The sequence below is a fragment of the Myxine glutinosa genome, chromosome 7, assembly GCF_964187855.1.
Source record: "Myxine glutinosa chromosome 7, kmMyxGlut1.1, whole genome shotgun sequence".
NCBI classification, from domain to species: domain Eukaryota; kingdom Metazoa; phylum Chordata; class Myxini; order Myxiniformes; family Myxinidae; genus Myxine; species Myxine glutinosa.
The window spans coordinates 113359807-113503608 of NC_136267.1; the positions used below are offsets into that span (position 1 = coordinate 113359807).

General features: G+C 42.8%; 2 protein-coding genes and 1 long non-coding RNA gene across 3 annotated transcripts; 2 read left to right on the top strand and 1 right to left on the bottom strand.

Annotated features, from left to right (window-relative positions):
- Positions 1–461: 461 nt before the first annotated feature.
- LOC144892990 (uncharacterized) lies at positions 462–6891 on the top strand. The gene is made up of 3 exons (XR_013624156.1): positions 462–631; positions 2231–2381; positions 6848–6891. It is a non-coding gene; the product is annotated as an uncharacterized LOC144892990 (long non-coding RNA).
- Positions 6892–8794: 1903 nt separating this feature from the next.
- LOC137431565 (protein mono-ADP-ribosyltransferase PARP14-like) lies at positions 8795–45321 on the top strand. The gene is made up of 7 exons (XM_078782722.1): positions 8795–8897; positions 17789–17929; positions 25704–25952; positions 36367–36603; positions 41659–42171; positions 42400–42479; positions 45196–45321. The coding sequence occupies exons 1-7, from the start codon at positions 8795–8797 to the stop codon at positions 45319–45321; spliced, it is 1449 nt and encodes a 482-aa protein (XP_078638848.1).
- Positions 45322–62323: 17002 nt separating this feature from the next.
- On the bottom strand, positions 62324–65979 carry LOC137431561 (UDP-N-acetylglucosamine--dolichyl-phosphate N-acetylglucosaminephosphotransferase-like). Its single transcript, XM_078782158.1, has 3 exons — positions 65562–65979; positions 63089–63209; positions 62324–62887 (listed from the first exon to the last, which is right to left on the bottom strand). Exons 1-3 carry the CDS (start codon positions 65705–65707, stop codon positions 62591–62593), a joined length of 564 nt encoding a protein of 187 aa, XP_078638284.1. The 5' UTR covers positions 65708–65979; the 3' UTR covers positions 62324–62590.
- Positions 65980–143802: the final 77823 nt, after the last annotated feature.

The following is a 143802-nucleotide window of genomic DNA, read 5'->3' on the forward strand; positions in this document are numbered from 1 at the left end:
TGTTGGTTTGTTGGCTTCCACATTCTTGGTTTGCTTGTGGGTTTGCTGACCTTGTTGGTTTGTTGGCTTCCACATTCTTGGTTTGCTTGTTGGCTTGCTGACCTTGTTGGTCTGTTGGCTTCCACATTCTTGGTTTGCTTGTTGGCTTGCTGACCTTGTTGGTTTGTTGGCTTCCACATTCTTGGTTTGCTTGTGGGTTTGCTGACCTTGTTGGTTTGTTGGCTTCCACATTCCTGGTTTGCTTGTTGGCGAGCTGACCTTGTTGGTTTGTTGGCTTCCACATTCTTGGTTTGCTTGTTGGCGAGCTGACCTTGTTGGTTTGTTGGGTTCCACCTTCTTGGCTTCCTGCCCTTTTTGTCATCAAATACATGTATGAACATCGACCTCTGCATTTAAAATAGATTGAGCAGATTATGTTTGATGTCATGAATGCTTTTCCTTTTTTTCCATCGATCAGGCAATTCAATCTTGTTCCCCAAACCACCATCAATATCTTTGCTGCTTGGATAAAGGACATAAAGGCTTCGGCTTCACCTTGTCCACAAGCAAAGACAAACTGGAACATTATGTAAAGAAGGTGAAGGGGCGAGCTGAAAAGGCTGGCTTGTGGAATGGAGCTTACATAATGAAGGTGAGACGCTCGCTACAGCATGATTTACTTGTTATATTGTGACATTCTATCGTGCACTGAAAATGTGGTCATGGAGCCGAGTGATCTTTTTTTGATTACCCTATCCAGGATTGACTGGCACTGTGATGGTGGCTCCACATAGTTTGTTCATTAGGATGACAACTTGATCCTTTCAGTGTTCTTCATGAAGGTCACCATAGGATCTTTAATGCCCACCAAGAAAACATGGCATGTCATTTGCCTGAAGTTTTATTGTGAACTGATCTTTGTCTAATAATGCAATGATGGGATACCTGGTTTTGAGCCATAAATCAGGAGATTTTGAGTCACCTTTGCCCCACTCTTTCCTGGTTGTTTCATGTGATATGTCGACCTGCAATAATTGCAAAGCACAACTTTACATTATCTACTGTGACTGTGCTCCCCTCTGGGCTGGTGCTCCTGCCTCACACCGAGCTCGGCTTCACGCTGTTGAAACCAAAGCCAGATTTGGTTGAAACCAAAGACACTCCCACCCGCAACCTCCGCTCTGCTGGTACCAACCTCCTGACCCCCTCCATCCGGACCAAATTCAGATCCTGGGGGGACAGGGCCTTCTCCATCGCTGCTCCCACCCTCTGGAACTCACTACCTCACACCATCAGAGACTCCTCCTCACTCACCACATTCAAAACATCACTAAAGACCCACCTGTTCAACGCTGCATTCAACATTCAACCCACAGCATTTAACCCCTGACTATCTCTTCTCCTTCTCCCTCCTTTTGCTTTAAATATTTCCCTATTGATTCTTGTCTTGTCTTTTTGATTCTTGTCTTATATATATGCCGTATATCGCTGCTGTTTGTTTTCTTGATTCTTGTCTTTTTGCAATTGTTGTTTTCATGTATTGTTATGCATTATGTTTTCCACTCTGTCAAAGCGCCTTTGGGCTTCTGGAAAAGCGCTATACAAAATAAATGAATTATTATTATTATTATTATCTCGATCCGGACCTGAACCAAAATTTAATGGGCTTGTTCTTGTTGTCGAACGAACTCATCCACCTGGTTCTGTCATAACTCATCCACAACTTTTTGAAATATCATGCTGTACAGTGTATAATGTTTTTGGCCCTCTCACTTAAAGGTGAAGAATCACTTCAAAGTTAAAACAATTCTTGTATCCAAATCCAGACCTTCACCAAAATCGAAATGATTCGTTCTTGTCACACACCAAATTTCGGCTGAGTCTGTCCACAACTTTTTGAGATATCCTGTTCACAGACACACAGACAAACAGACAGACAAACAGACAGACAGAGAAACAGACAGACAGACAAACAGACAGACAAACAGACAGACAAACAGACAGACAGACAAACAGACAGACAGACAAACAGACAGACAGGGGTGAAAACATAACCTCCATCCACTTTCAGTGGCAGAGGTAAAAAGAGTGCTGTGAGGACAAGTAGCAAAGCAGGATGTGAGAACATGGACACAAATGTCTCTACGATACAAAAAATTACATGCCTGACAGCTCGCTCCTTATTTTGCATTTTACTTACAAATTAGTCTTTGAACTTCTTTCGCACTTTTATTTTCCTGCTTCCTTTCAGATCAATGGAATAAATGTTGAGGGAAAGCGCCCTGAAGACGTGGCACAGATGATCTCCACTTTGGAGACGATCAATCTGCTCGTGGTAACTAAGGAGACCTACCATTGCCATAAGATATGCAAAATTCCCCTAACTACCCTGCACTGGAAAGGTGAATCTCATTTACGAGTGGGTGTTCAAGAACTCTCGTTCATATTGCTTATAGGATTCTGTGTAGTTTCTAACTTATTGCTTTACCATTTTGGTGCCTGTATTGGTGAAGGCAAGAAAATCAATAGTATGAAGAATGTGTTTATGGTTTGAACATGCCATTTTATGCATGACAACTTTATGGGAGATCTTCCTTTGAATGCTATTTGCATTCTTGGGGAAAATGTCAGGGGCATAGAAAAGGTCCCTTTATATGGTGTGTGCTGTGCGGCAAACTCTAGAAAAGAAGGGACATTCCATTCCATAGCTTGTAGAAAATGCCAAATAATAGAAAAGAAGGGACATTCAAAAAGTCTTGTGTGCATGCTGGTCTACCCTTGTGTTCTTAGGAGGAACCAAGTAATGCTCTAGAAAAGTTCATATAAAGGGGCGCCAATTTGATTCTTACAGTTCAAAAAACTTTACTTACTGGTGGGTTTTAACATATATATGTAGGGCACCCCCTGTAGACTCCCTTAATGAGCGCAGATTTTGAATTTGTTTCAAAAGCCATTCGATAGACCTATTGGCTGATGTATATTCCAAGTTTCAGCTCGTTTCAATGTATCGTCAGGTTCACTATGTTTTTTTCTTTCAAATTTTTTGGAGATTAGCAAAACTATACATTTTTGGAATACTCAGAGCATGAGGAATCCAAAAATTAATGTTGGCATTTGCATAGACACCTTTGTGAAAATGACACTCAGGACAGTGATGAAGATCTGTAAAAGCATATGCCTGTATGGTATAGACCTAGTAGATCCTGTGTATAGAACTTATAGTTCAACCTGATACTAACAAGGCTGCTTTATTGCTTTATAAACCCATACCTATAACTTCAAAGGACTTGCAATATCATGTATTATGTAATACCGTTATATCACAAATATAAAGACAATGGTTTTCAATTACTCTTGTTTGTTGCTTTTCTATAATCCTGAGCACTATTTTGAGGCCTTTATTGGATTCGTTGACCCAGACAACATAGGATTAGCATATTTAATTAAGTTTCTAGGTTGACTAGAAGCCGAGATCGCGCAAAATATGTATTTTATGGCGGCCATTTTCAAAATCCAAAATGGCGGCCATGCAGGTGTCTGTGCAAATGCCAACATTAATTTTTGTTTTCCTCATGCTCTGAATATTCCAAAAATGTATAGTTTTGCTAATCTCCAAAAATTTTGAACGAAATTATATTTGTTAACATAGTGAACCTGCCTAGTATCGCCTTTGAGATATGAGCGCCAACACCTTTTGGGCGGGCAAACGGATGGATGGACGGACAAACACCAACGTGAATTCGACGGTTTTCTTAATAAAACTCAAGAATGCGGAAACGGACGTTGGTGAAATTTGGAGCATATTACCTCGATGTACAAAGCATTTACTTCCGAGATTTGCAGCCGATTTCGTCCAGTAGAAGCCGAGAAACGAGTTTTCAGTCCCCATGTTGAAGCTGCATCTGGAGAAACTGTCCCATTTATAAGGGAGTGGCGCTTTGCGCCTCCCTTGATACAAGTTTTGGGCCTTGCACCAATTGCACTCAGCAAATATACCAATTGTTAAATGTGCTTTAAAATGCATTAAATGTGCTTTGTGCTTCACAGTATTCGGAAAGGTTTTTCACTTTAAAACTCCCAATTGATTGTGACTACCAAGGAAGTCGCAAAAAAAATTGTGACTTCCCCTCTGCTCCCACATCTTGTTTCCTGTGTGTTGTAACTTGTACCATCCTCCAAACGGTGACGACTCCAACAACAAAGCTATCTCTCACATGACACGGACCACCTTTAACCACTGATCACAACTCTCTCATCCTCACACGAGGTGATTTCAATTGCCAACATGCCAATTTACTGGGTGCTGGTACCTCTCTCATAAGATGTGGAATTTCAGCAAAGGCCAAAGGACTCTGTGGCACTGAATTAATCTGTAAACTTTCCAACCCGCATTTCTGTCAATGGCAAATCTTTCCTTCTGGATTTGGTTATGACGAACTTTCCCATCAATGTCTCCTGCTCCTCCTCTGCTCCCATTGGTTCATCTGAGCATGTGCTTGTGAAGGTCAACATCTATCTGGCCATTCTCAGAGAACAGTCTCAGTGCCGGCGAGTCTGGAAGTTCACTCAGGCAAATCGACAGTGACTGCAAGCAGCCATTGCACTTCAGGCCTGTTCTCCTATATCTACCGTCCCTGATATTAACTCATCCTGGGAATTCTTACACAGAAACATGCTCTCCCTTATGCACAGATTCATCCCATCTTGTCTTTAGTTATCATACCCTTCCTCCCAACAATGTACACTGAATCCTGCTGTGAGGCAGTTGCCTTGAACAACATGCCCTCTCTTCCTGGAAGACAAATCCAACCGAAGGCAACCTCAGCTCATTCCACAAAGCCCACAAGTGGGTATCCACTCTTGGGAGAGCCAGAAAACGACATCTGTCCAACCTCAAAACTAAACTTACAAACCTGTCTCCCTCCTCTAAAATCTGGTGGTCCCTTGTTAAGTCTCTCTGGTGTATGTACTCACCCTACCCAGTTGCATCCAACCGGTCCAGAACTCTGAGTCTTTTGCACCTAAAAAGGTGGAGACGTTTCTGTCATCCCTCGACCCTGATTGTGCAACGTGACTGAACAGCATCAGCTCACGCGTCCTAAAAACCTGCTCTGTTGCTCTTGCACACCCTTTTCACCCTATCAATTGCCTAGGTCATCCTCCATCTACTTGGAAATTATCCAACATCACTGCATGACATAAATTCGGTGCAAAAAACGATCATCTTACCTACAGACCAATCAGCTTGTTTCCAATCATCAACAAGGTCATGGACTCCATCATCATAGTTGACTTTCTTCCTTTTCCACAACAATCTCATCTCATACCATCAATTCAGATTCCGACCAGGTCACTCTAACTTGGACACATTGCCTCTACTCTCCCACCAATGGGTGGAGGCCCTCTACATGAGATCAGAACCTTCTCTCTGGACATTTCTCGAGCTTTCAATACAGTCTGGCATCGTGCCTTGCTCTCCAAACTATCTGCCTATGGCATCCAAGGCCAACTCAGCACATGGCTTTCTGACTTCCTCCACTCTCGTAGCCAATGTGGGGCACTCAATGGAATCCTTTAATCTCCTCTCCCTGTCAAAGCTGGAGTGCCCTCAGACAGTGTTGTAGCCCGCATTAGACTATGGGGGTATCCATTAGACTACACCTCGGCAGAACATAAAAATCCTATGTAAATAAAAATCATAAAAATCTTACTAATCTCAAAAATCACTTACATTTAGTTTAAGATTCCAGACTTTAAAGTCCGATCGATCCCATTCCACAGATCATAACATTTTTTGGCATTTTGAAAGAAAGTTATTGTGGCAAATCAAAAATTGCTGATCGAGGCCCATTGATGTTGTTCCAATGAAATAACGTTTCTCGTTCATCATTATGGCATTGATTGGATAACTCACCTCGTTAATCCATGAAAAGTCATGCTAGTTTAACCAATGGAAATCGTTCTGGAGACGTTCGATACAATGTATTTGATGCGACAGCCATGACCATTATGGCTGAAACAGTCTGATGTTCTGAAGATTCCATCGAAAAAAAAGATGTCATGCATGTATTCATTATCTTGTTGGAGACTTAAAACCCTTCCTCACCCGCAACCCTTGTTTGGCCATCTCCGTATATTTTGTCCCTTGGCCCTGCTGTTGGCATTTCCCCCTCTCTTTCTGCTGTTTCTTTTAGGCCTGGTGTTGGCTTAGCGGTTACGGTGCTGGCATGGGATCCGAGGATCCTGGGTTCGAATCCCGGTCAATCGCTAAATTAACACCAGGGGGGTTGACTCAGCCTGTCATCCTTCCGAGGTCGACAAATTGAGTACCAGTTCACTGGTAATTCCCTGTGTGTGACGCAAGAGGTGACTAACAGGGTTGGCGGCAGGAAGGGCATCCGGCCATAAAACATTGCTTCAAAAAGGGGACCACGATACCCGAAAAAGGCCAACCGCTGCTCTGTGGGGGGAAATGGCCTCTAAAGGTGGTTCTTTCTGCTGTTCCTTTTGTTTTTTGTTCTGTTGCTTCCTGATTGGATCTGCGTTCGAGCTCTTCCATGAGCCTTCACTTTGTAGACAAAAATAAACGCCGAGTTTTTTGCAATTACTGTATGTCAGCATGTTAATTCCAGGTTGGTTTGACAAATAATTGGCCAATAGTGAGACAGCTTTAATTAACCGAGTAATTGCACACCACTACACCTTCACTGTTTAAAAAAATCTACCATGCTCTAGTATTTATAATTTATCTGCAGCCATTGCTGACTTGTGCATGTTTGTGCATGGCAGCATTTTAAAACAATAACTAATCAGACTTTTGCCGATTCAAGTTCTTCTGCGGTTTTTCATTTGCCTTGTTCTTTTTCAGAGTCTGTGCTGCAACCTGTCCCAAAGGCCGCAGATAAAAAAGAGGTTTGTCATACACATCTGCACACTGGACTGTTTTAACTTGTAATTAATATACACAAAGAATTAAGTTAAGCACCCCCCCCCGTTTTCTTACAACCTCGCACATTACAAGTTTGTTGTCGTCAAAACAGTGTAATATACCCATGATATTGCTATATTTTCTGGAGAAGTGATATTATGGTCACATAAAAACATAACAATCATGCCGTTTTCAATATTTTATTCTGAATAATTTAAGGTGAAATTTTTTGGGAATTTTAGGCATATTTTCACCTCAATCTAAGTATGGAGCTATAGGTCCATCACGGACAGTGTGGATGACGTGTATGTTTTCTAACGTACAGTCATTGTTCTGAGAAGACCTCTAGCGATCTTTGCGTCAATAACGTGTGTAGGACCCACGTGATCGGATCACTGACTCAACCAATCACTTTTTTTCACTTTGATCACTCAATTACATCAATGGATAATTGCTAATGTCATACCAATCATTATTTGATCTCACATACCTTAGAATATATGCCAATGTATACATATACACAAAGAATATATATTAGGGGGTGCTTACCTTAATTCGTTGTGTAGGGGTGCTTAACTTAATTCTTTGTGTATAGTTACTACAGCTTCGTGTGGCTGCTCTCATTGGCTAAGCCACACATACTTATTCGACCTCACACTTACTTGATGATTTTGTTGGTTTTTTTCCCACAAGCAACAGGAATGCTGTGCTAGGATCTAGTATGTGGCTGTCTATTTTGCATCACTGGAGTAGAGGCTTTCATTTGCCTTCAGGTTAACATTCCCCAGGACATGTACGTAAGCAGTAAAGGGTATCATTGTTCAAATAATGAAGAACTAGTCTTGCTTGCGGAGGCTAGTGTTGGCTCGTGGTGTGTCAGTGAACAGGTAGGAAAATGGATGGTGTCAACACAACGTTGATGGAGGTATCCTAACCGCCATTGGAAGCAAAGAGAAGCTGATATTTTGTATGATAACTCTTCGTCAGAGCAAAAGGACCCAAAAGGGTTGTTGGAAAAATCACATGAGGATTGTATTGCTCCAACGAAGGGTTAATGCCCGAAGCATCAGCTTCTGATTGCTTACCGTGATGGTGAGCATCCCTTGATCAACATTTTGTTGACTCTATCCATCATTCTTTGTCACCTTGTTCTTCACAACCCTCCAATCACCAGGGAGCTTTTCAACACGGATATCCTTTACACTTGGAAGGCAATCATCACCATACTGTGTGAATTTAAATGTACATAAATTTAAACAGGTTTCATGTTTTCGTTTACAAAACTTTCATAAATATTTGTTTTTCCTTCCCTCCATATTTTCTTCCTGGCGAAGCCACAAAATGCATGATTTTGGTTGTAAGAAAAGACATTCCATCAATCGGTAATCATTCATCGAAATATATTACTGTCGCTCATTTTTTAAAGCAAAAATTGTTTACATTCATCTTGAAAATGTGTTCAGCTGCAGTTGTCCTGATTGTCCGCCCATAAGCATGGCAGCGCCAAGAAAGCTTTTTTATAATCACATATCGCACTGGGAAAATAACCAGCTAGTTCAGTTTTAACAGTTTCTTTGGCTATACCAGCATTTAAATATTCCATGGGCATTTTTGATAATTCGGGGTGATTGTCACCAGCACTTTGGTCGCAATGCCAAAATTTGCCATAACTGGTCCATAGAGTCCAAAGAAAACACTAACTTGGCACCGCAAATATTTTCATTGTCATGTGACAGATCAGATCAGAACGTGGTGAAAACTCATTGGACGTTTGTTAAAAAATAAAATTTACTGTTTTGAATGAAATTCATTTTATCCCATTTGAAAACTGACATAATCATTGAGGAAATGTTTACTTTGTAGAAGGAAGACAACAGTGCCAATATCATGAAGTCAGCGTCAATTCACTCACTTGATTTAGAAGAGAGTAACTTCACTGCGGAACATTTTGCTTTGTCTGAAGAGCGAGACGAGCCCTCTACAAAAAAGGGTGAGCAATTCTTCCCATCACTTCACCCTCATTCATTCTCTCAAGCTTTTTTTCTTTTTAACTCAACTGGACTATGTCCAGCTGAGTTTTTGTCGACACCCAGTGTCCGTCGTCCGTCTGTCTGTCTGTCGTCTGTAAACAATTCGACGTCTATCCTCTAAAAGTCACAAATATTGATGAAATTTGATGAAACTTGTTATGCAGCATCTTTAAGGCATAAACTAGTTTGGGATTGCATTTGGGCGTTGCACGGCCAAAAATGGGCGTGGCAGGGCGGCCATATTGAAAAATCAATTTTTGTCAATCTGGTACTTCCTAATGTAGCTACAAGGCTGAAACTTGGTGTGTAGACAGTATGTAACAAACCTCAACACATATATTACGGGTTTTGACGATGTCCGAAAAATGACCTCGTCATGACCGATGACATGACTTGACCCAGTCGAGTTCAGGTTCCCTGGAACCTCTAGTTTCTTTTTGTAGACAAGATCGAGGCTCATGTAAGAGCTAACATTAATCACACAAAAAACGGACACACAAAACATAAGATAAAGGGAGCGGGAGACAAGATGGGGAGAGAGAGAGGGAAGCACACAAGTACAACAGCAAAGAACATACACTGATTTCCTCTCTTCTCCGGATACTCAATTAACAAAACCTGGGATAAAATTCACTTCTGAGTTATATTTACGGGGGTAAATCTCACTTTCTTCCCACAACATTTCTTAGGGTTAGCAGGAATACCTCGTCGATACTCTGACTACCCAGATGCTTACTCAACATGAAATGTTTTATCTTCTATTGGGTCTATAATTTCATTTGCAGCAACAATTATTTTAATATTTATTATCCGAGAGGCTTTCTCTTCAAAACGAGAACCAAACACCTTGAGCTTACCTTTATACAACCCTGAATGAATATACGGAACACCTCCCACTTTCCATACATTTGAAAACCCATCATATCTTAAAATTATTTAAAAAGAAAGGAATTGAACCTTCATCTGCTGGTTTCAAGCTAACCGCATAACCACTCTGGCACTTTTTTTTCATAATAGTTGGACACTGCTAGTTAATACTAATAGTTTAATAGTTTAGTTGGACACTAATAGTTGGACACATGGACACTGCTAGGACTTCCAGGAAAGAAGTTGGTATTTCAAAAAAGTGGATCTGGGGTGAATTAACGGGGGAAGAAAAGATCAATGTTTTGGATGGGGGAAGATAAGAGATGGTGGTGAACAGCTGTTTTAAAGACCTGGAGGGAGGAGTGGGTTGCGGAGGATGCCCAGTCGGCGACTGGCTTTGGAGGCCAGCTTGGAAATGTGGTTTTCCCAGGAAAGATTTGCCCATTGATGGGTCATTGCCCATTGATGCGCAAGATTGGTCGTCACGTCTCTTCAAAGCTGTCCCCGCGCGCACGCTTTCGAAGTTAAGTAATTTTTCACAATTGTGTTTTTGTCGAATCTGTATCTTTCTTTCGGTGTATGTACCTATTGGGGTGACTTTAATAGGTTTCTCGGTGTTGGTTTTTCATACCTGTGTACAGAATCGTCGTTTTTTTCGTATCGTGTATTCTGAGGCCTTTTGTAGTTCTAGTAGGCTACCGTGTCAGCCCTTGGCTTGAGGCTTTTTTTTGGTCTCAGCGGTTCTTCGATCGTGCTGCAAATTACTTTCGGTCTCTGTTTTTCACGGTCTTTTCACCCCATACTTCCTTGTTTTAAAATCTCAAAAAAAAAACCCAAAAAAATATTTTCCTTCTCTGTTCTTATCCGTTTGTTCGTTCTTATTTGTTCGTTCGTTCTTTGACCACGTTGTTCGTGATCATGTGATCACGTTGTTAAAAAATGTTTCATCTGTCCCCTGAAGAACTTTATTTTGTCATATTCTATAACACCTTTTTCTTCTTCTTTTATAAAAGGATGCTTTCGACTTGCTCACCAAATCTATTCATTCCAAAAAAAAATTCCATCTCTTACAGTGCATCTTTCATTCATTCCCTAAACTCTCCAGAACTCCACCCATCCTTCAGCGTCCTTAAACGTATTTTTGACTCGAATGTCTCAAGACACTCATTTTGCAATAAATGTTCGTTTCCCATTAATCGTACACTTTTCAAAATCCAATCTCACCCCTTCCCTCCAAATCTTCCCCATCACCCATCTCTTTCAAATCTTCCCCTTTGCCCCTCCCCCCCAAATCTTCCCCATCACCCATCCCTTTCAAATCTCCCCCCCTGCCCCTTCCCTCCTAAACTCCCCCCACACTCCTCCCCTCCGAGACTCTCCCTCACTCCTCCCCTCCTAGACTCCCCTCTCACCCCTCCTCCTCAAAGCGTCCTCCCCGCTTCTTCCCCCTTCCAACTTTCACCTTCTTCTCCCTCAACCTTCTGCCTCACTCTTCCCCATCCTCAAATAACACCTCACTGTGCCTCACCCAATCACCATCAAACCTTTTGTCCGCCCCATTCTTCCCTTTCTCCAAGCTATTCTGTAATCTCTGACACACCTTCAACAGCTCTCCCTACCTCTTCCTCCTCTTCCACATCTTACCCTACCCCCGCCCCGCCCCCCTGTTCTGTATCCGATGCTCCCCCTTCCTCTTCATTAACGGTATGGACCTCAAACATCCGGGGCCTTCGCTCAAACTTAACTGATCTCTCCATACAGGTTGCTTCTGACAAACCAGACGTGATCTGCTTAACAGAAACTTTCCTCCTTCATGATGTCTCTGATTCCTTGGTATCTTTCCCAGGTTACTCCCTCCTCCGGTATGATAGACCTGAGCTTCGTCCTGGAGGTGGGGTTGCTATCTTTATAAAAAAAAACTCTCTTCCTCACTCGCCCTGCACTGCCCTCTCTCCACCTCACCCCCAGGAATACCTTTGGCTACGGCTTCCCCTTCGCTCCCACCTTTTGTTCATATGTGTGTTGTACCGTCCACCAAACTGTGATGACTCCATCTACATCTCGCTGTCTGATAATATGGACCAACTTCTATCTACCCATCCCAACTCTCTCTTCCTCATATGTGGTCATTTCAATTGTCACCATGCCAGTTGGCTGGGTGTGGGTACCTCTCTCACCAGCCATGACTCCTCAGCAATGGACATCTGCGACTCACTGGGACTGACACAATCTGTCAATTTTTCCCGACCCGGATCTCAGTCAATGGAGCATCTTCTCTTCTGGACTTGGTTATGACTAACTTCCCTGAAAATGTCTGCTGCTCTTCTTCTGCTCCAATCGGCTCATCTAATCATGTGCTTGTTAAAGTGGACATCTCTCTGACCATTCGCAGAGAGCCTCCTCAGCGTCGACGAGTCTGGCATTTCACTCAGGCCAACTGGCACAGTCTTCAAGCAGCCATCAATCATCTGGACTCGTCTCCCACCTCTACCGCCTCTGACATCAACTCATCCTGGGAATTCTTCCAAAGTAAATTGCTCTCTCTCATGCACAGATTTATCCCATCTCGTCTTCAGTTGTCATACCCTTCCTCCCGTCCATGGTACACGGAATCTTGTGGTGAGGCTGTTGCCCAGAAACAACTTGCCTTCGTCTCCGGGAAAGCAAATCCAATGGAAGGAAATCTCATTTCCTTTACCAAAGCCCGAAACAAGTGTGTGTCCACTCTCAGGAGAGCCAGGAAACAATATCTCTCCTTCCTCAAGACAGAACTCTCTTATCTGTCTCCCTCTTCCAAATCCTGGTGGCGTCTGGTCAAATCTGGTGTTTGTTCCCCCCTCCATCCCCTCCCCCACCTCAAACGGCTACATGGCTGACTCCGCACGTGAAAAAGCTGAATGCCTCAACTCTGTGTTTGCCTCTAAATCTTGTGTCCCAAACCCATCCCTCTCTGTACCCACCATACCCAGTCGTACCCAGCTGCTCCTCGACTCTCTGTCCTTTCCTCCTGACAAGGTGGAAAAGTTTCTGCCAACCCTCGACTCTGATCTGCAACTGGATCTGACGGCATCAGCCCACGGTTCCTAAAATGCTGTTCTTCCGCTCTTTCACTCCCTCTCTCTGTTCTCTTCACCCTCTCTTTTGCTCAAGGTCATCTGTCATCTGCTTGGAAATCAGCCAACATCACCACTTTGCACAAAAAGGTGCAAAAACAGATCCTAGCAACTACAGACCAATCAGCCTTCTCCCAATTATCAGCAAAGTCATAGAATCCATCATTGCTTCGGATATGAAATCTTTCCTCGTCTCCAATGGCTTGATCTCTGATCATCAATTTGGTTTCAGACCTGGTCACTCTACTCTGGACATGCTGCTTCTGCTTTCTCAACAATGGATGGAGGTCCTCAATGCCAAGCAGGAAATTAGAGCTGTTCCCTTGACATATCACGTGCCTTCGATACGGTCTGGCACCCCGCTCTGCTCACCAAACTCTGCTCCTTTGGTATCAATGGAAATCTCCACGCATGGATGGCGGACTTCCTCTCTAGTCGTAGTCAACGTGTGGCCCTGAATGGGTTTCTCTCATCTCGTCTTCCTGTTCAGGCTGGAGTTCCCCAAGGCAGTGTTCTGGGCCCTGTGCTTTTTCTGGTCTTCATCAATGATCTCTCTGACTCTCTTGAAAATCCTCTCTATCTCTTTGCTGATGACTCTACTCTCTGTCGCTCCATTCCTCATCCCTCAGATCGGCAGTCTGCAGCCTCCTCACTCTCTGCAGACCTGGACAAAATCACAGATTGGGCAAACAAGTGGAACATGTCTTTCAATCCTGACAAATCTCACACTCTCACGATGTCTCTCCGAAAAGACCGCCTGGACAACCCTCCCATCTACCTTCTCAACAATCCTCTCCAAGAAGTTCTGTTACTCAAGCTTTTGGGTCTCATTATCTGCCATGATCTTTCCTGGCAAAACCACATTTCCAAGCTGGCCTCCAAAGCCAGTCGCCGACTGGGCATCCTCCGCAACCCACTCCTCCCTCCAGGTCTTTAAAACAGCTGTTCACCACCATCTCTTTTCTTCCCCCATCCAAAACCTTGATATTTTCTACCCCCGCTAATTTCACCCCAAATCCACTTTTTTGAAATACCAACTTCTGTCATGGAAGTCCTTCGTGTCCTTGTGTTTTATACTTCTCCCACCCCCCCCCCCCGCCCCCTTCCCACGCGTCCTCCCCCCAAGCCCTCTCCCTCCCACACATCTCCAGATGTCCCTGCTCTCAAATGTTGTGTTTGTGTGCTTCCCCCTCTCTCCCCATCTTGTCTACCGCTCCCTCTTTTGATATATTTTGTTTGTCTGTTTGATTTGTTTGTGAAATAAATATTAGCTCTTTCACGAGCCTCTATTCTGTATACAAACAAAGAAGAAAAAAAAGAAAGAAAAAAAAACTACAAAATTTGTTGTTACAATATTGTCAGGTGAAGCCCTCGGTTAATACCGTAGGGCCGTGGATGACCGAACGGCTTTACTTGATGCGACGATCAATTACGGATTCGACTATAAAAGCACAGGCGGAAGAATGAAGAGGAAGAAACGGCAAGCGCGTACCTGTAGCGATCCGACGGCAGCTCCGATCCTGGAGGAAATGAACTCAAAACGGACACAGGATTTTGGAATGAAAGAAAATAATACAAGGGTTTATTTGCAATTATTAGTGGGACAGGAAAATAACGTGCCGGTAAATAAATGTCCTAAATAGGGACGTCCCCACACCAGACTTGACAACAGGACAAAGGAGATGAATTAAATAAAAGAATCGTCGTGTATTTGTGTGAGATGTGGTGCGTCATATCTGTCTGTATGGTGTGTCCATCGTCCAACGCGGCTATGTCCGGCTCCGATGCTGGCGCGAAGAAGCCTCCGTCCGCCTCGCCCACGCTCTGCTCGGCCCTGAGCCACCCGCTCAGCGGCCTAGTCTGCTCGCCCCTCGTCGGTCGCACACAAGGTCCCGTTCACTCACAGCACCGAGCCTCTCTCCCAGCACCAGCCTTGCTCCAAGCACCAAAGCACCAAAAGCACCACGAAGAACCAAAAGCACAGCGAAGGTTCAGGGAAGACGCCAACGACCACCAGGGAGGAACGCAGGGAAGAAGAACCAGTGAAGCCGATCACCAACGCGTGAAGCACAAGCACAGACCCAGGACGAAGAGCCTCCAACGAAGAACTCAGAACGAACAGACCAGCACAAACTGACTAAAATGCCTGCGAGCGTGACGTTTTGTCAACCCGTGGTCTGACGTCAATTCTGGCGCGTTACCAATCCGTCCCTCTCATCTTTGTGATCTTTCCCACCTTTTCACGTCACTCGCGCTTGTCCTCCAACTAGCGACCTGTTTCTAAATGGTCGTTTGGCGCCTTCTGCCCTGATTGGCCGAATGTTTGTGCCTTCCACCTCAACAAATCACACGTTCCCTGGGCGTGGCTATAGCCTGCCCTGCCCGATGCTCGTAGCTAGGCCAGCTGGTGGTGTGGCTGGCTGCGGCCCCATGCGGCGGTGCCCCGATCTGCGCTCCTGTCTGTTTTCTTCCAAAATCTTTTTGTAAGGGAGGGGATTTAATTAATGTGTGCACTAAGGGACCCATCTCAGTGTCTATATGAATGCTTTGCCATAATGGACATTGGATTGGCGACAGAGGGAATGACAAACAAAGGAATTTTATCCATAATCCCTGCACTCCATTGCACGCTTTCCACATCCACTACGACTTTCACCGACATCCGGGCTACACATAGAACTTATTACAGGTAGATTCCCTCTCACGACAATCGAGCACCGACCGACTCAGACCTACCTGGCTCTAGATATTCCTCTATCCCCCCCCCCCCCCACACCCGCCCACCCCCCGACATAACAATATCATTTACAATTTATATTGAAGCCTATCATGGTCGTATCGTAATCTTCAAACTGCACCAGAATCGTGGCAATATCAATTTTATAAGATATTTCAGACAAGCCAAATCATTCTCTCACAAATTGTTGACTGCAGGCCGAGGAAGAGTGTTCCATCAGCTGAATTGGGAAAATAAAGCAATAAATGTCAGCAGAGGAAGACTAAACCACCTACAGTTCACAGATGACATTGTTTTAATATCGAAAATCGTTGTGGAAGAGTTAAATTTGGTGAATAGAAATAAAAATGAATACAGTGAAGACAAAAATCATGTTCACCCATTGTTCAAGAAAACCCAAAAAAATTTTAAATCCCATCGTGGACTGCTAAGCCAGTCCATTTTCATGGGGGATATTTTCACACAAGCCTTAGTTTGAGTTTCTGGAGACCACTTTGGCCCACAGTACATAAATGGGCTAACCTCTAAGTTCCGAAGTTAAGAAAAACCTCAACTTCAGTTGGCCTTGGCACAGCTAATTGGCAAGCCAGCCAAACTAGTGCCTGTTGTTGTGAAAACTTGAGATCTGCCTACAAGTCATTCCTTTTGCGAATATTAGAGCGGGATTGAATCGGCAGCCATGTCAACAACAATATAAAACAGAAATCCTTGACACCCCTCAAGTACTTGCTCACTTGCTTAAGATCCCTATCCAAGCCTGACAACATATGGAGTCTCTTGAGGAACTTGCACCACTTTTGTCTGTCTTGGGCCCACTGACCGATTGCAGTCCAGGTGGTTTCTAGGTCCCTCAGCTCCTTCTCCACTGTATTCGACCAGGTCTGAGTACCGAACATCTGAGTATACCTACTCCCCCAAACCCTTCCTGTTACAATGAACATAGACCCTCGATTCATAATCTTGTCGACATCTCATGTGCCCAAGTCATTGCACATGACATCATGATTGTTGTCTGCTGCAAGTAATCTCGCACTCCATGTTGTTCGTGTTGATTTTCAGTCCGACTTGGAGGTAATACTCCTGGAGCCATTTACTCTCTCTTGTGAACTTTCCTTGGTGACAGATAGCAAACAGACATCATTTGCAATGCTGAGTTCCTCCAGATGGTCACCCTGAGACCAGTCTGTGCCACATCTGGCATGTTCTGTAGTCCTCATTAATACCCAGTCCATTGCAAGTGGAGACAGCATGCATCCCTGTCTGACTCCTGTACATCTTAGCACACTTAACAATTATTATTAACCCTTCCCCCCTCCCCCCACACAGCGGGAGACGAGGTTTGCAATTGTGTGTGTGGTGTGTGTGGTGTGTGTGGTGTGTGTGTGTGTCGAGGCCATAACTTTTTTTTACCATTTGAACTTTTGTCATAATTTTTTTTTAAACCTTTATTATGAGAATATGGATAAAATAATAAAAATGATGAAAAAAAATGGGTCAAAATGTCAAAGGGCAAGAGGATAGTGACTATAAATAGCCCTAATTAGCCCCGCCAGAGTGTGTCAAGTGTGAAACGCCCCATTTTTTTTTTTCATCGTTTGTGTTTCTTTATTCATTTACTTACAAATTGAGCATCAGTGAGATTGTGCAGGCCATAACCTTTTTTAAACCAATTGAGGTTTTGCCATCAAATCTTTAACAAAACTTTATTATGAGAATAGGGAGAAAACAAATGAATAAAATGTACAAATTTTTTTCACTGTCGTTTTCATCAGGTTTAGTTTAAGTACAAATCGGAAACTTTAGGATGGCATTTTGAGATTATTTATAGTTCTATATTTGCTGCTCCGTGCAAATGATGTGATACTGCACCTCACGTTATATTAGTGCCAGACAAGAGTTTGGTTCTGGGTTTGCTGGTTGGTAATTTTGATGAGTTGAACTTGGATGCATATTCATCCGCTTATCTCTTGCCAGTTGCTAGACACCCAGAAATGTTTAGCTTTTTTACAATTTTTTTTCACTTTCTTCGATACAAAATCTAGTATAATGCACACGATATTTCACTCTGCTTATGAGCAAGATCATGTGTCAAATCAATGAGTTTATGGTGAATTTATATTGTCTTCATTCACAGGTGAAAACGATATTCTGATTCATTGTGATGGCATTGATGGAGAAAAGCAGAAACTCCTCTTTGAGGGTATTTTGCAGCATAGTGTTGAGTTGTTTACCCTCAAACGGAACACCATGCTACTGACTTGCCAGACTGCTGAAGGTAGGTGCTCCACCACCAATAGGTTTTTGGCAAATGTTTTCAAAAATGTTGTAAATTTTAATTTGTGTGCCCTATAAAATACTGCTCAAAAGAAAGCACCATTTCTTAATGATTTATATCTGAAACATTATTCTTTTTTGTATACTAAGTCGAGGCTCATGTAAGAGCTAACACATAGTAGGACCACCTTCAGAGGCCATTTTTCCCCGCAGAGCAGGGGGTTGGCCTTTTTCAGGCACCATGGTCCCCTTTTTTAAACAATGTTTTACAGCCGGATGCCCTTCCTGCCACCAACCCTGTTAGTCGCCTCTTGCGGCACACAGGGAATTACCAGTGAACTGGTACTCAATTTGCCGACATTGAAGGATGACAGGCTGAGTCAACCCCCATGGCATTAATTCAGCGATAGACCGGGATTGAAGGTGCTGGCTTGGGATCCTAAGATCCTGGGTTCGAAAACCCAGGATCTTAGGATCCCAAGCCAGCACCTTAACTGCTAAGCCAACACCAGCACCCGAACCGCACATAGAACATATTGTTATGGTTCTCCGCCGCCCTTCTTCCCCTTACCAAGGGGGGGATTAATCCCCTTGTCCTTTCTGGGCTTGACGGAACCGAGAGACTTGAAACGCCTCTTCCGGGCAAAACGCAAGTTAGGGTTTCGGGACCAAGTCTCGCTTGTACCTAAATCCCTGCGCCGCCACGGAAGCGAGGAAGCAAGCCTCGCACGAGCCACGTGTGATTTGCATACGCCGAGCGGATTGAGTACCACGTTGTCCATGCAGTCTTAGTAGTGGAACCCGATTCGAGCGGTTTTATTCGTACCATGCTTAGTCAATGAGGAAATCACGAGGACGATTGAATGAAAAAGGAAGAACACGGGTTTAATTATTATTCCCACACGTATGTACAATGATCGGGACGCAGAGACACAGAGCAGCACTTAGTCAGTCTTATCTTATTTCCCAGACTCGGGCCCGTCACACTCACACAGGGAATTGCAGATGGGTTGATGTTCCAGCCAAACGCGTCGACGTGGTTGTCCAGGAATGGCCCCATCTGGCTCTCCACGGTCCCAGCACGTCCCGCGAAGATGGCAGCAGGCGGTGGAAGGAACCTCGTAGCGCGTCTCCCGCACAAAGCAGCCGATGAGGTAGAACGGCAAATACGCGTCTCTCAGCGCGGCCGGCGGTTACATAGCCGTTATCACTCGTGTGACTTAATGCACTGTACGCGGCTCAGCCTCCAGCTCAACTGAGCGTCACTTTATAACCGCGCATATTCTGGTTCATGCGCGTCTTTCTTCACCCGCGTATCTCTCAACGTTCTTTGACGCTCTCAACTCCTGCTCGTCAATGATTCCTCCTGGTTGGTCAGTGCGCGCGAGTCCTCTGATGCTCAGTCCTCTGTTCAACGAGTCCTCCCGCGCTAGTCCTTTGTTCAACCAGTCCTCCCGCACTAGTCCTTCTCGCGCGAGTCCTCCTGGGGGCTATGCGCGATGGGTTATATAGATACGCCCCGAACCTTCTTGAACCCTCTCGAACCTTCCAACCACGCCCTGTGACGCAGTGCTGCCGCCACAACCTCTGGGCCCTGATTGGCGGCTCGTGCTTACCGTCAGCTCTTCTGCCGCCCTCATTCGGCTCCGCCCCGACCCTCCTAGGCCTGCCTCATGTTAATTCGCCCAAAATGAACCAAAGTCAGCGCAAAGGGGCATGAGGCCAGGGAGGCTGGATAGTCAGTAGAAGTAGGACCTATTCTCCTGACACTACTCAACGCAGAACTAACATAGGAAAAGGACTTAGCTCACAAATACTAAGAGATAACTACACTATCGCGAGGCTACATGTTGCTTGTGTGACTAACTATGAGGGGAATTTTAACCTTTATTATACTGACTGTACAAAACTCAAAACCGCAACAATATAATAAAGAGTGCAGGAGACAAGAGGGCGAGAGAGGGGGTATTTGGTAGTTTTCCTGATTACACATTATTCACACCAAAGTTGCTCAGTACAGGCCCGTCCATTATATTTTTCGTGTTAATTTTTTGAAAATTTAAAATATTTTTTGTATAAGTTTAGCGTTGTACCTCATAAGTATATAATGTGCATAATATCCCCCGATAGCGTTTTTGAAAACTTTTGCACATTCATTGTAAATGATAAAACATCAGCGAAACACGTGTGACTAATTTGTTTGTTGCATGCATGTGTAATCGCGAGTCAGTTAGCTCCGAGTTTGCGCATATATGCGCACACCATTCTCTCGTGTCAGCGGTTCTGCCACAGATGCCCTCTGGAGGTTAGTGCAGGAATTCCCATTTTAGCAATAACTCATTCACAGATATCATGGGATATTTATTGTTCACCAACTAATCAGGTGGAATACCAACGTAGGATAGACAACTCAAAAGTATGTGCGCTACCTCTGCACCTTTTTGTCTTTACCCCCATTACGCAAATAAGACAATTTTAACATGTAATGAAAACTTCAGATGTGATCACTTGCTAAGCAAGCAGTTGTTATCGAGCATTATTTTGAAGGAACAGTTATCCACAATTGGACAGTTATGGATGGATTCAGATGAAACTTGGTGGGTCGGTTGGGTGCGTGACAAGGACCAATTGGTTCCATGTTGGTGAGGATCCGGATGCGAGATTTATATTTTCACGTGATTCTTCACCATTGATTGGGCCAAAAACGATATATAGCACAATATTTCAAATGTAGGTCAGTCCCATGGAGTCACGATAGTCCTTTGCTGAAGAGTCATGGCAGGTGAGAGGGGTGCCAACACCAAGCCAAGTGGCATGTTGACAATTGAAATCACGACATATGAGGAAGAGATAGTTGGGATGAGTGGTTAAAAGTTTGTCCATGTCATTTGAGAGAGAGATAAAGATTGAGTCATCACTGTTGGAAGGACGTTACAACACATAGACAAGCATGATTTGGGAAAAGAGGGGAAGTCGTAGCCAGAGGTACTCCTGGGATTTGGGAAGTGTAATAGCAGTGCCCACGAGAGAACACGGGACAACAAGAGAGAACAAGGGAGAACAAGGGACAACAAGAGAGAACATGAGAGAACATGAGAGAACATGAGAGAACAAGGGAGAACAAGAGATAACAAGTGAGAACAAGAGATAACAAGTGAGAACAAGAGATAACAAGTGAGAACAAGTGAGAACAAGAGATAACAAGAGATAACAAGTGAGAACAAGAGATAACACGTGAGAACAAGAGGGAACAAGTGAGAACAAGCGAGAACAAGCAAGAACAGGCTAAAACACGAGAGAACACGAGAGAATATATGTAACACCTTTGTTTTTTAATGTGATAACGCGACGTACGTGATGTGTGTGATGCGCGGTGTGACGTCATCGTGCCTGAGTGTACCCTCTGTGCCGCGATCTCGTGTTTCTCTTCGACCAAATGATCTGGCAATAGCAATGGAGAATGAGCAGGAGATGGCAGACGTGATGGAGGAGAGTAAGGTGGTGTTTGGGAAGCATTGCCTGATGATGAATCTGCAGAGGATGAAGGAGACAATGGGAAAACAGAAAGCCTCATGAAAGAATTTGAAATGCAGACCTGCTCTCGACGGGGAGTACTCCCATCTCAATATTTCACTCGACCAATCATATTGTATCCCTCGATCCTTGCTCCCTCGAAGCGTGCGGGTGGACGGAGGGCTTCCTCGCGCCGGAGCTTGGAGCCGCGTGTGGACGGTGGACAAGACGACGGACAGATACCACATTTCCCCACACGAGGTTTTGGACAACTGCTGGGCTCTTGGAAGCTGAAGGCCGCATTGGACTTGACGGTAGGGAATCGAAAGGAGGCCGTCTAATCTGCTCGCCTCACGCTTGTTGTGTTTTCGACGCGCGGCGTTCTACACCGCCATTTTGGACCACTTCCCGCATGAGTGGCTACCCCAGTTTCAACAGCCGCCAAGCTCCTGAAAGTACTCTTTGGGAAGCCAAGCTAAGTGCCGGCTGAAGGGGTTTATTTTCATTTTATCTTTCCCTTGACACCACCCCCCCCCCTCCACCCCCCACTCTCCAGAATTTCCATGTTTTAAACGTTTCCCGGTGTGTACCCTGGATAAGAATAGGTACACCGTATCCCTGCGTGTCGTAAGAGACGACTAAGAGGGTTGGCGTCAGGAAGGGCATCCGGCCATAAAAAGATTGCCTCAAAAAGAGAACCATGACAATTACAACTACATATGGGCAGGGTACAGCCCGAAGTGGAGATCGGTTTCTGAGGTTTGGGACATGGAATGTAGGGACAATGACAGGGAGATCAGGAGAAGTGGTGGAAGTATTGGTCAGAAGAAGAGTGGACATATGTTGTGTGCAAGAGATGAGATGGAAGGGAAGTGGTGTGAGAATGGTGAAGGGTAGGCAGGGACAGAAATACAAGTTTGTGTGGCAAGGCTGCCCGGAGGGCGTGAATGGTGTTGGTGTCCTGTTTTCTGAGGAGTTTGTAGACAGTGTGGTGAGTGTGACTAGAGTGAGTGATAGGTTGATGATGGTGAAAATGATGATTGGAAAGCTCTTGGTGAACGTCATCTCGGGATATGCTCCGCAGGTTGGTCGAAGCGATGAAGAAAAGGACACGTTCTGGTGTGCGATAGAGAAGCTGATGGAAAACGTGAAAGATGAGGAAGTTGTTGTGGTAGGAGGAGACCTAAATGGACATGTGGGAAGGAGTATGGATGGTTTTGACGGAGTTCATGGGGGTTACGGATATGGTGTGAGAAATGGAGAAGGTGAAAGGATTTTGGAGTTTGCTGATGGAGCTGATTTGTTGATTTGTAATACTCAGTTCCAGAAAGAGGATAATAAGCTTGTTACATACACGTCAGGTGGGTCGACGACAACCGTTGACTACCTGATGGTGCGTAGGCGAGATAGGGGGCACCTCCGGGACACAAAGGTGATCCCGGGGGAGGAGGCTGTTTCACAGCACCACTTGGTTGTCTGCGACGTAAGGGTGAAAGGTGCGAGGAGAGCTCGGCGGGTGAAGTACCAACCGAGAATGAAGGTGTGGAGGTTGAAAGAGGTGACAGTAAGGGAGGCATTAAAAGAGAGGCTGAGTTGAGTAGGGTCGAGGATGATGTGGTTGAGCTTGAAAGTGGTTGGATGTCAATGAAAGCTCGTCTGTTGGGAGCCGTTGGTGAGGTATGTGGATGGACAAAAGGACCACCGAGGCACTCGGAAACATGGTGGTGGGATGATGAAGTTGGAAAGAGGATTGACGTGAAGAGGAAGAAGTTCAAGGAGTGGCAGAAGGCGAAGGGTACGGGAGCAGAAACAGCAGAGCATGAAAGTTATAAGGCAGCCAGGAAGGCTGCAAAGAAAGAGGTAGCAAAGGCGCAGGAGGCATGTAGGAAAATGTTCGGAGAACGCTTGGATTCGGAAGAGGGTCAGAAAGCAGTATTCAGGATTGCAAAGCAGATAGCGAAAGAGAGGTGTGATGTGATGGGGGTGAGTTGCTTGAAGGATGAAGTGGGACAAATCGTTGTCGACCCAGATGGAATTAAAGGAAGATGGAAAAGATATATGGAAATGCTGTTGAATACAGAGAATGAATGGGATGGCAACATAGAGAGTAACCCTGTTTTAGGACCGGCAGAGAAGATAACTGAGAAGGAAGTTGAGGAAGCGATAAAAGCAATGAAGGGTAGAAAAGCGGGAGGGCCGACGGGAGTTGTGGGAGATATGTTGAAGGCAGCAGGAAGTTGGGGTGTGAAGAGAATGACAGAGATCTGTAATCTGGTGGTGAAAGAAGGCCGCATTCCAGTGGATTGGGAACTGAGTACCCTCGTCCCTCTATACAAGGGGAAAGGTGACCCTCTGGAGTGTGGCTCATACCGAGCGATAAAGTTATTGGAGCATGGAATGAAGGTATTGGAAAGGGTGTTGGAGAGGAGGATAAGGAAGAAAGTGAAGATCGACGAAATGCAGTTTGGATTCATGCCAGGAAGAGGAACGACAGACGCGCTTTTCATTGTGAGGCAGTTGCAGGAGAAGTACATGGAGAAGAGGAAGAAGTTGTTTCTTGGGTTTGTTGATCTGGAGAAAGCATTCGATAGGGTACCACGCAAAGTATTGACATGGGCATTGAGGAAGTTAGGAGTGGAGGAATGGTTGATCAGAGTAGTGATGGCAATGTACAAAAGAGCGCGCACAGCTGTAAGGACGAAGGACGGGAACAGTGGTGAGTTTGAGGTGAAGGTGGGAGTGCATCAGGGGTCGGTACTAAGTCCATTACTATTTGTAGCTGTGATGGAGGTGCTGGCTCAGAATGTAAAGGAGGGTTTACCGTGGGAGTTGTTGTATGCAGATGATCTGGTGTTGATTGCGGAAAGTATGGATGGACTGAAGGAAAAGATGACCACGTGGAAGGAATGTATGGAGACAAAAGGTCTGAAGGTGAATATCGGAAAGACGAAGGTGATGGCAAGTGGTAAAGCATGTGGTGAGGTGGAAAGAACTGGGAAGTGGCCCTGTGCTGTGTGTAGGAAGGGTGTCGGAGTGAACTCCATTCAATGTACAATGTGCCCTGAGTGGGTTCATCAAAAATGTAGTGGTCTGAGAGGGTCATTAACCAGTGTGGCAGCTACATTCAAATGTAAGGTGTGCACAGAGGGAGCTGCAGATGGAGGAAATGTTGAGTTGGATCTTGGAGATGGCGTGAAGCTGGAAGGTGTGAAAACATTTTGCTACCTCGGAGACATGCTGAATGGAGAAGGTGGATCAGACTCGGCAACGGTTGCTCGAGTGAGATGTGCATGGAAGAAGTTTCGGGAACTGGGTGGCGTGCTGATGATGAGGGGAGTGTCGTTGAAGCTGAAGGGAAAGGTGTATGCTGCATGTGTGAGAAGTGTTATGATTTATGGGAGCGAGACATGGGTAATGAACGTAGAGCAGCAACGAAGGTTGGAAAGGGTGGAAATGCGAATGGTTCGGTGGATGTGTGGAGTATCGTTGAGAGAGAGGAAGACAAATGATGAATTGCGAAAGATGATGGGAATAGAGCCTGTGATTGATGCTGTGAAGAGGAACAGGTTGAGATGGTTTGGTCATGTGTTGAGGAAGGATTGAAGTGACTGGTTGAGAAGAGTGATGGAAATGAATGTAGAAGGAAGCAGAGGACGGGGAAGACCGAAAAAGACTTGGCTAAAGATGGTGGAAGAAGAAATGCGGGCAAGGGGGTTAACAAGGAGAGATGCAGAAAATAGGGCAAAATGGAGAAGATTGTCATGGGGACCGCAAGGCTAACCCCCGCTCTAGCAGGGAAAATGGCCTTTAAAATGCATGTTGTGTGTGTTGTTTGTTTTTTAATGTAACCTTTATTTGGGATCAAATGTTACAGTGGCTTGACGTTTACATCTAACATTGGTGAAGGCATATCTTTCAACGTGTCTGTGTCAAATTCTCTTTTCGAGTTAAAGTCTTTGGTATGACTCATCCAGGATCGAAATCGAACCACCAACCTCACAGACTGAGTAAACCCTCGAACCACCACCTTTTTGCTGAAGGAAGCATGTGCTACTGCAAAATATCCTGAAGGTTAGGAGTATTCGCCTGGTGTTGGCTGAACAGTTAAGGTGGCTGGCTCAATATCATAAGGTCCTGAGTTCAAAACCACTATTGGAGTTCCTGATGAGTCATTAAACCATAAAAAGCTAGAACACTGTTCAATGTTCATATAGTGTTGTATATTCTTCTTTTATTTCTCATTTTATTTTGCTTTGTTTCAGAAGTTAATACAATTCTAGCAACTGGCAAGTACAAGATTGATGGAAAGGAGCTTCACATTGAGGCTCTGAATGGGTCCAGCTTTGACATTGATGCTTATCATGTGAAGCTGGAAGGTCTGGATGAAAACACACCATTAAAATTGGTCACATCGTTCATAGAACAGAGCAGTGGATGCAGTCACCTCGACTTTAATGTGGATTATGCGAAAAATGGGAAAGCAGCTATCATTACTTTTCTTCAACCTATTGGTGAGAAATATTGTACAGCACAACACTTTGTATGAACTTTGCAGCAGACTTGGCATGTGATGTTTGTTTTGAAACGCTTTGCTGTTCTTTTTCCTGATTACTTGAAAATGTTTGAACTTCCACTTCCGGTTCCTCCGGTGAGGTCGTGTTCTTCCAAGCTCTCCACGTCATCATAGTTAAATATTTTCCCCTTTGTGTTTTTGCCAAATATCTACTGTTTATTTTTATGTGTATGTGTCTCCTGTGTGTTTATAGTTAGATCTCGGTTTGTAAATCGTGCATACCTGTGTGTAATAGTCGTTTTGTAAACGCTGCGTTTGGGGCCTGGTCCCTCGAAGCTTCCCTGTCTCCTCTGTGGTTTTTGTTGTTTATTTACGTTCATTCTTTCACTGTATTTCCTTTTTCTTTTCCCGCCATACTTCCCCCCGAACATCGTACCCTTTGTTTAAAGTCTTAATACAAAAAAAAAAAAAAAAATCTTAATAATAATTTCCCTCTCTCCTCGTGGCTTCTCTCCCCAGACCGCGACCATTTGTTGTCCCACCTCGCCCGTTTTCTCTCCTTCCTCCATATCTCAATCCTCTCCAGCCGATACCTTTCCAATTCTAGTTTTCACCATACTCCTTCAACCTATCTCATTCTTCCTCCACTTTCACCTAACCTTCAAACAAAAAAATATATTGTTATGTGCTCCTCCCCGACCCCCTGGTCGCGGTGTACCTCCGAGCCCCGAGAGGAGTCGCGGCAGAAAAATGTGTTATTCTGTGTCAAAAATCAATGGTGAAACCACACCAATTGTTACTAACAAACAAATATTGTATTAAAAATCACACAAGAATAACAGTACATCAATGATAGCATTCAAAAGTACAATCAACATATATCTTATGATGGTACCATCAGCTAATATCAGGTAACTCACTGTGCTCCAAGTAAGTGAAAAAAGAACATTCCCCAATGTCACTATATTTCCGTCTTCGAGCTCAAGTTGATCCCCTCCAGCGATCGTCAGAAAGATGTCGAATCCAAACCCGAATCCCGTTCAGATGACAGGCCCAGTCACGCCGCCAAAACTGCACAAAGGCGTACGCGGCCAAGGCGGCAGAAAAGCGTCACGTGGCCAAGGCGGCAGAAAAGGGTCACGCGGCCAACAGCTGCGAAAAGGCGCACTCAAGGCGACTGGGAAATTCACACCCTCGGTAATGAATGTTTTACCGCTCCAAATCGGCGAACCTCAGGTTTGTCTTCAAAATCCGCGTTGCACACACACATCCCAAATAGACAGCTGAATGGTGAAAATGGCTGACGCGAAGCAAAGACCTTTCGCAATGAGCAAAGCGCGCGAGTCAAAATGGCCGACGGCTCGTACTCGAGACGTAATGACACAACGATGATTCCTCGGAATCCAACGCCAAACCTGACATGCAGGTTGATCAGTACAGCGATAACAACCCTATCGCAGGAATCCCTTTCCAGGAAACCCAAAGTTCACTCGTGACTCTTGCTCGACAACATTCGCTCAGGACAAAGAAACGACTCGCTTCTTCTCCGACTTCACTCGCTATGCCTCCTTTCTCCTCGTCTTCTTCCGGTTTTTCGTCCGGTTCCCGATCCGGTTTCCTGTTTCTTTTAACATTAACTTTTAACTTTTGAAACTAGAAATATCTTTGCCCTTTAAATGACAACAATAATAATACATGGAATCGGAAATATTTACAGTGGATGCAAACCACCACAACGGAAGTGACGAATCCGTAACAATATGTACAAATAATTTAAAAAGTTGGCTCCTCCTCCCGTACTAATACAATTGCTTATACACCTCCCTATTCCTTCGTTCTCTGCTCACCTGGCTGTCAATCTTGTATTCTTCTGTTCCTCCTTCTGAACCTGTTCTGGAATCCTTCATCCCCCTTCGCCCTGACCTCAGGGAATTTTCCCAGATAGTTTTCACGGTTTTGTTTTAAAATGTTTAAACTTTCCCCTGCAGTGTTGCATTCTGTTGTATATTATAACACGCTTTTCTTCTTCCTCTTTAAAAGGCTGTCTTCAATTTGCTCATCAAATCACTCCATTTAAAAAAAAAAAATTCAATATCTTGCAGTTCTTCCTTTCGACATCTTACTACAATTCACCAAATGTCCCTCCGTCTGTCTGTCCGTCCATCTGTCTGTCCATTCGAAGGTACCGCATAAATGGCTGAACCGATCGCAACAATATTTTGGGTGGGTAATCCTGGGATCTCCTGGAGTAAAATAGGCTATATTGTTTTTCCAATTTCAGCTTTGCCTCCAGCATTTTCAGGTTTAGACTCCCGTATAACGTTCTTTTCCCGGGTGCCGCATAAACGGCTGCACCGGTCGCTGCACAGCTGCACCGATCAGACTCCAACAACCAAATCGAATCGAATCGGATAAGCTAACAGATCGCTGTCTCCATCGATCTTTCCAAGGCCGTAATACCTATCGGCTCAAAGTCCTTTTAACTGTTGACATGGTAGTTTTTACAATGAAGGAAACATGTATCGGGAGTACATACGACATAGCGATTGTGAATGTGACAGCTCTGAGGCATCTTTTGCTTTGCATCGCAGTGACGGTGAGCACCAACATGGCGGCTGTGAGATTAAAATCTGGCTTCAAGCCCCCTCACCACCCAAAGCCTTCAACCAGACATATTAACACGCTCCTCCTCCTTCATTCCCGTTCTTCAAAGCAAAGTGGTAAAAATTGTTGTATCGCCATTATATATAACTAGCAACGGTACCCGCCCTAAGGGCGGGGCTTAAATTGGGGGGGGGGCGTGATTTATATAAACATCCGTTAAATATCACACGCAAATCATCAAAATCTAAACAGTATTTTTTTAAATTTCAATTTCAAAAAAACCACATCACTGTTCATATCAGTAAATATTATTCCATGGTGTTTCAAATCGTGATATCAACTGTACGCTTTTCTTTAGGAAAAAAAATGGAATGATTTTGTACCTCTTCTTCAGCTTTGAACTTCAGGATAGACGACATTGCTGATAAAAGTTCCTTTTCTCTCTTTGAAGTTTTTGGAAAACATTTTTATATTGTCACTGCTGCAAACGCGACGCCATGGCATTATTCAGTACATTCATTCATTCATTTAATGATCATTAAACATTATTCTTACGCTCATTAAACGTTCATTAAACATTAAACGTTCATTAAACGATTACGAAAATAAAAACGAAAAGCATTACAAAATTACGTTCATACCGTCACATCAAACACTACCGTGAACGCAAACATCATCACAAACGTTACGTTACGTAATTCAAACCGTGGACACATGGAATATTGGAGAGCCCATTGCCCAAACGATTTGTCTACAAATACTGTTTAGATTTTGATGATTTGCGTGTGATTTGATTTAACGGATGTTTATATAAATCGTTTAAAATAAAATAAAAATGCCTTCAATTTCTGATATTTTGCCTTTTCATTTGGGCCTCCCAATTGAAGCCCTGCCCGCAGGGCTGGTACCAATGCTAGTTCTCTAAACTCACCTTCATTCCACCCCTCCTCTAACGTTTTCAAAGGGATCTCTGACTTTGCAATAAGAAACTCATTTTGCTCATGTGATTTGATATCACAAGAAACTCATTTTGCAATAAATGTTTGTTTTCCATTAATCGTCCAACACTTTCTAAAATCCCAACTCACCCCTCCTCTCCTAAACTCCCCCCCCCCCCCCACCCCTCTCCTCCTAAACTACCCCCTTGCCCTTACACTCCTAGACTCCCCCTTTACCCCTCTCCTTCAAAACTTCCTCTCACCCCTTTCCTTCAAAACACCCCCTCACCCCTCCCCTTCAAAAGTCCCCCTCACCCATCCTCTTCAAGTCTCCTCACCCTCCATTTGTCTCCAATTCTCCCCTCTCACCCCTCCTCCTCAAATCTGCCTCCTTCCCACTTCCTCTCACTTCCAACTCATACCTCCACCTCCTCCAACCCTCTTCCTTGTTATGCCCCCCACCCTTAAAAAAAAAAAATCACTGCACCTCATCCCATCACCATCAAACCTTTTGTGTGCCTCATCCTCCCCTTTCTCCTAACTCTTCTGTAATCTCCAACACACTATCAACAGCTCTCCCTACCTCTTCCTCTTCCTCTTCTTACCCTGCCCCTCCCCTGCCCTCCCCTGTCCTGTATCCGATGTTCCCCCTCCCTCTTCCTTCAAGGTATGGACCTCAAACAACCGGGGCCTTCTTTCAAACCTAATTGATCTCTCCTTACAGGTTGCTTCTGACAAACCAGACTTAATCTGCTCAACAGAAACTTTCCTCCTTCAAGATGTGTCTGATTCCTTAATATCTCTACCTTGTTACTCCGTCTTCCAGTATGATAGACCTGAGCCTCCTCCTGGTGGCGGGGTTGCTACCTTTAACAAAAACTCTCTTCCTCACTCTCATTGCACTGCCCTCTCTCTACCACACCCCCAGGAGTACCTCTGGCTGTGGCTTCCCCTCCACTCCCACCTTTAGTTCATTTCTGTGTTGTACCGACCAACAAACAGTGATGACTCCATTTATATCTCACTGTCTGACAACATGGACCAACTTCTGTCCACTCATACCAAATCTCTCTTCCTCATATGTGGCGATTTCAATTGTCATCATGCCAGCTGGCTGGGTGTGCGTACCTCTCGCACCAGCCATGGCACCTCAGCAAAGGACTTCTGTGACTCAATGGGACTAACACAATCTGTCAATTTCCCAAACTGGATCTCATTGAACAGAGCTTCTTCTCTTATAGACTTGGTTATGACAAACTTCCCTGCAAATGTCTGCTGTTTGTCATCTGCTCCAATTGGTTCATCTGATCATTTGCTTGTTAAAGTGGGCATCTCTCTGGCCATTCTCAGAGAGCCTCCTCAGCGACGACGAGTCTGGCATTTCACTCAGGCCGACTGCCATGGTCTTCAAGCATCCATCAATCATCTGAACTGGTCGCACATCTCTACTGCCTCCGACATCAACTCATCATGGGAATTCTTCCAAAACTCTGGTGGCGTCTGGTCAAATCTGTTTCTGGTGTTTGTTCCCCCTCCATCCCCTCCCTTACTTCAAACGGCTACACAGCTGACACTGCACGTGAAAAAGCTGAATGCTTCAACTTTGTGTTTGCCTCAAAAACTTGTGTCCCTAAACCCATCTCTCTCTCTGTACCCACCTTACCCAGTCGTACGCATCTGCTCCTGGAATTTGTGTCCTTCTCAACTGACAATGTGGAGAAGTTTCTGTCAAACCTCGACTCCGATTCTGCAACTAAACCAGAGAGCATCAGACAACGGGTCCTAAAATCCTGCTCTTCTGCTCTATCACACCTTCTCTCTGTTCTCTTCACCCTCTCTTTTGCTCAAGGTCATCTGCTATCAGCTTGGAAATCAGCCAACATTACTGCTTTACACAAAAAATGTACAAAAACAGATCCTTGCAACTATAGACCAATCAGTCTGCTCCCAATAATCAGTGAGGTCATGGAATCCATCATCGCTTCGCATATCAAATCCTTCCTCTTCTCCAATGGCTTGATCTCGGGTCATCAATTTGGATTCAGACCAGGTCATTCTACTCTGGACATGCTACTTCTGCAGATGAAAAATTGGTAAGAGACCGAGGACCCTGCCGGAATGTACTTTTTTAAAAATCGGCCATTTTGGACAAACATGGCGGCCGAACCACGTGACCGATGACGTCATCATTATTTGTTTTCTAAACAAATTCCTAGATTATGCTCAAGAAATTGCATCTTGATCGGATGAAGTTTTGTACTTGTCAAATTATGACATCATAATGGAGGCACCTATGACAACATTATTAACATATTTTATTCCCCATGGAGAGTTCTTTGCAATGAGCCATGTCTCAATTCTTTCTACTAGGGCATGCCCGTACTATATCTATATCTAAAATTATATCCCCCCCCCTCTATTTACATGAAATGGTTTGGTCCAAAGCGAACGGCTTGCGAGTACGGTGACAATCCCCCCCCCCCCCCCCCCTCTATTTACATGAAATGGTTTGGTCCAAAGCGAACGGCTTGCGGAGTTTGGTAAAGAAAAGAAATCGCCATAGCGTGCCCAAACGCGCAGGAAAGCGAAAGAATCGCAAATTTAAGGAAATGCCCGTACTTCCGTAAGGAAGAGAAAAAAAATGAAAAGGAAAAACATTCCAAACCGCGAGGGAAAACAACACGGCACGTCGACACAACAACGTGTCCTGTGATTGGCCGTACGTGGCTGCCAGTAGCTGCCCCCCAAAAAAAGCTTTCACCGTCCGGCGACTGAATTTAAGGGGAAAAATAAAACGCTCTTCGCTTAAAACAACGCCCTTCGCTCTGACTGAATTGGGACAATGTTTTTATGTTTTTAATTGAATTACTATCCGTAATGGCGCACGCTCTCACGGGAGCTCCGGAAGGTCATATATCGCAGTTACGATGAATCGCAAATTAGTTTTTATTAGTTTTATATTAGTTTTAAAACATAGTTTAACGCCAACATAGCGCCAACATAGTTTGCAAACGTGAAATAAATGAATACGCTCTCAAATGTGCCATCCGAGGCAGAGTGTGTTCGCCACGTTCGGCACACGCGATAGCTCGCTGCTCTCTGATTGGTTGAATCGTGTTTTGGACATAGCTCGGTAAGTAATTGTCCGATTAATATGAAACCTTGAAAAGGCACATCCTCGGGTCCCCAGCAATATACCTGGCAAGTTTAAAGTATATCGGACCCGTGGTTGTCGAGAAACAGCGGTCACAGACAAACAAACAAACAAACACAGAGATTACTGGAATTATAGATAGATTCAGCACTTTCGGAGATATAGAGGTGCAAAGTTTTTCGTTTTTTTCAAGATGGCGGCCGAACCACGTGACCGATGACGTCATCATCATTTTTTTTTCTCCACCAGTTTATGCCGAAATGGCGGTCAAGAAATTGCATCTTGATTGGATGAAGTTTTGTACTTGTCGAATTATCGAAATATGATGTCATAATGGAGGCCTTGGGCCGAGAGAGTTAAAAATTGGGCACAGTCTATTTATTCCAGGGCAAGACAAATATGTGTGTAAAGATTGGCGATTCTATGTGCAATGGTGTAGATGTAGTACTGCATATAGACAGACAGACTGACCAACCAACCAACATACTTGTCGGAATCTTTTCCTGCAAGTAACAAACAGACAGACAAACAGATGAAAAATCGGTCAGAGACCGAGGACTTGCCGGAATGCACTTTTTTATCAGCCATTTTGGCCAAATATGGCGGCCGAACCACGTGACCCGATGATGTCATCATTATTTGTTTTCTAAACTAATTTATTCTTCGATGATGCTCAAGAACTTTCATCTTGATCGGATGAAGTTTTGTACTTGTCAAATTATGACGTCATAATGGAGGCACCTATGACATCATCATTAACATGTTTTATTACCCATGGAGAGTTCTTTACAGAGCCATGTCTCAATTTTGTCTATTCAGCACTTTCGGAGACAAAGAGGTGCAAAGTTTTTCGGTATTTCCAAGATGGCGGCCGAACCACGTGACCGATGACGTCATCATGTTTTTTTTTTTCTCCACCACTTTATGCCGTCATGTCGCTCAAGAAATTGCATCTTGATTGGATGAAGTTTTGTACTTGTCGAATTATCAAATTATGACGTCATAATGGAGGCCTTGTGCGGAGAGAGTTAAAATTGGGCACAGTCTATTCCAGGGCAAGACAAATATGTGTGTAAAGTTTGGCGATTCTATGTGCAACGGTGTAGACGTAGTGCTGCGTACAAACAGACAAACAAACCAATCAACATACTTGCCGGAATCTTTTCCAGCATGTAACAAACAGACAGACAGACAGGGGTGAAAACATAACCTCCATCTACCTTTGGTGGCGGAAGTAAAAATTGAGACATGGCTCATTGCAAATAACTCTCCATGTGGAATAGCATATGTTAATGATGATGTCATAGGTTTCCATTATGACGTCATAATTCGACAAGTACAAAACTTCATCCAATCAAGATGAAATTTCTTGAGCATCATCTCGCGATAAATTGGTGGAGAAAAAATATAATGATGATGTCATTGGTCACGTGGTTAGGCCGCCATATTTGTTTTAACACAGCCTTAAAAACCACTGAAAACATGTCCTGGCGAGGGTCTGCAATCTCTGATTGCTCTTTCTCGTTTATTGTATGTGTTATGGGTCCGTTCATGTTTTCGTGTGTAATGCGTTAGCTCTTACACGAGCCTTGACTCTGTATACAAAATATATATTTTAAAATTCGAAGATTTTTCAAGTATATTGGATTTTTTCAAGTATTGTTTGCTTGTTTTTGTTTGTCTGTCAATCTGTCTGCTTGCTTGTTTGTCACTCACCTTCAAGTCACAATTGTAAACCTATAATCATGAAAAACTACTAAGCTGTAGAGGTAGTCACAACTGAGAAGCCAACTGATTTTAGGTCAAAGGTCATCTTGAGATCAAATTTCTAAAATCGTTATTTTTCATCCGATGGACTTCAAAAATTTGAAACAGCATCTGCATATTGATTCACTGAATTGGGAAACCAATTATTTTTGAGGTCAAAAGGTCAAAGGTCAACTTATGGTTGAACTTCTAAAATCATACATTTTTCTCTGAAAAATTGTCAATTTTCATCCTTTTAACTTGGAATTAAACAGCAATTGCATAGTGCCCCACTGAATGGGGAAAGTAACTATTTTTGAGGCCAAAATGTCAAAGATCAACTCTCGGTCAAACGTCTAAAATCATCAATTTTCATCTGAAAAATTATTAATTTTCATACGATTAAACCGAGCTTTGATTAAGATTGTCAACTTAAATCTTAATGATTAAATCTTAATCTTAATGCTGGGCCCTGTGCTTTTTCTGGTCTTTATCGATGATCTCTCCGACTCTCTGGAAAATCCTCTATCTCTTTGCTGATGACTCCACTCTCTGCCGCTCCATTCCTCTTCCCTCAGATCGGCAGTCTGCAGCCTCCTCACTCTCTGAAGACCTGGACAAAATCACAGACTGGTCAAACATGTGGAACATGTCTTTCAATCCTGACAAATCTCACACTCTTACTATGTCTCTCCGAAAAGATCGACTGGACAACCCTCCCATCTACTTTCTCAACAATCCTCTCCAAGAAGTTCTGTCGCTCAAGCTTTTGGGTCTCACCATCTGCCATGATCTTTCTTGGGAAAACCACATTTCCAAGCTGGCCTCCAAAGCCAGTCGCCGACTGGGCATCCTCCGTCGGGCGAAGTCCTTCCTAGGCACACCTGAGTTCCTCACCACATACAAGGCTTTCATCCGCAGCTCAATGGAATACTGTTCTCCCCTATGGGCTGGTGCTCCTGCCTCACACCTGGCTCGGCTTCACGCTGTTGAATCCAAAGCTTTCAGAATCATTGGAATCTCCCGCGATGAAGCTATCTCTGAGGGCCTTTCACTCACTCACCGCAGGCAGGTAGGTGGTCTTTCTGTCTTCTACCGACTCCTCTCCGGCCTTGCTCCCCCAGCTCTCTCTGTGCTCTGTCCCCCAAATATTCCTACAGGTCGCACAAGATCTGCCAGCCACCCTCTGATGGTTAAACTGCCGAAATCTCGGCTCTCTGCTCACCTTCACTCTTTCATTCCTCTTTTCTCCCGCCTCTGGAACAAACTCCCACACTCACTTCAATCACACTCCTCCCTCCAGGTCTTCAAAACAGCTGTTCACCACCATCTCTTATCTTCCCCCATCCAAAACCTTGATCTTTTCTACCCCCACTAATTCACCCCAGATCCACCTTGTTTGAAATTCCAACTTCTTTCCTGGAAGTCTTGGCAGTGTCCATATGTTTTATACCTCTCCCACCCCCCCCCTTCCCATGCCCCCCCCCAAAGCCCTCTCCCTCCCACAGTTCTCTCGATGTCTCCATGTCTCTCGGTCCCTGCTCTCAAATGTTGCGTTTGTGTCCTTCCCCCTCTCTCCCCATCTTGTCTACCGCTCCCGATGTTATTTGTTTTGTGTGTCTGTCTTTCTGTGTGATTAATGTTCGCTCTTTCACGAGCCTCGATCTTGTATACAAAAAATAATAATAATAATAATATTTTAAAAAATGGACACTTTGATGTATCCATGGCAACTTTGTTCAATGTGTGAGTATGACACTTCGTCCTCCTGTTAAGTTTGGTTGAGATTGGATAATTATCGACCAATTGTATTGCGGTCAAAAATCCTCAAAAAGACAGACAGGCTGTCTGACGATTTGGATTATGAAGACACCAAATTATTTATTTTGGTATTATTTACTATGAAGATGATTGGCAAACTGATAAAGAATTGGTGTTGTGTTGATCCATGCCTGCACTTGTTTTCCCAGCATGGAAAGGTTTTCAAAAGGCCTGCTCAAGTAGAAAGCTCCATAATCGAGATATATTGGCGACTCCAATGCAAATGACAAAGTGGTTGTTTGTAGAAGGACTTCCAAGCAGCATCACCATGGCAGCTCTACATCAATATTTCCAAAGAGAAGCAGAAATCTGTGGTGGAGATATCAAGAACATCTTAATGACAAAGGACAATCAAATGGCATATCTGCAATTTGACAGCTCTGAAGGTAAATTTAAATCTCAAAATGTTATTAATATTTTGTTATGAGATGTTCAAATGTGAACTGAAACCTTCCACGAAACTCAATGAAAGAAACATTTTCCTTCCTCAATGAAGGAAACAAGTGTCGTGCTCTTAATTTTTCGAATCATCTTCTTGGCTTTATTCCTTTTGCTCTCAAGAACTGCAAGTTGCACACAAAAATCTTCCATACGAAACTTTTCCATTTCAGCTTTGTTTGTTTTTTCAGTTTATTACGACACTCATGCACGACGTTTTAATTATTATTCGAAATCCCTTTCTACATAGAGCTGTAATTTTTATTTTTATGATAATTACCTCCACCACGGAAGGTTTACAGAGGTTATAAAAGGTGGACGAGGTTATGTTTACCTTCTTACACCAAAGGTGGACAGAGGTTATGTTTTCACCTCTGTCTGTTTGTGTGTCTGTCTGTTTGCCTATGAGCAGGATATCTCAAAAGATTATGGATGGATTCAGACAAACCTTGGTGGACAGCTTGGTTAGCTGTGTGACAAGGACGAATTGGTTTGATGTTGGAGAAGATTCGGATCTGGATACGAGATCTGGATTCGGATCGGGAAGTGATTCTTCGCTATTGAAAGACACAAAAATGATACAATACTGTATAACACGACACCTCAAAACATTATGGACAGATTCAGACGATAATTGGTGGACAGGTTGGGTGTCTGCCAATGACGAATTGATTCGATTTTGTTGAAGATCCGAAGACTATAATTTTTAAAGTGATTCTCGCCATTGAGAGCGAGGTCCAAAAACGATATATAGCATGATATTTCAAAAAGTTATGGACGGATTCGGACAAAATGAGTGGATGGACGAGATGGTTAGGTGACAAGAACAAGTTGATTAGATTTTGGTTAAGGTCCGGATGCAGATCTCGCCGATCAGTGGGATACAAAACATCAACTGTTCAGCCCGTTGGGCAATGTAATAAGATGAATCCAAGTCTCAACTGAGGAGATGACCAGTTTTAATGAACAGCACAGCAAGCCACGTCACTCGGCCTTCACGTTGCAGTCAGGGTGGGGCAGCAGTCAGGTTTTTCAAGCTGATCATTTCCAGGGGCTTGTGGTCACTCTCGACAACGAAGGGCCGACCGGATAGGTAAGTGTGGAAGCGTTCGCACCCGAACACGACGGCTAGCATCTTGCGCTCAATGTTGGCATACCGTTGCTCCACCTCGGAAAGGCTCTTTGACGCGAAGGCGATGGGCTTGTTATCTTGCATCAGGCAAGCCCCAAGGCCTTTTGTGGAGGCATCGACCTGTAGTATTGTGGATTTGTGTGGGTCAAAGTAGGTTAGGCAGGTCTCTTGGCAGATGGTGTCCTTGACCTTTTCGAAAGCCTGGCTGTGGCTGGCTGTCCATTCTAGTTGCTCCGATTTCACCAGTTCCCGAAGGGGGGCTGTTAGATCAGACAGCTTTGGTATAAAGGGGCCCATGTACGTAATGATACCAAGTGCCTTGCGAAGTTCACAGACGTTTTTCGGGTCCGGTAAGCTCTGGATTGCGTCCACTTTTCCTGGGTCTGGGTGGGCACCTTGTTGGTCAAAGATGAGACCAAAAAAATGAATCTGTGGCTTTTTGATGCTGCACTTGTCGCTGTTGAACTGCAGGCCGAATCAGGCAACTGTTTTCAAGAGGTGGTGAAGGTTTCGGTCATGTTCTTGCTCCGTTTTGCCGTAAACGGCAACATCATCAGCAATGCCGATGACACCTGGGCATTCCTCAAGAAGTTGGTCCATCTTGGCTTGGAACACGTCCTGGGACATCACCAGTCCAAACGGCATTCGCCGGAAGCAGTAACGGCCATATGGCGAGTTGAAGGTCATGAGCAACTGGGAGGGAGCATCGAGCTTGATTGACCAGTACCCATTTTTGGCATCCAGCTTGGAGAAAACCATTGAGCCTGCAAACTTGTGCGTCAGCTCTTCAAGCGTGGGAGTACGGTGGTGACACCTCTTGATGGCACGGTTCAAGTCCTTCGGGTCCAGGCAAAGCCTACGTTTGCCGTTTGCTTTCCGCACATAGGTGAGGCTACTGACCCAGTCTGTAGGCTTGTCGACCTTCTGTATGATGCCCTGTCTCAGCATTATGTCCAGTTCTGACCTTACTTCGTCTATCATCTGGATGGGGCATCGACGTGGTGCATGTATTACAGGGGGCACATTGGGGTATACCACGATGCGATACTGGCCTGGGAAGTTTCCAATGTTGTCAAATTGGTCTGGATACGTGCTCAGCAGGGCGTCCAACGTGTTAACTGGCTTGTCACCCGTGCAGTTCTCCTTCACTGAGCAGTGCAGGGTGAGGAGTTCAAGGTCCCAACAGGTGGGCAGGCCGAGGATTGTGGGGCCAGCGGCCTTGACTACGAAGAACTCTGCATCGACCCACTCGGTATTCCTTTTCTTGCAGGGGACGACCAGGGTGCCAAATTGCCGAATTTGCGAGCCATTGTAGGCCGTTAGTATTGTCTGGGGTTTCTCCTGAATACGACCAGGTAGCGGCAGCCCAGAGGAGTCCACATTTTGGGGATACATTTGTCTGTATATCCGAAGGGGCAAGGTATTGCCCTCTGCCCCATTATCGACCTTGACTCTCAGGGAGTGAACACCAGCTCGGTCAGGTAGTGAAATGGCCAGGTCCGTGAAAATCTCTCGCCGGGAATCCATGGTCTGGCTGTGGGTTTTGATGGTGGTGAAACTCAACGTGTCGCAGTCCCCGTCGGGGTCTTCATCTCTCCCCAGGGTGTGGATGGGCGTTTGGGCGAAGGATTTGTGCCCTCTGGTGTCTGGGCGGGTTGTCTGCCGGCCTTGTTCTTGCCTCGCTCTTGAGAGACAGATGGCCTTCCAGTGGTTTTGCTTTCCGCATGCCTCACAGGTTGAGCCCCATGCTGGGCATCGGTTTCGGGGCTGGGGTGGACCGCTGCCACCATGTAATAAGATGAATCCAAGTCTCAACTGAGGAGATGACCAGTTTTAATGAACAGCACAGCAAGCCACGTCACTCGGCCTTGTATCTCTCACCCGGTCTGCCAGCCCCCGCGCTCCTTCGCATATGCCACGCCCCCCGCTCACATATTCATATGACAGGCAATACCGTCTAGAACAGTGTTTGTCTGTCCGTATGTCCCCAGAAGGGTACACCAATCAGAGCTGAGGATCTGGTCACATGACGGGGAAGCATTTTGTAACCATTATAGTTGCATATTTTACGAAAAGGAAATATAATAACCTTCTGTGGAACGTTTTGGGTTCCCAGCTGGTGTTGTAAGGTTGGTAGTAGGTTTCAGAAATTCCTCAATACAATTATGATTTTGAAATGCAATCGACACAGATCTTGCTCCCGAATCTGGAAGTGAACAGATTATGAAGGTTCGCTGGTTTTATAATATCTCAATATATATCATCATTTAACATTTTATTTTGATATATTAATACTATAGTGCTAATTTGTGATTGGAATGATGAATGATGCTGTTTGGAATGAAAATATAGAGAACGTGCTGTCAATGCCTGACGTTCAACTGAAGGTGGCACAGGAATGTGGATTTTATCGGTTCATCGTTGGCCATTCACCGTTTTTTAACCAAGTCATTCACGAACCGGTTGTTGATGTCTGAAGTCAAAAAAATTCAAACTCCCCATACTGCTATCTATTGTATCCCCATACTGCAAACTGGTATCCTCACCCAGGTCATCCTATCCTCTTCAACTAAAGTATGAAACAAACTCTGCTACGGACGGCATTGTTAGACTATCCATCCTCTTTTTAATGGATAACATTTAGAATCTATAATAAATAACATTTTAAAGCCATTTAGAATCTTAATCCATCATTGTTTCCTCATTTGAGTCTCATCCTTCCTATTTCATCGTCAGTCATCTGCAGTGATTATGCACTATAAAAGATCCAAATCATCCTGACAGCAAATTTTAAATTGACCAAGGGTTACATAATTAAGGTTGTAGCGCATTCATTTGCCCCCCTCCCCAAGGGGGTTTTCTTCCCCGAGCAGGTTTTCCCCGCCATTGCCGTCAATGGGTTGCGTGTTGAGGTGTATAGCCATATTAAGTTAGCTTTATCGTGGCGTTTTTCCAAAGAAAAAGATTTATCGTGACGTTTTTCCAAAGACGCTTTTAATAACAAAATTAATGATAATCGCATATTGTTAATGTTATTACAAAACAATATGAATACTACTAATGTCCCGCTTCCCTCAAGGGGTTTTTCTGGTGAGTCAACGTATATAAATAGCTTATTATGGCGTTTTCGTGGGAGCAATGGCCTCCACCAGAAGTAATGAACATTATTGAACAGTCATGAATATTATGAACCACAAACACGTATGATTAGCTTTTTAAACAGTCGCTAATGCTCTTTATAGCACTAAATTAAGAAATTTGGAGGAATCCCGACATGTGTGAGGTAAGTTTTACCTCCAGAACTGAGTGAAGATCTCATGTACTCTGGGTACCCCATAAGTGTTGGGTTAATAACATGACCCTTCCTGGCGCTAACGTGGCGTTTTTCGTAGTGAACTTTTGAAACTTGCTCCTTCTGTTTAAAACGAAACTGAAAGGGAGAAAGCTCAGGTTGGGCTCATTTACCAAGCAGCTAGCTTGCGCTTGCCAAGCCGGCCGTTCCTTAACGGTTTCGAATGCAGTGCTTGTTCGAATGCTTAAACCACTTGGCGATCTCTCCAGAAGGAACTTGGTAAATGGACACGCACCCAAAGTTATTGAGACCCGACCATAGATCGACTGTAAGCTATTTACCCCAAAGAGGAATGACCATTCCTGCCACTTCCATAGTGAGTGGGTGTGCGAGTGGTGTCAATGACAAAATTCATTTTAAAAGGCATTATAGCAAGTTCAATTTTTCTTCACAGTGCATGGAAATATGTCTATGGTAGTTTGACCTTGCAGGCTTTTACATGTTTGCATTAGTTATATCCCCCACCTGTGTGTATTGCAATATTTATCACTATCACTAACATTTGTATTTACCTTGCAGGTGCAAAGCAAGTTTTGGCGAAGAAACATTGCCTTGAGCAGACAACTCTACAGATGTATCGATACAACATTGAAGAAAATATTGTACTTTGTGGATGTAGAACTGTAGATGTGGAGTTTCCAAAGAAAGTGACATGCCATATCGACCACAACATCTTGAAGTTGATGTTGAAGAACTCCGTCTTCACAGAATACATTGAAAGAAAATTTGGGAGCATTTCTGCACAATTGCTATTTTACCGGCCCACGTCAATTGATGTTATACCAAGATTTAATATTGGAACAATATCCTCTTTAAACCTTTCCCAGCACTGGAGGAGTGCTGTCCATAAAATACTTGAAGAAACTATGAGCAGATTTGGTGAAAAAACATTTGCTGTCAGTCATCCCGAGGTTTGGAGCAGAGCAAGGGAAGAAATTGCACCATTAATGGATAATTCAAGAATCATCAGTTTTGATTTATCTTCACTGAATATACATTTGCATGGTGAAGTGAAGGATTTAAGGATTACTGGTGAGAAATTACAAAAGGCAGTTGAAAAAGCTCATCAAGATATTCAGCTTGATCCCAATTACATCGAAAGAATCCCACAACTGGAATTTTCAACACTAAATTTCAACACCAAAAAGAAAATCTCACTAAGTCGTAAAACAAAAGATTTCAAATAAAAGTCTGAAATACAGCAAACTACCAATGAGAGGTTCGAAGAGAATTCCATCACTGCATTCATCACTTGTTCAGATGAAGTTTTACTGCATTCAACAAAAGATTGTTTGGAGATTGCAGAGACTTTCTTGGGAAAATTGCGATCTGTAAAGAATGTTAGAAAGTGCCTCATTCCAAATACGGAGAGAATATGCACATAGGAGCACACCTGGAGCAATATTCTCAAACTTGTGGGGTCACCCCACACACATATATACCCACACATACATGCATTCACACACATATATACATACACACACATACGTACACCCACACACATATAGACACACACACACACACACATATACACACACACACACACACACACACACACACACACACACACACACACACACACACACACACACACACACACACACACACACACACACACACACACACACACACACACACACATATACACACACATACACACACACCCACATATACATCCACACACACACACACACACATATATATATACACACACATACACACACACCCACATATACATCCACACACACACACACACACACACACACACACACACACACACACACACACACACACACACACACACACACACACACACACACACACACACACACACACACACACACACACACACACACACACACACACACATATATACACACGCACACACATATATATACACACACACACACATATATATATACACACGCATGCATATAAACACACGCATGCATATAAACACACGCACACATATATATACACATACACACGCACACATATATATACACACGCACACATATATACACACACATACATGAGAGCTAATGATGACGAATAATTCTCAAAATGGTTACTGTCGGTTGGAAATGGGACTGTGGAAACAATTCCTGACTCAGATTTAATACGACTGCCTGATCGTATCTGTGTAGAAGACAACATTTCTTTAGCAGAGGCTGTTTTCGGTAATTTGAACGAAATCCATTCAAACTATGATGCGCTGGCACAACGAGCCGTGTTGTGTCCAAAGAATGAATCCACATTTGTGATCAACGATGAGATACTGGATGCATTTCCTGGGGAAGAAAAGACGTACTTCAGCGCTGATTCCATTGTCTGTGATGACCCTGAAGAGGCACTAAATTATCCTATGGAATTCCTAAATCAATTAACTCCTTCTGGAATGCCATTGCACAAACTTCGTCTCAAAGATGGTGCTGTCATCATGTTACTCCGTAACTTTGATCCGAAACAGGGACTGTGCAATGGTGCAAGATTGGTTGTTAAAAGATTGTTGTCAAACATAATAGATGGAGAAATAATTTCTGGCAGTTACAAAGGAACACGCACATTTATACCCAGGATTAGTATTGCACCTTCCGATACAACACTACCATTCGTACTCAAACGCCGTCAATTTCCAGTTCGTGTGGCATTCTCTTGCTCAATAAACAAGAGTCAAGGTCAAACATTACACAAAGTTGGGATTTACTTACCAGAGCCCGTCTTCAGCCAAGGCCAATTGTACGTTGCATTGTCGCGTGCTAAACGATTTGAGGATGTCAAGGTAAAGGTAGTCAGGAATGGCCAACAGGGAAAAATTGATGGCCACAGTGGAATCTTCACCCGTAATGTTGTTTACCCGGAGGTCCTGCAGTGACACCATTCAGGCAACCAAAGGAGGGCACGAAGGAGAATAGTTAATTACTCCGACACATTTAGCTGCGGTGATTGAACAGACCATTGCTGCTGTTTTGATGCTTTTTCACTGCTGTTTTGATGTTTTTTCACTGCTGTTTTGATGTTTTTTCACTGCTGTTTTGATGCTTTCCAATCCTGTTTTGATGCTTTTTTTTTACTGCTGTTTTGATGCTTTCCAATGCTGTTTGGTTTGCTTTCCAATCCTGTTTTGATGCTTTTTTTTACTGCTGTTTTGATGCTTTCCAATGCTGTTTTGATGCTTTTTTTTTACTGCTGTTTTGCCGTTTTATTTATATAAAAATGTCATTTCCCCAAAAAAATCTCAATGATTTTTTGTTGTTGTTGTTGCATACAGGACCGAGGCTCGTGAAAGAGCTAACATTTATCACACAAAAAATCAGACACAAAACATATAATAAGGGTAGCGGTAGACAAGATGGGGAGCGAAGGGGAAGCACAAACACAACATTTGAGAGCAGGGACATCGGGAGATCTATGGGAGGGAGAGGGTTTGGGGGAAGAGGCGTGGGATGGGAGGGGGGGATGGGGGGGGGGGGAGTATAAAACACAAGGACACTGCAAGGACTTCCAGGAAAGAAGAACTTAACATCCCTCTCCTCCAAATATGCGAGTAAATGGGACAGCTGCTTAACATCCCTCACCTCCAAATATGCGAGATAATGGGACAACTGCTTAACATCCCTCTCCTCCAAATATGCGAGTAAATGGGACAACTGGCTTAACACCCCTCTCCAACAAATATGCGAGTAAATGGGACAGCTGGCTTAACATCCCTCTCCGCCGAAAGGACGGTGTACTCGGTGCAACGCCCCACATGCCCACACCAAGTGGTTGTTCAATCAGGTTGAGAATCAAACACAGACTTTAAAACATGAGTTCACTACCTTTTGACCCTCCTGCCAAGATCATCAATATTCGATGTATAATTAACATTTCCTTGAGTACTCCTGCGTCAAATTTACATGCTGCACCACAAAATAATTTTAATTTGACACTTGTAAAGAACTTGCACTGACGTACTTTATTATCCAATGTTGGTGATTAATAATATGCTGCAGAAGGTTTTCGCAAAAAAAAAAAAATAGCCTAACTTTAATTTGATGGAAGCTTTGATACCAGTGTGATATTTTGCTTATTCATGACGGGCAAAACAAACATCTTCATACAGCAATACAAGACAAAGGTATAAGAGAGAAGAAGGTGAAAGCGAAGGCAATAGATGAGGGCAAGCGAGCAAGGGCATAGGGCAAGAAGAAGAGAGAAAATATTGGTCCTTAAGTGTTTTTCTCGGCTGTCTCGTGACGTCACCGGCGCTTCTCCTCCACTCAGCGGTCAAACATGACCTTGTCCAGTTATCCACCTATCAGCGTGCAGTCCACCTTTGACGTCTGCGGTGGTCTTCGCCAATCGGAGCGCTGCTTACTTCTCGGCCTTCTTTCCACCAATCCGCGGGAAGCTTCTTGCCCCGCCCGTGGCCAATTACAAGTCCTTCCTTTCTCCGTCCTTCCCATTGGTCAACTCCCGCCCAATAGCGAGTCGCTTCTTGCTCTGCCCCAGCCAATCACGAGGCCTATGGGGCGTGTCTTCGGCCTGCTTGAGTATGTGTGCTTGCCAGGCGGGATTGTTAGCCCTTGTGCTTGATGCCTGGCTTCCGGTTGGGTTTTATTGTTTATTTGGTTTAATTAATGGGCATTTAAATGTGGGATTCTAACTGGTGTCTATGGTGTGGTGCCAAAAGGGACAACAGATAAATCACATAGGGTAAGACGAACAGGGATAATCTACCCTTATGCCCAAGGCTCTTGACACCACTATTTTTTTTTGAAAGGGGCAACATCCGTCCGTGCTCGTTAACATGCCCTGCCCACTCGTGGCAGGGACAAATATACAACTTAATCCGAACACACGGTCTACACAGGTCCTCCACTTATTGTACATCGAAATGGTTCTTCTCCACGGCAATCGGAGCATGATACCTACACAAATCTACCTGACTCAACATATCACTAACCCCACAAACATACTTTAGTTACAAGATCGACTTCACCTCAGTGTGGATTAGTACCTGCACATATAATACTTCTTCAAAAATCAAATTTTGATTTAATTTATTTAATCCTAGGGATTATCTAGGGAAATCCTAGGGATAGGGATCCTAGGGAAATAAAATTTAATCCTAGGGAGGTTCACCGGGGGATTAAGATCTCCCAAGGTGACGGGTGGCCGAGCGAGCTTACTTGCAAGGCGTTCAATCAACCTACGGCGGTGTTAATACGCGTGGGGATGGAGGGCAGCGAGTGCTTACCTGCACAGTCGGATGAGGCACAGGGTTTCTCCGATCCACCAACAATTAAATGGGACAGGACATGGAATGAAAGTTCAACAGATAAAGGATTTAATAAAAATAATGCCAGGGAACAAGAAATGTGCAGTACTAAAATTCCTATTTGGGGCACCCCCACATGGCCTCGTAAAACAGCACAAGGGGATAAATAACTGAAAGCAATAAATGTGTGTGTAATGAATGTTAGCGGGTACTCAGCTCTGGTCCTCTTGACAATCTGGGGTCGTCACAGGCCCCATGTCCCTGCGCGGGAAAACACGCTTTGGCGCGAAGCTGTGTTCACTGCCACGCTGACGCAAAGTGAACAGGCCCTCGTTCCGTCCTCGCCCCACGCTTCACAAAGCCCTGAGGTCTCTCAGGCGCACACAGTCGCCACAAAGTCAGCACCAACGAATCAGGGAAAGAATGCGTCCGCTCCTCCATGCAGCCAGGAACAGAATGCATGTGAATGCCACTGCCAAGCGCAAGCCTGAAATGCTACAGCACACAAGAAGTACCCAGCGCAAGAGGGAGAGCACAAACGGTGACCACTTGCAACCACATCCACGAAGCAAGAGAGGGAATAATGCCGGGACATGTCCTTTTTAGCCTAGGTCTCAAACGTTCCATGATGACGTCCGTGCATGCTCCAATCAGCGAATGCCATCTCATCGCTCCATCGCCCTGAATCATCACCTTTCGGGGTGGGACCTCACGGCCCTGCTTGCTTGGTGCCGCGATGCCTCGGCTGGTGGCGCCAGCGGTACTTCAATGTCCTGGTTCTGGTTACTTTATTTAATGTTTATAATTACACACCGATCGCTTGGCTGCTAGCGTGTGTAGTGTCGTGGCATAAGGAACAAGGGAAAAATCACAGAGGTCATTTACAAACAGGGGATTTACCCTTAATCCCTAAGCTACATCACACAAGAGCCACCCTCCGTTTGGCCACACGTCACACTTACTCCGAACATCCGGCCCTACTTAGTTACAGGAAGTGGCCACACGACATCTGGAGCATGGTAATCTACACAATCCTACCTGGACTAAGGTATTTCATTGCCTACCCCCCACAAACGTCACAATACATAAAGGTACTGACATTTATCTAACTACATCATCAAGATAAAATAACTTTTCCTCAAATAAAAATAACTGTGCAGAATTGCAAAAATCATACATACCTTTCTCATGAGAACAACTCCTTTCCTTTTGTATTGGAAACAAAATGGTGGAAGAGTAATGTCACTATCTACCACTACATGGCAGCACCATCTTGACAATGTTTCCATTAACCCCACGTTCCAACTAACCCCACCTTCCCCTATATATCCATAAATGGTTTTCACAATAAGTCAACCTCCATAAATGACCACAAATGTCACAATGAAAATCCATTAAAAGTCAAGTAGCCAATAAAACTATAGTATGAACATAAATCAGCATTTTTGTCTGTTTGAGGAAATAGCTCATGATTCTCAGAAATCAGGTTAAAATGCCATCAGCCATGCTTGTTTATTGCATTCTGATGTGGTTTTAATTAATATCAAAAGAATGTCAGCCTCGATACCCGAAAAACATTTTTATAGACGCACACTTCCAAATGTCCTATAATGTATGATATACATGTACTGGCTCTCATTGAAAGGAAATTTTATGTGATCGCTCATTCGACGTTCACAATTCATGCAACTTCTTCTGACTACTGCAGTTACAGACACAGAAGGGCTCAAAAAATTAGATGCTCAACCCTACACTCAAAATACAGGAGATTTGTTGAAGGCACAGTTCGGGAAAGACACCACTATAGAATCCTTTTCTTTATATATTTCGATGGCAAAGTTCGTTTTTGTACAACTAGCAATGGTACCCGCCCCATGGACGGGGCTTCAATTGGGAAGCCCAAATGAAAAGGAAAAATATCAGAAATTGAAGGCTTTTTTATTTGAAACGATTCATATAAACATCCGTTGAATCATATCACACACAAATCATTAAAATCTAAACAGTACATGGCGCCCATTTTGAAAAAAGATTGAATTCTGCGAAACGGAAGTGGCCGCTACACGTCTTTCTCAGTCGCACGTTTATGTGTAAAGAGTGCGCGCCGAATCTGTAACACGGAAGCGGCCGCTACACCTGTTTCTCAGTCGCTTTGCACACGCTGCCATGTTACTTCGAAGCCGCACATTTATATAGGAAGAGTTTGTCAGGAATCGATCTACTCTCTCTTGGTACATAGAATAAACAGTATTTGTAGAATTTCAACAAAAGCTACATCACTGTTCATATCGGTAAATATTATTCCATCGTGTTTGGAAAAACTGGAAAACTTTTTAAATCGGGAAAAAATTGTAAAAACAATATAACCTATTTCACTCCCAGGGGTCCCAGGAATACCCACCCAATATATCGTGCGATCGGTCCAGCTGTTTTTGCGGTACCTTCGAACGGACAGACGGACATTTGGTGAATTATAGTTGGATGTGGTGATTTTAATTGTCAGAATGAAGCCATGGCACTTCATCAAAGGACATCTGCGACTCCATGGGACTGGCTCAATCTGTGAGCTTTCCAAGCCAGATTTCTCCCAATGGCAAATCCTTCCTTCTGGACTTAGTGATGACAAACTTCTCCACAAATGTCTCTGGCTCTTCCTCTGCTCCAGTTGTTTCATCTGATCATATGTTTTTGAGATTCAATATCTCTGCTCTGACTATCCTCAGAGAGCTGCATTAGCACCGGTAAATATGGCAGTTCACTCAGGCGGATTTGCAGGACTGCAAGCCACCAACTCAGTTCATGATTGGTCTCCTATGTCTACTGCCCCTGACATTCACTCAGCTTGGGAATTCCCCGTCTCTTCTTCAGTTAGCCGATCCTTCTTCTCACCCATGGTACAGTGTAACCTGTAGTGAGGCAGTTGCTCTGAAACAACCTACCTTCTCTTCCTAGAAGGCAAACCCAACCATAAACAATCTCAGATCATTCCACAAAGCCAACAACAATTGTGTGTCCACTCTCAGGAGAGCAAGACAACGTTTGTCCAACCTCAAGATTGAATTTTAAAACTTGTCTCCCTCCTCTAAAACTTGTTGGTGCCTTGTTAAATATACTCTGGAATATGATCCATCCCACCCCATCCCATGTTTTTTCCTCTATTGAAATGGCACCACAGCCGACTCCACTCGTGAAAAGGCCAAAATGCCACAATTCTGTGTTTGCTTCCAAATCTTGTGTTTCCAACCCTTCGCTCTGTGTACCTATCCGACCCAGTCACACCCAACTGCTCCCAGACTGTCTTTTGCACATGAGAAGGTGGAGAATGTTCTGGCAAACTTCGAATGTGATTCCATAACTGGACCCACAGGCATTCATTTGCTGGCATGTCCTAAAAACCTGCTCTCTGCTGCTCTTGCATTCCTCTTTCTGCTCTGTTCACCCTAACATTTGCCCGAGGTCATCTTCAATCTGCTTGGAAATCAGCCGACATCACTACATTACATAAATAAAGTACAAAAAACTGAGCTTAGTACAAAACTGAGTACAAAAAACAAAAAATAAAGTACAAGACTGAGCAGCTTACTTCCGATCATCATCAAGGTCATGGAATCCATTACGGCAGTTGACATAAAATCCTTCCTTTTCTCCAACGACATCATCTCAGATCATCAATTCAGATTCAGACATGGTCACAACTTTGGACGTGCTGTTTCTACTCTACCAACAATTGATGGAGGTCCTCAATGTCAGACATGAGATCAGGGCCATCTCTCTAGACATATCTCAAGCTTACGATATAATCTGGCATCTTGCCTAACTCTCCAAACTCTCTGCCTATGATATTGAAAGCCAACTCCACACATGACTTACTGACTTCTTCTACCCTCATAGCCAACAGATCTCTCGAGGGAATACTTTCGTCTTCTCTCCCTGTCAAGGCTGGAGAGGCCCATGGTGGTGTTCTGAGCCCCATCCTAATCCTAACCCTAATCTTCATCAACGACCTCTCTGACGCTCTGGAAAATCCTCCATCTTTTTGCTGATGATTCCATCCTCGACAATAGTCAGGTTCACTATGTTTTTTCGTTCAAAATTTTGGTAGATTAGCAAAACTATACATTTTTGGAATATTCAGAGCATGAGGAATCCAAAAATCAATGTTTACATTTGCGTAGACACCTTTGCGAAAATGACACTCAGGACAGTGATGAAGATTTGTAAAAGCATATTCCTGAACGGTATAGACCTCGTAGATCCTGTGTATAGGACTTATAGTTCAATCTGATACTACCTATAACTTCCTATAACAACCTATAACTTCAAAGGACTTGCAATATCATGTATTATGTAATACAGTTATATCACAAATATAAAGACAATGGTTTTCAATTACCTTTGTTTGTTGCTTTTCTATAACCCTGAGCACTATTTTGAGGCCTTTATTGGATTCCTTGACCCAGAAAACATAGGATTAGCATATTTAATTAAGTCTCTAGGTTGACTAGAAGCTGGGATCGCGCAAAATATTGTTACAGACACGACTTTGATGTTAAAGTGGGCCGAGCGGAATGGCCGTCGTGTCCGCACAAATTACCCGACTATACTCGACGTTGACGAAGTCGCGCGATGCTGGCTCAATAAGAAAAAGAAGACACCCGGCTGGATTACAATAACACAATACGACACCAGGGGTTCAGTTCTCAAGACCTCCGGAGGAGGTTATATTAAGGCGGAAGGTTAGATTACAACTACAAGAGGGACAGCATAGAAAGACAAGCACTTAGACACACTCTTATATTAACCCCAACAGACGACAGATAAACGGGACAAAATGCTGACTCACACGGGGATTGATGGAAAGGACAGGCGGGTAGCGATGGCTCCAGGTGCACCTGGGCTCAAAGGTCAGAATCGACTCGGTCCGGTCCAGAGATGCGGGGAGGTCGCAGCGCTCGGATGGCGTCTTGTCTGCTCAAGCTGGGGGCGCATCTGACTCAGCGCTCGCAGGTGGCTTTCCTTCTCCAAGCTGGGTGCGCATCTCTCTCAGCGCTCGCAGGTGGCTTTCCTTCTCCAAGCTGGGTGCGCATCTCTCTCAGCGCTCGCAGGTGGCTTTCCTTCTCCAAGCTGGGTGCGCATCTGACTCAGCGCTCGCAGGTGGCTTTCCTTCTCCAAGCTGGGTGCGCATCTCTCTCAGCGCTCGCAGGTGGCTTTCCTTCTCCAAGCTGGGTGCGCATCTCTCTCAGCGCTCGCAGGTGGCTTTCCTTCTCCAAGCTGGGTGCGCATCTCTCTCAGCGCTCGCAGGTGGCTTTCCTTCTCCAAGCTGGGGGCGAATCTCTCTCAGCGCTCGCAGGTGGCTTTCCTTCTCCAAGCTGGGTGCGCATCTCACGTCACATCCGGCGCGGGGCCGCGTATATCCGGCGGGGAGTGACACGCCCTCGGCTCGTTAGCTCCGCCTCGTGGAATCGGCACGTTGCTTCTCATTGGGTGCGTGCGGGGGGCTCACCAGGCTCCGCCCTTGACGAGGAGCTGACAAGGAGCCCCTTCGTGGTAACCCCGTGGAGCGCATGGTCTATGGCGCTAATCGAGCCGGTGTGAGGACGCATCCTCCCCCGCTCCGCCGCCATCTCCTCTGTTGTTGTTGTAATTGTTGGGGAAGAAGATGGAAGGAGGTATGGGAAAGGTCCTAAACTCACTACTGATGCCATATAATCACATTCTGGTGCAACGAAGAGTCATAATTAATGGAGACGAGGCCTTAACTGACATAGAATAAGAATAACTAGGAAGATGTCCGAAAGTTGTCTACGTGTGGTGCGGTGGACCTGGGCACGACATTTAATGGGGGAATAAGGGGAAGGTCGGCTCTACTGATTGTTATTTACATGCAATGGGACTAGGGAATGGGGGATTGGGGAAAGTTGGGGAGTATTGGAGAAAATAGGGGAATATTTACAAGCGGATATGGAGGCCAAATTCCATATTCGCAACATTGCACCCTTCTCTACCCTCGGGGCGTCCCGACCCGATAAATTTTTACCTACTTTAGTGTGGCACGCAATGTAGTTCCCTCTACTATTAACTCTACCCTGAGTGCGACAGTTTTACAGATATTCACAAATGAGTAAATATGTCCCCCTGCGACGTTGCACCCTTCTCCTCACAGAAACACACCCACAGGATAACCGAATCCGGAAAGAATTCTCAAACTAAACATACAGCCGGTAGGGAGCATTATTTACAAGATTACGCTGATATCTACACTACGATCCAGGACCTGTCTTTGGAGGAACACATGCAGATGTTATGCATAGAGAGAGCGCGCTTGCCAGCATCGATACACCAACCCACGAGTGCTCTGTGGCCGACGGCCTTTAATAACGTGCAGAGCACCCTTCCCCAGCATCAAAAGCACCACCCCACCACCAATCGGTGCAGTCACCATTGTTCAATGATTAAAAATAAATGCGACAACCCCTAACCCTGCAGGTGTCTCTTGCTCTTCTTGTGGTGCACTTGGTGGTGTTAACTATTAGTGGTTCACCTGTATGGCATAGGTGCCACGTTGACCCATAGGTCCATCCCCGGGTGGTGCTTGGCCGCAAACGAACTGCGGTCCATTGTGGGTGGCCACAAACATTGCGGTCCATATGGTGTATCGATCCCGGCAGCAAACAGCGAAAGTGCAGGCCCACAACTGCGTAGCCAGCACCTCTCTCTCCTCTCTCTCTACCCCAAAGCCAGATCCTCGGAGGTGGGAGACAAAAGAAGCAACAAGTGAGTAAGGTGGTAAGGGCGCAAAAGTGCACGCAATGTAAGGTGATGCACACTGGGGGCACATGGGAACCAGGTGAGACAGGTACGTTCCTATCGTACGCCCCCCCCCCCCACCAGGTAACCTACATGGCCCCTCCCTTACCCCTTACTGTATCCACACAACACAACACTACCCATAAACATCTACTTTACAAATCAACAAACATCCCTACTGTCTTCCCCGTTCCTCCCATAAACCAAATTCGTCTTCTCTCCCTCCTAACCAATCAAATTTGCCATTTTCAACTCTCATCAAAATTTGCCATCTCCAACTCAACATCAAAATTTGCCATCACCAATTCATCATCAGTCCCTCCTAGGGAGGGAGAGATGGAATCACCCCAATGTCTCATCCACGTCGTGATGCGTCTCACAAATCCAACAGCAATTCTCATTTCCTGCAACAACCAAAGAAAACACAGGTGTGGAGTCATCATCATCACCACAGGTAAGTGGCTGCGTATGGTGCGACAGGTTCATCAATCCTAACTATTTCCTAAATGACTTTAACAACTTTACACTACCCGGGGTCTTTCTCCGGCCAAACCATTGGCCCTCTTACACTATGGGTTCTAAAAACCAATTCCCATTGGCCAAACTGTGGTGCTCTTCAATTTGGGGTCTCACTCCCCCGATTCATCTCCCGGTGCCCTCGTACAATTTCTGGGCTGCGACGTGTACCTCTCCCAGTGGGTCTACCCACCTGCACACCTCCACCACTGTAGTTGCCTCCGAGCTTACCTGCTCCTTACCCTAACCTATCTACCTGGGGAAGGCCCTCTGGCGCTCTCCCCACTCCGTGCCCTCTCTGGCACTGGGCTACCCGGGTCCATCCTCCGGATCCTCGGGCCCCATCCACAACTCTACCGGCTCCCAGAGCCCACCTGCGGCCTCACCTGGCCGACATCCTCACAGTGGTGGAGTGCCCAACCAACTACACACACTAACAGGCTACACGCCCCGCCATTCCCACAACACTAATGCACCCATTCACAACACCATTCTGCAACCGCACCACAGATGCCAATATCCAACCACAATTTACCTGTACCCTCTACCTAACACTTACACTACCCGCCCCGGGTATCCGTGATGGGGGTCCACTCTTCCCCCATTCACACCTTCGCACCATGCACACCACTCCGTACCACTTACTCCAACTCTCTCCACACACCTGTACTTGCACACCTGTGCTCTCACACTTGGTGCCACCTGCACCCTTCTCTCCCCAAGCGCATTCGCGCTGATCCACACACTCACGACTCATACACTGCTCCACACACCTGTCCAATTGCACACCTGTGCAATCACACCTGTTCCATCCTCACACACACGGCATCATCTCAGCTAACTACTCCCTTCTGAAACTTGCGCTTCCCAGTCGTCCCTTTAAACTATTGCGCTCCCACGTCATTATCATCCATACTAATCTACCTGTGTCCCCACTACAGGTATCAGTCACTAACTAACCTTAACGTTACCTACTGTCATCTTCGCTAGATCCCTACACACAATATCCTAACCCACCCGGGCTAGTTTTCACTGCCATACACCCCATAAGCTATTGCTCCTTTGCCCCCACATGGGAAGGATGGTGGATTTGCCATCCCACCACATCGGGGGTCTCTCACTACCAATTTTGCACATCAAATTTCAACAAATCAAAAATTTGCCAATCATCTGCCAATCACTGTACCATTACCAATCATCACTCTGCCAATCCTTTGCCAATCATCAAATTTCGCCTTTTTCTAATTTCGGGGCCAAAACACTAACCTCATCACCCAGTCGACTCACTAATACCTCTCGGTGCGCCAATTCCTGTCCAAAGCCCGGCTTCGTAAAGCCAAGCAATGGATGCTGGTTGTTTTGTGCCAGCGGCTGGATGCGTCCCGCATTCGGTGCAGGGACGGGGGCTTACCCGGGCCGAGATCCCACGCATCACCTCGGCGTGGAGCCATCCAATGCCCCGATCTCGACCTGCCGGCACGTCTCACCAAAAAGTGGTCGCCATGACGACCCTTTCTATCGGGCTGCCAGCTCCGCCTAGTGGAGCCTGGACGCGGCCGTTCAAAGCGAGGCCCGGCACGCACCGAGGGCCCGCTTCGGCTAAAAGTCGCTCTAACCTCTAACCCGTGTAACGTCGATGCTTCACCTGCATGCTTACACCCCGCAGCCCGTTCCTTGCTCACACATCCAGCCGTGCCCATGCTCCTCGTACCTTTCCTTACACACCCAGGTACACCCATTCCACTCACAGCCTTGGTCACACACCTGACCACCGAACACCTTGGCACACATTCGTTGCTCGCACACCTCACCAAAACACCTCTTCGCGCCCCCTCCTCAGTCACCTCCTCTGTGACAACCACAGGTGTGCTCTCATTCGCACACCCAACCACGTGCCTCACCACCAACTCCAGCGTGCATTCCCACTCACGCTCTACCATTCCAGGTGTGCATCCTTCCATCCCAGGTGTACATCCTCGCTCACCTGTCACAACTAACTCACGCTCCATGTCACTCTCACTACTTTCACCTCCATTCCTGACAGCGCACTCACCCTTACTCTTGACAGCACACTCTTTCCCCATGCACCTGTCCGTCACACACCTTTCTCGCGCACACTCTCCCGTTACACCCTCTGTAACACTCACCACAGGTGGACACTCTTCCTTACTTCTGACAGCGCACTCTTTCCTCATGCACCTGTCCGTCACACACCTTTCTCGCGCACACTCTCCCGTTACACCCTCTGTAACACTCACCACAGGTGGACACTCTTCCTTACTTCTGACAGCGCACTCTTTCCTCATGCACCTGTCCGTCACACACCTTTCTCGCGCACACTCTCCCGTTACACCCTCTGTAACACTCACCACACCGCGCTTCCACGTGCTCCCTCGCACACGCGCTACGACCGACTCACTCTCGCCAGCACACTCACTCCTTGGCACGCACTTTTTCCTCACACACCCCAGAGTCGGATTTTCTCGCACACCTCCTTTTTCGCACACCAGACCTGTCGCACACTTCACCAACGGCCTCTCACGAACACCCGGGTCCATCTCGACCCCCAAGCTCCTTAAATCCCCTGGCGCATCATACGCACGACCATATTGGTCACCACTTACACCGGGTCCTCTTTCTCTTCGCTTCTCCTCCATCACCTGCGAATCCCTCATCCGGTTAATGAGCACATCATCACGATCCGAACACAGACTTTGGACCAATTCTTTTACTTCCTCCTTTATCTCTTTCTTATCCTCTCTCCGTCGCTTCTTAATTTCGCTCACCCCTTCTTCCACTTCTTCTAATTTTTGCTTCATCTCCTTCATCTCTTCGTGCGCCCCTTTAAGTTCTTCCTCTAACTCCACTTTATTTTTTTCTATGTGCTCCCGCACCTCCCGCTCTTTAACCTCCATTACCTCTACCACCTTGTCCATTTTCCTCGTCAGGTCCTCATGTACCGTCTGGCACTCTTTTTTAATTACCCCTACGTCCTTTTTCATCTCTTTCTGTGTCGATTTTAAACCCTCTATTACCGCTGTGTTCTTCTTTACCTGGTCCGTTAGTTCTTTTTGTCCCTCTGTTAGCTGCTCCACCTCCTGCGTCAGGACCTCTATGCCCCCCTGTAACTTTACAGTCCCCTTTCTCACCTCCTTCTCCATGTGCTCCTTACAGTGCCTCACCTCCTCGCGCACTCCTCCGACCTCCTCACTCACTCCTCTTCTGATCTCCTCTCCCATCACTTGCATCTCCTGCCCAGATGCCACCCTCATCTGCTCCATTTCCTCCCTGTGAGCATCCAGTTTGGTTTCTACCCCCATTCTGACCCCCTCTATCTGCTGCTCCATTTGTTTAACTTCCCTTTCCGCTTGGTCCCTCAATTTGCCTTCCATACTGTTTTCTAACCCCTCTAACCCATTTTTCACTCCCTCTATCTGATTCTCCTGGGCAGCCATTCTATTTTCTACCCCCATTAACCCATTTTTCACTTCTTTTATCCCGTTGTCTAACCCCTCAAAATTATTGTCTAACTTCCCAATTTTCTTGTCTAACTCCTCAAAATTATTGTCTAACTTCCCAATTTTCTTGTCTAACTCCTCAAAATTATTGTCTAACTTCTCACCGGTACCCCTCGCTTCGTCCCTCATTACCCCCATTTGGTTTCCCATTACCCCCATTTGGTTTCCCATTACCCCCATTTGGCCCTCCATTCGCCCACTATCAACCCTCATTTGCTCACTCTGAGCATCCATCCGGTTCCCCAATTGGTTACTCTGCAGTTTGAGGGACGCCTGCATTTGCGCCATAAATTGCTCCATGAGGACCTGCATCTGGGCCATCCCTCCCACTTGTGCAGCGGGTGCGGCCGCCGTAGCTATGTGCGAGGCGCCATTTCGCGCGTCTGCTACCCCCGCTGTTTCGCTCTCCTCATGTCCCTCATGTCCCTCAATTTGGTCCTGGACCGACCCTGCTTCACTCTCCCCTACCGGACCCCAGCCGTCTTGATCCGCCATAGCGCGACTTGCAAAATTCGAGTTTCGTAAAACAAAACAAATTTCGGCCGCTCCAAATTTTGACCAAATTTTTTTTTTCCTCTATTCGTTTTTTTTTTTTTTTTTTTTCAAAATTTGGTCGGGCCTCGAATCTCACTCCCGACACCAATTGTTACAGACACGACTTTGATGTTAAAGTGGGCCGAGCGGAATGGCCGTCGTGTCCGCACAAATTACCCGACTATACTCGACGTTGACGAAGTCGCGCGATGCTGGCTCAATAAGAAAAAGAAGACACCCGGCTGGATTACAATAACACAATACGACACCAGGGGTTCAGTTCTCAAGACCTCCGGAGGAGGTTATATTAAGGCGGAAGGTTAGATTACAACTACAAGAGGGACAGCATAGAAAGACAAGCACTTAGACACACTCTTATATTAACCCCAACAGACGACAGATAAACGGGACAAAATGCTGACTCACACGGGGATTGATGGAAAGGACAGGCGGGTAGCGATGGCTCCAGGTGCACCTGGGCTCAAAGGTCAGAATCGACTCGGTCCGGTCCAGAGATGCGGGGAGGTCGCAGCGCTCGGATGGCGTCTTGTCTGCTCAAGCTGGGGGCGCATCTGACTCAGCGCTCGCAGGTGGCTTTCCTTCTCCAAGCTGGGTGCGCATCTCTCTCAGCGCTCGCAGGTGGCTTTCCTTCTCCAAGCTGGGTGCGCATCTCTCTCAGCGCTCGCAGGTGGCTTTCCTTCTCCAAGCTGGGTGCGCATCTGACTCAGCGCTCGCAGGTGGCTTTCCTTCTCCAAGCTGGGTGCGCATCTCTCTCAGCGCTCGCAGGTGGCTTTCCTTCTCCAAGCTGGGTGCGCATCTCTCTCAGCGCTCGCAGGTGGCTTTCCTTCTCCAAGCTGGGTGCGCATCTCTCTCAGCGCTCGCAGGTGGCTTTCCTTCTCCAAGCTGGGGGCGAATCTCTCTCAGCGCTCGCAGGTGGCTTTCCTTCTCCAAGCTGGGTGCGCATCTCACGTCACATCCGGCGCGGGGCCGCGTATATCCGGCGGGGAGTGACACGCCCTCGGCTCGTTAGCTCCGCCTCGTGGAATCGGCACGTTGCTTCTCATTGGGTGCGTGCGGGGGGCTCACCAGGCTCCGCCCTTGACGAGGAGCTGACAAGGAGCCCCTTCGTGGTAACCCCGTGGAGCGCATGGTCTATGGCGCTAATCGAGCCGGTGTGAGGACGCATCCTCCCCCGCTCCGCCGCCATCTCCTCTGTTGTTGTTGTAATTGTTGGGGAAGAAGATGGAAGGAGGTATGGGAAAGGTCCTAAACTCACTACTGATGCCATATAATCACATTCTGGTGCAACGAAGAGTCATAATTAATGGAGACGAGGCCTTAACTGACATAGAATAAGAATAACTAGGAAGATGTCCGAAAGTTGTCTACGTGTGGTGCGGTGGACCTGGGCACGACATTTAATGGGGGAATAAGGGGAAGGTCGGCTCTACTGATTGTTATTTACATGCAATGGGACTAGGGAATGGGGGATTGGGGAAAGTTGGGGAGTATTGGAGAAAATAGGGGAATATTTACAAGCGGATATGGAGGCCAAATTCCATATTCGCAACAATATGTATTTTAAGGCGGCCATTTTCAAAATCCAAAATGGCGGCCATGCAGGTGTCTGGGCAAATGCCAACATTGATTTTCAGATTCTCCATGCTCTGAAGATTCCAAAAATGTACAGGTTTGCTAATCCCAAAATTTTGAAAGAAATTATATTTGTTAACATAGTGAACCTGACTATCTTCATCACTGTCCTGAGTGTCATTTTCGCAAAGGTGTCTACGCAAATGTAAACATTAATTTTTGGATTCCTCATGCTCTGAATATTCCAAAAATGTATAGTTTTGCTAATCTACCAAAATTTTGAACGAAATTATATTTGTTAACATAGTGAACCTGACTAAAGCATCTTGGGTATCAACATCATTGTATCGCTCCGTGAAAATCTTTTCACCTCAATGCTCTCAACGCCATCTTCAAACAAACACACACTTCCCAGGAAGCATCATTTGCAATCTTGTGAACCCGATAAATGCCCTTTCGTAACTTTATATTCCACATGCACTTACAACCACATATTAATAAACGATAATGAGGGCATCAATAATCCCTCTAAAATAAAAGTTACCTTCCATTGACTGGTTGTTGTGTTGGAAATTCGTTAAGCTGGTACGGGTCAATCTAGGGTTCTTTTATGGGGTTCTAAAGAGTAATTCTAATGGGGTTCGTTCGTTTCTAGGCTTTGCCTGCAACCCATTCCCTTAAAAAATATATATATATTGTTGCGGATATGAGATTGGCCTCCATCCATATCCGCTTGTAAATATTCCCCTATTTCCCCAATACTTCCCAACTATCCCCAATCCCCCATTCCCTAGTCCCATTTTCTGTAAACAACACTCTGTAGACCCGACCTTCCCCTATTTCCCCCATTAAATGTCGCATCCAGGTCCACCGCATCTCACGTAGACAACTATAGGACATCTTGCTAGTTATTCTTAGTCTATGTCAGTTAAGGACTCGTTTCCATTAATTCTGACTCTTCGTTGCACCAAAATGTGATTGTATGGCACCGTTAGAAAGTTTAGGACCTCCCATTACCCCCCCGCAGCTCTTCCTCACGGTTCAGCAACAACAACAACAACAACAACAACAGCAACAACAACGGCGGCGGCGCGGGGAGTGCGCGTCCTCACTCCGGCTTGGTTAGCCGCCATCGAACATGTGCTCCGACGGGGTTACCACGTAGGGGCTCGCTGTCAGCTCCTCGTCAAGGGCGGAGCCCGGTAACCCCCCGCACCCAATAGAAGCGGCGGACCGATTCCATCTGGGGCGGAGCCAACGAGCCGAGGGCGTGTCACTCCCCGCTGAGCATGCGCAGGAAGAGGGAGGTGACGTCAGATGCGCCCTCAGCTTGGAGAGAGAGACGCCACCAACCGAGCGCTGTGACACCTCCCTGCATCTACTGGACCGTGCTGTATCCTGTCCCTGAGCCAAGGTGCACCTTGTGCTATCGACTGCCTGTCCTTCCCTGCCATCAATCCCTGTGTAAGTCAGTCTTGTTCCGTTTGTCTGTGGTCTGTCGGGGATAAGATAAGACTGTGTCTAAGTGCCCATCTTTTCTGTGCTTTACCTCTTACCCTGTAATCTACCCCTTTTCTGCACCACCAATTATATCCTCCTCCGGAGGTCTTGAGAACTGTACCCCTTGTGTCGTTTCATTAATCCCAGTCGTTGTGTCCTTTCCATCATCGATTTAGCGTAGCGCGATTCGGCCAAGGTTCGAGTGGAATCGGGTGAGTTGGGGGTAATCGGGTAAACTGTGCGAACACGGCGGCCATTCCGCTCGGTCAAGCAACATCTTAAGTCGTGTCCGTAACAATATATACTTCTTTTTTTTTTAAAATAAGGGGTGGCACTCACACCCCATTATAATCTATCCATAATAAAACATTCAGGGTACATAAGGGTGACATTGCTGGAACCAAACCCAAATCCCATGCCCTATTTAGTTTTTTATTACAGTGCATTCGGTAAGTATTCACACCCTTGACATTTTTCACATTTCGTTGTGTTACAGCTTGAATTTAAAATTATATGCCTTTTGTACAAGGTGTGCCTTTTTAATGTACGTGGCGCAATTAAATGGGCCTTTTTCTCAGGAGTATTTTCCATCAGGACCTTCCCATAAAGCCTAGATTTCTGAAGTGTTGCAGAGACCGTTCTCCTTCTGGCAGGTTCCCCCATCTCAGCCAAGGAACTCTGCAGTTCTGTGAGAGTGGTCATTGGGTTCTTGTTCACCTCCCTGACCATGGTCTTTCTTGCCCAGTTGCTCACGTTGGTCGGACGGCCAGCTCGAGGAAGAGTCTGGATAGTTCCATATTCTTTGAATTTCCTAATGATGGAGCTCACTGTGCTCTTGGGAACTTTTAACACTCCAAAATTATTTTATACCCTTCCCCAGATATATGGCTAACCCCCGTTCTTGCTGGGAAAATGGCCTTAAAATGCCTGTTGTTGTTGTTGGTGTGTCCCCAGATATATGCCTCCTCACAATAGCGTAGGGGTTGAATACTTATTGACTCCAAAAATTTCAGCCTTTCATTTTTAATTATTTTGTAAAAATTTCTTAAAATAATATTCCACTTTGACATTATAGGGTAATATGCATCGATCAGCGACAAAAAAAGCTCAATTTAATCAATTTTTAATTCAGACTAACAACAAAATGTGAAAAAGTCAAGGGGTGTGAATACCTTGAAGGCACTGTATATTTCTACATTACACTTTAAACAGTTTAACCTCCCTTTCCACTTTGGCCATAATAGAGAGATATACTTAACTGCATAACACAACAGATTGGGATAATGTATTTTAATTAAACATTTAAAAAATATTTTACTGCATCTTATATTGATGGGAATAGAGCCTGTGATTGATGCTGTGAAGAGGAACAGGTTGAGATGGTTTGGTCATGCGTTGAGGAAGGATGAAAGTGACTGGTTGAGAAGAGTGATAGAAATGGATGTAGAAGGAAGTAGAGGACGGGGAAGACCGAGAAAGACTTGGCTAAAGATGGTCGAAGAAGAAATGCGGGCAAGGGGGTTAACAAGGAGAGATGCAGAAAATAGGGCAAAATGGAGAAGATTGTCATGGGGACCGCAAGGCTAACCCCCGCTCTAGTAGGGAAAATCGCCTTTAAAATGCATGTTGTTGTTGTTGTTGTATCTTATATTGAACCGAAATGTGTTCGTCAAAATGGGAATGTCCACCAAATAAGTATTCCTTATGTAACAAGACTCTACTACACCAGACTACCATGAACTAACGGATAAAAGACTTGCAGTAATGAGAAGATTCTGCTACACAAGGAGCCTCCAATCATACCAAGGTGCACATGCAGGCCGAGCAGCGGGCGGAGCGGTTCGGGAATGAGCACGGTGGTGGGCCCTTCGGTGAGCAGATAAGTTGTGAGCAGAGGGAGGGCGGCCACGGCGGGAAGTGCCAGTTTGTGACGCCAAGGCAGGTTCAAAACATCGTCGGCAAACCCGAGAAGAAGCATGCAGCATAGAGCCAGGAGCGCAGCGAGGAGCTGCACCAACTGGATATCACATCGTCGTTAAAAAAAACAAAAAAAAACTATAAAGGACTGCTAACATAAATGAACAAATAAATAGGCAGAAGATAAATGGGGAATGGCAAATTCGGATGTTGGGAAAGTGCAGAGTAGATATTAAAGAGAGCAGAAAACAGTGGAAGATGTGCACGATCGGAGTGAAAAGGTGGTCGATTCCGAGCAAACCTGAATCTGTGGATATCCAGGACAGTTTTTGCTGAGCCAGCAGCCCAAGGAGGGCACGGGTATGAGGGCAAAATGCATAACTAGGAATATGGCTCCACTCACGACCCCCAAGGCTTCAGGTCTGGACACATGTGCACACATTGGTCAAGGATGAGCGCACACGGGGAAAATATAACAGTGTTTAATCAAGTTTGTAAAGTGAAGTCAGACACAAGTTATTTAATGTTGGGTTTCAATGTTTCTTGATCAACTAATTTGCACAAAGTTAAAACAATTAAATCCATGGAAGATGAAAATCCAAGGAAATTGTAATATTACTCCCAAAACATAAGGAGGAGCAGTTAATCAAAGTCATAAAAACCATAAAGCACAGCGAGGATTCATTGCACTGATTAGCAAGGGAGTTCATCACGAATAAGACAATTTCAGTAGTCACAGAGTCTGCGTTCAGCCCAAAAAAACAGATAGAAAGTGGGGCACAAACAGTGTCCAGGTTAAACTCTCAAATTCACAATAATCACATAAATTGCGATACAACTCGCGTCCATGAAGGCGGCTCAAATCTTTCCCATCAATCTTCAATCCTTCTTTCCTGTCAACCCGACCCTAATTTTCTTTTTTCTGTGGACCACACCTATCCCTGTTACGTACCTAAAAACCTGCCCCCTTACCACATCCATCCCTATCTACCTGTCCATGTATTTTGCACCACCTCTCCCTCCACTTTCCTGCCCACCTATCCATTCCACCACCCCCTTGCCTGGCCACACACCTCACCCTCCACACACACCTCACCCTCCACACACACCTCGCCTGGCCACACACCTCACCCTCCACACACACCTCACCCTCCACACACACACACACACCTCACCCTCCACACACACACACACACCTCACCCTCCACACACACACACCTCACCCTCCACACACACACACCTCACCCTCCACACACACACACCTCACCCTCCACACACACACACACACCTCACCCTCCACACACACACACACACCTCACCCTCCACACACACACCTCACCCTCCACACACACACACACACCTCACCCTCCACACACACACACACACCTCACCCTCCACACACACACCTCACCCTCCACACACACCTCACCCTCCACACACACACACACACCTCACCCTCCATACACACACACACACCTCACCCTCCACACACACACACACACCTCACCCTCCACACACACCTCGCCTGGCCACACACCTCACCCTCCACACACACCTCACCCTCCACACACACACACACACACCTCACCCTCCACACACACACACACACACCTCACCCTCCACACACACACACCTCACCCTCCACACACACACACCTCACCCTCCACACACACACACCTCACCCTCCACACACACACACCTCACCCTCCACACACACACACCTCACCCTCCACACACACACACCTCACCCTCCACACACACACACCTCACCCTCCACACACACACACCTCACCCTCCACACACACCTCACCCTCCACACACACCTCACCCTCCACACACACCTCACCCTCCACACACACCTCACCCTCCACACACACACACCTCACCCTCCACACACACACACCTCACCCTCCACACACACACACCTCACCCTCCACACACACACACCTCACCCTCCACACACACACACCTCACCCTCCACACACACACACCTCACCCTCCACACACACACACCTCACCCTCCACACACACACACCTCACCCTCCACACACACACACCTCACCCTCCACACACACACACCTCACCCTCCACACACACACACCTCACCCTCCACACACACACACACACCTCACCCTCCACACACACACACACCTCACCCTCCACCCCCTCCTCCCCCACCACCCCCCCAACACACATCCTCCCTCATCCCCTTACCTAGACTCACATATGTACCATATTCCCCACCTTCTTACCTGGCCACTTACACCCATCCCCTCTCCTTAACTTGCCACACCTCCCCCCTTCCACCCGCACGCAGCTCCTTACCTGGCCACACAGCTCCACAGCCACCTTACCTGGCCACACAGCTCCCCAACCACCTTGCATGGCCATACTACTCCCCAACCATCTTACCTGGCCACACATCTCCCGCACCCCTTACCTGACCACACGGCCACACCTCTCACATTCTTACCTGGCCACATCCACCCTCCCGTAGCTCCTTACCTGGCCACACACCCAGCCCCAACTGGCCACACACCCAATGTACATCTAGCGGTAACCGCTACACCGGTACCTTTCCCCCGGCCCCTTGACCCCCCCAACCCCCAGAAACTGTACACATTTCTCTCACTCTTTCAGTTCTCGTCCTTCCCACCCCTATCTATCTCATGATAAGTGATAACAATGGGACAAAGCAGCAGCTGCACATTTGCAACAAATTAAAAACACAATCTCACAGGGACACTGATATAATTAACCAAACATCCACCCACATTCTTTTATCACAATCCTTGTTCAAATCCTTGCCGAACAAATTTGCCGCCAGAAGCTTCTTGGCCACAGCGGGAACGGCCCGGAAGGTCACGAACCCGGCCAACACCGAGACCGCCACGTTCACGCACAGGGGCAGGTAGTCCATGCTGGCAAGGGAGAGGGTGCACCTCGCCGGCACCGAAACTATCCGAGGGTCGATCAATGCGGAACCGCTGAGGCCTCAGAGACTGAACTTCAGCACCGAAAACACGACAGATGCAGACGGTCAGTTCAGGAGCTCGGACAGTTATTGTAGATCCATTTTAGATTCTTTGAACTTCCTCGTTTCTTAATTGAAATAAACTTAACACAAAACTGCCTTGGAACAGCTACGGCGCTCGTTCTGATTGAATTGTAGAAAACAGAGAATCCACCAATCACGTCTTCACTTTGCATCACGTGGAGTAACATTTGCATAGCGACGCAGGAAAGAGCCGTTGCGCAATTATAACATTGAACGAGCGAACCGTACAAAAGATTTCTATACACCGCCAAACAAGTCTACTTTAAAATATAAAGCGTCTCATGGAAAATTTTGTCTAATTTTATTCAATTCTCATTGAAAGTGTTTATTTCCTTTCGCTCAAAGAGTGTTTCAATTAAACTTTTATTAAATTCTAAACTTTCCATCAATTCGGAATGTTTTTGCATAAGTGGCAAGTTGGTGGTGAAAAACTGGGATGTGTTCCATGAACAAGCAGCTTGCTATCGCTTGCCAGGCCAAGCTGTTCCTTATCAACCGTTCCGATAGACTGCTTGATGGAATGCTTAAACCGAGGGCTCACAGGATGGCCAAGAGCCGTGCGGTAGGTGATCGATGAAGGTGTGCATCAAGTTCTTTGGCAAACAGGTATATTAATTAAAGTTTTACTGTGAGTGGGCTTTGTTTTGAGAAAGATAACAAAACTCGTTGCCCCGGGAGACAATAGTCGAGAAAAACAGCTCGTTGCCCTGGAGACAATGGAACAATAGATGAGAATGTGATTGGCTGTGAGAGATTCCCTCAGACGAGAGGAGACTCAGCGAGCGGACGCACGTTCGAGCTGCACTCCACGACACAACGCAGAGGAAGAAAGGTATAAGGTATGCCAGTTATTCTAATTACCTTCTTGTGAGGATTGTTACCAAAGTATATCGGACCTTTGACTTGTCCAGTCTGGGTTCGATTCTCGAGCAGACTTTAAACTGTCAGATTGGTGCTTCACATGCAGGGTGTTGCATTGCGAGGTAGGATGGACATTAAGCCAGGTGTCCCTTTTGCTCGCACAAAATGGTGGCCCTTAAACATTGCATCGTGCCTTTCATGAAGAGTCGGCGAGTTATCCATGGTAATCCGTCACCCTGAACGAATTACCCACTAAAGGTCACCTGCATCCTCATCAATGCGGTGGTTCTAAAGCTAGCAACGACCCCATCCAAGTTGGCAACGACCCGTCTCGATTAGTTCCCCTTTTGCTTCATTCATTTCATTCTTCATCTCTGTTTATATCTCCAATTTTGCTTCCGCAAACGTCTTCTCCACCTCCTTTTTACCTGTGCCCATTCGTTCATCCGTCTGTTCTTTCCTCGTCTCCATTACCTGTCCCATCTCCTCTGTTTTCTGTGTTACGTCATAATGTCTCGTCTCGCGGCGGGAGTAATGCATTCGATCATGTCCGTCCGTCCGTGTGTGTGTGTGTGTGTGTGTGTGTGTGTGTGTGTGTGTGTGTGTGTGTGTGTGTGTGTGTGTGTGTGTGTGTGCTCGTATGTTTGTGAACAAGATATCTGGAAAAGTTCTGAACGGATTTGGATGAAAGTTGGTGGGATGATTGTCCTTGGGATAAGGAAGAATTGATTAGTTTTTGGTGAAGCTCAGGATATTATTCCGGATCCAGGAATTTTTTGAAGGATTTTTTTTACCATTGGAAGATAGGGCTCAGCAGCGGTCACCCACGGCGGGAGTATGTGCGCTACTGAGTGGCGTTCTAGTTCTTAATTGCTATCATTTCCCTCTTTAATTCCCCGATTATTCCGGATCCAGGAATTTTTTGGGAATTTATTTTTCTGTTTTCCTTTAAAAAACCATTTTCTCTGCAATAATTGTACCGATTGAGAGCAAATTTTCACCATCGGAGGGACTCGGTCTGTAGAATATTTTAATCGTAACTATGACGTCACAGGTCACGTGGTTCGGCCGCCATATTGTTTTGAGTGAAAAACACTAAAATCCAATTTTCTCCAAAACGCCTGAACAGATCGAGGCCAAACTTTTCAGGCAGAATCACATACCCATGACAAACAAAACAGTCAGCGAGCATGACGTCATGCATCACATGGTTTCAGAGTTATGACGTTTTTAAGCACAAACCTTTAAAACCTAGCTCCTCCCTCATTTGTGATCCAATCGAGGGGAAACTTCACAGATCTGTTAAGCAGATCTGTTCAGTTCAGTCTACAAAAATGTCCTTTTGGAACTTACGATAGGTCACGTGGTTTGGCAGACATCGTTAATTAAACGCAAATAATAAAAACATTTATATCTCTTGAACCACTTCATTGATCGACGTGAAACTTCATACTGTAGTAGAAGTCATGAAGAGTAACAAGTGTGCAAAATGTGAAGATGATTGGATGTACGGTCTGGAAGCTAGAAGTTGTTATTGCGTGAAGAGGAAGAGTCTTCGACTGTGGACGATTAATTTATTTATCACATGTACAGACTTCCAGGCATCGCTTGACACAATCTCCCGGGTTAATTTGAACCTCAAATAAAATTATAATTCCAGATTTGTCAATGGCTGAGGTATATTAACAAACGAATGAAACAGATTTGGCAAAATTCCAACTTTTTTTTTAAAAGATCGCATATTCACCCAGGGTTTTGAGAGGCTGAAGAAGAAGAAACCTCACATGGGCTTCCCAGACCAAATAAATAATTCTGGTTCTGGCTCTGCGATTTTCAGGTTTATTACTCCCGCCAGGGAGTAACGCATTCGATCGCGTCCGTCCGTGTGTGTGTGTGTTCGTATGTTTGTGAACAAGATATCTGGAAAAGTTCTGAACGGATTTGGATGAAAGTTGGTGGGATGATTGCCCTTGGGATAAGGAAGAATTGATTAGTTTATGGCGAAGCTCAGGATATTATTCCGGATCCAGGAATTTTTTTGAGGAATTTTTTTGGGAAAGATTTTTTCTGTTTTACTGCATGAAAGCTTTTATTCTTATTCTTAAATGACGTTTGTCTCCTCTAATTTCGAGATATATCAAAATTAATTCTCTGACAGTTAGGGCCTACTTTCTTTTTCATTTATTGTTTTGGGGAGAGGGGATGTTAAACAAAACGTATTATTCCAACTAAACCCACGGCGGGAGTATGCGCTCTACTGAGTGGCGTTCTAGTTACCCTCTGTTGCCCTGTGACCAACTATGTTTTTGTGATGATATTTTAACGCCATGCCTAGCCAATGCAATTTCAGATTTTTAGGACAAGGAATTCGATTAAAACATTTTTGGCTGGTATACCACTTCACCTATGTTGTCATCATTACCATGCTTTTGCTCCCCCATTGGGTGTACTTGACAATGTGTCAAGCTTCAAATTTTTCCATTCAGTGGTTTCTGAGAAATAATGTTTTAATTATTTGCGTTTATTCCAAGATGGCTGCCATACCACGTGGCCTATGACGTCATAATTATCATGAAAACATTGTGCATGGGTGTGACTCCTACCCTGAAAGTTTAGTTTCAATAGGACACATGGTTGCTGAGAAAAACGAGGTTTCGCCCATACGGATGGACGGACGGACAGACGGGCAACCCAAAAACATAATGCCTCCGGCCACCTTCGGGGTGGAGTCAAAAAAAATCGTGTCTGTTTAATCATAACTAATGGGGGGGGGGGGTGCCCATTGATGTATTGGACCAAATTTCAGAGGTCTTCACTACTTTGTAGCATACCTGCCTGCCGGATTTGTGGGTCTTTTGCATCCTTGAAGTCTTTTGGGTCTTCTGGTTCTTTTTGGTCCTCTAGGGCTTTTGGGTTTTCTCGTTCTTTTATGGCTTTTGGGTCATCTGGGTCTTTTGGGTCTTTGAGGACTTTTGGGTTATCGGGGACTTTTGTGTCATTGGGGTCTTCAGGGGTTTTTGGGGCATTGAGGATCTTAGGGATCTCAGAGTCTTCAAAGGTGGAAAGGGTCTCAGCAGTCTGAAGAGGTAAAAGGTATACATTTCAATAGTACGTAATACGTAATTAATGAATAGACGGACGTAATTAATAGACACAAAAAGTGTGCCTCACAGTCACACGCACGAACACACAACTCATCCATTTTATAGTAGAAGATGTCGATTTAAAAACCACGTTTCTCCAGTTTTGAAGAAGAAGAAGCAGGAATGTTAGCATCCTACAGCGTCACGTTCCCAGCAGGTCGGAGTATCAGGTATGTACCGGTAAACATAAATACGAGTTCCCTTATGTTGTGCAACAGCCGACAAGTGCCAGTGGCAAGTTCGTTGAATGGTCCCTGAACCTGTCGGCTGTTCTAACCTTGGCCGAGTCAAACTACCACGGACAAACAATTGAACCATAGGTTGGGAATAACAGCGCAAGCTTTGATGGGCGTAATGTTTGTGACGTGACAATGTCGATAGTGACGACGTCACAATGTGACGTCACTCAGGCTGTGTCCCGTTTTTGTGGCGTGGAAGGTTATTTTCGTGCTGCTGTGTACATTCCCACGTGCTGTTTGAACGAAAGAGTACGAAGAGTACGAGGACCGTCGAGGAATCAAGAAACAAGATATTAACACGAGGTGAGGCCGAGGGGTAGCAGAGATGTGCACAAAGTGTTAAACCACAAGGTGTTGTCGGGGGTCACTGATCTCTATACGAACTGGATTGGGGGTCATGCAACAGGAAACGAAGTCAATGAGCCGCCATCTTGGGACCATCAACAAAACATCACTTTGTCGTGTGTGCTGTGTTTTGAGTATTGATTGTTTTTGTTATGTTAAATCTTCAGTTTTTAGATTTAGTGTAATTTGCCTAATTTTATTTATATGAAAGATGAAGTACAATTGAATCTATGATTTATTTGGGGTCGGCCCACAATAAGGTTATCCTTTTTTGGCTGCCTCCCTCCCATGCATGCATATTGCACTTCAAATTTGTTAATTCAGCTGAACCCGAACATCGTCTCGGTGAGAGGTGGCCCTTGAGACTCGATCACTCGTATCAAGGGTCTGCGGTGGCCGGGTGCTCGGTCGGTCTGTTGTGGCCTCCGCGGGGGTCGTCGTCGTGCGCTCTGGGGCCCGGCGGCTTGGACTGGGCACTCGTCCGTCGGGACATGGGACTACTCAAGGTAAACCATTCCTTAGGCCAAATTAATAAATCACTTCAGCTGAACAAATGAAGTAAAATTCGTAATTACATCGTGATATACTGCTGTTGCGTTTTCTTAGCTTTTTGATGGTCCCAAGATGGCCGCCGCTTTGCATCGGCGGCTTCACTCCAGATTGTACAAATAGTGCACAGCACCCAATCCAGTTGGTATAGAGATCAGTGTCGGGGGTTAGTGATCGAGCAATGGTCACACAGATTTCTCAACACGATGAACTTCTAAGAAGTTGGAGTGAATTCAGACTCGAGTTTCTCAAAAGCAAAACAAAGATTGTTTGTCAAAAAACAAATAATAATAACATGAATTCTCTTGCAAGGAACGTCGACGCTGGAGGAGCCATTAAGACAATCAGTTTGCACTGCTGTTACCAACCTATGGTTGGTGCTTATTGCTTATGAGGCCAGCAATAAAGGCCTGCCTTTTTGTCCCCCGTCGCTCAGCGGAGCGAAAGGGGGACTATGGCTTTCCCCTCCGTCCGTGTGTCCGTCCGTCCGTCCGTCCGTGCGTGCGTGCGGGCGTGTGTGTGTGCGTGCGTGCGGCGTGCGTGCGGGCGTGCGTGCGTGCATGCATGCATAAGCGAAGGACCGCATTCGAATTTAGTGTGTGGGTGCAACCCACGTCAAAATCCAAGATGGCCGCCGCCATGTATGTCTGATGCCATGTATGTCTGAACCTTGTAACCTGCATATCTTGAAAAATAAGCGATGTACCAACTTCTAATCTGGTGTGTCGGTGTATCTAGGCATAAGGAAGAACGCTATTGAAAATTGGGTGGCCACGTCAAAATCCAAGATGGCCGCCGCCATGTGTGTCTGAACCTTGTGAAATGAATATCTTGAAAAATAAGTGAAGTACCAACTTCTAATTTGGCGTGTGTGTGTATCTCGGCATAAGGACGAAAGCTGTTGAAAATTGGGTCGCCACGTCAAAATCCAAGATGGCCGCCACCATATATATGTCTGAAAATTGTGAACGAAATATCTCGAAAAATAAGCGAAGTACCAACGTCTAATCTGGTGTGTGGGTGTATCTCGGCACAAGGAAGAACGCTGTTAAAAATCGGGTCGCCACGTCAAAAGCCAAGATGGCCGCCGCCATGTATATGTCTGATGTCATGTATGTCTGAACCTTGTAACCTGCATATCTTGAAAAATAAGCGAAGTACCAACTTATAATCTGGTGTGTGGGTGTATCTAGGCATAAGGAAGAAGGCTATTGAAAATTGGGTCGCCACGTCAAAATCCAAGATGGCCACCGCCATGTATGTCTGAACCTTGTGAGATGAATATCTTGAAAAATAAGTGAAGTACCAACTTCTAATCTGGTGTTTGGGTGTATCTCGGCATAAGGAAGAACGCTATTGAAAAGTGGGTCGCCACGTCAAAATCCAAGATGGCCGCCACGATGTATGTCCAACACTTGTGAGATGAATATCTTGAAAAATAAGCGAAGTACCAACTTCTAATCTGGTGTGTGGGTGTATCAAGGCAGAAGGAAAAACGCTATTGAAAGTTGGGTTGCCACGTCAAAATTCAAGATGGGCGCCACCATATATATGTCTGAACATTGTGAGCGAAATATCTCGAAAAATAAGCGAAGTACCAACTTCTAATCTGGTGTGTGGGTGTATCTAGGCACAAGGAAGAATGCTGTTTAAAATTGGGTCGCCACGTCAAAATCCAAGATGGCCGCCGCCATGTATATGTCTGATGCCATGTATGTCTGAACCTTGTAACCTGCATAACTTGAAAAATAAGCGAAGTACCAACTTCTAATCTGGTGTGTGGGTGTATCTAGGCATAAGGAAGAAGGCTTTTGAAAATTGGGTCGCCACGTCAAAATCCAAGATGGCCACCGCCATGTATGTCTGAACCTTGTGAGATGAATATCTTGAAAAATAAGCGAAGTACCAACTTCTAATCTGGTGTTTGGGTGTATCTCGGCATAAGGAAGAATGCTATTGAAAAGTGGGTCGCCACGTCAAAATCCAAGATGGCCGCCACGATGTATGTCCGACACTTGTGAGATGAATATCTTGAAAAATAAGCGAAGTACCAACTTCTAATTTGGTGTGTGGGTGTATCTCGGCATAAGGAAGAAAGCTATTGAAAATTGGGTCGCCACGTCAAAATCCAATATGGCCGCCACCATATATATGTCTGACCCTTGTGAGCGAAATATCGTGAAAAATAAGCGAAGTACCAACTTCTAATCTGGTGTGTGGGTGTATCAAGGCAGAAGGAAGAACGTTATTGAAAATTGGGTTCCCATGTCAAAATTCAAGATGGCCGCCACCATATATATGTCTGAACCTTGTGAGCGAAATATCTCGAAAAATAAGCGAAGTACCAACTTCTAATCTGGTGTATGGGTGTATCTATGCACACGGAAGAACGCTGTTTAAAATTGGGTCGCCACGTCCAAATCCAAGATGGCTGCCGCCATGTATGTCTGAATCTTGTGAGAAGAATATCTTGAAAGATAAGCGAAGTTCCAACTTCTAATTTGGTGTGTGGGTGTATCTCGGCATAAGGAAGACCGCTATTGTAAAGTGGGTCGCCACGTCAAAATCCAGGACAGCCGCCACCATATATATGTCTGAACCTTGTGAGCGAAATATCTTGAAAAATAAGCGAAGTACCTTCTGGTGTGTGGGTGCATCTAGGCATAAGGAAGAACGCTATTGAAAATTGGGTCGCCACGTCAAAATCCAAGATGGCCGCCTCCATGTTTGTCTGACCCTTGTGAGCGAAATATCATATCATAGCATGTTTTCTGCGTGTTCCACTTTGTCAACTCGCATCACTTCCCCGACGGGGGACCTAGGCGTAACGCTTGTTTATAATAAAAAAAGGTAAAAAATCAAACATTTAAACAGCCTTGGACGTGCACCTTGACCCCATGGCCAAGCCACACCGTCTATCAAGGCTGTCCCATTAGCATACCCATTACCCATGCACCTCAACCCAAAGGCTGAAGCACATGGTCATTCAAAACACATGCATCCTGACCCCGAATGGCCACAATGCATGGTCATACAATTGGTTGGTGCTTATTACCAACATACCTGCCAGCCCCATTACCATTATCGAGTTTATGAACGTCTTCTCCATTTGAGCATTCAGAGTGTTCTTCCGTCCTTCTGTATGTATGTCTGTCCGTCCGTCCGTACGGCTAACCCTCGTTTTTATCAGCAACCATATGTTCGATTGAGACGAAACTTTCAGGGTAGGAGCGACACCCATGCAGAATGCTTTTATGATAATTGTGACGTCATAGGTCACGTGGTGTGGTAGCTATCTTGGATTAATCGCAAATAATTGAAAAATTATTTCTCGGAAACCGCTCAATGGATAAATTTGAAACTTGGCACATTGTCAAGTACTCCAAATGGGGAACAAAAGCATCTTAAGGGTGTAGTACTGGTGAAAAATTGAGAAAACCACATAGGTACCTTTGAGAGGCCTTTACACAAAAACAAAGTCAAGTTAATATCTAGTTTTCAGTTTTTCTTGAAAGATATAATCTTGGCTTTAACTCAGACCAGTTTCAACGCTTCTTTGTCATATTACATGCATATAAATTGCATAAATTAGACCTTCAATAAAAAACAAGGAAAAACAAAGAACACATTTCTACTTCTATCTTCTATGTCACCTATCATTCTTTTCACACAAAACTTGGTACATGTATTATACATGTGTTACTCTACTACCTGATGAGAGGATTTTGTGAAATTATGTCAAATGTTCACTAATTAGCTAATTATGCCAATTACCAAATAAAACTTGGTTGTCCTTCAATAAATCCACAATGGCTACTCCTATAAACAAAAGCCTTCATCATTTTAAAGGAAGTGATATTCTGAATATCCTGTCCAAATTTCAGCCCAAAAGAATGATGCAAATTTAAAGTTATAACAAATTTCATGCAAAATATTATATTTCTTGTAAATTGCGTGTAAAGATAACAATAATTAGGGGTACTTCTATGACCTCTAATAGCATGGTTCTTGTTTATAAGACTATAAGGAAACTGTTCAGCTAAAAAAAATAAAAAATTTTTTAAAAATCACCTGTTCACCTGTACGATGATGATATAATGATATAAAAATCACCTGTTCACCAGTACAAAATCATCACCTTCAATGATGATATCATAGGTGAAGTGGTGTACCAGCCAAAAATATTTTAATCAAATTCCTTGTCCTAAAAATCTGAAATTGCATGCATGTGATCTATGACCCCATTGTATTGAAATATTAAATTGATGACATCATAGGTCACATGGTTTGGTAGCCATATTGGATTTAACCTAAAACTTCAAAAAAACATCTCTAAAACCACCAAATCGATTGACTCGAAACTTTACGTGTGTCATTGACTTGGCATGGCAATTAAAAGATTATCACAAAAACATCATTCGTCACATGGTGTGGCAGCCATATTGGCTTGAAGGAAAATATTAAATAATTACATCATTGAAACGGCTTACCCTATCGATGCGAAATTTTACAAATGTCATCGCCCTCATCTAACACCATTGTTGCATACAGTTTGAAAATGATGACACCGTCGGTCATGTGGTTTGGCAGCCATCTTGGATAGAAAAACGAACCTTATCCGATCAACACAAAACTTCACATACGTGATCCCCGAGCCATACATATGCAGAGTGTACATTTTAAGGTCATATGTCACGTGGTGTGGCAGCCATATTAGCTTGAAAGCATGAACGAGGGCATATACCCATTGTGGGACTATGCAGAGGCATATTGGCGGCACAGTTGCATTGCTCCAGTTTTTAATAAACAAGAAACACCCACTCCCTTCAGGAGCATTGGGAAGGGAGTGGGAAGGGGGGGGGGGGTATTTTTGTGCCCATGACCTGACCCTGGATACAACCAACATGGATGCAAAATTTGGTGAACATTGGCCGAGCCCTGTTTTCTTTCTATGATTTTCAGATGTACATACATGCACACATACATACATACATACACACACATAGGCACACATACATACATACCTAATACACACATAAATACATACTTAATACACACATACATACATACATACATACTCGATACATACATACATACATACATACATACATACATACATACCACATACATACTGTTATGACTGTAGACTACGGATTTTTATGTTAAGAAAATAGGCCTTTTATGTTTTGAAAAGCGGATTTTTTTTTTTATGTGAAAAAATCCCGAAATATTTTTTTCCCCCGTTTTATTCATTTTTTATTATTACCAAATTTTTCAGAAATCAGTCAAAAAAAGAACAAAAAATGGTAAGCTTTTTCCTGCACAACATTAAGCACTCTGGGCTAGTAAACAGGTAAAAAATGACGTTCAGGTACCTTTATTGCAACCGCATTGCTTGATAAGTAGAGGACTAGAAGAAATTGACAAGACCCTTTTAGGAACGGCTAAAGTAGGTGTTTGAAATCATTATCTTGGTAATGTTCTCCTTGGTGAGGCGGTGTCGGCGGTCGGTGAGGACGTTTCTGTAGACGGGGAAGGACCTTTCCACGTCGACGCTGACGATGGGGCAGTACCTCAAGAGGGGGATGTCGGCAAGCTTGACTCCAGCTGGCACACCAACCTCAGATCCGTGCTGATCTCCATCCAGGATCAAAGCCACTGTCCTCAGCACACCAATGTCGGGATTGCGCTGCAGCACCGCCTTGAACGTGGTGAGCAGGATCTCCTTACGGCAGCCTCGGATCTTTTTGAGCTCCTCCTTGGCCTGATCAAGGAGCTGGAAGGCCTTGGCCAGCTCCATGCCGGCCTCCTCCAGCTGCTTAAGGATCTTCGGGATGAACGACACGTGGGCATTTAAGAAGACCAAACTGAGCTTGATGCCCACCTTTCCGAACAGGTCCTTGGCACTCCGGATTGCCATCGCGTCGTCATCGTTCAGCTGGTCCACAATGTCCTTGACGGCCTCGAAGTGCTCGGCGTAAAACACCGCGGCGTCGATCCACGTCCCCCACCGAGTCAGAATGGGCTCCGGGGGGAGAGAAAGATTGGGCTGCTGCTCCTTCCAAAGGACAACACGTGACGGGGCTTTGACGAACACCTTCTTCGTCGTGGCAATCAGGTCGTTGACGTCCTTGAACATTTCTTGGACTGTCTCTCAGACACGGTGGAGCGCGTGGGCAACGCAAGTCACATGCAGCAAGTCCGGGAAGAGTTTCTTCAGGGCATGGCCGGCCTTGATCATATAGGCCGCGGCGTCGCTGACGAGGACCTTGAGGCACTCCGGCTTGAAATCAGGCCAAAGATAGCGCAGCGTGTCATTGACTGCACGCACGATCTCCCCGGAGTTGGTCTTCTCCAGAAACATGCACTGGACGAGGTGGGGGACGAAAGTACCCCTCCTTGAACAAGCGTCCCGCGATGATGTTGGCCACATATCGACCTGCCGAATCGGTCGTCTCGTCGACGGACGGCCAGATGGGCTGCTGTCCGAGGTCTGCACGGATCCCCACCAAGGCCTCGTCGTAGCACTTGTCGAGGTAGTGCTTTCTAATCCAGCTTTCATCGGGGATCTGGAGAGTGATGTGCTTCTCCAGGAACGACCGGAGGGCAGGGTTTTCCAATTTCGACCATGGGATGCCAGCGGCCAGCATGGCCTGGCACAGCTCCTGAGCCACGACGTCGCACTTGTGCCTCTTTCCGCCACCAAAGTCCTCCATGGTGGCTTGCGTGACCGTCCTCTTCTTCTTCAAGGCCAAGTTGCTCTTGTGGCGGTCTCCTCGGACATGTTGGGCCAGCTCAGACTTCTGCTTCGCCCGGAAAGTCTTTTCACAAGCTCGACAGAAAGCCGTGTCACTCGACACGTACTTGAAGGTGGCCCCATCGCCGCCAGCGTTGAATTCCTTCAGCCACTTGTCACGAAGAGCAGCACTCATCTTGATAGGAGACTTGTTCACACTTTGTGTACACTCTCTCACTGTAGTACACCGCCTCACTGCTGTACACGCTGGGGACGCAACGCACGCAAGTGGACGCAACGTTTTGTTTTTGAGATCGATCGCAGCTAAAAATTTAGATCGCAGTTTAAAATTTCGAAAAATTCCCTAATTTTTTTTAACGTTGACAGACATTTTCGACCAAAAAGGGCATTTTATTTTATTTTTCCCGAAAAAGGGCGAAATTTTTTTTTTCTCCGAAAATGCGTGCAAAAAAGCCGTTTTATGTGAAAAAATATATTTTTTTTTTCACATAAAAATCCGATGTGCAGACTTATGAGGCACCAGGGTTTGGGGGTGACCACAATGAGGTTCCTCGGATTTGCTCCCTGTCCTCCGGACCTGAGGCCACAAGGCCACGGATAGCTCTGCGACCCAATGGGTTGTTAAGCAACTGCAGACGGACGTCAGTTGGGATAATCAGGTACAACAGGGTCCTCTCACCCTGTTGTCGTGTTGACCTTGGTGATCTGATGACCTCAGCTAAGGACGTGCCTTCAGCATTCACCCATCTTTCACAACTAATATTACCACGTGAACTGGCTGAGTGAACTGTAAGTGAATGCACAGGGTGATGTCTGGCAATCGAGGGTGCAGCGCATATTGGGCGAACCTTGACCCATCCACCAGTCATGAAAAGTCTTGTTGAGCCATTTGTGGACCTGGAGACTCCCAGTGAGCACGTGCGATTTCTTCTTGTGGGGCTTTCGTAAAGGCAAGGTTTACGCAACTCAACCAGTGAATATTCAAGATCCGCAAGAGTGGATTAAAGCAGCTTTTGGAGAAATTATTTGTCGGAATGCGACAGAAAATGGTCTTGGAGTATTGCAAAAGGATGCACCCACTGCTTGAAAATTATGGAAATAACGTCGAAATTCATCACTAATTTTGTACACTTCTGAATTCAATAAAAAAATATTTACCACAAAAACTTGAAATATGTATATATATCCTGTAAATATTTTGTTTGATTTTGTTTCTTAGCAACATATTTACAGGGGTTCAAAATTGGGAATTGTCGTTGGAGGTATTGACTTCTATAGGGTTGGTTTTCTAAGGCTTATATCAAAATATTAACTTATATCAAATGTCTTTTAAGATGAAAGCGCGATGACGTCGCCACGTCACGCGGCACGAATGGGTCCATTGTGCACGCTTTCGTTTTATTTCCAAATTAAAATCTGTTTTCACTTTTGCCGTAAAAATGACATCAGTGCATCGAATGTGGTATCTTATTTGGTGAAATTCGGTCGATTTGAAGTGGTGAAAATAAAATGTGATCGTGGAAAATCGTAGCGAGGGGCCATTTTGAATCGGTTTTCGATTATTGCACCGGATTATTGCACCCTCCCATCACCCTCCCATCACCCTCCCCCATCACCCTCCCATCACCCTCCCATCAACCTCCCATCACCCTCTCATCACCCTGCCCCATCACCCTGCCCCATCACCCTCCCCCATCACCCTGCCATCACCCTCCCATCACCCTGCCATCACCCTCCCATAACCCTCCCATCACCCTGCCATCACCCTCCCACCACCCTCTCGTTGGAGGTATTGACTTATTTAGGGTTGGTTTTCTAAGGCTGTAGGCCGCACCTCATTTTGTCGAATAAAGTGGTATTCGGGTGGTTCCGGTATTTGGGACCGCAGGGACGGAAAGTGCAGGTACGGGGTGCTTGGCACTCCCCAGCCGGCCCGCTCTGAAGGTTCGGATCGGGACACCGGGATTCATTCCGGTCGCCCGGTCGGCCCGGAGGTGGGGGTGCGGGGCCTGTCACGGAACGTCAAAACAAACGGCCTGCCGGGGCCGCCCAAAAGTCGGGCGTGAGGGGCGCGTCCACTAATGGAACGCCTCTCGCTTCCCAGATCGAGGGCCACGTGGTCAGGAGAACCTCATCCCTTCTGGTTGCCCTGCCGCCCCACTGGGAGCGCTGGCAGGGTGTACCTCAAACCAAGCTTAAGGGTCAAGTGTTAAGTTCCTCCTTGCCCTCGCAAGGGAAAGGCTAGGGTCAAGCTCTTCCAAATTTCCAAACACTAGAAATCGGACGTCTCAAATTAATTAATTATTTGTTAATACATCTCAGTCGCCCGCGACCTCTCTAGCGCGGGCGTCGAACCAGTTCATTTCCGGGCGACCGGGCCGAATATCGGCCCGGCCGTGGCCGAAGCCGTTGATTCCGCCGTAGCACGCTAACGCGTAGGCTCGCGCATCCCCGGTCCGCCGGGGCTCCGCGGGTGGCCTACCGTGCCCGGCACTGCTGATCTCTCTAACTTCCGGGAGTAGGTGCCGGTGCTCGGGGACGGAGTTCGCTGTCTAAACATGGTAGCGCTAGGCCAGTGGGACCGCCGGGACCCACGTGCACTCACAAGTTGTTATGCGCATGGGCGGCAGTATCACACCGGGGCGCCCAAACGCTCCCCGGCTAAAGTTCATCCTGGAAGCGCCCGCATTGTGCGGACAAACCAAGTCAAGGGCCACGTGGTCAGGAGAACCTCGTCCCTTCTGGTCACTCTGTGCCTATCGGCCGGCCTCGAAGACCGAAATTGTGACGGTGTCACCCGAATGGCCTATCCTGTACAGCATGAGAGGGTGTGGCATGTGAGAGGGTATCAAATAAAGCCTCCAAACTCCAAAAGTGCAACCTAACGTCGTCTTATTACAGTGTATAAGGTGATGTATAAAACTAAACTCCTGTCATTTTTTGACTATCTTTAAAATCATTATTTTATTAAAATTGAAATACAGTCGGACCCCAACATCCGTGGTTCAAACATTCGTGGGACCCCGTGTATTCACAGTTGATAAAATAAGACATGCTTCTTCATATGCAGCCCTGTTCCCCACGTATTCGTGGCTTTTCATGGGCGCAAAAAAACCCATCTCCCACAAGCTGCACATATTTCGTGGCTGTGAGGTGTTTTTAATTTCGTAGTGGTGAGGTGTTTTTATTATGTGTTTTATGGCTGTGAGGTGTTTTTATTACGTGTTTTATGGCTGTGATGTGTTTTTATTACTTGTTTTATGGCTGTGAGGTGTTTTTATTACGTGTTTTATGGCTGTGAGGTGTTTTTAATTTCGTGGTGGTGAGGTGTTTTTATTACGTGTTTTATGGCTGTGAGGTTTTTTAAATTTCGTGATGGTGAGGTGTTTTTATTACGTGTTTTATGGTGTGAGGTGCTTTTATTACTTGTTTTATGGCTGTGAGGTGTTTTTAATTTCGGGGTGGTGAGGTGTTTTTATTACGTGTTATGGCTGTGAGGTGTTTTTAATTTTGTGGTGGTGAGGTGTTTTCAATTTCGTGGCTGTGAGGTGTTTTTATTATGTGGTGGTGAGGTGTTTTTATTACGTGTTTTATGGTGTGAGGTGCTTTTATTACTTGTTTTATGGCTGTGAGGTGTTTTTAATTTCGGGGTGGTGAGGTGTTTTTATTACGTGGTGGTGAAGTGTTTTTAATACGTGTTTTATGGCTATGAGGTGTTTTAATACGTGTTTTATGGCTGTGAGGTTTTTTTAATTTCATGGTGGTGAGGTGTTTTCAATTTCGTGGCTGTGAGGTGTTTTTATTACGTGTTTTGTGACTGTGAGGTGTTTTTATGATGTGTTTTATGGCTATGAGGTGTTTTTATTACGTGTTTAATGGCTGTGAGGTGTTTTTATTCCATGTTTTATGGCTGTGAGGTGTTTTTAATTTCGTGGTGGTGAGGTGTTTTTATTACGTGTTATGGCTGTGAGGTGTTTTTAATTTCGTGGTGGTGAGGTGTTTTCAATTTCGTGGCTGTGAGGTGTTTTTATTACGTGTTTTGTGGCTGTGAGGTGTTTTTATTACGTGTTTTGTGGCTGTGAGGTGTTTTTAATTTCCTGGTGGTGAGGTGTTTTCAATTTCGTGGTGGTGAGGTATTTTTAATTTTGTGGTGGTGAGGTGTTTTTAATTTCGTGGTGGTGAGGTGTTTTTAATTTTGTGGTGGTGAGGTGTTTTTATTACGTGATTTATGGCTGTGAGGTGTTTTTAATTTTGTGGTGGTGAGGTGTTTTTATTAAGTGTTTTATGGCTGTGAGGTGTTTTCAATTTCGTGGTGGTGAGGTGTTTTTATTACGTGTTTTATGGCTGTGAGGTGTTTTTAATTTCATGGTGGTGAGGTGTTTTCAATTTCGTGGCTGTGAGGTGTTTTTATTACGTGTTTTGTGACTGTGAGGTGTTTTTATTATGTGTTTTATAGCTATGAGGTGTTTTTATTACGTGTTTTATGGCTGTGAGGTGTTTTTATGACGTGTTTTATGGCTGTGAGGTGTTTTTATTGTGTTTTATGGCATGAGGTGTTTTTATTACGTGTTTTATGGCTGTGAGGTGTTTTTAATTTCGTGGTGGTGAGGTGTTTTTATTACGTGTTTTATGGCTGTGAGGTTTTTAAAATTTCGTGATGGTGAGTTGTTTTTATTACGTGTTTTATGGATGTGAGGTGTTTTTAATTTTGTGGTGGTGAGGTGTTTTCAATTTCGTGGCTGTGAGGTGTTTTTATTACGTGGTGGTGAGGTGTTTTTATTACGTGTTTTATGGTGTGAGGTGCTTTTATTACTTGTTTTATGGCTGTGAGGTGTTTTTAATTTCGTGGTGGTGAGGTGTTTTTATTACGTGTTTTATGGCTGTGAGGTTTTTAAAATTTCGTGGTGGTGAGGTGTTTTTATTACGTGGTGGTGAAGTGTTTTTAATACGTGTTTTATGGCTATGAGGTGTTTTAATACGTGTTTTATGGCTGTGAGGTTTTTAAAATTTCATGATGGTGAGGTGTTTTCAATTTCGTGGCTGTGAGGTGTTTTTATTATGTGTTTTGTGACTGTGAGGTGTTTTTATGATGTGTTTTATGGCTATGAGGTGTTTTTATTACGTGTTTTATGGCTGTGAGGTGTTTTTATTCCGTGTTTTATGGCTGTGAGGTGTTTTTAATTTCGTGGTGGTGAGGTGTCTTTATTATGTGTTATGGCTGTGAGGTGTTTTTAATTTCGTGGTGGTGAGGTGTTTTCAATTTCGTGGCTGTGAGGTGTTTTTATTACGTGTTTTGTGGCTGTGAGGTGTTTTTAATTTCCTGGTGGTGAGGTGTTTTCAATTTCGTGGTGGTGAGGTGTTTTTAATTTTGTGGTGGTGAGGTGTTTTTAATTTCGTGGTGGTGAGGTGTTTTTAATTTTATGGCGGTGAGGTGTTTTTATTACGTGATTTATGGCTGTGAGGTGTTTTTAATTTTGTGGTGGTGAGGTGTTTTTAATTTCGTGGTGGTGAGGTGTTTCTATTACGTGTTTTATGGCTGTGAGGTGTTTTCAATTTCGTGGTGGTGAGGTGTTTTTATTACGTGTTTTATGGCTGTGAGGTGTTTTTAATTTCATGGTGGTGAGGTGTTTTCAATTTCGTGGCTGTGAGGTGTTTCTATTACGTGTTTTGTGACTGTGAGGTGTTTTTATTACGTGTTTTATGGCTGTGAGGTTTTTTAAATTTCGTGGTGGTGAGGTGTTTTTATTACGTGGTGGTGAAGTGTTTTTAATACGTGTTTTATGGCTATGAGGTGTTTTAATACGTGTTTTATGGCTGTGAGGTTTTTTTAATTTCATGGTGGTGAGGTGTTTTCAATTTCGTGGCTGTGAGGTGTTTTTATTACGTGTTTTGTGACTGTGAGGTGTTTTTATGATGTGTTTTATGGCTATGAGGTGTTTTTATTACGTGTTTTATGGCTGTGAGGTGTTTTTATTCCGTGTTTTATGGCTGTGAGGTGTTTTTAATTTCGTGGTGGTGAGGTGTTTTTATTACGTGTTATGGCTGTGAGGTGTTTTTAATTTCGTGGTGGTGAGGTGTTTTCAATTTCGTGGCTGTGAGGTGTTTTTATTACGTGTTTTGTGGCTGTGAGGTGTTTTTATTACGTGTTTTGTGGCTGTGAGGTGTTTTTAATTTCCTGGTGGTGAGGTGTTTTCAATTTCGTGGTGGTGAGGTGTTTTCAATTTCGTGGCTGTGAGGTGTTTTTATTACGTGTTTTGTGGCTGTGAGGTGTTTTTATTACGTGTTTTATGGCTGTGAGATGTTTTGAATTACTTGGTGGTGAGGTGTTTTGAATTACGTGGTGGTGAGGTGTAATCGTTCCAAACTTCCAGTCTGCACCTTTCCTTCACAGTCTTTCCTTCACAGATATATATATCTGTGCAGTGTCTGTCCTGTGTTGTCACTGAACTACTTTCTCAAACTTTTGTGAAATCGTACCAAACTTCTGGTATGCACATATCTCTCACGTCGGTATGTCCCAAGGGTATTCTTTAAAATAAAAAAAATCCAATTATTTCTTTTTTCGGAATTTTTTTTTTCAACTTCAGTTTATAAAATGTGATATCACGTATATTACAAATACATTCGTGCAAAATAATTGTTTGAATTATGATTGGTTTAAACCATGACAAAACGGCAACTCGGGTACAGTCATTTATCTATACTAGGGCATGCCCGTACTATATCTATATCTAAAATTATATCCCCCCCCTCTATTTACATGAAATGGTTTGGTCCAAAGCGAACGGCTTGCGAGTGGTGACAATCCCCCCCCTCTATTTACATGCAATGGTTTGGTCCAAAGCGAACGGCTTCCGGAGTTTGGTAAAGAAATCGCCATCGCGTGCACAAACGCGCAGGAAAGCGAATGAATCGCAAATTCGTTTTTATTAGTTGTAAAACATAGTTTAACGCCAACATAGTTTGCAAACGTGAAATAAATGAATACGCTCTCAAATGTGCCATCCGAGGCAGAGTGTGCCCGCCACGTTCGGCACACGCGATCGTTCGCTGCTCTCTGATTGGTTGAATCGTTTTTTGGACATAGCTCGGTAAGTAATTGTCCGATTAATATGAAACCTTGAAAAGGCACATCCTCGGGTCCCCAGCAATATACCTGGCAAGTTAAAAGTATATCGGACCCGTGGTTGTCGAGAAACAGCGGTCACAGACAGACAAACGTACAAACGTACAGACAGAGATTACTGGAATTATAGATAGACTAGGGCATTGCCCGTACTATATCTATATCTAAAATTATATCCCCCCCCCCTCTATTTACATGAAATGGTTTGGTCCAAAGCGAACGGCTTGCGAGTACGGTGACAATCCCCCCCCTCTATTTACATGCAATGGTTTGGTCCAAAGCGAACGGCTTCCGGAGTTTGGTAAAGAAATCGCCATCGCGTGCACAAACGCGCAGGAAAGCGAATGAATCGCAAATTCGGTTTTATTAGTTTTAAAACATAGTTTAACGCCAACATAGTTTGCAAACGTGAAATAAATGAATACGCTCTCAAATGTGCCGTCCGAGGCAGAGTGTGTCCGCCACGTTCGGCACACGCGATCGTTCGCTGCTCTCTGATTGGTTGAATCGTTTTTTGGACATAGCTCGGTAAGTAATTGTCCGATTAATATGAAACCTTGAAAAGGCACATCCTCGGGTCCCCAGCAATATACCTGGCAAGTTAAAAGTATATCGGACCCGTGGTTGTCGAGAAACAGCGGTCACAGACAAACAGACGTACAAACGTACAGACAGAGATTACTGGAATTATAGATAGATATCTACACATCTGGGCAGTGTCTGTGTTGTCACTTAACGACTCCCTCAAACTTTTGTTTCCGTGGTTGTGAAGTGTTTTTGATAAGGTTGTGGTGGTTTTGAATCACGTGGTGGTGAGGTATTTTGAATTATATGGTGGTGAGGTGTTTTTAAATGACGTGGTGGTGATGTGTTTTTAAATCAAATGGTGGCGAGGTGTTTTAAAATCACTTGGTGGTGAGGTGTTTTGAATTACGTGGGGGTGAGGTATTTATAATTACGTGGTGGGGAGGTGTTTTTAATTATGTGGTGGTGAGGTGTTTTGAATTAGTTGGTAATGAGGTGTTTTGAATTACGTGGTGGTGAGGTGTTTTTAATTACTTGGTGGTGAGGTGTTTTTAAATGATGTGGTGGTGAGGTGTTTTGAATTACTTGGTGGTGAGGTGTTTTTAAATGATGTGGTGGTGAGGTGTTTTGAATTACTTGGTGGTGAGGTGTTTTTAAATGACGTTCGAGGACACAGGCACAGTTCTCCTGTGCAACGTTTCCCTGGGCCAACCTCGCCCCATCGTGCCCACCGGATGGCAGCGGCACATATTTGACGCCCTTCACGTCCTTTCCCACCCAGGCCGGAAAGCGTCGCAGAAGCTCATGGCAGCAAAGTTCGTTTGTCACGGGCTCCGTAAGGACGTCCAAGACTGGGCCAACGCCTGTGTCGCCTGCCAGCGCGCGAAGGTCCACCGGCACACCCAGGCGCCGTTGACACCATTCGACGTGCCCGCGCGGCGGTTCGACCACGTCAATGTGGACCTGGTGGGACCACTTCCCTCCTCGCGGGGCTTCACCCACCTCCTCACGATGGTGGACAGGACCACCAGGTGGCCGGAGGCCGCCCCGCTGGCATCAACAACATCCGCCGACGTGGCGCAGGCCTTCATTGGCACCTGGATTGCCCGTTTCGGCACCCCCTCGGACATCTCCTCCAACAGAGGCCCGCAATTCACCTCCGAGCTTTGGGGCGCGGTCGCCCAGGCCTTGGGGGTCAAGCTATACCGCACCACGGCTGACCACCCTCAAGCCAACGGCTTGTGCGAGCGGTTCCACCGCTCGATGAAGGCCACTCTCAGGGCCAGCCTCCAGGACGACGGTTGGGCCGACAGGCTCCCGTGGGTCCTAATGGGCCTCCGAACGGCCCCTAAGGAGGACCTCCAGGCTTCCACCGCCGAGCTGGTCTACGGCCAGCCACTGCGCGTGCCGGGCGAGTTCATCCCTGATGCCACCGGCCCCTGGTCCACGGCTCGCCAACGCTCAGTCCTCCAGGAGGCCGCCAGGAGATTTGCCCCCATGCCCACGTCCCACCACGGCTGCCCCCAACCCCACCTCCCCCCAGCACTTCGCACTGCGGAGTACGTTTTTATCCGGAACGACGCACACCGGGGACCGCTCCGGCCGCCGTATGATGGACCTTTCCGGGTCCTGAAGAGGGACGACAAGTCGTTCATCATTGACATCGGTGGCAAACCGGACCGCATCTCCGTGGACCGCCTCAAGCCGGCCCATTTGGACCTCGACCAGCCTCCACGGTTGGCCCTTCCTCCACGACGGGGCCGTCCCCCGTCAACCAAGCCCCCCGCCCGACCATCCACCGCCACGCCACCTTCCACCCCTACACGAATCGCCAGGGGTCGTTTCGGCCCGGGTCATCAAGACCCCCCTCAAACTGACTGTCCCGGTGCAAGTTAATTCTGGGGGGGCGCATGTAGCGGTTACCGGAAGCATGACACAATCACCTTGCACCGGCCGATGACGTAACCGGCGGGCGGTTACTTGCCTGTACTCGCCCAGAAGTGTCCGGACTTGCCTTGCCCGGGCGGACTCTCGATTTGCATACCACGCCCTGTTGAGAGGCGTGGCTGACTTATTTGCATACCACGCCCCGCCTGAGAGGCGTGGCTTTTGTGTGGTGAACTTTTGATATAAATTGCCGCCCGTGTTAACGGGCTAGTCAGTGCTTTTGAGTTCTTTCGAGGTGTGCTAGAATAAATAGCTCAGTGAAACTTCGTTCCTGGTGTCGTCCATTTTGTCCGGCTTTATCGTGCGAGCACAGCTCCACACCATGCTGTTATTTTGTTTTACAAACTTTTTCTCACCACTGTGCGTACCTGGCCGTGAAAAGGTGTCGTTTGAATATTTCATATACAGGTTTGGGTGGAGAGAGGACAGAATTGTGGAAGAGGGGACGAGTTCTTACCATTTCCTGTTATAATATGAATAAAACTTGTACATTCGTCGAGTGGAAGTGGAGAACCAGGGGTTAATATAGGTTTGGGGGCCCAGACTAGGTGGGAGAATGGATAGATTGGGTTATGACGGATTAAGGCTAAGCCGGCTGTCTGGCCTCCTCGCCAGCCCCTACCTGCATCAGCGACCTGCCAGCCATATTATCAACCTGCCGGCCTGTGACGTCCTTGTCGTCCTTTATCGCCGTCACCTGCCTGCATCACGTGCCATGACCATCGGACTGTGCGTCATCTGTTTTGTGCCTTTGCGCTCAATCAAGCACTCCAACGAAACGGAACGGACTGCTCGACATCGCTTATCACCGATAGCAAGCTGCTTGCTAATGAAACGCACCGCCTCTGCTAACCTTCATTCATCCTTCACTCCTCTCCCTCATTCCTTCTTACCTCAATCCTTCATGCGATTTCCCTCAGGCGAGAACACCGTTGCTAGGCAACACCAAAAGACGGAAGTGGAGACAAACGCTCAGGGGTGAAAGTGAAACTTTTCTCAAAGAGCAAATGTGCATGTTTCCTTCAATGAAATATTATTAAAAACAAGCAAGATGACTTTACTTCTTTAAAACACAAGAAATCCCCTTTTGTTCGCGGTCAGTACTCGAAGCTCCTGCGGATGACGCGCGAAATGCTCACTCAGCTCGGCCTCTCCCTCAGGTAAATGTTATTTTTGAAATTCCTGGAAGATAATAACAAGAGATCGTTCGAGGATTACTCGCTGGAGGTTTCAGGGAAAATCATATCAATTAATTCCGCACCTGCGTGGTTACCTGACTCGACCAGCAGCGGGAAAAGTTCAAAAGAAAAACACAGCAGGAGGATGGAGCATCTGGACGGTGTTTCCTTCGAGGTCCGCGTTTAGTTAATAAAGCTTTAACTTTTCGCTCTTTGCATCGGGTCCGCGAACAGTCACAGATCTTCCAACCTTTGTTTCTTTTCTTTCCCCGTTCCCGCTATACCCGCACCTGTTTTTACCTTTACCCCTCCTGAAGATCTTGCGAATGGTCCCATCCCCGAAGCTGGATAGGCCAGGCACTGTCAGTACTTGTGGGTGTACATTTGTGCTGTTGGTGGAGCTATCAGAGCCAACAGTTGTGTGTGGTGGTCTGTGTGTGTGGTGGTCTGTGTGTGTGGTGGTCTGTGTGATGTCAAATGTGTACACAATATATGTGTGGTGTGGTGTGTGGTGTGTGTGTGTGTGGTGTGGTGTGTGTGTGTGTGTGTGTGTGTGTGGTATGTGTGTGTGTCGTGTGGCATGTGGTGTGTGTTTGTGTTTGTGGATGTGTATGTGTATGTGTATATGTGTATATGTGTATTCGTGTGTGTGTGTGTGTGTGTGTGTGTGTGTGTGTGTGTGTGTGTGTGTGTGTGTGGTGTGGAGAGCAAACTCCCATCCACGGGGTCGCAGGTGGCGGATAGTGAAACGGCCTCCAGATATGGAGGTTAGCTGCGAATACACAATAAGCAGTCCCCGACCAAACACGGGTTGCCCTTTGGCAAGGCATCGTACCCGGATGCCACCCGAACCAGGGTCACGGCGAAGACATTGGGAGGCTGGATGTTGGATGGTGGATGAAGCAAATTCGAACAGTCTTGGTTCATTCCACTTAGTGGCAAGGCGATACGAACAGTCACTGCTGATTGTTTCTGTGAGGCACAAATGCCCTGAAATAAGGTACTGCTCACACTCGTATGGACTGGCGACAGCGAGTGTAAATACTAGCTCCCGAAAGCAAAACATGACACTGAAGCGCGGTGCTACGCGCGCTTACTTGTACAATAACAAGGAAGCGGACAACGCGGTAAGTTTAAGTGTCTTTACTGCCTGCGCCACGTCGGCTGTATTTGAGCTCGTTCGGCCGGAGCTGCCGGCTGAAAAAAGCGAGTGGCTGCCAAACCCCGTTCACCCATTGCTCATGTACGGCGCCCACCGCGTAGTCGGAGGCATCCGTGGTGAGGGCGATGGGAGCGTTGAGCACCGGGTGAGCGAGCAGTGCTGCGTCGGCGAGGGCCCGCTTTGAGCTTTGGAAGGCCGCATCCATTGCTGCGGACCAGGCGATGTCGTGCTTGGCCGGCTTGCCCCGGAGGGCTTCGTAGAGGGGCCGCATGAGTTGAGCAGCGCGGGGCACGAAGCGGTGATAAAAATTCACCATTCCCAGGAATTCCTGCAGGGCCTTTATGGTGCGGGGACGCGGGAACGTGGTGATGGCCTCGACCTTGGTTGGCAGCGGCACGGCCCCGTTCTTGGTGATGTGGTGGCCCAAAAAATCAACGGCCGTCGTGCCGAAGTGGCATTTGGCCGGGTTGACGATGAGGCCGTGCTCGCTGAGGCGCCCGAACAGTGTTCGGAGGTGGAGGAGGTGCTCGGCCCGGGATGTGCTGGCGACGAGGATGTCGTCCAGGTAAACGAAAAGGAACGGCAGGTCACGCAGCACGCCGTCCATCAAGCGCTGGAACGCCTGAGCCGCGTTCTTGAGACCAAACGGCATCCGCAAGAATTCGAATAAGCCGAACGGCGTGATGACTGCCGTTTTAGGGACGTCGGCCGCCCTGACAGGTACCTGGTGATATCCCCGTATGAGATCAATTTTCGAAAAAATGACCCGTCCCGCCAGACGGGCGGAGAAGTCTTGGATATGCGGGATCGGGTACCTGTCGGGGGTGGTAGCGTCATTGAGACGGCGGTAGTCACCACACGGGCGCCATCCACCCCCCGGCTTTGGCACGATGTGCAGTGGCGAGGCCCACGCGCTATCGGAGCGCCGCACGATGCCGAGGTGCTCCAACGCATCGAATTCGGCCTTCGCCACGGCGAGCTTGGCTGGGTCGAGGCGGCGGGCCCTGGCGTAGACCGGCGGGCCCGTGGTTGGTATGTGGTGCTCGATCCCATGCCATACTGTGACGGCCGAAAACGTCGGCCGCGTGAGGGCCGGGAACTCCGTGAGCAGGCGAGCAAACTCGTTCGCCGCCGGGACGGCGCATGCCAGCTCGGTCGGCGCGGAGCTGCTCAATGTGCATACCAGGGAGCTGAAGGTTTCGGCGTTGATTAAACGACGTCGTTGGACGTCCACCAGCAGTCCGTGTGCGCAGAGGAAGTCGGCGCCTAGCAGAGCCATGGGCACGTTTGCGGTTACAAACGTCCAAGCAAAGCGTTGGCCGCCGAAGCAGAGGGTGACGTTGCGCGGGCCGAAGGTGCGGATGGTCGATCCGTTGGCCGCAACCAAGGAGGGGCCGCAAACCGCGGATTGCCTGTCCTGGTCAGAGGCGGGTATGATGCTCAGTTGGGCGCCGGTGTCGCACAGGAAGCGCCGTCCGGACGCTTTATCCGTGATGAACAGTAAGTTGCCCGTGTGGCCGGCACTCATGGCTGGTAATGAACGCCGGCCCGGCCGTTTCCCGGCCTGCCGAAGGTGCACGGGGGTCGGCATGTCCGGGCCTTCTGTCGGAACCTGGCATGATAGTAACACCACGCTTGGTCAGGTGGAGGCCCCGGTCGTCGTGCTGGAGGTGGTCGGCTCGGTGTAGCGGCCGCCAATTGCATCGGCAGTTCGGTCGTCGACCGTGCCGGGTGCTCGGGCGCCATGGGTGTTGCGTCGGACGGCGGTTGGTCCCATGTCGCCGCTGCGATGCGCTGTCCTGCGACGGAGATCTTGTCGGCTTCTCTGGCAAGGGCCCGGGGATCTGTGATCATCGTGCTTGCCAGGGCGAGGCGTACCGGGTTAGGCAGCTGACGGAGGAACAGCTCCCGGAACAGGAATGCCGGAGAGTGCTCGCCGAGCAGTGAAAGCATGTAGTCCATTCACTCGGAAGGGCGCGTGTCGCCGAGCTCGGGCAGGTCGAGCAGGCGCCGTGCGCGTTCCGCCTATGGGAGGGCGAAAGCATCGAGGAGTAGCTTCTTAATCGCGCCGTATTTGTCAGCGGCTGGCGGGCTCTCGAGGAGGCTCAGGGCACGGGCCGCGGTGGCCGAACCGAGCGCTGCTACCACATGGTGGAAGCGGGTGTCGTCGGCCGTGATGCCTCGCAGGGCGAACAGGGAATCCGCCTGTGCGAACCAAACCGCTGCGTGAGCCTCCCAGAAGGTAGGCAGTTTAAGGGCGACTGCCGTGTCCATGTCGGTAGGTCACCAATGAAGGAGCTGGGGCTCCCACGTCGATCGGAAGAATGGACGCGACAAAAAGCTGGAATTCATCCGAGTTGCTTTAATCAAACCAAACACTCAGGCACTCTGAAAAGCCCGTTTATCGGGCAGCAATATATATACATATTATCCCGGAGCGTTTGCCCAGGAAAGGCGAGAGGGGGCGTGGCCCAGCGTCCTGGCTGCGGCCTGGCAAGTTGAGGGCGAGCATGCCCGGGCCGCGAGTGTAAATACCAGCTCCCGAAAGCAAAACATGACACGAACAATTTTAAAACATTCATCCCGCATCGCTCGTCGCGCGGGCAAACAAGGAGCGCGTCCTGCTGATGAGGCTCAGGTTGCAGTCGAAAAATACAGCTACTGAGCCAAAATATACAACCTGATGTTATTAAACAGAATCAGACCGCGTATAGAACCAGTTCTGCGAAAAAATCAAAATGGCTTTCGTACTAGTAGATCGACCTCCGGATAAATCCTTACTATTAGACGTCTTCTTGAAGGCGTTAAAGCTCAAAATCTTCCTGCTGTTTTCCTATTTATTGATTTCTCGAAAGCTTTCGACTCCATCCATCGAGGTAAGATGAAGGAGATACTGCTAGCATTCGGGATACCTCAGGAGACAGTTAATGCCATCATGATGCTGTATAAGAACTCGCATGCAATAGTCCGATCACCTGACGGCGATACAGACTGTTTTGACATCATATATTTTTAAATCTTTTTAACATATGTGGATATATCAATATTTGATCTTCATTCAAACAGTATCTATAGACAAAGGTCATCTAATTGAACAAAAAAACAATGAAAAATTGACTTTGCAATAATTTATTCAACAAAAAATTGTTGCACAGTATGCACAATTGCATGCACAGCTTGTTTCAAATCCCCCCACAACATCTCGATGGGATTTAGATCCGGGCTTTGACTTGGCCATTCCAGAACCCTCCATTTCTTTCTTTTCAGCCATTCCTTGTTGGATTTACTGGTAGGTTGAGGGTCATTGTCAAGTTGCAAGGTACACCTTCGGTTGAGCTTCAAGTTTCCGACAGATGGCCTCACATTATCCTCAAGCACCCTCTGGTACAATGAAGAATTAATAGTGAATTCTATGATGGTGAGCTGCCCAGGCCCTGATGCAGCAAAACTGCTCCAAACCATAATATTTCCACCACCATGCTTTACAGTTGGTATCAGGTTCTTGTGGTCAAATGCTGTCTTTGGATTTCGCCAAACATGTATTCTGTTACTGTGGCCAAATAGCTCTACCTTTGACTCATCTGTCCAGAGCACATTGTTCCAGAAGTGCTGGTCTTTGCCTAGGTGTTCATTGGCAAACTTTAGTCTTGCCCTGATGTTCTTTCTGGAGAGCAAAGGTTTCCTCCTGGCACACCTCCCATGTAGATCAAATTCGTGCAGCCTCTTTCTAATAGTGCGTGGTGGTGAGGTGTTTTCAATTTCGTGGCTGTGAGGTGTTTTTAATTTCGTGGCTGTGAGGTGTTTTTATTACGTGTTTTATGGCTGTGAGGTGTTTGAATTTTGTGGTGGTGAGGTGTTTTCAATTTCGTGGCTGTGAGGTGTTTTTAATTTCGTGGCTGTGAGGTGTTTTTATTACGTGTTTTATGGCTGAGGTGTTTTTAAATTTGTGGCTGTGTGGTGTTTTTATTACGTGTTTTATGGCTGTGAGGTGTTTTTAATTTCGTGGTGGTGAGGTGTTTTTATTACGTGTTTTATGGCTGTGAGGTGTTTTAATTTTGTGGTGGTGAGGTGTTTTTAATACATGTTTTATGGCTGTGAGGTGTTTTTAAATTTGTGGCTGTGTGGTGTTTTTATTACGTGTTTTATGGCTGTGAGGTGTTTTTAATTTCGTGGTGGTGAGGTGTTTTCAATTTCGTGGTGGTGAGATGTTTTCAATTTCGTGGCTGTGAGGTGTTTTTAATTTCGTAGTGGTGAGGTGTTTTTATTACGTGTTTTGTGGCTGTGAGGTGTTTTAATTTCGTGGCTGTGAGGTGTTTTTATTATGTGTTTTATGGCTGTGAGGTGTTTTTATTACGTATTTTATGGCTGTGATGTGTTTTTATTACGTGTTTTATGGCTGTGAGGTGTTTTTATTACGTGTTTTATGGCTGTGAGGTGTTTTTAATTTCGTGGTGGTGAGGTGTTTTTATTACGTGTTTTATGGCTGTGAGGTTTTTTAAATTTCGTGATGGTGAGGTGTTTTTATTACGTGTTTTATGGATGTGAGGTGTTTTTAATTTTGTGGTGGTGAGGTGTTTTCAATTTCGTGGCTGTGAGGTGTTTTTATTATGTGGTGGTGAGGTGTTTTTATTACGTGTTTTATGGTGTGAGGTGCTTTTATTACTTGTTTTATGGCTGTGAGGTGTTTTTAATTTCGTGGTGGTGAGGTGTTTTTATTACGTGTTTTATGGCTGTGAGGTTTTTTAAATTTCGTGATGGTGAGGTGTTTTTATTACGTGGTGGTGAAGTGTTTTTAATACGTGTTTTATGGCTATGAGGTTTTTTTAATTTCATGGTGGTGAGGTGTTTTCAATTTCGTGGCTGTGAGGTGTTTTTATTACGTGTTTTGTGACTGTGAGGTGTTTTTATGATGTGTTTTATGGCTATGAGGTGTTTTTATTACGTGTTTTATGGCTGTGAGGTGTTTTTATTCCGTGTTTTATGGCTGTGAGGTGTTTTTAATTTCGTGGTGGTGAGGTGTTTTTATTACGTGTTATGGCTGTGAGGTGTTTTTAATTTCGTGGTGGTGAGGTGTTTTCAATTTCGTGGCTGTGAGGTGTTTTTATTACGTGTTTTGTGGCTGTGAGGTGTTTTTAATTTCCTGGTGGTGAGGTGTTTTCAATTTCGTGGTGGTGAGGTATTTTTAATTTTGTGGTGGTGAGGTGTTTTTAATTTCGTGGTGGTGAGGTGTTTTTAATTTTGTGGTGGTGAGGTGTTTTTATTACATGATTTATGGCTGTGAGGTGTTTTTAATTTTGTGGTGGTGAGGTGTTTTTATTAAGTGTTTTATGGCTGTGAGGTGTTTTCAATTTTGTGGTGGTGAGGTGTTTTTATTACGTGTTTTATGGCTGTGAGGTGTTTTTAATTTCATGGTGGTGAGGTGTTTTCAATTTCGTGGCTGTGAGGTGTTTTTATTACGTGTTTTGTGACTGTGAGGTGTTTTTATTATGTGTTTTATAGCTATGAGGTGTTTTTATTACGTGTTTTCTGGCTGTGAGGTGTTTTTATTACGTGTTTTATGGCTGTGAGGTGTTTTTATTTCGTGTTTTATGGCTGTGAGGTGTTTTTATTGTGTTTTATGGCATGAGGTGTTTTTATTACGTGTTTTATGGCTGTGAGGTGTTTTTAATTTCGTGGTGGTGAGGTGTTTTTATTACGTGTTTTATGGCTGTGAGGTTTTTAAAATTTCGTGATGGTGAGTTGTTTTTATTACGTGTTTTATGGATGTGAGGTGTTTTTAATTTTGTGGTGGTGAGGTGTTTTCAATTTCGTGGCTGTGAGGTGTTTTTATTACGTGGTGGTGAGGTGTTTTTATTACGTGTTTTATGGTGTGAGGTGCTTTTATTACTTGTTTTATGGCTGTGAGGTGTTTTTAATTTCGTGGTGGTGAGGTGTTTTTATTACGTGTTTTATGGCTGTGAGGTTTTTTTAATTTCGTGGTGGTGAGGTGTTTTTATTACGTGGTGGTGAAGTGTTTTTAATACGTGTTTTATGGCTATGAGGTGTTTTAATACGTGTTTTATGGCTGTGAGGTTTTTTAAATTTCATGGTGGTGAGGTGTTTTCAATTTCGTGGCTGTGAGGTGTTTTTATTATGTGTTTTGTGACTGTGAGGTGTTTTTATGATGTGTTTTATGGCTATGAGGTGTTTTTATTATGTGTTTTATGGCTGTGAGGTGTTTTTATTCAGTGTTTTATGGCTGTGAGGTGTTTTTAATTTCGTGGTGGTGAGGTGTCTTTATTACGTGTTATGGCTGTGAGGTGTTTTTAATTTCGTGGTGGTGAGGTGTTTTCAATTTCGTGGCTGTGAGGTGTTTTTATTACGTGTTTTGTGGCTGTGAGGTGTTTTTAATTTCCTGGTGGTGAGGTGTTTTCAATTTCGTGGTGGTGAGGTGTTTTTAATTTTGTGGTGGTGAGGTGTTTTTAATTTCGTGGTGGTGAGGTGTTTTTAATTTTGTGGCGGTGAGGTGTTTTTATTACGTGATTTATGGCTGTGAGGTGTTTTAATTTTGTGGTGGTGAGGTGTTTTTAATTTCGTGGTGGTGAGGTGTTTTTATTACGTGTTTTATGGCTGTGAGGTGTTTTCAATTTCGTGGTGGTGAGGTGTTTTTATTACGTGTTTTATGGCTGTGAGGTGTTTTTAATTTCATGGTGGTGAGGTGTTTTCAATTTCGTGGCTGTGATGTGTTTCTATTACGTGTTTTGTGACTGTGAGGTGTTTTTATTATGTGTTTTATAGCTATGAGGTGTTTTTTTACGTGTTTTATGGCTGTGAGGTGTTTTTCTTACGTGTTTTATGGCTGTGAGGTGTTTTTATTTCGTGTTTTATGGCTGTGAGGTGTTTTTATTGTGTTTTATGGCATGAGGTGTTTTTATTACGTGTTTTATGGCTGTGAGGTGTTTTTATTGCGTGTTTTATGGCTGTGAGGTGTTTTTAATTTTGTTGTGGTGAGGTGTTGTTATTGCGTGTTTTATGGCTGTGAGGTGTTTTTAATTTCGTGGTGGTGAGGTGTTTTTATTACGTGTTTTATGGCTGACGTGATTTTATAACTTTTTTTTATGGCTGTGAGGTGTTTTTATTACGTGTTTTATGGCTGTGAGGTGTTTTTAATTCCGTGGTGGTGAGGTGTTTTTATTACGTGTTTTATGGCTGTGAGGTGTTTTTATTACGTGTTTTATGGCTGTGAGGTGTTTTGAATTTTATGGTGGTGAGGTGTTTTTAATTTCGTGGCTGTGAGGTGTTTTTAATTTTGTGGTGGTGAGGTGTTTTTATTACGTGTTTTATGGCTTTGAGGTGTTTTTAATTTCGTGGCTGTGAGGTGTTTTTAATTTCGTGGCTGTGAGGTGTTTTTATTACGTGTTTTATGGCTGTGAGGTGTTTTTAATTTCGGGGTGGTGAGATGTTTTCAATTTCGTGGCTGTGAGGTGTTTTTAATTTCGTAGTGGTGAGGTGTTTTTATTACGTGTTTTGTGGCTGTGAGGTGTTTTAATTTCGTGGCTGTGAGGTGTTTTTATTATGTGTTTTATGGCTGTGAGGTGTTTTTATTACGTGTTTTATGGCTGTGATGTGTTTTTATTACGTGTTTTATGGCTGTGAGGTGTTTTTATTACGTGTTTTATGGCTGTGAGGTGTTTTTAATTTCGTGGTGGTGAGGTGTTTTTATTACGTGTTTTATGGCTGTGAGGTTTTTTAAATTTCGTGATGGTGAGTTGTTTTTATTACGTGTTTTATGGATGTGAGGTGTTTTTAATTTTGTGGTGGTGAGGTGTTTTCAATTTCGTGGCTGTGAGGTGTTTTTATTACGTGGTGGTGAGGTGTTTTTATTACGTGTTTTATGGTGTGAGGTGCTTTTATTACTTGTTTTATGGCTGTGAGGTGTTTTTAATTTCGTGGTGGTGAGGTGTTTTTATTACGTGTTTTATGGCTGTGAGGTTTTTTAAATTTCGTGGTGGTGAGGTGTTTTTATTACGTGGTGGTGAAGTGTTTTTAATACGTGTTTTATGGCTATGAGGTGTTTTAATACGTGTTTTATGGCTGTGAGGTTTTTAAAATTTAATGGTGGTGAGGTGTTTTCAATTTCGTGGCTGTGAGTTGTTTTTATTATGTGTTTTGTGACTGTGAGGTGTTTTTATGATGTGTTTTATGGCTATGAGGTGTTTTTATTACGTGATTTATGGCTGTGAGGTGTTTTTATTCCGTGTTTTATGGCTGTGAGGTGTTTTTAATTTCGTGGTGGTGAGGTGTCTTTATTACGTGTTATGGCTGTGAGGTGTTTTTAATTTCGTGGTGGTGAGGTGTTTTCAATTTCATGGCTGTGAGGTGTTTTTATTACGTGTTTTGTGGCTGTGAGGTGTTTTTAATTTCCTGGTGGTGAGGTGTTTTCAATTTCGTGGTGGTGAGGTGTTTTTAATTTTGTGGTGGTGAGGTGTTTTTAATTTCGTGGTGGTGAGGTGTTTTTAATTTTGTGGTGGTGAGGTGTTTTTATTACGTGATTTATGGCTGTGAGGTGTTTTTAATTTTGTGGTGGTGAGGTGTTTTTAATTTCGTGGTGGTGAGGTGTTTTTATTACATGTTTTATGGCTGTGAGGTGTTTTCAATTTCGTGGTGGTGAGGTGTTTTTATTACGTGTTTTATGGCTGTGAGGTGTTTTTAATTTCATGGTGGTGAGGTGTTTTCAATTTCGTGGCTGTGAGGTGTTTCTATTACGTGTTTTGTGACTGTGATGTGTTTTTATTATGTGTTTTATAGCTATGAGGTGTTTTTATTCCGTGTTTTATGGCTGTGAGGTGTTTTTATTACGTGTTTTATGGCTGTGAGGTGTTTTTATTTCGTGTTTTATGGCTGTGAGGTGTTTTTATTGTGTTTTATGGCATGAGGTGTTTTTATTGCGTGTTTTATGGCTGTGAGGTGTTTTAAATTTTGTGGTGGTGAGGTGTTGTTATTGCGTGTTTTATGGCTGTGAGGTGTTTTTAATTTCGTGGTGGTGAGGTGTTTTCATTACGTGTTTTATGGCTGTGACGTGATTTTATAACTTTTTTTTATGGCTGTGAGGTGTTTTTATTACGTGTTTTATGGCTGTGAGGTGTTTTTAATTCCGTGGTGGTGAGGTGTTTTTATTACGTGTTTTATGGCTGTGAGGTGTTTTTATTACGTGTTTTATGGCTGTGAGGTGTTTTGAATTTTGTGGTGGTGAGGTGTTTTTAATTTCGTGGCTGTGAGGTGTTTTTAATTTTGTGATGGTGAGGTGTTTTTATTACATGTTTTATGGCTGTGAGGTGTTTTTAATTTCGTGGCTGTGAGGTGTTTTTAATTTCGTGGCTGTGAGGTGTTTTTATTACGTGTTTTATGGCTGTGAGGTGTTTTTAATTTCGGGGTGGTGAGATGTTTTCAATTTCGTGGCTGTGAGGTGTTTTTAATTTCGTAGTGGTGAGGTGTTTTTATTACGTGTTTTGTGGCTGTGAGGTGTTTTAATTTCGTGGCTGTGAGGTGTTTTTATTATGTGTTTTATGGCTGTGAGGTGTTTTTATTACGTGTTTTATGGCTGTGATGTGTTTTTATTACGTGTTTTATGGCTGTGAGGTGTTTTTATTACGTGTTTTATGGCTGTGAGGTGTTTTTAATTTCGTGGTGGTGAGGTGTTTTTATTACATGTTTTATGGCTGTGAGGTTTTTAAAATTTCGTGATGGTGAGTTGTTTTTATTACGTGTTTTATGGATGTGAGGTGTTTTTAATTTTGTGGTGGTGAGGTGTTTTCAATTTCGTGGCTGTGAGGTGTTTTTATTACGTGGTGGTGAGGTGTTTTTATTCCGTGTTTTATGGTGTGAGGTGCTTTTATTACTTGTTTTATGGCTGTGAGGTGTTTTTAATTTCGTGGTGGTGAGGTGTTTTAATACGTGTTTTATGGCTGTGAGGTTTTTAAAATTTCATGGTGGTGAGGTGTTTTCAATTTCGTGGCTGTGAGGTGTTTTTATTATGTGTTTTGTGACTGTGAGGTGTTTTTATGATGTGTTTTATGGCTATGAGGTGTTTTTATTACGTGTTTTATGGCTGTGAGGTGTTTTTATTCCGTGTTTTATGGCTGTGAGGTGTTTTTAATTTCGTGGTGGTGAGGTGTCTTTATTACGTGTTATGGCTGTGAGGTGTTTTTAATTTCGTGGTGGTGAGGTGTTTTCAATTTCGTGGCTGTGAGGTGTTTTTATTACGTGTTTTGTGGCTGTGAGGTGTTTTTAATTTCCTGGTGGTGATGTGTTTTCAATTTCGTGGTGGTGAGGTGTTTTTAATTTTGTGGTGGTGAGGTGTTTTTAATTTCGTGGTGGTGAGGTGTTTTTAATTTTGTGGTGGTGAGGTGTTTTTATTACGTGATTTATGGCTGTGAGGTGTTTTTAATTTCGGGGTGGTGAGATGTTTTCAATTTCGTGGCTGTGAGGTGTTTTTAATTTCGTAGTGGTGAGGTGTTTTTATTACGTGTTTTGTGGCTGTGAGGTGTTTTAATTTCGTGGCTGTGAGGTGTTTTTATTATGTGTTTTATGGCTGTGAGGTGTTTTTATTACGTGTTTTATGGCTGTGATGTGTTTTTATTACGTGTTTTATGGCTGTGAGGTGTTTTTATTACGTGTTTTATGGCTGTGAGGTGTTTTTAATTTCGTGGTGGTGAGGTGTTTTTATTACGTGTTTTATGGCTGTGAGGTTTTTTAAATTTCGTGATGGTGAGTTGTTTTTATTACGTGTTTTATGGATGTGAGGTGTTTTTAATTTTGTGGTGGTGAGGTGTTTTCAATTTCGTGGCTGTGAGGTGTTTTTATTACGTGGTGGTGAGGTGTTTTTATTACGTGTTTTATGGTGTGAGGTGCTTTTATTACTTGTTTTATGGCTGTGAGGTGTTTTTAATTTCGTGGTGGTGAGGTGTTTTAATACGTGTTTTATGGCTGTGAGGTTTTTAAAATTTCATGGTGGTGAGGTGTTTTCAATTTCGTGGCTGTGAGGTGTTTTTATTATGTGTATTGTGACTGTGAGGTGTTTTTATGATGTGTTTTATGGCTATGAGGTATTTTTATTACGTGTTTTATGGCTGTGAGGTGTTTTTATTCCGTGTTTTATGGCTGTGAGGTGTTTTTAATTTCGTGGTGGTGAGGTGTCTTTATTACGTGTTATGGCTGTGAGGTGTTTTTAATTTCGTGGTGGTGAGGTGTTTTCAATTTCGTGGCTGTGAGGTGTTTTTATTACGTGGTGGTGAGGTGTTTTTATTACGTGTTTTATGGTGTGAGGTGCTTTTATTACTTGTTTTATGGCTGTGAGGTGTTTTTAATTTCGTGGTGGTGAGGTGTTTTTATTACGTGTTTTATGGCTGTGAGGTTTTTAAAATTTCATGGTGGTGAGGTGTTTTCAATTTCGTGGCTGTGAGGTGTTTTTATTATGTGTTGTGTGACTGTGAGGTGTTTTTATGATGTGTTTTATGGCTATGAGGTGTTTTTATTACGTGTTTTATGGCTGTGAGGTGTTTTTCTTCCGTGTTTTATGGCTGTGAGGTGTTTTTAATTTCGTGGTGGTGAGGTGTCTTTATTACGTGTTATGGCTGTGAGGTGTTTTTAATTTCGTGGTGGTGAGGTGTTTTCAATTTCGTGGCTGTGAGGTGTTTTTATTACGTGTTTTGTGGCTGTGAGGTGTTTTTAATTTCCTGGTGGTGATGTGTTTTCAATTTCGTGGTGGTGAGGTGTTTTTAATTTTGTGGTGGTGAGGTTTTTTTTAATTTCGTGGTGGTGAGGTGTTTTTAATTTTGTGGTGGTGAGGTGTTTTTATTACGTGATTTATGGCTGTGAGGTGTTTTTAATTTTGTGGTGGTGAGGTGTTTTTAATTTCGTGGTGGTGAGGTGTTTTTATTACGTGTTTTATGGCTGTGAGGTGTTTTCAATTTCGTGGTGGTGAGGTGTTTTTATTACGTGTTTTATGGCTGTGAGGTGTTTTTAATTTCATGGTGGTGAGGTGTTTTCAATTTCGTGGCTGTGAGGTGTTTTTATTACGTGTTTTGTGGCTGTGAGGTGTTTTTAATTTCGTGGTGGTGAGGTGTTTTTATTACGTGTTTTATGGCTGTGAGGTTTTTTTAATTTCGTGATGGTGAGTTGTTTTTATTACGTGTTTTATGGATGTGAGGTGTTTTTAATTTTGTGGTGGTGAGGTGTTTTTATTACGTGTTTTATGGCTGTGAGGTGTTTTTATTACGTGTTTTATGGCTGTGAGGTGTTTTTAATTTCGTGGTGGTGAGGTGTTTTTATTACGTGTTTTATGGCTGTGAGGTTTTTTAAATTTCGTGATGGTGAGTTGTTTTTATTACGTGTTATATGGATGTGAGGTGTTTTTAATTTTGTGGTGGTGAGGTGTTTTCAATTTCGTGGCTGTGAGGTGTTTTTATTACGTGGTGGTGAGGTGTTTTTATTACGTGTTTTATGGTGTGAGGTGCTTTTATTACTTGTTTTATGGCTGTGAGGTGTTTTTAATTTCGTGGTGGTGAGGTGTTTTAATACGTGTTTTATGGCTGTGAGGTTTTTAAAATTTCATGGTGGTGAGGTGTTTTCAATTTCGTGGCTGTGAGGTGTTTTTATTATGTGTTTTGTGACTGTGAGGTGTTTTTATGATGTGTTTTATGGCTATGAGGTGTTTTTATTACGTGTTTTATGGCTGTGAGGTGTTTTTATTCCGTGTTTTATGGCTGTGAGGTGTTTTTAATTTTGTGGTGGTGAGGTGTTTTTATTACGTGTTTTGTGGCTGTGAGGTGTTTTTAATTTCCTGGTGGTGATGTGTTTTCAATTTCGTGGTGGTGAGGTGTTTTTAATTTTGTGGTGGTGAGGTGTTTTTAATTTCGTGGTGGTGAGGTGTTTTTAATTTTGTGGTGGTGAGGTGTTTTTATTACGTGATTTATGGCTGTGAGGTGTTTTTAATTTCGGGGTGGTGAGATGTTTTCAATTTCGTGGCTGTGAGGTGTTTTTAATTTCGTAGTGGTGAGGTGTTTTTATTACGTGTTTTGTGGCTGTGAGGTGTTTTAATTTCGTGGCTGTGAGGTGTTTTTATTACGTGTTTTATGGCTGTGAGGTGTTTTTATTACGTGTTTTATGGCTGTGATGTGTTTTAATTACGTGTTTTATGGCTGTGAGGTGTTTTTATTACGTGTTTTATGGCTGTGAGGTGTTTTTAATGTCGTGGTGGTGAGGTGTTTTTATTACGTGTTTTATGGCTGTGAGATTTTTTTAATTTCGTGATGGTGAGTTGTTTTTATTACGTGTTTTATGGATGTGAGGTGTTTTTAATTTTATGGTGGTGAGGTGTTTTCAATTTCGTGGCTGTGAGGTGTTTTTATTATGTGGTGGTGAGGTGTTTTTATTACGTGTTTTATGGTGTGAGGTGCTTTTATTACTTGTTTTATGGCTGTGAGGTGTTTTTAATTTCGTGGTGGTGAGGTGTTTTAATACGTGTTTTATGGCTGTGAGGTTTTTAAAATTTCATGGTGGTGAGGTGTTTTCAATTTCGTGGCTGTGAGGTGTTTTTATTATGTGTTTTGTGACTGTGAGGTGTTTTTATGATGTGTTTTATGGCTATGAGGTGTTTTTATTACGTGTTTTATGGCTGTGAGGTGTTTTTATTCCGTGTTTTATGGCTGTGAGGTGTTTTTAATTTCGTGGTGGTGAGGTGTCTTTATTACGTGTTATGGCTGTGAGGTGTTTTTAATTTCGTGGTGGTGAGGTGTTTTCAATTTCGTGGCTGTGAGGTGTTTTTATTACGTGTTTTGTGGCTGTGAGGTGTTTTTAATTTCCTGGTGGTGATGTGTTTTCAATTTCGTGGTGGTGAGGTGTTTTTAATTTTGTGGTGGTGAGGTGTTTTTAATTTCGTGGTGGTGAGGTGTTTTTAATTTTGTGGTGGTGAGGTGTTTTTATTACGTGATTTATGGCTGTGAGGTGTTTTTAATTTCGGGGTGGTGAGATGTTTTCAATTTCGTGGCTGTGAGGTGTTTTTAATTTCGTAGTGGTGAGGTGTTTTTATTACGTGTTTTGTGGCTGTGAGGTGTTTTAATTTCGTGGCTGTGAGGTGTTTTTATTATGTGTTTTATGGCTGTGAGGTGTTTTTATTACGTGTTTTATGGCTGTGATGTGTTTTTATTACGTGTTTTATGGCTGTGAGGTGTTTTTATTACGTGTTTTATGGCTGTGAGGTGTTTTTAATTTCGTGGTGGTGAGGTGTTTTTATTACGTGTTTTATGGCTGTGAGGTTTTTTAAATTTCGTGATGGTGAGTTGTTTTTATTACGTGTTTTATGGATGTGAGGTGTTTTTAATTTTGTGGTGGTGAGGTGTTTTCAATTTCGTGGCTGTGAGGTGTTTTTATTACGTGGTGGTGAGGTGTTTTTATTACGTGTTTTATGGTGTGAGGTGCTTTTATTACTTGTTTTATGGCTGTGAGGTTTTTAAAATTTCATGGTGGTGAGGTGTTTTCAATTTCGTGGCTGTGAGGTGTTTTTATTATGTGTTTTGTGACTGTGAGGTGTTTTTATGATGTGTTTTATGGCTATGAGGTATTTTTATTACGTGTTTTATGGCTGTGAGGTGTTTTTATTCCGTGTTTTATGGCTGTGAGGTGTTTTTAATTTCGTGGTGGTGAGGTGTCTTTATTACGTGTTATGGCTGTGAGGTGTTTTTAATTTCGTGGTGGTGAGGTGTTTTCAATTTCGTGGCTGTGAGGTGTTTTTATTACGTGGTGGTGAGGTGTTTTTATTACGTGTTTTATGGTGTGAGGTGCTTTTATTACTTGTTTTATGGCTGTGAGGTGTTTTTAATTTCGTGGTGGTGAGGTGTTTTTATTACATGTTTTATGGCTGTGAGGTTTTTTAAATTTCGTGGTGGTGAGGTGTTTTTATTACGTGGTGGTGAAGTGTTTTTAATACGTGTTTTATGGCTATGAGGTGTTTTAATACGTGTTTTATGGCTGTGAGGTTTTTAAAATTTCATGGTGGTGAGGTGTTTTCAATTTCGTGGCTGTGAGGTGTTTTTATTATGTGTTGTGTGACTGTGAGGTGTTTTTATGATGTGTTTTATGGCTATGAGGTGTTTTTATTACGTGTTTTATGGCTGTGAGGTGTTTTTCTTCCGTGTTTTATGGCTGTGAGGTGTTTTTAATTTCGTGGTGGTGAGGTGTCTTTATTACGTGTTATGGCTGTGAGGTGTTTTTAATTTCGTGGTGGTGAGGTGTTTTCAATTTCGTGGCTGTGAGGTGTTTTTATTACGTGTTTTGTGGCTGTGAGGTGTTTTTAATTTCCTGGTGGTGATGTGTTTTCAATTTCGTGGTGGTGAGGTGTTTTTAATTTTGTGGTGGTGAGGTTTTTTTTAATTTCGTGGTGGTGAGGTGTTTTTAATTTTGTGGTGGTGAGGTGTTTTTATTACGTGATTTATGGCTGTGAGGTGTTTTTAATTTTGTGGTGGTGAGGTGTTTTTAATTTCGTGGTGGTGAGGTGTTTTTATTACGTGTTTTATGGCTGTGAGGTGTTTTCAATTTCGTGGTGGTGAGGTGTTTTTATTACGTGTTTTATGGCTGTGAGGTGTTTTTAATTTCATGGTGGTGAGGTGTTTTCAATTTCGTGGCTGTGAGGTGTTTTTATTACGTGTTTTGTGGCTGTGAGGTGTTTTTAATTTCGTGGTGGTGAGGTGTTTTTATTACGTGTTTTATGGCTGTGAGGTTTTTTTAATTTCGTGATGGTGAGTTGTTTTTATTACGTGTTTTATGGATGTGAGGTGTTTTTAATTTTGTGGTGGTGAGGTGTTTTTATTACGTGTTTTATGGCTGTGAGGTGTTTTTATTACGTGTTTTATGGCTGTGAGGTGTTTTTAATTTCGTGGTGGTGAGGTGTTTTTATTACGTGTTTTATGGCTGTGAGGTTTTTTAAATTTCGTGATGGTGAGTTGTTTTTATTACGTGTTATATGGATGTGAGGTGTTTTTAATTTTGTGGTGGTGAGGTGTTTTCAATTTCGTGGCTGTGAGGTGTTTTTATTACGTGGTGGTGAGGTGTTTTTATTACGTGTTTTATGGTGTGAGGTGCTTTTATTACTTGTTTTATGGCTGTGAGGTGTTTTTAATTTCGTGGTGGTGAGGTGTTTTAATACGTGTTTTATGGCTGTGAGGTTTTTAAAATTTCATGGTGGTGAGGTGTTTTCAATTTCGTGGCTGTGAGGTGTTTTTATTATGTGTTTTGTGACTGTGAGGTGTTTTTATGATGTGTTTTATGGCTATGAGGTGTTTTTATTACGTGTTTTATGGCTGTGAGGTGTTTTTATTCCGTGTTTTATGGCTGTGAGGTGTTTTTAATTTTGTGGTGGTGAGGTGTTTTTATTACGTGTTTTGTGGCTGTGAGGTGTTTTTAATTTCCTGGTGGTGATGTGTTTTCAATTTCGTGGTGGTGAGGTGTTTTTAATTTTGTGGTGGTGAGGTGTTTTTAATTTCGTGGTGGTGAGGTGTTTTTAATTTTGTGGTGGTGAGGTGTTTTTATTACGTGATTTATGGCTGTGAGGTGTTTTTAATTTCGGGGTGGTGAGATGTTTTCAATTTCGTGGCTGTGAGGTGTTTTTAATTTCGTAGTGGTGAGGTGTTTTTATTACGTGTTTTGTGGCTGTGAGGTGTTTTAATTTCGTGGCTGTGAGGTGTTTTTATTACGTGTTTTATGGCTGTGAGGTGTTTTTATTACGTGTTTTATGGCTGTGATGTGTTTTAATTACGTGTTTTATGGCTGTGAGGTGTTTTTATTACGTGTTTTATGGCTGTGAGGTGTTTTTAATGTCGTGGTGGTGAGGTGTTTTTATTACGTGTTTTATGGCTGTGAGGTTTTTTTAATTTCGTGATGGTGAGTTGTTTTTATTACGTGTTTTATGGATGTGAGGTGTTTTTAATTTTGTGGTGGTGAGGTGTTTTCAATTTCGTGGCTGTGAGGTGTTTTTATTACGTGGTGGTGAGGTGTTTTTATTACGTGTTTTATGGTGTGAGGTGCTTTTATTACTTGTTTTATGGCTGTGAGGTGTTTTTAATTTCGTGGTGGTGAGGTGTTTTAATACGTGTTTTATGGCTGTGAGGTTTTTAAAATTTCATGGTGGTGAGGTGTTTTCAATTTCGTGGCTGTGAGGTGTTTTTATTATGTGTTTTGTGACTGTGAGGTGTTTTTATGATGTGTTTTATGGCTATGAGGTATTTTTATTACGTGTTTTATGGCTGTGAGGTGTTTTTATTCCGTGTTTTATGGCTGTGAGGTGTTTTTAATTTCGTGGTGGTGAGGTGTCTTTATTACGTGTTATGGCTGTGAGGTGTTTTTAATTTCGTGGTGGTGAGGTGTTTTCAATTTCGTGGCTGTGAGGTGTTTTTATTACGTGGTGGTGAGGTGTTTTTATTACGTGTTTTATGGTGTGAGGTGCTTTTATTACTTGTTTTATGGCTGTGAGGTGTTTTTAATTTCGTGGTGGTGAGGTGTTTTTATTACGTGTTTTATGGCTGTGAGGTTTTTTAAATTTCGTGGTGGTGAGGTGTTTTTATTATGTGGTGGTGAAGTGTTTTTAATACGTGTTTTATGGCTATGAGGTGTTTTAATACGTGTTTTATGGCTGTGAGGTTTTTAAAATTTCATGGTGGTGAGGTGTTTTCAATTTCGTGGCTGTGAGGTGTTTTTAATATGTGTTGTGTGACTGTGAGGTGTTTTTATGATGTGTTTTATGGCTATGAGGTGTTTTTATTACGTGTTTTATGGCTGTGAGGTGTTTTTATTCCGTGTTTTATGGCTGTGAGGTGTTTTTAATTTCGTGGTGGTGAGGTGTCTTTATTACGTGTTATGGCTGTGAGGTGTTTTTAATTTCGTGGTGGTGAGGTGTTTTCAATTTCGTGGCTGTGAGGTGTTTTTATTACGTGTTTTGTGGCTGTGAGGTGTTTTTAATTTCCTGGTGGTGATGTGTTTTCAATTTCGTGGTGGTGAGGTGTTTTTAATTTTGTGGTGGTGAGGTGTTTTTAATTTCGTGGTGGTGAGGTGTTTTCAATTTCGTGGCTGTGAGGTGTTTTTATTATGTGTTTTGTGACTGTGAGGTGTTTTTATGATGTGTTTTATGGCTATGAGGTATTTTTATTACGTGTTTTATGGCTGTGAGGTGTTTTTATTCCGTGTTTTATGGCTGTGAGGTGTTTTTAATTTCGTGGTGGTGAGGTGTCTTTATTACGTGTTATGGCTGTGAGGTGTTTTTAATTTCGTGGTGGTGAGGTGTTTTCAATTTCGTGGCTGTGAGGTGTTTTTATTATGTGGTGGTGAGGTGTTTTTATTACGTGTTTTATGGTGTGAGGTGCTTTTATTACTTGTTTTATGGCTGTGAGGTGTTTTTAATTTCGTGGTGGTGAGGTGTTTTTATTACGTGTTTTATGGCTGTGAGGTTTTTTAAATTTCGTGGTGGTGAGGTGTTTTTATTACGTGGTGGTGAAGTGTTTTTAATACGTGTTTTATGGCTATGAGTTGTTTTAATACGTGTTTTATGGCTGTGAGGTTTTTAAAATTTCATGGTGGTGAGGTGTTTTCAATTTCGTGGCTGTGAGGTGTTTTTATTATGTGTTGTGTGACTGTGAGGTGTTTTTATGATGTGTTTTATGGCTATGAGGTGTTTTTATTACGTGTTTTATGGCTGTGAGGTGTTTTTATTCCGTGTTTTATGGCTGTGAGGTGTTTTTAATTTCGTGGTGGTGAGGTGTCTTTATTACGTGTTATGGCTGTGAGGTGTTTTTAATTTCGTGGTGGTGAGGTGTTTTCAATTTCGTGGCTGTGAGGTGTTTTTATTACGTGTTTTGTGGCTGTGAGGTGTTTTTAATTTCCTGGTGGTGATGTGTTTTCAATTTCGTGGTGGTGAGGTGTTTTTAATTTTGTGGTGGTGAGGTGTTTTTAATTTCGTGGTGGTGAGGTGTTTTTCATTTTGTGGTGGTGAGGTGTTTTTATTACGTGATTTATGGCTGTGAGGTGTTTTTAATTTTGTGGTGGTGAGGTGTTTTTAATTTCGTGGTGGTGAGGTGTTTTTATTACGTGTTTTATGGCTGTGAGGTGTTTTCAATTTCGTGGTGGTGAGGTGTTTTTATTACGTGTTTTATGGCTGTGAGGTGTTTTTAATTTCATGGTGGTGAGGTGTTTTCAATTTCGTGGCTGTGAGGTGTTTTTATTACGTGTTTTGTGGCTGTGAGGTGTTTTTAATTTCGTGGTGGTGAGGTGTTTTTATTACGTGTTTTATGGCTGTGAGGTGTTTTTAATTTCGGGGTGGTGAGATGTTTTCAATTTCGTGGCTGTGAGGTGTTTTTAATTTCGTAGTGGTGAGGTGTTTTTATTACGTGTTTTGTGGCTGTGAGGTGTTTTAATTTCGTGGCTGTGAGGTGTTTTTATTATGTGTTTTATGGCTGTGAGGTGTTTTTATTACGTGTTTTATGGCTGTGATGTGTTTTTATTACGTGTTTTATGGCTGTGAGGTGTTTTTATTACGTGTTTTATGGCTGTGAGGTGTTTTTAATTTTGTGGTGGTGAGGTGTTTTCAATTTCGTGGCTGTGAGGTGTTTTTATTACGTGGTGGTGAGGTGTTTTTATTACGTGTTTTATGGTGTGAGGTGTTTTTATTACGTGTTTTGTGGCTGTGAGGTGTTTTTAATTTCCTGGTGGTGAGGTGTTTTCAATTTCGTGGTGGTGAGGTGTTTTTAATTTTGTGGTGGTGAGGTGTTTTTAATTTCGTGGTGGTGAGGTGTTTTTAATTTTGTGGTGGTGAGGTGTTTTTATTACGTGATTTATGGCTGTGAGGTGTTTTTAATTTTGTGGTGGTGAGGTGTTTTTAATTTCGTGGTGGTGAGGTGTTTTTATTACGTGTTTTATGGCTGTGAGGTGTTTTCAATTTCGTGGTGGTGAGGTGTTTTTATTACGTGTTTTATGGCTGTGAGGTGTTTTTAATTTCATGGTGGTGAGGTGTTTTCAATTTCGTGGCTGTGAGGTGTTTCTATTACGTGTTTTGTGACTGTGATGTGTTTTTATTATGTGTTTTATAGCTATGAGGTGTTTTTATTCCGTGTTTTATGGCTGTGAGGTGTTTTTATTACGTGTTTTATGGCTGTGAGGTGTTTTTATTTCGTGTTTTATGGCTGTGAGGTGTTTTTATTGTGTTTTATGGCATGAGGTGTTTTTATTGCGTGTTTTATGGCTGTGAGGTGTTTTTAATTTTGTGGTGGTGAGGTGTTGTTATTGCGTGTTTTATGGCTGTGAGGTGTTTTTAATTTCGTGGTGGTGAGGTGTTTTCATTACGTGTTTTATGGCTGTGACGTGATTTTATAACTTTTTTTTATGGCTGTGAGGTGTTTTTATTACGTGTTTTATGGCTGTGAGGTGTTTTTAATTCCGTGGTGGTGAGGTGTTTTTATTACGTGTTTTATGGCTGTGAGGTGTTTTTATTACGTGTTTTATGGCTGTGAGGTGTTTTGAATTTTGTGGTGGTGAGGTGTTTTTAATTTCGTGGCTGTGAGGTGTTTTTAATTTTGTGATGGTGAGGTGTTTTTATTACATGTTTTATGGCTGTGAGGTGTTTTTAATTTCGTGGCTGTGAGGTGTTTTTAATTTCGTGGCTGTGAGGTGTTTTTATTACGTGTTTTATGGCTGTGACGTGTTTTTAATTTCGGGGTGGTGAGATGTTTTCAATTTCGTGGCTGTGAGGTGTTTTTAATTTCGTAGTGGTGAGGTGTTTTTATTACGTGTTTTGTGGCTGTGAGGTGTTTTAATTTCGTGGCTGTGAGGTGTTTTTATTATGTGTTTTATGGCTGTGAGGTGTTTTTATTACGTGTTTTATGGCTGTGATGTGTTTTTATTACGTGTTTTATGGCTGAGGTGTTTTTATTACGTGTTTTATGGCTGTGAGGTGTTTTTAATTTCGTGGTGGTGAGGTGTTTTATTACGTGTTTTATGGCTGTGAGGTTTTTAAAATTTCGTGCTGGTGAGTTGTTTTTATTACGTGTTTTATGGATGTGAGGTGTTTTTAATTTTGTGGTGGTGAGGTGTTTTCAATTTCGTGGCTGTGAGGTGTTTTTATTACGTGGTGGTGAGGTGTTTTTATTACGTGTTTTATGGTGTGAGGTGCTTTTATTACTTGTTTTATGGCTGTGAGGTGTTTTTAATTTCGTGGTGGTGAGGTGTTTTAATACGTGTTTTATGGCTGTGAGGTTTTAAAAATTTCATGGTGGTGAGGTGTTTTCAATTTCGTGGCTGTGAGGTGTTTTTATTATGTGTTTTGTGACTGTGAGGTGGTTTTATGATGTGTTTTATGGCTATGAGGTGTTTTTATTACGTGTTTTATGGCTGTGAGGTGTTTTTATTCCGTGTTTTATGGCTGTGAGGTGTTTTTAATTTCGTGGTGGTGAGGTGTCTTTATTACGTGTTATGGCTGTGAGGTGTTTTTAATTTCGTGGTGGTGAGGTGTTTTCAATTTCGTGGCTGTGAGGTGTTTTTATTACGTGTTTTGTGGCTGTGAGGTGTTTTTAATTTCCTGGTGGTGATGTGTTTTCAATTTCGTGGTGGTGAGGTGTTTTTAATTTTGTGGTGGTGAGGTGTTTTTAATTTCGTGGTGGTGAGGTGTTTTTAATTTTGTGGTGGTGAGGTGTTTTTATTACGTGATTTATGGCTGTGAGGTGTTTTTAATTTCGGGGTGGTGAGATGTTTTCAATTTCGTGGCTGTGAGGTGTTTTTAATTTCGTAGTGGTGAGGTGTTTTTATTACGTGTTTTGTGGCTGTGAGGTGTTTTAATTTCGTGGCTGTGAGGTGTTTTTATTATGTGTTTTATGGCTGTGAGGTGTTTTTATTACGTGTTTTATGGCTGTGATGTGTTTTTATTACGTGTTTTATGGCTGTGAGGTGTTTTTATTACGTGTTTTATGGCTGTGAGGTGTTTTTAATTTCGTGGTGGTGAGGTGTTTTTATTACGTGTTTTATGGCTGTGAGGTTTTTTAAATTTCGTGATGGTGAGTTGTTTTTATTACGTGTTTTATGGATGTGAGGTGTTTTTAATTTTGTGGTGGTGAGGTGTTTTCAATTTCGTGGCTGTGAGGTGTTTTTATTACGTGGTGGTGAGGTGTTTTTATTACGTGTTTTATGGTGTGAGGTGCTTTTATTACTTGTTTTATGGCTGTGAGGTGTTTTTAATTTCGTGGTGGTGAGGTGTTTTAATACGTGTTTTATGGCTGTGAGGTTTTTAAAATTTCATGGTGGTGAGGTGTTTTCAATTTCGTGGCTGTGAGGTGTTTTTATTATGTGTTTTGTGACTGTGAGGTGTTTTTATGATGTGTTTTATGGCTATGAGGTATTTTTATTACGTGTTTTATGGCTGTGAGGTGTTTTTATTCCGTGTTTTATGGCTGTGAGGTGTTTTTAATTTCGTGGTGGTGAGGTGTCTTTATTACGTGTTATGGCTGTGAGGTGTTTTTAATTTCGTGGTGGTGAGGTGTTTTCAATTTCGTGGCTGTGAGGTGTTTTTATTACGTGGTGGTGAGGTGTTTTTATTACGTGTTTTATGGTGTGAGGTGCTTTTATTACTTGTTTTATGGCTGTGAGGTGTTTTTAATTTCGTGGTGGTGAGGTGTTTTTATTACGTGTTTTATGGCTGTGAGGTTTTTTAAATTTCGTGGTGGTGAGGTGTTTTTATTACGTGGTGGTGAAGTGTTTTTAATACGTGTTTTATGGCTATGAGGTGTTTTAATACGTGTTTTATGGCTGTGAGGTTTTTAAAATTTCATGGTGGTGAGGTGTTTTCAATTTCGTGGCTGTGAGGTGTTTTTATTATGTGTTGTGTGACTGTGAGGTGTTTTTATGATGTGTTTTATGGCTATGAGGTGTTTTTATTACGTGTTTTATGGCTGTGAGGTGTTTTTCTTCCGTGTTTTATGGCTGTGAGGTGTTTTTAATTTCGTGGTGGTGAGGTGTCTTTATTACGTGTTATGGCTGTGAGGTGTTTTTAATTTCGTGGTGGTGAGGTGTTTTCAATTTCGTGGCTGTGAGGTGTTTTTATTACGTGTTTTGTGGCTGTGAGGTGTTTTTAATTTCCTGGTGGTGATGTGTTTTCAATTTCGTGGTGGTGAGGTGTTTTTAATTTTGTGGTGGTGAGGTTTTTTTTAATTTCGTGGTGGTGAGGTGTTTTTAATTTTGTGGTGGTGAGGTGTTTTTATTACGTGATTTATGGCTGTGAGGTGTTTTTAATTTTGTGGTGGTGAGGTGTTTTTAATTTCGTGGTGGTGAGGTGTTTTTATTACGTGTTTTATGGCTGTGAGGTGTTTTCAATTTTGTGGTGGTGAGGTGTTTTTATTACGTGTTTTATGGCTGTGAGGTGTTTTTAATTTCATGGTGGTGAGGTGTTTTCAATTTCGTGGCTGTGAGGTGTTTTTATTACGTGTTTTGTGGCTGTGAGGTGTTTTTAATTTCGTGGTGGTGAGGTGTTTTTATTACGTGTTTTATGGCTGTGAGGTTTTTTTAATTTCGTGATGGTGAGTTGTTTTTATTACGTGTTTTATGGATGTGAGGTGTTTTTAATTTTGTGGTGGTGAGGTGTTTTTATTACGTGTTTTATGGCTGTGAGGTGTTTTTATTACGTGTTTTATGGCTGTGAGGTGTTTTTAATTTCGTGGTGGTGAGGTGTTTTTATTACGTGTTTTATGGCTGTGAGGTTTTTTAAATTTCGTGATGGTGAGTTGTTTTTATTACGTGTTATATGGATGTGAGGTGTTTTTAATTTTGTGGTGGTGAGGTGTTTTCAATTTCGTGGCTGTGAGGTGTTTTTATTACGTGGTGGTGAGGTGTTTTTATTACGTGTTTTATGGTGTGAGGTGCTTTTATTACTTGTTTTATGGCTGTGAGGTGTTTTTAATTTCGTGGTGGTGAGGTGTTTTAATACGTGTTTTATGGCTGTGAGGTTTTTAAAATTTCATGGTGGTGAGGTGTTTTCAATTTCGTGGCTGTGAGGTGTTTTTATTATGTGTTTTGTGACTGTGAGGTGTTTTTATGATGTGTTTTATGGCTATGAGGTGTTTTTATTACGTGTTTTATGGCTGTGAGGTGTTTTTATTCCGTGTTTTATGGCTGTGAGGTGTTTTTAATTTTGTGGTGGTGAGGTGTTTTTATTACGTGTTTTGTGGCTGTGAGGTGTTTTTAATTTCCTGGTGGTGATGTGTTTTCAATTTCGTGGTGGTGAGGTGTTTTTAATTTTGTGGTGGTGAGGTGTTTTTAATTTCGTGGTGGTGAGGTGTTTTTAATTTTGTGGTGGTGAGGTGTTTTTATTACGTGATTTATGGCTGTGAGGTGTTTTTAATTTCGGGGTGGTGAGATGTTTTCAATTTCGTGGCTGTGAGGTGTTTTTAATTTCGTAGTGGTGAGGTGTTTTTATTACGTGTTTTGTGGCTGTGAGGTGTTTTAATTTCGTGGCTGTGAGGTGTTTTTATTACGTGTTTTATGGCTGTGAGGTGTTTTTATTACGTGTTTTATGGCTGTGATGTGTTTTAATTACGTGTTTTATGGCTGTGAGGTGTTTTTATTACGTGTTTTATGGCTGTGAGGTGTTTTTAATGTCGTGGTGGTGAGGTGTTTTTATTACGTGTTTTATGGCTGTGAGGTTTTTTTAATTTCGTGATGGTGAGTTGTTTTTATTACGTGTTTTATGGATGTGAGGTGTTTTTAATTTTGTGGTGGTGAGGTGTTTTCAATTTCGTGGCTGTGAGGTGTTTTTATTACGTGGTGGTGAGGTGTTTTTATTACGTGTTTTATGGTGTGAGGTGCTTTTATTACTTGTTTTATGGCTGTGAGGTGTTTTTAATTTTGTGGTGGTGAGGTGTTTTAATACGTGTTTTATGGCTGTGAGGTTTTTAAAATTTCATGGTGGTGAGGTGTTTTCAATTTCGTGGCTGTGAGGTGTTTTTATTATGTGTTTTGTGACTGTGAGGTGTTTTTATGATGTGTTTTATGGCTATGAGGTATTTTTATTACGTGTTTTATGGCTGTGAGGTGTTTTTATTCCGTGTTTTATGGCTGTGAGGTGTTTTTAATTTCGTGGTGGTGAGGTGTCTTTATTACGTGTTATGGCTGTGAGGTGTTTTTAATTTCGTGGTGGTGAGGTGTTTTCAATTTCGTGGCTGTGAGGTGTTTTTATTACGTGGTGGTGAGGTGTTTTTATTACGTGTTTTATGGTGTGAGGTGCTTTTATTACTTGTTTTATGGCTGTGAGGTGTTTTTAATTTCGTGGTGGTGAGGTGTTTTTATTACGTGTTTTATGGCTGTGAGGTTTTTTAAATTTCGTGGTGGTGAGGTGTTTTTATTATGTGGTGGTGAAGTGTTTTTAATACGTGTTTTATGGCTATGAGGTGTTTTAATACGTGTTTTATGGCTGTGAGGTTTTTAAAATTTCATGGTGGTGAGGTGTTTTCAATTTCGTGGCTGTGAGGTGTTTTTAATATGTGTTGTGTGACTGTGAGGTGTTTTTATGATGTGTTTTATGGCTATGAGGTGTTTTTATTACGTGTTTTATGGCTGTGAGGTGTTTTTATTCCGTGTTTTATGGCTGTGAGGTGTTTTTAATTTCGTGGTGGTGAGGTGTCTTTATTACGTGTTATGGCTGTGAGGTGTTTTTAATTTCGTGGTGGTGAGGTGTTTTCAATTTCGTGGCTGTGAGGTGTTTTTATTACGTGTTTTGTGGCTGTGAGGTGTTTTTAATTTCCTGGTGGTGATGTGTTTTCAATTTCGTGGTGGTGAGGTGTTTTTAATTTTGTGGTGGTGAGGTGTTTTTAATTTCGTGGTGGTGAGGTGTTTTCAATTTCGTGGCTGTGAGGTGTTTTTATTATGTGTTTTGTGACTGTGAGGTGTTTTTATGATGTGTTTTATGGCTATGAGGTATTTTTATTACGTGTTTTATGGCTGTGAGGTGTTTTTATTCCGTGTTTTATGGCTGTGAGGTGTTTTTAATTTCGTGGTGGTGAGGTGTCTTTATTACGTGTTATGGCTGTGAGGTGTTTTTAATTTCGTGGTGGTGAGGTGTTTTCAATTTCGTGGCTGTGAGGTGTTTTTATTATGTGGTGGTGAGGTGTTTTTATTACGTGTTTTATGGTGTGAGGTGCTTTTATTACTTGTTTTATGGCTGTGAGGTGTTTTTAATTTCGTGGTGGTGAGGTGTTTTTATTACGTGTTTTATGGCTGTGAGGTTTTTTAAATTTCGTGGTGGTGAGGTGTTTTTATTACGTGGTGGTGAAGTGTTTTTAATACGTGTTTTATGGCTATGAGTTGTTTTAATACGTGTTTTATGGCTGTGAGGTTTTTAAAATTTCATGGTGGTGAGGTGTTTTCAATTTCGTGGCTGTGAGGTGTTTTTATTATGTGTTGTGTGACTGTGAGGTGTTTTTATGATGTGTTTTATGGCTATGAGGTGTTTTTATTACGTGTTTTATGGCTGTGAGGTGTTTTTATTCCGTGTTTTATGGCTGTGAGGTGTTTTTAATTTCGTGGTGGTGAGGTGTCTTTATTACGTGTTATGGCTGTGAGGTGTTTTTAATTTCGTGGTGGTGAGGTGTTTTCAATTTCGTGGCTGTGAGGTGTTTTTATTACGTGTTTTGTGGCTGTGAGGTGTTTTTAATTTCCTGGTGGTGATGTGTTTTCAATTTCGTGGTGGTGAGGTGTTTTTAATTTTGTGGTGGTGAGGTGTTTTTAATTTCGTGGTGGTGAGGTGTTTTTCATTTTGTGGTGGTGAGGTGTTTTTATTACGTGATTTATGGCTGTGAGGTGTTTTTAATTTTGTGGTGGTGAGGTGTTTTTAATTTCGTGGTGGTGAGGTGTTTTTATTACGTGTTTTATGGCTGTGAGGTGTTTTCAATTTCGTGGTGGTGAGGTGTTTTTATTACGTGTTTTATGGCTGTGAGGTGTTTTTAATTTCATGGTGGTGAGGTGTTTTCAATTTCGTGGCTGTGAGGTGTTTTTATTACGTGTTTTGTGGCTGTGAGGTGTTTTTAATTTCGTGGTGGTGAGGTGTTTTTATTACGTGTTTTATGGCTGTGAGGTGTTTTTAATTTCGGGGTGGTGAGATGTTTTCAATTTCGTGGCTGTGAGGTGTTTTTAATTTCGTAGTGGTGAGGTGTTTTTATTACGTGTTTTGTGGCTGTGAGGTGTTTTAATTTCGTGGCTGTGAGGTGTTTTTATTATGTGTTTTATGGCTGTGAGGTGTTTTTATTACGTGTTTTATGGCTGTGATGTGTTTTTATTACGTGTTTTATGGCTGTGAGGTGTTTTTATTACGTGTTTTATGGCTGTGAGGTGTTTTTAATTTTGTGGTGGTGAGGTGTTTTCAATTTCGTGGCTGTGAGGTGTTTTTATTACGTGGTGGTGAGGTGTTTTTATTACGTGTTTTATGGTGTGAGGTGTTTTTATTACGTGTTTTGTGGCTGTGAGGTGTTTTTAATTTCGTGGTGGTGAGGTGTTTTTAATTTTGTGGTGGTGAGGTGTTTTTAATTTCGTGGTGGTGAGGTGTTTTTAATTTTGTGGTGGTGAGGTGTTTTTATTACGTGATTTATGGCTGTGAGGTGTTTTTAATTTTGTGGTGGTGAGGTGTTTTTAATTTCGTGGTGGTGAGGTGTTTTTATTACGTGTTTTATGGCTGTGAGGTGTTTTCAATTTCGTGGTGGTGAGGTGTTTTTATTACGTGTTTTATGGCTGTGAGGTGTTTTTAATTTCATGGTGGTGAGGTGTTTTCAATTTCGTGGCTGTGAGGTGTTTCTATTACGTGTTTTGTGACTGTGATGTGTTTTTATTATGTGTTTTATAGCTATGAGGTGTTTTTATTCCGTGTTTTATGGCTGTGAGGTGTTTTTATTACGTGTTTTATGGCTGTGAGGTGTTTTTATTTCGTGTTTTATGGCTGTGAGGTGTTTTTATTGTGTTTTATGGCATGAGGTGTTTTTATTGCGTGTTTTATGGCTGTGAGGTGTTTTTAATTTTGTGGTGGTGAGGTGTTGTTATTGCGTGTTTTATGGCTGTGAGGTGTTTTTAATTTCGTGGTGGTGAGGTGTTTTCATTACGTGTTTTATGGCTGTGACGTGATTTTATAACTTTTTTTATGGCTGTGAGGTGTTTTTATTACGTGTTTTATGGCTGTGAGGTGTTTTTAATTCCGTGGTGGTGAGGTGTTTTTATTACGTGTTTTATGGCTGTGAGGTGTTTTTATTACGTGTTTTATGGCTGTGAGGTGTTTTGAATTTTGTGGTGGTGAGGTGTTTTTAATTTCGTGGCTGTGAGGTGTTTTTAATTTTGTGATGGTGAGGTGTTTTTATTACATGTTTTATGGCTGTGAGGTGTTTTTAATTTCGTGGCTGTGAGGTGTTTTTAATTTCGTGGCTGTGAGGTGTTTTTATTACGTGTTTTATGGCTGTGACGTGTTTTTAATTTCGGGGTGGTGAGATGTTTTCAATTTCGTGGCTGTGAGGTGTTTTTAATTTCGTAGTGGTGAGGTGTTTTTATTACGTGTTTTGTGGCTGTGAGGTGTTTTAATTTCGTGGCTGTGAGGTGTTTTTATTAAGTGTTTTATGGCTGTGAGGTGTTTTTATTACGTGTTTTATGGCTGTGATGTGTTTTTATTACGTGTTTTATGGCTGTGAGGTGTTTTTATTACGTGTTTTATGGCTGTGAGGTGTTTTTAATTTCGTGGTGGTGAGGTGTTTTATTACGTGTTTTATGGCTGTGAGGTTTTTAAAATTTCGTGCTGGTGAGTTGTTTTTATTACGTGTTTTATGGATGTGAGGTGTTTTTAATTTTGTGGTGGTGAGGTGTTTTCAATTTCGTGGCTGTGAGGTGTTTTTATTACGTGGTGGTGAGGTGTTTTTATTACGTGTTTTATGGTGTGAGGTGCTTTTATTACTTGTTTTATGGCTGTGAGGTGTTTTTAATTTCGTGGTGGTGAGGTGTTTTAATACGTGTTTTATGGCTGTGAGGTTTTTAAAATTTCATGGTGGTGAGGTGTTTTCAATTTCGTGGCTGTGAGGTGTTTTTATTATGTGTTTTGTGACTGTGAGGTGTTTTTATGATGTGTTTTATGGCTATGAGGTGTTTTTATTACGTGTTTTATGGCTGTGAGGTGTTTTTATTCCGTGTTTTATGGCTGTGAGGTGTTTTTAATTTCGTGGTTGTGAGGTGTCTTTATTACGTGTTATGGCTGTGAGGTGTTTTTAATTTCGTGGTGGTGAGGTGTTTTCAATTTCGTGGCTGTGAGGTGTTTTTATTACGTGTTTTGTGGCTGTGAGGTGTTTTTAATTTCCTGGTGGTGATGTGTTTTCAATTTCGTGGTGGTGAGGTGTTTTTAATTTTGTGGTGGTGAGGTGTTTTAATTTCGTGGTGGTGAGGTGTTTTTAATTTTGTGGTGGTGAGGTGTTTTTATTACGTGATTTATGGCTGTGAGGTGTTTTTAATTTCGGGGTGGTGAGATGTTTTCAATTTCGTGGCTGTGAGGTGTTTTTAATTTCGTAGTGGTGAGGTGTTTTTATTACGTGTTTTGTGGCTGTGAGGTGTTTTAATTTCGTGGCTGTGAGGTGTTTTTATTATGTGTTTTATGGCTGTGAGGTGTTTTTATTACGTGTTTTATGGCTGTGATGTGTTTTTATTACGTGTTTTATGGCTGTGAGGTGTTTTTATTACGTGTTTTATGGCTGTGAGGTGTTTTTAATTTCGTGGTGGTGAGGTGTTTTTATTACGTGTTTTATGGCTGTGAGGTTTTTTAAATTTCGTGATGGTGAGTTGTTTTTATTACGTGTTTTATGGATGTGAGGTGTTTTTAATTTTGTGGTGGTGAGGTGTTTTCAATTTCGTGGCTGTGAGGTGTTTTTATTACGTGGTGGTGAGGTGTTTTTATTACGTGTTTTATGGTGTGAGGTGCTTTTATTACTTGTTTTATGGCTGTGAGGTGTTTTTAATTTCGTGGTGGTGAGGTGTTTTAATACGTGTTTTATGGCTGTGAGGTTTTTAAAATTTCATGGTGGTGAGGTGTTTTCAATTTCGTGGCTGTGAGGTGTTTTTATTATGTGTTTTGTGACTGTGAGGTGTTTTTATGATGTGTTTTATGGCTATGAGGTATTTTTATTACGTGTTTTATGGCTGTGAGGTGTTTTTATTCCGTGTTTTATGGCTGTGAGGTGTTTTTAATTTCGTGGTGGTGAGGTGTCTTTATTACGTGTTATGGCTGTGAGGTGTTTTTAATTTCGTGGTGGTGAGGTGTTTTCAATTTCGTGGCTGTGAGGTGTTTTTATTACGTGGTGGTGAGGTGTTTTTATTACGTGTTTTATGGTGTGAGGTGCTTTTATTACTTGTTTTATGGCTGTGAGGTGTTTTTAATTTCGTGGTGGTGAGGTGTTTTTATTACGTGTTTTATGGCTGTGAGGTTTTTAAATTTCGTGGTGGTGAGGTGTTTTTATTACGTGGTGGTGAAGTGTTTTTAATACGTGTTTTATGGCTATGAGGTGTTTTAATACGTGTTTTATGGCTGTGAGGTTTTTAAAATTTCATGGTGGTGAGGTGTTTTCAATTTCGTGGCTGTGAGGTGTTTTTATTATGTGTTGTGTGACTGTGAGGTGTTTTTATGATGTGTTTTATGGCTATGAGGTGTTTTTATTACGTGTTTTATGGCTGTGAGGTGTTTTTCTTCCGTGTTTTATGGATGTGAGGTGTTTTTAATTTCGTGGTGGTGAGGTGTCTTTATTACGTGTTATGGCTGTGAGGTGTTTTTAATTTCGTGGTGGTGAGGTGTTTTCAATTTCGTGGCTGTGAGGTGTTTTTATTACGTGTTTTGTGGCTGTGAGGTGTTTTTAATTTCCTGGTGGTGATGTGTTTTCAATTTCGTGGTGGTGAGGTGTTTTTAATTTTGTGGTGGTGAGGTTTTTTTTAATTTCGTGGTGGTGAGGTGTTTTTAATTTTGTGGTGGTGAGGTGTTTTTATTACGTGATTTATGGCTGTGAGGTGTTTTTAATTTTGTGGTGGTGAGGTGTTTTTAATTTCGTGGTGGTGAGGTGTTTTTATTACGTGTTTTATGGCTGTGAGGTGTTTTCAATTTCGTGGTGGTGAGGTGTTTTTATTACGTGTTTTATGGCTGTGAGGTGTTTTTAATTTCATGGTGGTGAGGTGTTTTCAATTTCGTGGCTGTGAGGTGTTTTTATTACGTGTTTTGTGGCTGTGAGGTGTTTTTAATTTCGTGGTGGTGAGGTGTTTTTATTACGTGTTTTATGGCTGTGAGGTTTTTTTAATTTCGTGATGGTGAGTTGTTTTTATTACGTGTTTTATGGATGTGAGGTGTTTTTAATTTTGTGGTGGTGAGGTGTTTTTATTACGTGTTTTATGGCTGTGAGGTGTTTTTATTACGTGTTTTATGGCTGTGAGGTGTTTTTAATTTCGTGGTGGTGAGGTGTTTTTATTACGTGTTTTATGGCTGTGAGGTTTTTTAAATTTCGTGATGGTGAGTTGTTTTTATTACGTGTTATATGGATGTGAGGTGTTTTTAATTTTGTGGTGGTGAGGTGTTTTCAATTTCGTGGCTGTGAGGTGTTTTTATTACGTGGTGGTGAGGTGTTTTTATTACGTGTTTTATGGTGTGAGGTGCTTTTATTACTTGTTTTATGGCTGTGAGGTGTTTTTAATTTCGTGGTGGTGAGGTGTTTTAATACGTGTTTTATGGCTGTGAGGTTTTTAAAATTTCATGGTGGTGAGGTGTTTTCAATTTCGTGGCTGTGAGGTGTTTTTATTATGTGTTTTGTGACTGTGAGGTGTTTTTATGATGTGTTTTATGGCTATGAGGTGTTTTTATTACGTGTTTTATGGCTGTGAGGTGTTTTTATTCCGTGTTTTATGGCTGTGAGGTGTTTTTAATTTCGTGGTGGTGAGGTGTTTTTATTACGTGTTTTGTGGCTGTGAGGTGTTTTTAATTTCCTGGTGGTGATGTGTTTTCAATTTCGTGGTGGTGAGGTGTTTTTAATTTTGTGGTGGTGAGGTGTTTTTAATTTCGTGGTGGTGAGGTGTTTTTAATTTTGTGGTGGTGAGGTGTTTTTATTACGTGATTTATGGCTGTGAGGTGTTTTTAATTTCGGGGTGGTGAGATGTTTTCAATTTCGTGGCTGTGAGGTGTTTTTAATTTCGTAGTGGTGAGGTGTTTTTATTACGTGTTTTGTGGCTGTGAGGTGTTTTAATTTCGTGGCTGTGAGGTGTTTTTATTATGTGTTTTATGGCTGTGAGGTGTTTTTATTACGTGTTTTATGGCTGTGATGTGTTTTTATTACGTGTTTTATGGCTGTGAGGTGTTTTTATTACGTGTTTTATGGCTGTGAGGTGTTTTTAATGTCGTGGTGGTGAGGTGTTTTTATTACGTGTTTTATGGCTGTGAGGTTTTTTAAATTTCGTGATGGTGAGTTGTTTTTATTACGTGTTTTATGGATGTGAGGTGTTTTTAATTTTGTGGTGGTGAGGTGTTTTCAATTTCGTGGCTGTGAGGTGTTTTTATTACGTGGTGGTGAGGTGTTTTTATTACGTGTTTTATGGTGTGAGGTGCTTTTATTACTTGTTTTATGGCTGTGAGGTGTTTTTAATTTCGTGGTGGTGAGGTGTTTTAATACGTGTTTTATGGCTGTGAGGTTTTTAAAATTTCATGGTGGTGAGGTGTTTTCAATTTCGTGGCTGTGAGGTGTTTTTATTATGTGTTTTGTGACTGTGAGGTGTTTTTATGATGTGTTTTATGGCTATGAGGTATTTTTATTACGTGTTTTATGGCTGTGAGGTGTTTTTATTCCGTGTTTTATGGCTGTGAGGTGTTTTTAATTTCGTGGTGGTGAGGTGTCTTTATTACGTGTTATGGCTGTGAGGTGTTTTTAATTTCGTGGTGGTGAGGTGTTTTCAATTTCGTGGCTGTGAGGTGTTTTTATTACGTGGTGGTGAGGTGTTTTTATTACGTGTTTTATGGTGTGAGGTGCTTTTATTACTTGTTTTATGGCTGTGAGGTGTTTTTAATTTCGTGGTGGTGAGGTGTTTTTATTACGTGTTTTATGGCTGTGAGGTTTTTTAAATTTCGTGGTGGTGAGGTGTTTTTATTACGTGGTGGTGAAGTGTTTTTAATACGTGTTTTATGGCTATGAGGTGTTTTAATACGTGTTTTATGGCTGTGAGGTTTTTAAAATTTCATGGTGGTGAGGTGTTTTCAATTTCGTGGCTGTGAGGTGTTTTTATTATGTGTTGTGTGACTGTGAGGTGTTTTTATGATGTGTTTTATGGCTATGAGGTGTTTTTATTACGTGTTTTATGGCTGTGAGGTGTTTTTATTCCGTGTTTTATGGCTGTGAGGTGTTTTTAATTTCGTGGTGGTGAGGTGTCTTTATTACGTGTTATGGCTGTGAGGTGTTTTTAATTTCGTGGTGGTGAGGTGTTTTCAATTTCGTGGCTGTGAGGTGTTTTTATTACGTGTTTTGTGGCTGTGAGGTGTTTTTAATTTCCTGGTGGTGATGTGTTTTCAATTTCGTGGTGGTGAGGTGTTTTTAATTTTGTGGTGGTGAGGTGTTTTTAATTTCGTGGTGGTGAGGTGTTTTCAATTTCGTGGCTGTGAGGTGTTTTTATTATGTGTTTTGTGACTGTGAGGTGTTTTTATGATGTGTTTTATGGCTATGAGGTATTTTTATTACGTGTTTTATGGCTGTGAGGTGTTTTTATTCCGTGTTTTATGGCTGTGAGGTGTTTTTAATTTCGTGGTGGTGAGGTGTCTTTATTACGTGTTATGGCTGTGAGGTGTTTTTAATTTCGTGGTGGTGAGGTGTTTTCAATTTCGTGGCTGTGAGGTGTTTTTATTACGTGGTGGTGAGGTGTTTTTATTACGTGTTTTATGGTGTGAGGTGCTTTTATTACTTGTTTTATGGCTGTGAGGTGTTTTTAATTTCGTGGTGGTGAGGTGTTTTTATTACGTGTTTTATGGCTGTGAGGTTTTTTAAATTTCGTGGTGGTGAGGTGTTTTTATTACGTGGTGGTGAAGTGTTTTTAATACGTGTTTTATGGCTATGAGTTGTTTTAATACGTGTTTTATGGCTGTGAGGTTTTTAAAATTTCATGGTGGTGAGGTGTTTTCAATTTCGTGGCTGTGAGGTGTTTTTATTATGTGTTGTGTGACTGTGAGGTGTTTTTATGATGTGTTTTATGGCTATGAGGTGTTTTTATTACGTATTTTATGGCTGTGAGGTGTTTTTATTCCGTGTTTTATGGCTGTGAGGTGTTTTTAATTTCGTGGTGGTGAGGTGTCTTTATTACGTGTTATGGCTGTGAGGTGTTTTTAATTTCGTGGTGGTGAGGTGTTTTCAATTTCGTGGCTGTGAGGTGTTTTTATTACGTGTTTTGTGGCTGTGAGGTGTTTTTAATTTCCTGGTGGTGATGTGTTTTCAATTTCGTGGTGGTGAGGTGTTTTTAATTTTGTGGTGGTGAGGTGTTTTTAATTTCGTGGTGGTGAGGTGTTTTTCATTTTGTGGTGGTGAGGTGTTTTTATTACGTGATTTATGGCTGTGAGGTGTTTTTAATTTTGTGGTGGTGAGGTGTTTTTAATTTCGTGGTGGTGAGGTGTTTTTATTACGTGTTTTATGGCTGTGAGGTGTTTTCAATTTCGTGGTGGTGAGGTGTTTTTATTACGTGTTTTATGGCTGTGGGGTGTTTTTAATTTCATGGTGGTGAGGTGTTTTCAATTTCGTGGCTGTGAGGTGTTTTTATTACGTGTTTTGTGGCTGTGAGGTGTTTTTAATTTCGTGGTGGTGAGGTGTTTTTATTACGTGTTTTATGGCTGTGAGGTGTTTTTAATTTCGGGGTGGTGAGATGTTTTCAATTTCGTGGCTGTGAGGTGTTTTTAATTTCGTAGTGGTGAGGTGTTTTTATTACGTGTTTTGTGGCTGTGAGGTGTTTTAATTTCGTGGCTGTGAGGTGTTTTTATTATGTGTTTTATGGCTGTGAGGTGTTTTTATTACGTGTTTTATGGCTGTGATGTGTTTTTATTACGTGTTTTATGGCTGTGAGGTGTTTTTATTACGTGTTTTATGGCTGTGAGGTGTTTTTAATTTTGTGGTGGTGAGGTGTTTTCAATTTCGTGGCTGTGAGGTGTTTTTATTACGTGGTGGTGAGGTGTTTTTATTACGTGTTTTATGGTGTGAGGTGCTTTTATTACTTGTTTTATGGCTGTGAGGTGTTTTTAATTTCGTGGTGGTGAGGTGTTTTAATACGTGTTTTATGGCTGTGAGGTTTTTAAAATTTCATGGTGGTGAGGTGTTTTCAATTTCGTGGCTGTGAGGTGTTTTTATTATGTGTTTTGTGACTGTGAGGTGTTTTTATGATGTGTTTTATGGCTATGAGGTATTTTTATTACGTGTTTTATGGCTGTGAGGTGTTTTTATTCCGTGTTTTATGGCTGTGAGGTGTTTTTAATTTCGTGGTGGTGAGGTGTCTTTATTACGTGTTATGGCTGTGAGGTGTTTTTAATTTCGTGGTGGTGAGGTGTTTTCAATTTCGTGGCTGTGAGGTGTTTTTATTACGTGGTGGTGAGGTGTTTTTATTACGTGTTTTATGGTGTGAGGTGCTTTTATTACTTGTTTTATGGCTGTGAGGTGTTTTTAATTTCGTGGTGGTGAGGTGTTTTTATTACGTGTTTTATGGCTGTGAGGTTTTTTAAATTTCGTGGTGGTGAGGTGTTTTTATTACGTGGTGGTGAAGTGTTTTTAATACGTGTTTTATGGCTATGAGGTGTTTTAATACGTGTTTTATGGCTGTGAGGTTTTTAAAATTTCATGGTGGTGAGGTGTTTTCAATTTCGTGGCTGTGAGGTGTTTTTATTATGTGTTGTGTGACTGTGAGGTGTTTTTATGATGTGTTTTATGGCTATGAGGTGTTTTTATTACGTGTTTTATGGCTGTGAGGTGTTTTTATTCCGTGTTTTATGGCTGTGAGGTGTTTTTAATTTCGTGGTGGTGAGGTGTCTTTATTACGTGTTATGGCTGTGAGGTGTTTTTAATTTCGTGGTGGTGAGGTGTTTTCAATTTCGTGGTGGTGAGGTGTTTTTAATTTTGTGGTGGTGAGGTGTTTTTATTTTCGTGGTGGTGAGGTGTTTTCAATTTCGTGGCTGTGAGGTGTTTTTATTACGTGTTTTGTGGCTGTGAGGTGTTTTTAATTTCCTGGTGGTGATGTGTTTTCAATTTCGTGGTGGTGAGGTGTTTTTAATTTTGTGGTGGTGAGGTGTTTTAAATTTCGTGGTGGTGAGGTGTTTTCAATTTCGTGGCTGTGAGGTGTTTTTATTATGTGTTTTGTGACTGTGAGGTGTTTTTATGATGTGTTTTATGGCTATGAGGTATTTTTATTACGTGTTTTATGGCTGTGAGGTGTTTTTATTCCGTGTTTTATGGCTGTGAGGTGTTTTTAATTTCGTGGTGGTGAGGTGTCTTTATTACGTGTTATGGCTGTGAGGTGTTTTTAATTTCGTGGTGGTGAGGTGTTTTCAATTTCGTGGCTGTGAGGTGTTTTTATTACGTGGTGGTGAGGTGTTTTTATTACGTGTTTTATGGTGTGAGGTGCTTTTATTACTTGTTTTATGGCTGTGAGGTGTTTTTAATTTCGTGGTGGTGAGGTGTTTTCAATTTCGTGGCTGTGAGGTGTTTTTATTACGTGTTTTGTGGCTGTGAGGTGTTTTTAATTTCCTGGTGGTGATGTGTTTTCAATTTCGTGGTGGTGAGGTGTTTTTAATTTTGTGGTGGTGAGGTGTTTTTAATTTCGTGGTGGTGAGGTGTTTTCAATTTCGTGGCTGTGAGGTGTTTTTATTATGTGTTTTGTGACTGTGAGGTGTTTTTATGATGTGTTTTATGGCTATGAGGTATTTTTATTACGTGTTTTATGGCTGTGAGGTGTTTTTATTCCGTGTTTTATGGCTGTGAGGTGTTTTTAATTTCGTGGTGGTGAGGTGTCTTTATTACGTGTTATGGCTGTGAGGTGTTTTTAATTTCGTGGTGGTGAGGTGTTTTCAATTTCGTGGCTGTGAGGTGTTTTTATTACGTGGTGGTGAGGTGTTTTTATTACGTGTTTTATGGTGTGAGGTGCTTTTATTACTTGTTTTATGGCTGTGAGGTGTTTTTAATTTCGTGGTGGTGAGGTGTTTTTATTACGTGTTTTATGGCTGTGAGGTTTTTTAAATTTCGTGGTGGTGAGGTGTTTTTATTACGTGGTGGTGAAGTGTTTTTAATACGTGTTTTATGGCTATGAGTTGTTTTAATACGTGTTTTATGGCTGTGAGGTTTTTAAAATTTCATGGTGGTGAGGTGTTTTCAATTTCGTGGCTGTGAGGTGTTTTTATTATGTGTTGTGTGACTGTGAGGTGTTTTTATGATGTGTTTTATGGCTATGAGGTGTTTTTATTACGTGTTTTATGGCTGTGAGGTGTTTTTATTCCGTGTTTTATGGCTGTGAGGTGTTTTTAATTTCGTGGTGGTGAGGTGTCTTTATTACGTGTTATGGCTGTGAGGTGTTTTTAATTTCATGGTGGTGAGGTGTTTTCAATTTCGTGGCTGTGAGGTGTTTTTATTATGTGTTTTGTGACTGTGAGGTGTTTTTATGATGTGTTTTATGGCTATGAGGTGTTTTTATTACGTGTTTTATGGCTGTGAGGTGTTTTTATTCCGTGTTTTATGGCTGTGAGGTGTTTTTAATTTCGTGGTGGTGAGGTGTCTTTATTACGTGTTATGGCTGTGAGGTGTTTTTAATTTCCTGGTGGTGATGTGTTTTCAATTTCGTGGTGGTGAGGTGTTTTTAATTTTGTGGTGGTGAGGTGTTTTTAATTTCGTGGTGGTGAGGTGTTTTTCATTTTGTGGTGGTGAGGTGTTTTTATTACGTGATTTATGGCTGTGAGGTGTTTTTAATTTTGTGGTGGTGAGGTGTTTTTAATTTCGTGGTGGTGAGGTGTTTTTATTACGTGTTTTATGGCTGTGAGGTGTTTTCAATTTCGTGGTGGTGAGGTGTTTTTATTACGTGTTTTATGGCTGTGAGGTGTTTTTAATTTCATGGTGGTGAGGTGTTTTCAATTTCGTGGCTGTGAGGTGTTTTTATTACGTGTTTTGTGGCTGTGAGGTGTTTTTAATTTCGTGGTGGTGAGGTGTTTTTATTACGTGTTTTATGGCTGTGAGGTGTTTTTAATTTCGGGGTGGTGAGATGTTTTCAATTTCGTGGCTGTGAGGTGTTTTTAATTTCGTAGTGGTGAGGTGTTTTTATTACGTGTTTTGTGGCTGTGAGGTGTTTTAATTTCGTGGCTGTGAGGTGTTTTTATTATGTGTTTTATGGCTGTGAGGTGTTTTTATTACGTGTTTTATGGCTGTGATGTGTTTTTATTACGTGTTTTATGGCTGTGAGGTGTTTTTATTACGTGTTTTATGGCTGTGAGGTGTTTTTAATTTTGTGGTGGTGAGGTGTTTTCAATTTCGTGGCTGTGAGGTGTTTTTATTACGTGGTGGTGAGGTGTTTTTATTACGTGTTTTATGGTGTGAGGTGCTTTTATTACTTGTTTTATGGCTGTGAGGTGTTTTTAATTTCGTGGTGGTGAGGTGTTTTAATACGTGTTTTATGGCTGTGAGGTTTTTAAAATTTCATGGTGGTGAGGTGTTTTCAATTTCGTGGCTGTGAGGTGTTTTTATTATGTGTTTTGTGACTGTGAGGTGTTTTTATGATGTGTTTTATGGCTATGAGGTATTTTTATTACGTGTTTTATGGCTGTGAGGTGTTTTTATTCCGTGTTTTATGGCTGTGAGGTGTTTTTAATTTCGTGGTGGTGAGGTGTCTTTATTACGTGTTATGGCTGTGAGGTGTTTTTAATTTCGTGGTGGTGAGGTGTTTTCAATTTCGTGGCTGTGAGGTGTTTTTATTACGTGGTGGTGAGGTGTTTTTATTACGTGTTTTATGGTGTGAGGTGCTTTTATTACTTGTTTTATGGCTGTGAGGTGTTTTTAATTTCGTGGTGGTGAGGTGTTTTTATTACGTGTTTTATGGCTGTGAGGTTTTTTAAATTTCGTGGTGGTGAGGTGTTTTTATTACGTGGTGGTGAAGTGTTTTTAATACGTGTTTTATGGCTATGAGGTGTTTTAATACGTGTTTTATGGCTGTGAGGTTTTAAAAATTTCATGGTGGTGAGGTGTTTTCAATTTCGTGGCTGTGAGGTGTTTTTATTATGTGTTGTGTGACTGTGAGGTGTTTTTATGATGTGTTTTATGGCTATGAGGTGTTTTTATTACGTGTTTTATGGCTGTGAGGTGTTTTTATTCCGTGTTTTATGGCTGTGAGGTGTTTTTAATTTCGTGGTGGTGAGGTGTGTTTATTACGTGTTATGGCTGTGAGGTGTTTTTAATTTCGTGGTGGTGAGGTGTTTTCAATTTCGTGGCTGTGAGGTGTTTTTATTACGTGGTGGTGAGGTGTTTTTAGTACGTGTTTTATGGTGTGAGGTGCTTTTATTACTTGTTTTATGGCTGTGAGGTGTTTTTAATTTCGTGGTGGTGAGGTGTTTTTATTACGTGTTTTATGGCTGTGAGGTTTTTTAAATTTCGTGGTGGTGAGGTGTTTTTATTACGTGGTTGTGAAGTGTTTTTAATACGTGTTTTATGGCTATGAGGTGTTTTAATACGTGTTTTATGGCTGTGAGGTGTTTTTATTCCGTGTTTTATGGCTGTGAGGTGTTTTTAATTTCGTGGTGGTGAGGTGTCTTTATTACGTGTTATGGCTGTGAGGTGTTTTTAATTTCGTGGTGGTGAGGTGTTTTCAATTTCGTGGCTGTGAGGTGTTTTTATTACGTGTTTTGTGGCTGTGAGGTGTTTTTAATTTCCTGGTGGTGATGTGTTTTCAATTTCGTGGTGGTGAGGTGTTTTTAATTTTGTGGTGGTGAGGTGTTTTTAATTTCGTGGTGGTGAGGTGTTTTTAATTTTGTGGTGGTGAGGTGTTTTTATTACGTGATTTATGGCTGTGAGGTGTTTTTAATTTTGTGGTGGTGAGGTGTTTTTAATTTCGTGGTGGTGAGGTGTTTTTATTACGTGTTTTATGGCTGTGAGGTGTTTTCAATTTCGTGGTGGTGAGGTGTTTTTATTACGTGTTTTATGGCTGTGAGGTGTTTTTAATTTCATGGTGGTGAGGTGTTTTCAATTTCGTGGCTGTGAGGTGTTTTTATTACGTGTTTTGTGGCTGTGAGGTGTTTTTAATTTCGTGGTGGTGAGGTGTTTTTATTACGTGTTTTATGGCTGTGAGGTTTTTTAAATTTCGTGATGGTGAGTTGTTTTTATTACGTGTTTTATGGATGTGAGGTGTTTTTAATTTTGTGGTGGTGAGGTGTTTTTATTACGTGTTTTATGGCTGTGAGGTGTTTTTATTACGTGTTTTATGGCTGTGAGGTGTTTTTAATTTCGTGGTGGTGAGGTGTTTTTATTACGTGTTTTATGGCTGTGAGGTTTTTTAAATTTCGTGATGGTGAGTTGTTTTTATTACGTGTTTTATGGATGTGAGGTGTTTTTAATTTTGTGGTGGTGAGGTGTTTTCAATTTCGTGGCTGTGAGGTGTTTTTATTACGTGGTGGTGAGGTGTTTTTATTACGTGTTTTATGGTGTGAGGTGCTTTTATTACTTGTTTTATGGCTGTGAGGTGTTTTTAATTTCGTGGTGGTGAGGTGTTTTAATACGTGTTTTATGGCTGTGAGGTTTTTAAAATTTCATGGTGGTGAGGTGTTTTCAATTTCGTGGCTGTGAGGTGTTTTTATTATGTGTTTTGTGACTGTGAGGTGTTTTTATGATGTGTTTTATGGCTATGAGGTGTTTTTATTACGTGTTTTATGGCTGTGAGGGGTTTTTATTCCGTGTTTTATGGCTGTGAGGTGTTTTTAATTTCGTGGTGGTGAGGTGTCTTTATTACGTGTTATGGCTGTGAGGTGTTTTTAATTTCGTGGTGGTGAGGTGTTTTCAATTTCGTGGCTGTGAGGTGTTTTTATTACGTGTTTTGTGGCTGTGAGGTGTTTTTAATTTCCTGGTGGTGATGTGTTTTCAATTTCGTGGTGGTGAGGTGTTTTTAATTTTGTGGTGGTGAGGTGTTTTTAATTTCGTGGTGGTGAGGTGTTTTTAATTTTGTGGTGGTGAGGTGTTTTTATTACGTGATTTATGGCTGTGAGGTGTTTTTAATTTTGTGGTGGTGAGATGTTTTCAATTTCGTGGCTGTGAGGTGTTTTTAATTTCGTAGTGGTGAGGTGTTTTTATTACGTGTTTTGTGGCTGTGAGGTGTTTTAATTTCGTGGCTGTGAGGTGTTTTTATTTTGTGTTTTATGGCTGTGAGGTGTTTTTATTACGTGTTTTATGGCTGTGATGTGTTTTTATTACGTGTTTTATGGCTGTGAGGTGTTTTTATTATGTGTTTTATGGCTGTGAGGTGTTTTTAATGTCGTGGTGGTGAGGTGTTTTTATTACGTGTTTTATGGCTGTGAGGTTTTTAAAATTTCGTGATGGTGAGTTGTTTTTATTACGTGTTTTATGGATGTGAGGTGTTTTTAATTTTGTGGTGGTGAGGTGTTTTCAATTTCGTGGCTGTGAGGTGTTTTTATTACGTGGTGGTGAGGTGTTTTTATTACGTGTTTTATGGTGTGAGGTGCTTTTATTAATTGTTTTATGGCTGTGAGGTGTTTTTAATTTCGTGGTGGTGAGGTGTTTTAATACGTGTTTTATGGCTGTGAGGTTTTTAAAATTTCATGGTGGTGAGGTGTTTTCAATTTCGTGGCTGTGAGGTGTTTTTATTATGTGTTTTGTGACTGTGAGGTGTTTTTATGATGTGTTTTATGGCTATGAGGTATTTTTATTACGTGTTTTATGGCTGTGAGGTGTTTTTATTCCGTGTTTTATGGCTGTGAGGTGTTTTTAATTTCGTGGTGGTGAGGTGTCTTTATTACGTATTATGGCTGTGAGGTGTTTTTAATTTCGTGGTGGTGAGGTGTTTTCAATTTCGTGGCTGTGAGGTGTTTTTATTACGTGGTGGTGAGGTGTTTTTATTACGTGTTTTATGGTGTGAGGTGCTTTTATTACTTGTTTTATGGCTGTGAGGTGTTTTTAATTTCGTGGTGGTGAGGTGTTTTTATTACGTGTTTTATGGCTGTGAGGTTTTTTAAATTTCGTGGTGGTGAGGTGTTGTTATTACGTGGTGGTGAAGTGTTTTTAATACGTGTTTTATGGCTATGAGGTGTTTTAATACGTGTTTTATGGCTGTGAGGTTTTTAAAATTTCATGGTGGTGAGGTGTTTTCAATTTCGTGGCTGTGAGGTGTTTTTATTATGTGTTGTGTGACTGTGAGGTGTTTTTATGATGTGTTTTATGGCTATGAGGTGTTTTTATTACGTGTTTTATGGCTGTGAGGTGTTTTTATTCCGTGTTTTATGGCTGTGAGGTGTTTTTAATTTCGTGGTGATGAGGTGTCTTTATTACGTGTTATGGCTGTGAGGTGTTTTTAATTTCGTGGTGGTGAGGTGTTTTCAATTTCGGGGCTGTGAGGTGTTTTTATTACGTGTTTTGTGGCTGTGAGGTGTTTTTAATTTCCTGGTGGTGATGTGTTTTCAATTTCGTGGTGGTGAGGTGTTTTTAATTTTGTGGTGGTGAGGTGTTTTTAATTTCGTGGTGGTGAGGTGTTTTCAATTTCGTGGCTGTGAGGTGTTTTTATTATGTGTTTTGTGACTGTGAGGTGTTTTTATGATGTGTTTTATGGCTATGAGGTATTTTTATTACGTGTTTTATGGCTGTGAGGTGTTTTTATTCCGTGTTTTATGGCTGTGAGGTGTTTTAATTTCGTGGTGGTGAGGTGTCTTTATTACGTGTTATGGCTGTGAGGTGATTTTAATTTCGTGGTGGTGAGGTGTTTTCAATTTCGTGGCTGTGAGGTGTTTTTATTACGTGGTGGTGAGGTGTTTTTATTACGTGTTTTATGGTGTGAGGTACTTTTATTACTTGTTTTATGGCTGTGAGGTGTTTTTAATTTCGTGGTGGTGAGGTGTTTTTATTACGTGTTTTATGGCTGTGAGGTTTTTAAAATTTCGTGGTGGTGAGGTGTTTTTATTACGTGGTGGTGAAGTGTTTTTAATACGTGTTTTATGGCTATGAGGTGTTTTAATACGTGTTTTATGGCTGTGAGGTTTTTAAAATTTCATGGTGGTGAGGTGTTTTCAATTTCGTGGCTGTGAGGTGTTTTTATTATGTGTTGTGTGACTGTGAGGTGTTTTTATAATGTGTTTTATGGCTATGAGATGTTTTTATTACGTGTTTTATGGCTGTGAGGTGTTTTTATTCCGTGTTTTATGGCTGTGAGGTGTTTTTAATTTCGTGGTGGTGAGGTGTCTTTATTACGTGTTATGGCTGTGAGGTGTTTTTAATTTCGTGGTGGTGAGGTGTTTTCAATTTCGTGGCTGTGAGGTGTTTTTATTACGTGTTTTGTGGCTGTGAGGTGTTTTTAATTTCCTGGTGGTGATGTGTTTTCAATTTCGTGGTGGTGAGGTGTTTTTAATTTTGTGGTGGTGAGGTGTTTTTAATTTCGTGGTGGTGAGGTGTTTTTAATTTTGTGGTGGTGAGGTGTTTTTATTACGTGATTTATGGCTGTGAGGTGTTTTTAATTTTGTGGTGGTGAGGTGTTTTTAATTTCGTGGTGGTGAGGTGTTTTTATTACGTGTTTTATGGCTGTGAGGTGTTTTCAATTTCGTGGTGGTGAGGTGTTTTTATTACGTGTTTTATGGCTGTGAGGTGTTTTTAATTTCATGGTGGTGAGGTGTTTTTATTACGTGTTTTATGGCTGTGAGGTGTTTTTAATTTCGGGGTGGTGAGATGTTTTCAATTTCGTGGCTGTGAGGTGTTTTTAATTTCGTAGTGGTGAGGTGTTTTTATTACGTGTTTTGTGGCTGTGAGGTGTTTTAATTTCGTGGCTGTGAGGTGTTTTTATTATGTGTTTTATGGCTGTGAGGTGTTTTTATTACGTGTTTTATGGCTGTGATGTGTTTTTATTACGTGTTTTATGGCTGTGAGGTGTTTTTATTACGTGTTTTATGGCTGTGAGGTGTTTTTAATGTCGTGGTGGTGAGGTGTTTTTATTACGTGTTTAATGGCTGTGAGGTTTTTTTAATTTCGTGATGGTGAGTTGTTTTTATTACGTGTTTTATGGATGTGAGGTGTTTTTAATTTTGTGGTGGTGAGGTGTTTTCAATTTCGTGGCTGTGAGGTGTTTTTATTACGTGGTGGTGAGGTGTTTTTATTACGTGTTTTATGGTGTGAGGTGCTTTTATTACTTGTTTTATGGCTGTGAGGTGTTTTTAATTTCGTGGTGGTGAGGTGTTTTAATACGTGTTTTATGGCTGTGAGGTTTTTAAAATTTCATGGTGGTGAGGTGTTTTCAATTTCGTGGCTGTGAGGTGTTTTTATTATGTGTTTTGTGACTGTGAGGTGTTTTTATGATGTGTTTTATGGCTATGAGGTATTTTTATTACGTGTTTTATGGCTGTGAGGTGTTTTTATTCCGTGTTTTATGGCTGTGAGGTGTTTTTAATTTCGTGGTGGTGAGGTGTCTTTATTACGTGTTATGGCTGTGAGGTGTTTTTAATTTCGTGGTGGTGAGGTGTTTTCAATTTCGTGGCTGTGAGGTGTTTTTATTACGTGGTGGTGAGGTGTTTTTATTACGTGTTTTATGGTGTGAGGTGCTTTTATTACTTGTTTTATGGCTGTGAGGTGTTTTTAATTTCGTGGTGGTGAGGTGTTTTTATTACGTGTTTTATGGCTGTGAGGTTTTTTAAATTTCGTGGTGGTGAGGTGTTTTTATTACGTGGTGGTGAAGTGTTTTGAATACGTGTTTTATGGCTATGAGGTGTTTTAATACGTGTATTATGGCTGTGAGGTTTTTAAAATTTCATGGTGGTGAGGTGTTTTCAATTTCGTGGCTGTGAGGTGTTTTTATTATGTGTTGTGTGACTGTGAGGTGTTTTTATGATGTGTTTTATGGCTATGAGGTGTTTTTATTACGTGTTTTATGGCTGTGAGGTGTTTTTATTCCGTGTTTTATGGCTGTGAGGTGTTTTTAATTTCGTGGTGGTGAGGTGTCTTTATTACGTGTTATGGCTGTGAGGTGTTTTTAATTTCGTGGTGGTGAGGTGTTTTCAATTTCGTGGCTGTGAGGTGTTTTTATTACGTGTTTTGTGGCTGTGAGGTGTTTTTAATTTCCTGGTGGTGATGTGTTTTCAATTTCGTGGTGGTGAGGTGTTTTTAATTTTGTGGTGGTGAGGTGTTTTTAATTTCGTGGTGGTGAGGTGTTTTCAATTTCGTGGCTGTGAGGTGTTTTTATTACGTGTTTTATGGCTGTGAGGTTTTTTAAATTTCGTGATGGTGAGTTGTTTTTATTACGTGTTTTATGGATGTGAGGTGTTTTTAATTTTGTGGTGGTGAGGTGTTTTCAATTTCGTGGCTGTGAGGTGTTTTTATTACGTGGTGGTGAGGTGTTTTTATTACGTGTTTTATGGTGTGAGGTGCTTTTATTACTTGTTTTATGGCTGTGAGGTGTTTTTAATTTCGTGGTGGTGAGGTGTTTTAATACGTGTTTTATGGCTGTGAGGTTTTTAAAATTTCATGGTGGTGAGGTGTTTTCAATTTCGTGGCTGTGAGGTGTTTTTATTATGTGTTTTGTGACTGTGAGGTGTTTTTATGATGTGTTTTATGGCTATGAGGTGTTTTTATTACGTGTTTTATGGCTGTGAGGGGTTTTTATTCCGTGTTTTATGGCTGTGAGGTGTTTTTAATTTCGTGGTGGTGAGGTGTCTTTATTACGTGTTATGGCTGTGAGGTGTTTTTAATTTCGTGGTGGTGAGGTGTTTTCAATTTCGTGGCTGTGAGGTGTTTTTATTACGTGTTTTGTGGCTGTGAGGTGTTTTTAATTTCCTGGTGGTGATGTGTTTTCAATTTCGTGGTGGTGAGGTGTTTTTAATTTTGTGGTGGTGAGGTGTTTTTAATTTCGTGGTGGTGAGGTGTTTTTAATTTTGTGGTGGTGAGGTGTTTTTATTACGTGATTTATGGCTGTGAGGTGTTTTTAATTTTGTGGTGGTGAGATGTTTTCAATTTCGTGGCTGTGAGGTGTTTTTAATTTCGTAGTGGTGAGGTGTTTTTATTACGTGTTTTGTGGCTGTGAGGTGTTTTAATTTCGTGGCTGTGAGGTGTTTTTATTTTGTGTTTTATGGCTGTGAGGTGTTTTTATTACGTGTTTTATGGCTGTGATGTGTTTTTATTACGTGTTTTATGGCTGTGAGGTGTTTTTATTATGTGTTTTATGGCTGTGAGGTGTTTTTAATGTCGTGGTGGTGAGGTGTTTTTATTACGTGTTTTATGGCTGTGAGGTTTTTTAAATTTCGTGATGGTGAGTTGTTTTTATTACGTGTTTTATGGATGTGAGGTGTTTTTAATTTTGTGGTGGTGAGGTGTTTTCAATTTCGTGGCTGTGAGGTGTTTTTATTACGTGGTGGTGAGGTGTTTTTATTACGTGTTTTATGGTGTGAGGTGCTTTTATTAATTGTTTTATGGCTGTGAGGTGTTTTTAATTTCGTGGTGGTGAGGTGTTTTAATACGTGTTTTATGGCTGTGAGGTTTTTAAAATTTCATGGTGGTGAGGTGTTTTCAATTTCGTGGCTGTGAGGTGTTTTTATTATGTGTTTTGTGACTGTGAGGTGTTTTTATGATGTGTTTTATGGCTATGAGGTATTTTTATTACGTGTTTTATGGCTGTGAGGTGTTTTTATTCCGTGTTTTATGGCTGTGAGGTGTTTTTAATTTCGTGGTGGTGAGGTGTCTTTATTACGTATTATGGCTGTGAGGTGTTTTTAATTTCGTGGTGGTGAGGTGTTTTCAATTTCGTGGCTGTGAGGTGTTTTTATTACGTGGTGGTGAGGTGTTTTTATTACGTGTTTTATGGTGTGAGGTGCTTTTATTACTTGTTTTATGGCTGTGAGGTGTTTTTAATTTCGTGGTGGTGAGGTGTTTTTATTACGTGTTTTATGGCTGTGAGGTTTTTTAAATTTCGTGGTGGTGAGGTGTTGTTATTACGTGGTGGTGAAGTGTTTTTAATACGTGTTTTATGGCTATGAGGTGTTTTAATACGTGTTTTATGGCTGTGAGGTTTTTAAAATTTCATGGTGGTGAGGTGTTTTCAATTTCGTGGCTGTGAGGTGTTTTTATTATGTGTTGTGTGACTGTGAGGTGTTTTTATGATGTGTTTTATGGCTATGAGGTGTTTTTATTACGTGTTTTATGGCTGTGAGGTGTTTTTATTCCGTGTTTTATGGCTGTGAGGTGTTTTTAATTTCGTGGTGATGAGGTGTCTTTATTACGTGTTATGGCTGTGAGGTGTTTTTAATTTCGTGGTGGTGAGGTGTTTTCAATTTCGGGGCTGTGAGGTGTTTTTATTACGTGTTTTGTGGCTGTGAGGTGTTTTTAATTTCCTGGTGGTGATGTGTTTTCAATTTCGTGGTGGTGAGGTGTTTTTAATTTTGTGGTGGTGAGGTGTTTTTAATTTCGTGGTGGTGAGGTGTTTTCAATTTCGTGGCTGTGAGGTGTTTTTATTATGTGTTTTGTGACTGTGAGGTGTTTTTATGATGTGTTTTATGGCTATGAGGTATTTTTATTACGTGTTTTATGGCTGTGAGGTGTTTTTATTCCGTGTTTTATGGCTGTGAGGTGTTTTTAATTTCGTGGTGGTGAGGTGTCTTTATTACGTGTTATGGCTGTGAGGTGATTTTAATTTCGTGGTGGTGAGGTGTTTTCAATTTCGTGGCTGTGAGGTGTTTTTATTACGTGGTGGTGAGGTGTTTTTATTACGTGTTTTATGGTGTGAGGTACTTTTATTACTTGTTTTATGGCTGTGAGGTGTTTTTAATTTCGTGGTGGTGAGGTGTTTTTATTACGTGTTTTATGGCTGTGAGGTTTTTAAAATTTCGTGGTGGTGAGGTGTTTTTATTACGTGGTGGTGAAGTGTTTTTAATACGTGTTTTATGGCTATGAGGTGTTTTAATACGTGTTTTATGGCTGTGAGGTTTTTAAAATTTCATGGTGGTGAGGTGTTTTCAATTTCGTGGCTGTGAGGTGTTTTTATTATGTGTTGTGTGACTGTGAGGTGTTTTTATAATGTGTTTTATGGCTATGAGATGTTTTTATTACGTGTTTTATGGCTGTGAGGTGTTTTTATTCCGTGTTTTATGGCTGTGAGGTGTTTTTAATTTCGTGGTGGTGAGGTGTCTTTATTACGTGTTATGGCTGTGAGGTGTTTTTAATTTCGTGGTGGTGAGGTGTTTTCAATTTCGTGGCTGTGAGGTGTTTTTATTACGTGTTTTGTGGCTGTGAGGTGTTTTTAATTTCCTGGTGGTGATGTGTTTTCAATTTCGTGGTGGTGAGGTGTTTTTAATTTTGTGGTGGTGAGGTGTTTTTAATTTCGTGGTGGTGAGGTGTTTTTAATTTTGTGGTGGTGAGGTGTTTTTATTACGTGATTTATGGCTGTGAGGTGTTTTTAATTTTGTGGTGGTGAGGTGTTTTTAATTTCGTGGTGGTGAGGTGTTTTTATTACGTGTTTTATGGCTGTGAGGTGTTTTCAATTTCGTGGTGGTGAGGTGTTTTTATTACGTGTTTTATGGCTGTGAGGTGTTTTTAATTTCATGGTGGTGAGGTGTTTTTATTACGTGTTTTATGGCTGTGAGGTGTTTTTAATTTCGGGGTGGTGAGATGTTTTCAATTTCGTGGCTGTGAGGTGTTTTTAATTTCGTAGTGGTGAGGTGTTTTTATTACGTGTTTTGTGGCTGTGAGGTGTTTTAATTTCGTGGCTGTGAGGTGTTTTTATTATGTGTTTTATGGCTGTGAGGTGTTTTTATTACGTGTTTTATGGCTGTGATGTGTTTTTATTACGTGTTTTATGGCTGTGAGGTGTTTTTATTACGTGTTTTATGGCTGTGAGGTGTTTTTAATGTCGTGGTGGTGAGGTGTTTTTATTACGTGTTTAATGGCTGTGAGGTTTTTTTAATTTCGTGATGGTGAGTTGTTTTTATTACGTGTTTTATGGATGTGAGGTGTTTTTAATTTTGTGGTGGTGAGGTGTTTTCAATTTCGTGGCTGTGAGGTGTTTTTATTACGTGGTGGTGAGGTGTTTTTATTACGTGTTTTATGGTGTGAGGTGCTTTTATTACTTGTTTTATGGCTGTGAGGTGTTTTTAATTTCGTGGTGGTGAGGTGTTTTAATACGTGTTTTATGGCTGTGAGGTTTTTAAAATTTCATGGTGGTGAGGTGTTTTCAATTTCGTGGCTGTGAGGTGTTTTTATTATGTGTTTTGTGACTGTGAGGTGTTTTTATGATGTGTTTTATGGCTATGAGGTATTTTTATTACGTGTTTTATGGCTGTGAGGTGTTTTTATTCCGTGTTTTATGGCTGTGAGGTGTTTTTAATTTCGTGGTGGTGAGGTGTCTTTATTACGTGTTATGGCTGTGAGGTGTTTTTAATTTCGTGGTGGTGAGGTGTTTTCAATTTCGTGGCTGTGAGGTGTTTTTATTACGTGGTGGTGAGGTGTTTTTATTACGTGTTTTATGGTGTGAGGTGCTTTTATTACTTGTTTTATGGCTGTGAGGTGTTTTTAATTTCGTGGTGGTGAGGTGTTTTTATTACGTGTTTTATGGCTGTGAGGTTTTTTAAATTTCGTGGTGGTGAGGTGTTTTTATTACGTGGTGGTGAAGTGTTTTGAATACGTGTTTTATGGCTATGAGGTGTTTTAATACGTGTTTTATGGCTGTGAGGTTTTTAAAATTTCATGGTGGTGAGGTGTTTTCAATTTCGTGGCTGTGAGGTGTTTTTATTATGTGTTGTGTGACTGTGAGGTGTTTTTATGATGTGTTTTATGGCTATGAGGTGTTTTTATTACGTGTTTTATGGCTGTGAGGTGTTTTTATTCCGTGTTTTATGGCTGTGAGGTGTTTTTAATTTCGTGGTGGTGAGGTGTCTTTATTACGTGTTATGGCTGTGAGGTGTTTTTAATTTCGTGGTGGTGAGGTGTTTTCAATTTCGTGGCTGTGAGGTGTTTTTATTACGTGTTTTGTGGCTGTGAGGTGTTTTTAATTTCCTGGTGGTGATGTGTTTTCAATTTCGTGGTGGTGAGGTGTTTTTAATTTTGTGGTGGTGAGGTGTTTTTAATTTCGTGGTGGTGAGGTGTTTTCAATTTCGTGGCTGTGAGGTGTTTTTATTATGTGTTTTGTGACTGTGAGGTGTTTTTATGATGTGTTTTATGGCTATGAGGTATTTTTATTACGTGTTTTATGGCTGTGAGGTGTTTTTATTCCGTGTTTTATGGCTGTGAGGTGTTTTTAATTTCGTGGTGGTGAGGTGTCTTTATTACGTGTTATGGCTGTGAGGTGTTTTTAATTTCGTGGTGGTGAGGTGTTTTCAATTTCGTGGCTGTGAGGTGTTTTTATTACGTGGTGGTGAGGTGTTTTTATTACGTGTTTTATGGTGTGAGGTGCTTTTATTACTTGTTTTATGGCTGTGAGGTGTTTTTAATTTCGTGGTGGTGAGGTGTTTTTATTACGTGTTTTATGGCTGTGAGGTTTTTTAAATTTCGTGGTGGTGAGGTGTTTTTATTACGTGGTTGTGAAGTGTTTTTAATACGTGTTTTATGGCTATGAGGTGTTTTAATACGTGTTTTATGGCTGTGAGGTTTTTAAAATTTCATGGTGGTGAGGTGTTTTCAATTTCGTGGCTGTGAGGTGTTTATGTGTTGTGTGACTGTGAGGTGTTTTTATGATGTGTTTTATGGCTATGAGGTGTTTTTATTACGTGTTTTATGGCTGTGAGGTGTTTTTATTACGTGTTTTATGGCTGTGAGGTGTTTTCAATTTCGTGGTGGTGAGGTGTTTTTATTACGTGTTATGGCTGTGAGGTGTTTTTAATTTCATGGTGGTGAGGTGTTTTCAATTTCGTGTCTGTGAGGTGTTTCTATTACGTGTTTTGTGGCTGTGAGGTGTTTTTATTATGTGTTTTATAGCTATGAGGTGTTTTTATTACGTGTTTTATGGCTGTGAGGTGTTTTTCTTAAGTGTTTTATGGCTGTGAGGTGTTTTTATTTCGTGTTTTATGGCTGTGAGGTGTTTTTATTGTGTTTTATGGCATGAGGTGTTTTTATTACGTGTTTTATGGCTGTGAGGTGTTTTTATTGCGTGTTTTATGGCTGTAAGGTGTTTTTAATTTTGTGGTGGTGAGGTGTTGTTATTGCGTGTTTTATGGCTGTGAGGTGTTTTTAATTTCGTGGTGGTGAGGTGTTTTTATTACGTGTTTTATGGCTGTGACGTGATTTTATAACTTTTTTTATGGCTGTGAGGTGTTTTTATTACGTGTTTTATGGCTGTGAGGTGTTTTTAATTCCGTGGTGGTGAGGTGTTTTTATTACGTGTTTTATGGCTGTGAGGTGTTTTTATTACGTGTTTTATGGCTGTGAGGTGTTTTTAATTTCGTGGCTGTGAGGTGTTTTTAATTTTGTGGTTGTGAGGTGTTTTTATTACGTGTTTTATGGCTGTGAGGTGTTTTTAATTTCGTGGCTGTGAGGTGTTTTTAATTTCGTGGCTGTGAGGTGTTTTTATTACGTGTTTTATGGCTGTGAGGTGTTTTTAATTTCGGGGTGGTGAGATGTTTTCAATTTCGTGGCTGTGAGGTGTTTTTAATTTCGTAGTGGTGAGGTGTTTTTATTACGTGTTTTGTGGCTGTGAGGTGTTTTAATTTCGTGGCTGTGAGGTGTTTTTATTATGTGTTTTATGGCTGTGAGGTGTTTTTATTACGTGTTTTATGGCTGTGATGTGTTTTTATTACGTGTTTTATGGCTGTGAGGTGTTTTTATTACGTGTTTTATGGCTGTGAGGTGTTTTTAATTTTGTGGTGGTGAGGTGTTTTTATTATGTGTTTTATGGCTGTGAGGTTTTTAAAATTTCGTGATGGTGAGTTGTTTTTATTACGTGTTTTATGGATGTGAGGTGTTTTTAATTTTGTGGTGGTGAGGTGTTTTCAATTTCGTGGCTGTGAGGTGTTTTTAATTTCGTAGTGGTGAGGTGTTTTTATTACGTGTTTTGTGGCTGTGAGGTGTTTTAATTTCGTGGCTGTGAGGTGTTTTTATTTTGTGTTTTATGGCTGTGAGGTGTTTTTATTACGTGTTTTATGGCTGTGATGTGTTTTTATTACGTGTTTTATGGCTGTGAGGTGTTTTTATTACGTGTTTTATGGCTGTGAGGTGTTTTTAATGTCGTGGTGGTGAGGTGTTTTTATTACGTGTTTTATGGCTGTGAGGTTTTTTAAATTTCGTGATGGTGAGTTGTTTTTATTACGTGTTTTATGGATGTGAGGTGTTTTTAATTTTGTGGTGGTGAGGTGTTTTCAATTTCGTGGCTGTGAGGTGTTTTTATTACGTGGTGGTGAGGTGTTTTTATTACGTGTTTTATGGTGTGAGGTGCTTTTATTAATTGTTTTATGGCTGTGAGGTGTTTTTAATTTCGTGGTGGTGAGGTGTTTTAATACGTGTTTTATGGCTGTGAGGTTTTTAAAATTTCATGGTGGTGAGGTGTTTTCAATTTCGTGGCTTGTGAGGTGTTTTTATTATGTGTTTTGTGACTGTGAGGTGTTTTTATGATGTGTTTTATGGCTATGAGGTATTTTTATTACGTGTTTTATGGCTGTGAGGTGTTTTTATTCCGTGTTTTATGGCTGTGAGGTGTTTTTAATTTCGTGGTGGTGAGGTGTCTTTATTACGTGTTATGGCTGTGAGGTGTTTTTAATTTCGTGGTGGTGAGGTGTTTTCAATTTCGTGGCTGTGAGGTGTTTTTATTACGTGGTGGTGAGGTGTTTTTATTACGTGTTTTATGGTGTGAGGTGCTTTTATTACTTGTTTTATGGCTGTGAGGTGTTTTTAATTTCGTGGTGGTGAGGTGTTTTTATTACGTGTTTTATGGCTGTGAGGTTTTTTAAATTTCGTGGTGGTGAGGTGTTGTTATTACGTGGTGGTGAAGTGTTTTTAATACGTGTTTTATGGCTATGAGGTGTTTTAATACGTGTTTTATGGCTGTGAGGTTTTAAAAATTTCATGGTGGTGAGGTGTTTTCAATTTCGTGGCTGTGAGGTGTTTTTATTATGTGTTGTGTGAGTGTGAGGTGTTTTTATGATGTGTTTTATGGCTATGAGGTGTTTTTATTACGTGTTTTATGGCTGTGAGGTGTTTTTATTCCGTGTTTTATGGCTGTGAGGTGTTTTTAATTTCGTGGTGGTGAGGTGTCTTTATTACGTGTTATGGCTGTGAGGTGTTTTTAATTTCGTGGTGGTGAGGTGTTTTCAATTTCGTGGCTGTGAGGTGTTTTTATTACGTGTTTTGTGGCTGTGAGGTGTTTTTAATTTCCTGGTGGTGATGTGTTTTCAATTTCGTGGTGGTGAGGTGTTTTTAATTTTGTGGTGGTGAGGTGTTTTTAATTTCGTGGTGGTGAGGTGTTTTCAATTTCGTGGCTGTGAGGTGTTTTTATTATGTGTTTTGTGACTGTGAGGTGTTTTTATGATGTGTTTTATGGCTATGAGGTATTTTTATTACGTGTTTTATGGCTGTGAGGTGTTTTTATTCCGTGTTTTATGGCTGTGAGGTGTTTTTAATTTCGTGGTGGTGAGGTGTCTTTATTACGTGTTATGGCTGTGAGGTGATTTTAATTTCGTGGTGGTGAGGTGTTTTCAATTTCGTGGCTGTGAGGTGTTTTTATTACGTGGTGGTGAGGTGTTTTTATTACGTGTTTTATGGTGTGAGGTACTTTTATTACTTGTTTTATGGCTGTGAGGTGTTTTTAATTTCGTGGTGGTGAGGTGTTTTTATTACGTGTTTTATGGCTGTGAGGTTTTTGAAATTTCGTGGTGGTGAGGTGTTTTTATTACGTGGTGGTGAAGTGTTTTTAATACGTGTTTTATGGCTATG

Bases quoted from the DNA above. Each gene is read 5' to 3' on its own strand.
- LOC137431565 (XM_078782722.1), top strand. From the start codon at position 8,795: ATGAAGTCAGCGTCAATTCACTCACTTGATTTAGAAGAGAGTAACTTC. The intron at 17,930-25,703 runs GTAGGTGCTCCA...GCTTTGTTTCAG, and splicing joins GACTTGCCAGACTGCTGAAG to AAGTTAATACAATTCTAGCA. The intron at 42,172-42,399 runs GTGAGAAATTAC...TCACTTGTTCAG, and splicing joins GAAGGATTTAAGGATTACTG to ATGAAGTTTTACTGCATTCA.
- LOC137431561 (XM_078782158.1), bottom strand. From the start codon at position 65,707: ATGGACTACCTGCCCCTGTGCGTGAACGTGGCGGTCTCGGTGTTGGCC. The intron at 63,210-65,561 runs GTGGGTGGATGT...ACATGTGTCCAG, and splicing joins AAGGATTGTGATAAAAGAAT to ACCTGAAGCCTTGGGGGTCG. The intron at 62,888-63,088 runs GTTTGCTCGGAA...TGTGATATCCAG, and splicing joins CTGGATATCCACAGATTCAG to TTGGTGCAGCTCCTCGCTGC.